General features: G+C 39.8%; 1 protein-coding gene and 1 long non-coding RNA gene across 3 annotated transcripts; one reads left to right on the top strand and one right to left on the bottom strand.

The window, feature by feature from the left end:
• Positions 1 to 29,462: 29,462 nt before the first annotated feature.
• Positions 29,463 to 91,397, bottom strand: eya1 (EYA transcriptional coactivator and phosphatase 1). Its single transcript, XM_040126843.1, has 18 exons — positions 91,096 to 91,397; positions 86,381 to 86,441; positions 60,909 to 61,036; positions 58,619 to 58,696; positions 56,554 to 56,620; positions 56,071 to 56,216; positions 55,041 to 55,163; positions 50,394 to 50,476; positions 49,621 to 49,807; positions 48,848 to 48,990; positions 48,037 to 48,120; positions 44,436 to 44,525; positions 35,042 to 35,100; positions 34,759 to 34,919; positions 34,437 to 34,551; positions 34,009 to 34,130; positions 32,982 to 33,082; positions 29,463 to 30,676 (listed from the first exon to the last, which is right to left on the bottom strand). Exons 3-18 carry the CDS (start codon positions 61,030 to 61,032, stop codon positions 30,596 to 30,598), a joined length of 1,764 nt encoding a protein of 587 aa, XP_039982777.1. The 5' UTR covers positions 61,033 to 61,036; positions 86,381 to 86,441; positions 91,096 to 91,397; the 3' UTR covers positions 29,463 to 30,595.
• LOC120789806 lies at positions 90,978 to 93,347 on the top strand. 2 transcript variants are annotated; one of them, XR_005707463.1, is made up of 4 exons: positions 90,978 to 91,064; positions 92,539 to 92,571; positions 92,689 to 92,870; positions 92,958 to 93,347. It is a non-coding gene; the product is annotated as an uncharacterized LOC120789806 (long non-coding RNA). The 2 variants fall into 2 exon arrangements; XR_005707464.1 differs by lacking the exon at positions 90,978 to 91,064 and adding an exon at positions 91,105 to 91,196.
• The last annotated feature ends 14,842 nt before the right edge of the window (positions 93,348 to 108,189 follow it).

Raw genomic sequence — 108,189 nt, 5'->3', positions numbered from 1 at the left:
GCTGCCCAGCCCAATGAAAACCACTTGTGGAGTCAGTGGTGCACTTCTGAATGAATGAGAGTGATCACAGAGTATTACATCATTACCATTTGAAAAAGTGCACAATGCCAGTTTAAAGGGTCAATTCACCCAGAAAACATAATTTCTCACGTACTCCAAGGAGTATCCAGCCATGAAGATAGTTTCGGATGTATTTGTTTTGAGATATCAGTCAGTCAGTTAGAAATTTCTGCTGACATGATGCAATGTCACTAGGCTAACATGCTCACAATGAGAATGCTAACATGCTAATATGCTTTGTGTGTTAGCATGCATTTGGTAATTAGCACTAAACACAAAGTACATCTGAGGCTGATTGGAAAAAACAGATTGGAAAGTCATTAATTTTGCAGGTATTTGGAATTGTCGAGATATTTCGCTCAAATCCACAACCTAATGGCGGCGCTAGAGGAAAAGTCAGGGGATAACTAAAGTCATTAGGATTTTTCCACTGGGGGCCATGGATCTGTTCCAAATTCCATGGCAATCCAGCCAATAGTTGTTGAGGTATTTAAGTATGGCCCAAAGTGGTGGACCAACTGACCCACAAGTTGAAAGCCAGACTTGCTATTTCTACAGTCACACCACCAGCTTGATCAAAAAATTTAAAAATAGAAATGTCTTTCCAGTTTTCTTTGTAACTACTTAGTCTATATAAAACTGTTGACAAGGAAGTTGGGCATTGCTTTTGGAAAGAGTTTTTTTTCTGTCTGTCTGAGCTGTTTATAGAAAAAGAGAATTTTTCAAATATAATTTTTCAGGTCTTTGAACATCATAAGTGAAATTCTATTCACCTCCGTTGTAATAGGATTGACACAGAAATTGCAGGGGCAGATCATTCAAAACCTGCACAAGAAATAACAAAATTACCTGGCAACATACATATTTTGTAATCAGGTGAGCCGACTCTTCAAATATGTTAGAAAAAACATGCACAAATAAATCCTTATCTGAATGGTCAGATACCCCCAGTGGTAAGTGAAGAAAAATGTATTTTAAAATTTGACTCATACAACAGAATGGTTGTCCTGTCAAATGCAGATCTCGGCAATCTTCCTATCATGGCAACGTCCGCCTCTACTATCAGCCTTATTTGTGTGTGTAAAGAAGCCTGAGCCAGGACTACACTGGCCTCTGGCTCAGACATCAGCAATGGAAATGAGCCACAGTGTGTCTCTCAGTAGTTTAGATCAAGTTGTTCATCCTGCGTCATTTAGGATTTGCTGTGCCATGGTGACAATGCTGACTGCCTGACTTGAGAGCTGCTGTTGTAACATGTCTGTCAGCTTCTCTTTCTTAAAGTAGATGATTTTACTTTTGTTTATCTGTAGCTTATTTTGTTTGCTTGAACATCTCTTGGAGAGACAGTGAAAGTGTGTACCTGTCAGCCCCAGTGACCTGCTGACATGAGTTTTTAGAAGTTAATATCACAGAGAAAATGTAGTGACCTCATATAGCCACCAGCCTTCTATTACATTGTTGCAGGGAGTGTAGTGAAGCCAAGTGAGTCCAGAGAAACTGTGTCCTGCTTCCCAGCCATGGGCCTGTATGGCTAAATGCAGCAGCACATGGAAATGGTTGCAGTGGAGCTGACCCCGGACTGCCCACTCAGTCCTGTTTGTGAGAGATGGAGCCTGTCTTTTATCAGTCCCCATTAGAGGGGACTGGGGTCTAGTGCTAGTGTGTGCCTGTGTGTGTGTGTGTGTGTGTGTGTGTGTGTGTGTGTGTGTGTGTGTGTGTGTCTCCGTGTGTGTGTCTTAGATGAGCAGCCACATTAATCTCCATGAGTGAGCGCTAGCAGGTGTTAACCTATGTCACTTCTAATTGCCATGGCAACAGAGTCATGGCACCTGGAGGTGTGAGGGTGTGTCATGTTTTGAACATCTCCCCCACCCCAATGCATGCTCACTCTTTCTTTCTCTCTCTCTCTCTCTCTCTCTCTCTCTCTCACTCACACACACACACACACACACACACACACACAGACGCACACACACACACACACACACACACACACACACACACACACACACACACACACACACACACACACAAAGAGTGCATGGAGAATATTGATTCCACTCTCATGTCTGTATGGTAAATATGAAGCTACAGCCAGCAGCCCATTAGCTTAAATTAGCATAAAAACTGGAAACAGAGGGGGAACAACTAGCCTGGCTCTGTCCAAAGGTAACAAAATCGGACTACAACCACCTCTAAAGCATCAATCAACACATATCTTAATTGTCGTTCACTCAAAAAAATCAAAGTGTAAAAACAAGTTGCGGTTTTACAGGCGTTCTGTGTGCTGGACTATTTCTTAGCTGGGAGCACTGACTTCCTCTTATTTTTGTATGCATTCCAGAAACAGGATATAATACTGTATAATGCTGATTAGTGAGTTTCAGAATGCTGATAGGTGAATTTTTGTTAACTTTGGACAGAGCCAGGCTAGCTGTTTACCCCTGTTCCCAGTCTTTATGCTAAGATAAGCTAACTGTCTCCTGGCTTCTGCTTCATATTGCACAGAAAGGTATTAGAGTAGCATCAATCTTCTCATGTAACTATCTACAAGAAAGTGAATGAGTATATTTCTCCAAAAATATATAACTATTCCTTTAACATTTAATGGTCATTAGTCTATGTTGACTGGAAGTAAAACAGCTTTCTGAATGAATCAGGCATCTCCTGAAATAATAAGCAACTAAATGCAAGAACAGAATCATTTTCTCCAAGGGCAGCATCAATTCATCCCCCATAGGCCTTTAAGAACATGATGAGACTATCTTTTGGGATCAACTTCAAAATATCTTCCTTACACTGTAATCATTTCAGCTGAGGTCAAGTACTGATGGTTTTCGGAAGAGCTCTCTTAATGCACCCTTAAGTCCTCTGGCTCTTTGGCTACATTTGTCTGGCAGACAGAAGTAAGCAATGGCTTGTGGAGGAAATGCTTGGGGAGGACTTCTGGCTGGAATGTGGTGCGATGTGCTCCCAGAAGGCCATGCTGCAGAGGCCCCAGTGTGGCCGCCACACGCCGTGATTGCCAGGGGTCACCGCCTGAGCCCGAACCCTTCAGCTCCAGACTCACTGTGCATGATTTGGGGTTCACATGTCAGAATATTTCTCAGCTCTCTGACCAGCCCCCCCATTGTTCCTCCACCCTTCATCCTTGGGGACTGCAAAAAGTCGAGGGATCTGTGCGAGCGGGAGGCCAAGTGTCAGATAAGCACATTCAGATCAGAGATAAAGGAAAGAGAAAAAGAAAAATTTGGAAAGGGATAGAGTGTGACACAGAGAACAGTGATCTCGCAAAGAGCTGTGTTGCTGCAGTGTTGTTTACCTTCTGAATAAGGTGATGGTGAAGCCAAATGCAGCTAACTAATGCTGGGTGGCAGCTCTCTGAGGCCGGGCCCCCTGGGCTTTCTGTTGGCTAGCCCAGCTGTCATCTTTCTAATGCTTTCTTTATTTTTCAGGAAGAGCTTGTCGCCAGGGGAAACGTGCCACTTCCGGCATGGGGAAACCTGAAGCTGGGCCAGGCTGACGCTGGGACCCACTACGTCTGCAGCCACATCCATAGGGACCAACACACCCTTTCATCCTGCTTGTGTTTCTTTGCTTTCTTTCCCCCTATACACACACACATCAGTATCACCCTTTCTTTTAGAGCTCCCACTTGTCCTCGGGGGGTTTAACTTTACTTCTCAGTAGTAATAGTTTTCTTTTGACTTCTAAATGATTATTTAGCGTTCCATTTTGTAAGGCATAACAGTGTCACTGATACTTTGATAGGATCTAATTACTCTCTGCAAATAATTTTATTTTTTTCTCCCTGTAGTGGTATAGTCCGAGCAGTATACAAGAGATGAACAGTAACACTATTTGCAATGTGCATGATGTCAGTGTTCTACAAAGATTTGCCTTTTGAAAATCAACACTAGAATACTGATTAATAAACCCTTTTTTTTTTAATTTTGGACACGTAGAACTTGAGAAGGAATATATATATCTTTAGACAAACTGAAACCTGTTATTAATCATGACGGCTATTTTTCTGCTCTTTTTGAAATGGTTGTTGTAACTTCATGGCAGATAAACATACCAATTTCTATCATACTCAGCCACATTAAAATGTTTTTGACCATATTTGAACCTTGTAATTGATTATGTAACGTATATGAAATCCATTAGTGAGTTTGGCCCTGGCCAGGTGGATCAGGGTGAGCGGGGTTACAGGCCCGAAATGACTAATCTCACCCTGGTGAAGCTTCTCTCCAAGGGCGAGCTCGTACAGATCCCCAGAGCCCTCGCTTTCTTCCACCCCTCCATCAGAGACCTTGAGAGGCCCTTGAGGAAAAGCCCTCCCCCCGCCTTAACAGAGTTGAGCATAATCAGGCCCAGCCTCCTAATCATGAAACCCAAGTTGAGCGCAACTTATATTTTCTCTCCAGGCCCCTGCTGCTGATTGTTCCAGAAACAACAGATGAACAGATGGAAATTGTGAGCGTAAACATGTAAATATTGCAGGATTCATGGCTGAGAGCAGCATGGAACAGAGGTCCTCTCTGCCATCACAGGGAAGCTATTACAACATGAAACGGAGCAAAGCCTTCAGAAAACAACCACTTTGTGTCAGAAGTGATAGCTGTCAGGATCCAACACACAGAAGCATAAACGCACACATACACACATAAACACATAAACACCTGCAGTCCAACATAACTGACATCAAAGGAAGACTGAAATCGAGCATATGTGAATGATTCAGGATGAGTTTTTGGTCAATATAATCTGATGAACAATGCCACTATGTACATGATGATGCAAGTTTTTGGAGTATTACATTGGGATTAAATGGTTCAAACAAGCAGAATTTAAAATTAAGTTAAAATCCTCATCATTAAAACTTTATGTTTTAAAAAAAAAAGTGGCCTACAAACTCCATCTAACAGAAAAACAAAGAAAATGATAACAAAAAGGGAATATGTATGTCTCTCTATGTGTATGTGTGTGTGTTCTGTAAGTAAAATTGTTCTCATTTTGATAGATCGTAATTGTGATAGAGCAATAGGGGCACCTGAGAGTCAAAGCATGCAGCACAGTTGAAATGTAAACATTTTCAGAGTCTGATTGGTATCCGAACCACAGGACCGTTACCTGTCAAGTCTGAGCAGCACTTGCTAACTTGATGAGATGTGTGTGTATGTGTGTGTGCGTGTGTGTGTGTGTGTGTGTGTGTGTGTGTGTGTGTGTGTGTGTGTGTGTGTGTGTGTGTGTGTGTAAATTTGTGTGTATGTACATGATTATATATGATTGAAACTGAGGCCTGCTCAAGACACTAAAAAAGGTCTGGTTAAAATCAGAGAGTCTGCTACGCTCCGCACTGACAACGCCATCATATAATCTAAATTCTGCTTCATTTGATTTCTGACAGGACAGGGGGAAAACGTGTAAATTTGCAAAGAAAATCAGCCTTAATGAACCATACAAATGTTTTTTCAAGATTTTATGATGGTCAAAACTTGGCAGCTGACATTTGACACTGAAACAGTAAATATATAATTGTTGAACGAGAAGAATATATGCATCAAAACACCATGTACCTGTTGATAAATCTCTGCTACATAGATATCTACATGTATAACTTGTAAAAACTGATAATACAAAACTTATATGCATTTACAGTATATGAATTTCTAACTTCATCAGCCACTGAAATGACAGAAAATTAATCAATCAGTACATTTTTAGTGATTGATTTTTGAATTAAATTTTTAAAATGTAAAGATTTCCTAGTTTTCTCTTCATTATATAACTGAAGACATAACTTTGGGCTTTAATTTGGAATTTTGTAGGCATTTGTCATTATTTTTGACATTTTATAGACTCCAAATTGACTAATGAAAAATTATAGATTCATTAGTAATTAAAATCACCACTGACATAATACAAGTAGCCCTAAATTCAGCCTTTTTTTCTTTTGCGCTTCACAGACACAGTATTTCTCGCTGTCACCTATTAAATAAATTATGCTCAGAGGTTTGGAAAGCTGTCTGTTACATAACTAGCACTAAAGAGAGTACCAACAATGAAATAATTTTAATTGTTATTGGAATTCGATTGAGGTTTATATTTGAACTCTGCAGATTTAAAATCTTGACATCGTACTTGGTAGATTCCCAAAACTTATCAAGCCAGTTCTCTTATTTTCTGGACAGGTTACAGTGTTCTGCTGTAACGATATGGCGCGCACTGCATAGTATCGCATTGTGTGTGCCTGCAAGCTCCACCATTAAAGCCCAGTGATTGACAGCTGGGCCCGGCCTGGAAACTCTGCTGGGGGCTCAACACTATGTGGAGGCCGCCATTGATATCTGTTGTGTAATTTTCTATTGGCAGGTGGGTGATGGCTGTGATTAAATCTGGGCTTTAGCCTCTGCCATCAGCATTATTGTGTCGGGATTCCCCGAGTCCCTGCTCTCCGGATCCTCTGTCACATTCTGTCATGCCAGCTTTGGGTGCTGCCAGCTGGCCCCGTGGCATGGCATAACACAGACTATGTTAGTCCCACAAGGGCCCCCGCCTATGTGATGCTCTCTCTCTCTTTCACACTCACATACAAACACTCTCAGTCATGCCTTCTCCCTCTTTTTCCTCTCTTCCCCCTTTCCTACCATCCTCTGTCACCCACCATTTAAAGCCTCACGCTGTCATCCAGCGCTGTTTTATTTATTTTAGTCTTCTGTCGTTCTCTCAAGCAATGCATCTGTCATTCATGCTTTGCAGATGGGTACGGCCACCAGTGGCGGAGAGGGGTCACACCAGGTTTACGATGTATTTTGTGGTGTGCAAGCTACGTGGGTTTTAGTTATTACTGCTAAATGGCTGGGACGTGCAGGTCTGGTCTTGGTGGGCACAGGCTGGGACAGCAGCTAAAGGTCAGGTGTGCTAAAACAGAGACGCTTCCTATTGATGTCTGAATGGTGTGTTTGTTTAAGAGCAAGGAGGCGAGGAGAGCAACAGCCGCTCTCATTGGCTTTGGCTTAGGCCTCTTTACCTTTTCACACACATAACTGGGGAGGTTTCATCATGAGTTTGAATAATCTCTGGGCCGTCAACATCACAATTACCCCATTTGCCCTCTAAACACTGACAAATTATTCTGAGGTAATCTGACCTTCTCTGAAAGAGCAAATACGGTTGATTCAGGGATTTAAAATACTTAAAATAAATAAAATAATAACTGCAAAATAGTATAGAAAATTAATTTGAATCCTTTAAATAGTTCAGAACTATTATATGGTAGCAGTCTCTCTAAATTAGTGTTTACATTATTTTATTATGTGATAAGTGTATTAATTTAAAAATCAACACAATTTACATGAGGGAAATAATTTTGTTGCCTTCATTTTCTTTGGATGAGAGCTTAATACCTGAACTGCATATGCAGAGAAACTTTGATTTAATTTGGTTTCAAGTCAATGGGAAAATGGTCACAGACTTTTGGACCCCACTATATTTATACATACTTTTTCTCAAGTATTAAATGATTATATGATTACATTTAAAATATATATAGGATAAAATTTCTATGTTTAACTCATGTTTTTAATTTTATTAAATTATATATATGTAATACACACCAGTCTGCATGTACATGCTGTAAGTGTGCATGTATGTAATATCTCCTAGAGTTACATTAGAATATTATATTTCCGTAAGGCTCAGCTTTCTTTCGTTATGTCTCGTGACCGGGGTAGTATACTGATTCAAAATTAGCCTAACATGTCAGGTGCATACAGTATATCATCAGTTTAGCGACCTCTTGAATAGCACACCTCATGCTGTGAATGTGTCAATATTATGAAGTGTTGTCTGATCTAACTGGGTACGTGTCAGTGGACAAGCTGTGACCCATGCCGACACAGAGACACACACACATACACTGTGTCACCCTGCCTATTCCTGGTCATTGTTTTAAGAAAATGGTTTACCCATGCGCAATTTGTTTAATGGTGTATTTGTGACTGGAGATATATCTGATTACATTTTTTCTGCCATAAAACCAAGGCTTACTTGGGTGCTCTAGCTCTGTTGAAAGGAACATTTTCCTTTGTATTTGCAGATTCACAGTAAAATGTATTACAGTCTATCGCCTATCTTCTGAACAAAATGTCATGAAATTAGTGGTGCTGTAACACACCATCTCAAAATGAAATTAGGAATACTGGTTTAAAATCAAAATGTATATCTGTGTGTGTGTGTGTGTGTGTGTGTGTTTGTGTGTGTGTGTGTGTGTGTGTGTGTGTGTGTGTGTGTGTGTGTGTGTGTGTGTGTGTGTGTTAGTGTGTGTGTGTGTGTGTGTGTGCACAACCACGGCCAATATGGCTGCGTACATTTTCATTTTTGTGTGCACATGTGTGGACACTGCTGTGATGTCTGTAAAAAGCAACAATTGCCAAAACACACACGAGACATTTGATGTGTGCTCAAAGAGAGCCTGTCTGCCTAATTTCAACATTGGCGTCATTTACAAAGACGTGGAAAAATAGATGTTGAAAATCATTATTACCACTTGTTTTTATTTCTTCTGCTGCAGTACAGTATCTGCCATTGATGTTGCCTATTTTAAACTTACTTTATTGTTTACCTTTAGTATCTATATCTGTTTACCTTGGGTGTGGTTGATTCCTTTGGGTGCTTAAAATGATATAGCCGATGACTTCATCCAGTATACACACTTGTCAACTGAAGTAAGCGTGGAATTGGTTCATACAGCACATTTTGGTGGAGCGTTCTTTTTTGTGGACGTAAATGATATATTTTCTCACATAGTTGAGTAGTCTGGGATTTGGGAGGGTTGTCACAGAGTTAGCCAGCAAAGCTCAGCTGGCCCAGCTAGTAGACATGCATACTGGCAGTGTGCTCATCACAGAAGGTAATACTGTCAAGTGGAAGGGTGTCTTAGTGCCACATGAGCATACCAAAGCTGTGACACGCATTTCACCCACAATCTTCTCTACAACTGACACCAATCCAAACACATCAGACCATCAGATTCATGATTAGTGTAATGCATTAAATAATTCTGTACGATTCTTACAAACACACATAGACTACCACACCGGCTGTGTCTGGGACTCAATGAATTCCAATGGTAAAAGCCACATTAAAGGTGAGTGTTGTTATTCTGCCTTCAGTCCTGCTAGACTCATCAGGTATCCACTATGGCCTCCAGGATGTCAACCATCCACTCCCTCCCTTTTGTTTGTTTTAAGAAATATCCCACTCTCAGAGTGGGAGTATGGAGCGGGTGCGTCTGACACAAAAGTAAAAACACATCTTTCATGTCTAAATAAATCTGACAAAGAAATGCTTTATGAACTGCCACCTGAAGATAGTCCTAAAAATGGCAGTCAGCAAAGTGGCCATAACGTTTAATCCAATTGGCTTCCTAGTTCCAAAACCGTCTTAGCAGATGGTAGGCTGTAATATGAAAGTTATTCACCCACTCACTACGGCAGTGCGTCTGTTATATCACCATATTCTTTATGGCTTCCATAGGTACTAAAGAGGAGAGAAGTTATTTTCTTTTCATTACTTCTCTCTCTTGGGGGACTGGGAGACTTGGTCCAGCTCTTCCGCTTCAGTCCAGAAATTCTTTTCAATTAAAGGCCTATCCTACCAGATGGTAGAGACATCAGGACAGTGCTCCATTGATGTGCTGCCTCTGCAACCGGTGGACAGCCATTTCATTTACCAAGCAGTAAATCTTAAGGCACCTAATGCCCCACAGCACAGGCCGCAAGCACCCAGCAACACACACCGGCTCAGTCAAAGCATTATGCTGAACTTTTACCATGCAATCCTCCACTCTCTCAATCACACATGTATTGTCTTTGCCACAGATCAATTAAAAGGATGAGGTCTAAAAAAAGGGCCATTTGTAAAATGGACATCCTCTAAGAACCGAAACAACAGCAGAGAGCATTGGAAGCGTGAATAATTTATCCCGAAACCCTATCACAGCGTTTGTATCAGTTTCCATCATAAAGCTTGGCAAGGGAGAGTGGGTGAAGGGGAATACATCAGCCTGTGTGACAGGCTCTGCAGGGAGGGTACAGTAGAGGGTCTTCTGGGCAACCACATACACATAAATCACTTGCTGTCACAGGAGGAAGAGGAAATGGTACAGTGAGAGTGTGGCATACGGACTTCGCCAAAACTTGTAGTTTCAAAATAATCAAGTTTTTAAAGGAAAATCATTCTTTTGTATTTTGACAATAATGGATTTTCGGAGCTATAAAGGCCTTTGGGGATAAACAAAGGCAGTAAAATCATCAATTTTAACACAATTTTTTACATGACAGACATATTTTACACTATGTAGTTCTATGGAGGCATGTGAAAGCACAAGAATCGCCAGGTGATACATAAGATTTATGCTGTTTTTATGGAAGTGGATTTTTTGCAAAGACCATTATCTACTGCAGCTACTGCAAAAATATACAAGGTGAAATGAGAAGCCTCTGGAATCACAATTAATTTCTTCCTGTCTTCATTGAGACTTTGTTTAACAATGAATGGTATGTATCTGTGTCAAAGCAGTTCATAGACACCACATACTTTTCTCAGTTTGGGAACTGGGATGAACTTCAGAGAGAGACATGTCAGTGAGAACTGGGGCATCTTTCATTGCTCTCTCTGTTTTCCTTTGTGTTTTCACTGACATGATGAAAAGATCATTTTGCATTTGGGAGCAAATCTGCTCTGAAGCAATGTCTGATTCCATAATACATATACCAGACTCTGATTGCTTATCAAAGGAAATTGCATGTTAAATTTCGCATATGTTTTCTGTATTGTTTTAGCTTGCTTGGAATATGAGTGTGTGATGAGAAGCGGAGATGCTCCATGGGCAGGGAGGCAGAGAGACAAGGAAGGCAAAATTAAGGAAAAATATTAGCTTTGTTATTTGATAACACACAAACACCTTTTCTTTCCTAACCTGCCAAATGCGGGGCGAATGGCAAAGGACAAAGATGGACTGGAAAGAGTTGTTGTCTGTAAAGGTAAGAAGAGATCTGGATGAAGATGTATATTTTTTCTTGTAGCCTGTACGCCGGATTTTATGGTAATATGTGTGAAGGCCAGCTGTTGTGTAAATATTGTCTCTACTGTTTCCAGAACATAAATTCCGATTTGATATTTGATACCTGACAAATACAGGCAACTTCTCTTATATGTTGATTTATACATCTATGTTTGAAATTTAAGGATAGATGTAATTGTATGATATATTTAGGCTGGGAAATAAGAAATCTAATGTAGTGTGTTTTGATGAAGGACATCATAGCTCAATTGCTTCCCATTTCCTGTCACATTTGGAGGCTTGTAAAAATAGAGCTCCTGGTGAGTGAATGAAAAGCAGGCAGTCTGAGCTCACCTCGGCTCTGTCCTGGCCAGCAATCACAGCCCGAATCTCCCACTGTTCCCAGCTGCGAGGAGAAGAGGAGCTGGGGACTGACTGGCTGCTACTGCCAGCAGCTTGCCACGATCTGCGTCTGAAGCCCGGGCCAAACCTTGCTTGTCCCAGCGGAAAGTGCCATTTTCTGCAAGAGTGAGTGAAAGCCTGGTTTCCTACAAGAAGGCAGCTTGTTAGGCTGCTCTCTCCTTACCCATTCCTCATTCAACAGGAGCACTGGGATATTTGAGGAAATCCCACAGAGCTGAAAAGAGACTTTGTCAAAACAAAGGCTCCTGTCAGGACCAGAGTCCACAACCATTTTCACACATTGTTCTACCTGGTAAAGGTGTATGCAATTGTTTTACTTATTACATGGATGGGTGGAGAGAAAACAAAGTAAGTCTGATGTATTTTACATTGAAGGGAAAATTCCAATTTATTACAATTTGAGTCTTAGTTCAGTAGTTTTGGTTGACTTATTGATAACACTCTCATATAGTCATTGTTGGGGCATGGATGGAAGGATCTTCAGTCACAGTCAAAGACTGCTCAACTGGCTAGTTTTTTCAATAGGAACAGTGACTACAGTGACATCTGCATTTAGATCTATGGGAAAGACATTTGTAAACATTGTTCGAAATTGTGGTCAACCGTGCACATTTGATGATTGTGATGCTCATGCATTAGTGCGATATGTAAGGAAAGACAGAAGAGCAACTCTTCCTCAGGTGACTGAGAATGTCAATGCCGGACGTGGTCAGACTGTGTCAGCAAGAACAGTCCATTGACAGTTACATAGGGAGGGATATTACAGTAGAGTTGCAGTGCATAAACCCCCCATTACAAAGATGAATGCACATTTTAGATTTCAGTGGTGCAAAAGTCATAGGCACTGGTCTACAGAGATGTGCAAAATAGTGATATGGTCAGATGATTCATCCTTCACCATATTCTCAACAAGTGGGTGAGCTTAGTTAGCGTAAAGTCTGGAAGTAGGGTGAAATAGCTAGCCTGGCTCTGTCCAAAGTTTTTAAAAATCCACCCAGCAACACCCTTAAAGTTCACTAATTAACAAATTATATTGTTCATTTGTTTAATCATTTGTTTAATCTTTACTCAAACAGAAATGTAAAAATGACAAGTTGTGGTTTTATGGGGAACTATTTTTTTTCTATAGTTTTATAGAGTTTATGAGAGGTTTTTCATTTGTTCTAAAGAAGTGATTCATTCACTGCTACCATGACATACAGACATTCATAGAAATTCAAACTTTATCAGTGAAACATTCAAGGTAAAAGACCTCATAGTACAAGGCCTATCTACAGTATTTACCAAGAATGACACCAATATTGACATGTATGTTTCAGATTAAACTTGTTTTGTCCTAAGAAAGAAATGTGACAGGATTGAATTTCTTGGTGGATATAGGAAGATGGGTGTTTTTACATCAGGCATGACTCCTGCTTGTCCATCTCTTGTCCTAATCTGTCCTGCATGTAAGATATGAGAGTGGTCTCTGCCCTTTTTTCCTTTCAGACAAAGGGGTTTTATGGTGAAGTTTCATTTTACTCAGCATCCATAAATAGAAGATGCAGAGCATATCCCCCATGGAGGCGAATGCATATCATGTTAGCAGGGTTGAGGAGGTGCTAACCTGCTGCTGGCAACCTTCACACTAAACAATACTTGTTACAGAGAAACAAAGAAATTGGATCACTGTAGTGTGAAAAGTAAACTAATGTTATTTGGAGTAAAACACTAGAGCGTGTAACACAATCTAATGCTTATTGTTGTCAAGTTCTGGTTCCATTGACAGAATTACATTACAAGTAATTGAGTAACAAAAAGCTTGTCTTTAGGTTATAGGTATAGTGTGCAATGACTGATTCAAACTTATTAATTCATTAGGAAAAGTTCTCATCCTGAATAATATTAAAATCAAATGTTAAGTGTTTTCCCAATCCGAATTTAAAAAATCAACTGAGCTAAAAGTATATTTTGGGTTTTTCCTCGTTTCAGTTTCATCAGTGTTAGAGAGTTACCCAAGACATACTGTGAAGATCTATTTCAGTTAGGGATGAAAATATGCAAATACAACACACCATTCAAATAAGGTACAATATGTAAGACTGGCTTAGTTACATTTCTACACAGAGATGCAGGCAACATTTTACCCAGGAGTGACTCTGACCTTAAACCAAGACTATGAAATTTTGCTGAACAACAGCTACTGCTAAATGCTGAAATATTGTTTAGTTTAATGCTGCTAAGGCATTAGGCTAAAAGACTGCTAAAGTTTAGCTAAAATGCTGCTTAAGAACTTACCAACAGCAAACAGTAGTATAGCATTTTGCTAAGCATGTGGCTAAAATACAAAGCTACAGTAACAGTAGGACAAGTGAAGAGGAGTCATAAAATCAGCGAACTAAATCAGTAATGTTCTTTATGCAGTAAAATTTGCTTAAAAGTTGCTCATTTTAGCTAACATTAGCCACCATAGACTGCTGGTCATCAGACCACGTAGCAGTTAAACCTCTCAGTGTACTGAATTGAGCAATATTGTGTTTTATCACTTAGAATTCAACTTTTTAATTTTAAGAGGGAGAATGTGTTACTTGTTCTGTCAAAAGTTAGAGTCTCACTTTAAAGATTAGAGTTTGACTATAGGTTTGTTTGAAGATAAAAGGTAAATGTCTCTCCACTACTATCTTACTTTACTTAAGTGTTGCCAAAGTTGAATCTGTGACGAATTTTCTAATCCCTGCTGTCCTTTACAGGTTTAATCATCCCAGATCCTTAAATACAAGTTGGCCCTTGTGGTTGTGGTTAGATGACTACCAATGTCTTAAAATTGCACGCACTAAGACAGTGTCAATTACAGAAACCTCAATGTTGCTATTAGCATAGAATAGATACACAAACCCTTCTGAGCTTTGAAACTGTACACACCCTGATATTTACCTGTGCTCCTATTGGAAAGTCAGAGGCAGACCAAAAACATTTCCCGGGGCATCGAACTAGCCGCCTGAGAAACCACTAACAAGTCGGCTTCCTTCTGAAACACCCTCCTCCACCCAGTAAAAGTCTCCGAGCCATGCCAGCGAACATTAAGACATAAAGACGTGATAACTAATATAGTCTTGGCTTCCTCGGTCTGCTCTGGAGTCATAAGTCTATTGTTGCCGTGCTCTTTTGAAGCCTGAGAAAAATATCAAAGTGTTGGAGACTGACAGAGCTTTGAACAGTTAGATTTTGGATCAGTGACAGGAAAACCTTAAACAACAGGAGAAAGAGATGGAGTGAAAAAGAAAAAGACTGATTTTGGCTTTCCCAATTTCTGAGTGATGGGGCAAGGCACAGATAGTGGGGACCTAAGATATTGCTGTGCTTTAGCATGACAACTTGACAAGGAAGCCTCCATTTGAAGCTTTACAGGAAGGAGCGGGCCACTCACAAGCCCTGGCGCATGAGTGAACTGCTGCCGGTAGACATGCAAATATGCAATATGGACACACACCCACACGCATGTAGACGTGCTCAGAAATGTGTGTCAGTCTGAAATAGTGTGTTACAAGATGGACTCTGCCTCTGTGTATTGAAGAGAAAAGGAGACAAGGCCGGGGTGTATGCCAAAGACCTCCAATCATCCCATTTCCAGTAGAAATGAGCCTGTCAAATTGTTATCCTCTATCTGACAGAGTAAGAGAGGGGGAGAAGGAATGGCAGCTGGTCTAGCTACAGCCTGTGCTGCTCCCCTGTTCCCAGCCAATGCAGGAAATGAAGAAATAGGATAACATCAAAATATGTAAGCCCTATCATCCCTTGCACACCTTTCCAAAGGCCCCAGACAAACCAACATAGGATTTAGGAGATTAACCTTTTGCCAGATGAAACAATACTATGGAGTTTATTAAGCAATGTGTTTAAACAATGTGCAAAAATGTACTGATGAATACAGTAAAATAAGCCAAACGTCTAGAGCGGTCAGTCTGCAAGACTTGCTGACCAATACAAAACTTCCCCAAAAGGAGATTATGAAGTGATAATTAAACAATCAAACCAAATAAAAACAAACACTAATCACTGATTTCAGTGGTTTTGACAATGTGCATCGCTAGCACTGATGAAGTGGAGAGAACAATGCATACAAGACCATACTTGAAGGTTCTACTGAAGTAACAGATTTCACAGGTGAAAACACCAAATTATATCACTGGCTTATAAAATTACTAAAGGTAAACTATTAAAAACAGGTCAGCGAGTCACACCGATCGAACAGAGTGACATGCGCCTCCATTACAATAAACTTGGACACTGTAGTTTCTTTTGAGTTGACACCCTCCTGGTGCAGCAAATACACTCTGGTGCATCAATTGTGTAGTAATCCATGGTTGAAAACAGTCCCCAGCAAATGCAAATATATTCCTGTTCAAGCAATATTTACTAAAAACTACAGTGGCGATCTGTTTTAGGAAATTACCGAGCCTTTGTAAAAAAAAAAAAAAAAAATTAAACTATATTTTAGTGATCCGTTTTTCAGTGGGAATGAAAGGGCTTGGGGCTGAGCGCCACAGACAGGGTAGAGAAGTTAGTAAGTACTGATAGAAAGAGTATGAGAGATGGTGGGTGGGCAGCCGAGGGGGGATATTGGCATGAATATATGACATGAGCAAAAACTGGGAGCTGAGGAAGCTTGCATGCGATGGTTTAGGAGCAGGTGGGGCTTTTTCCCTCTTAGTGGGCAGTGATTACTGTTGGATGAGGTCCACCCAGCCTGCAGCTAGCAAAACATTATCTATGGCTCAGTAAATTCCCTTTTATTTGATTTGATCTTTTTTCTGGTTGAGAGTTTCTGTGGTTCCGTGACAGAAGCCCATAATGCGTGCACACTTTGAAGCCTAAAAGTTTAAAACATGCCTTAATAAATCCCACTATAGTTTATACCTTTGTGTGTATTGTATGATGTTATAGAGGGGAAAGTACATTTGTGAAATGTAAACATATGTGTCACAGTGTAGATCATCTGTGCTGTAATCAGGGGAGCAAAACCCAGGCCCCTGATTAATTTACTGCTGGTTAACAAACACACACACTGCTTATTTGCTGAATATTATTAGTCAGGCTGTGACATATGCAGACACACACACATGGAATATTTTTTATGATTAATATGTGTTTTTTTTCCCAGTGTAACATAGCTGTTATTTTTTTTAAGCAGCAGTGTTCTAAATCTCTTTGAATAGTACTCGTAAAAAAGATGAGTATTATTCTTTTTTATTACAGGTCCTTATAAAATGTGGATGTTTATGGCATACACTCTTAAAGGGTAAAAAGAAAAAACTTGTACATGGGTATCAGCTGGGTTTCATTCCTCTCTTTTTTCTCCTTTCCGTTACTCTCTTCATTGAGACGTGGGGAGCTCATAAAGAGGCTGAGCGGGAGAGGATCTGGGTGATGTAATTTGCTCTTAGCGTCAGTGAGGAGCAGTCCGGTGATTTAGCAGGAGTGTGCTGAAGACATGACAGAGACTAATTGCTTACATTAATCACATTCTGCAGGGCCCATTCCTGAGGTAAACTAATTGAAATCTTCTTACCTGTCAGGGCGCCAACCATTGTGTGCCTGGCAGGAGTCACGCAGGGAGGAGGGGCGGTGGGTGGGGGGGCTAAAGGTGCAGGGAGAGAGCGCAGGAGAAGGAATAGGCAGGAAATGAAGCTTTAACTACAAATAAACCATGTCTTTGTCTAGACAAATCTCTTTTCAAGCCGTAATGCTCTCTGAAATGTGTTAATGTCATGTAAAGTCTTTCAGGGGGCTGCTGAGCTGAGGAGAAGCCAAGCGCAAATGTGGCTTGGGAAGAAAGGCTCTTTTCCAGCATAAAATACCAAATCAAATTATTCCCCCGGCCCAGCTGCCAGTGGCGTCGGAGAGAGAAAGGCTTTAGGCCTTAATACCTTTGTGTGTGACAGGGGCTATTACTGAGGCCCCTTTATGGTGGAACACAACAGAGACATCAGAAAGCCTGGCCTCTGCAGACATATGGAGGGAACGGCAGACAGATACAGACAGACGCTGTAGAGATAGAGGAGAGTGGATTCCCTGGACAGCATGTTAAGTACAAGGTAAGAATCTATTATTTTACTATCTACGTGTACTCAAACCTGGAGTGGTGAAAAGCAAGCCTGATTGATTGTACTGCAATGGCTTTGTTGCAGGTGTTCACATCCAAATAGGAAGAGAGTAAGGCTTTTAGCGGACATTTTGTAGATTTTGAAATCACTGCCCCAAAAAGGAACTCTTCTATATTTTGAGCTACATCTAGTGTAATACGACTGGTAAAAGACATAAAGGCCCTTTAAATGTCCAATTGCATAAAGAGTTAGGTGAGATTAGTATATAGTAAATCACCAGCTCTTCTGTGTTTCTCTGCTCACTGCATACTACTCACTGTAATAACAGGTAATTTAACAAGAATTTTTTTTCCATCTTTTATAATTTTCCCCGTCTGAAGTATTCACAAAAAGACACAACTTCAATCCTAGCTGTCAGAGAAATAGACTAACTATTTTAAAAGGTGACCTAAAACTGCATTTATTTGATTTTTTTCCTTACCATTCCATATTGGCTTTAATTTTGTCATAAAGTTTTTTGTATTTGCCTATGTCATGTGTGAAATGATGGTGGAATAAACACACATTATGTTGTAATTATCAAATCAGTCATAAGTTTTATGATCACAGGGCAATGTTTTGTTTTTTTTTTCAGAACATGAAAAGCTAACCAACCATGTGACCTGGGTGTGTAAGCCACACATAGCCATCCACCTCACACATATTTTACCTCACTGCCGATCAGCGGGGGTTTGGATTTAAAGAAGCGGTCACGCCTGCATATAAGTACACACACATGGACACACACATACACGCACCTTTTTGGCAGTGGTATTCAGGAGTTGCATAAAGGACAAATCCAAAAGTGATTGCCGTGTGAAAGGCCCTCCTCCTGCCTTGAGAGTGCGTCTCTAGTTACGAGGTCACAGACAATTAGAGAGAGAGGATCAGACAGCCCCACTGTTGTCATGGTGCTGCAGAGTGACTCGCTCGTTCTACACACATACACACACACGCACACGCACGCACACACACACACACACACACACACACACACACACACACACACACACACACAAATAAGTTCACTGATACATTACATGAAACATAGATATTCCCCGCGCACATTCTTTAATCACATAAAAAACAGAAACATTCATGTATGCAATGCAGTAAACACTAGCACACACGTGCATTCACATACATACACACAAACACGTGCATTCATAAAGACAGTTTACCCCCCTCCACAAACCCCCCAACCCCCCTCCCCCCATCTCAGACAAACACTGCCTCAGGCTTCGAGAGCAGACATTTTTTGAGAGGTGAAAATGTAATTTAAGGTTCAGGAATGAATTTATTTGCCAAAAAAATATTATCTGTTGATCTGCATCGTGTTCACTGCTTCCTGAACACCTCTTGTCACTGGGCTGCCTTCCCGTGTGGTGCAGCAAGGAGGAGAAGGGCCTGCAGGGACATGGGCCGACTCCAGATCTTATCGCCGCTACCATCCCATATTATGTTACATCCATTTTTTAATTTAGCATACTCGGAGACAGGTCAGCATTCACAATGAAGCCTTTATGATCTGTGTCAACTCAGTGCCAGGGACGAGTATTCCTCTCTATCCTAATGAAGAGACAGCAGTCCGAATCCTTCAGCTTTGAATGATGAGGACGTTACAGTAGCCCATGCTATTTGAAGCTTATAATGTTACATTTGAGGTGACAATATATCAGTGGGGTGTTGATTTAACTCAGTGGTGATTTGCAAAGTTTTAGTCCCTGATAATGCACACTGTGTTGAAGATTTGTGCAACAAATTTGGATTTCTTGATAATCCAGAGCAACTGAGTCCTGTTGCTACACCTTAGCACATATGTAGTTTTCAGTGATATCGATGGCAAGTTCACCACTCTGAATTTGTGGTAATTTTTGAAACAATCGGTTTTCGATTTCACAGAGAAGGAAACAAAAGTAGGCTTCTTGGTTCGTGTGTCATGCATTCAATGCAAAATGGGTCAAGATTTTGTTTTTTCATTATTTGAAGGTGTCAAAAAAAGGAAAATGACTGTATGCTTCTTTCCTGTTTTCATCTAAAAGTCAGTAATCTATTAAAAAAAAAAAAAAATCTTCACTATGCGCAAGCGCAGGAAGTGACTGCTGTGTGCACCTAGAATACAATTAGACATTTTAATGATTTCTCTGGAGAATTTGTGTTTATATCAGATATTAACCTTTACTATCCAGTTCCCCAGTGTTGACACATGGTCTGTAGCCTGTGTGATAATCATATAGGCATTAATTGACCATGAATATCCCGAGTGACAGGTAATAGTTAGCACTGTGATAATAAAATTAACAACAGGGAGAACCTGAGGAAGTATCAGCTTGATTATTAAAAAGAATTACATATCACCCCTTTTTTTTGGGGGAGAATGAGAGTTTTGTCTTGACATTTAGTTATGCATTTACCAACTCACAATATTTACTTATTCCCTAAGACATCCGTCCTAAAATGATCCCCATGCAGACACAACTATTACCGTGTGTAACTTACACAATCCTTTCTAGTGTGGATCTGTATGCCACATCGTGATGTGGCCTATTTGACCACTTCCACCACTGATGAAGGTGAGAATGACCAGTGCTGGGGCTCTTGTGATTCGATGAAGGACTCTGGGTTCCACAAATAGAACAGACACTCGTAAAGTTCATAGGCTACATTTTGGAAAGAAATCTGGGGCTGAGCATGCAGTTATAATCTCACATGTATTAAATTACTAATCAAGCTGCTTTGATGACCATAACCCAAATGTCACTGAACATTTCAAATTAAAGAGTCAATTAGAGAAATAAGAGCGTCTCATGAAATTGCAAATTTGATAAATCTGCATTGTAGTACATCACAGGATAAAAATCTACCCCATGTCCATCCCACTTGCCTTGCTTAAAAACACTGGTGAAGACAACAAAACATTTCAGGCTGTGTATGAGCATGGCAGAGGAACACAGTTTAAAACAAAATAACAGAAAAAACAGAAATAAGGTTTTTTGTTTTTTTTTTAAATTGACTGCCCTTTTCAACATGAAAACAGGAAAACGAACATTCATTGTCCCTTTCTGATGCCTTCTGATGCCGAAAAAAAATGAAAAACTAAATTTTGATTAATTTTTTAATTTTCTTTTTTTTTCTTGATTTGTTTTCAAGACTGAATGAGATAATTCAATGAAAGGATGATACATGGACCATTCTCCTTGTAAAACCCTGTAAAACAGGTTTAAATATCATATATTAAAAAAATAATATGTTCACTTTCATGAGAGAAAAAGGATCTGAAGATGAGGACTAACCAATGTGTTTTGCAAAGGTAACTCTTCTAGAGAATTTTTTTGGCGAAATGAAACCAGAACATCCAGGTTCTGTTCCAGAAAGAAGAAAACCTTAATCAAATTCCCATTGACATTTATATCTACACTAATGACTAAATCTATAGCCTCTGAAGAGAGCCTTTCTCAATGGTATGTCATGTAACTTGCTGTATATTTAGATAAGTATTGTAGATTTTAAAAAAAGAATCTGACATTTTTGTTTATTCAATATTTACATTTTTGAATACCATTTCCCATAAGCCCTAGATGTTTGCAGGGTAAACATCAAGGCTCGACAGAAGAGGTGAGTCAATAAGCAAGTCAAGAGGCCATGGTAAGCTCAGAAATTCTGTACTAACAACAGGGTAGAAAGGACTGAACACCGTAGATATTTACAATTAGACTTACTACAACTATAGAACTGAAAAAAAAAAGACTTAAGAAGAGAGTGTTAGTGAGTTTTATGAATATACATGAAACCAAGTTACGATGACGCAAGTACCCATGCTGCCATACAAGTAGTCTTCTTTCATAGGAAGTGTAGTTTTCTGTGCTCACAAAGTAAGCATTGTTTAGCTTTGTTAACATCACAGAAGTTTTATAGCAAGTATTGTAGTGGATGCAATGTTAATGTAAATGAACCCCAGGAGCACACTTAACTTTTTCACAAAGATCAATGAAAAAAAAAAATGCTACCTAAGAGATTGCACTGAATTACAGGAGTTAGTGGAAGACAGGCAAGCCTGGAAGTGATGTCATGACTTTGGCTCTCTATAAAAGTAGTTAATGATATGCTCCCTGATTTTGGAAGTAACACAAATTTTTTTTACAACTATTGCCGGGCACGCTAACATTTGCAATTTACTTTAGAGCAGACAAACACACTGTTTAGTCCATTCCTGACTCTTTTGACAACACCAAAGAAGAAGAAGAAAAAGAACAAGTACAAGAAGAAGAACAAGAGGAAAATATATGAGCCTTCAAATTCCTACCACAGCTCCATGCACACTGACATCGCATGTGGAGATATTAACAAGTCCTTCAACTGAAACGACCATATTGGTCGTTCGTCTCTACCCTCTGATACTACCCAGAGGAGTGCCTGCTGAAGTAATGCCCCTACAGTGGCAGGCATACCGGACCTTTGTTGTCATGGTTACAATAATAAACATGTGGTTAAGCTTATGAAACGCTGGTTACATTTAGGCACAAAAACAACTAGGTTAAGTTTAGGGAAAGATCCCGGTTTGGGTTAAAATAAGTACTGTCTTAGAGGTTAGAGGGCCGTAGTCAACATGGTTTACAATAATAAGCACACAGTTAAGGAAGTGGAACGGTCATGGATAAAAAGACAATGTTGATTTTCAGTTTCACAATATCCTATGTAAAAGTCCTGTGTTTTGTCAACCCATCCTTCCTAACATGAACTTTGTTTCTCTATATACTACGTCACCTGACTTCTTCCTTTGATCATGTCATAATTACTATGGCTGTCAGAAGCTGCCTAACAATAAAATGTAACTATGGCTTATCATAAGCTGCTTGCACAGATGACCAATGGGCTCGTTTTTGGAAATATCGAAAGCTTCACATACCTGCTGTGTCTAGTAAAAGTTGCTAAGCTACGATTAGACAATCACCGTTTGTCATCCATACATGCATTACTCTTCTGAACTCTTTCTGATTTTCCCATGCTAACCTTTACAGTGTAACAGTAATAGGCCTAGCAGCTTTTTGTCAGGAATAATATCCTTCTAATATGCTAAGTGCTGAGTGCTGAAGTGAATTGGCTTTATGGCTGCTCATGAACTAACTGAAACAATTAACATAGTGAACTCTGTCAGTGCTCTGATTTGCTGGGCTGGTGGTTCGAAGGAAGAATCATGAATTATGGATTGAGGTTTAAATACCCTTGTCCTGGTTTTATTTGGCAAATGGAATGCAGGCCTTTAGATTATGCACAGCAAGCTTTTATACCTGAGCAGAGTGACGGCTGCTGCTGGCTGAGGTGTACCTCAAAGTGTTATCTTTGATTTGAAAGAGAGATCGTGTAACTGCACAGCTGCATATTCAACCTCGGATACGGGGAGAAAAGCAGTGGGCCAAGCCAGTGTGGCATACTGGCATACTATACAACACGCCTATTCAGGAAAGCGGTATGAGCGATCAGAGGATAGAAAGTGGGTCGGGGTTGCCGTAGAATAGAGGGCGTAGCAGGGGGTGATTGTTGGGTATGTGTTTTGGGGGGCAGCTGGTGGCACAGGGGAAGGGGAATGGGTGAGGTGTGGGGATGGAGGGAAGGAGGGGGGCTTGGTATCCTGTTCCCCAAATTCCCAGCTCCTGTCTGTGGAGCAGGTACACAAAGCCTCCCTTGAAGGTTTTGGAGAGGGGCGGCAGGATGAAATGCAGCCACTGATGGTTAACAGATCTGTCCCCCTGGACGCCCCCCTTCCCTTCTCTTCCCTCCCGCACTGCTAGCCAGTGCCGTGTTTGTTTACACTCTCCCAAGCCTTTTTAGCATTTTCTGGCCAGGCCGGGAGACTTGGTGGGGCTCCACACTGCTGATTGCCATATTCCCAGACCAGAAATGTCACTTACCACTTTGCTCTCCTTCATCCGCCAGTTAAACCCTGTGTAATCCCCCAGAAGAGCGGAGTCACTCAGGATATAGAATATTTTCTCCTGTACCTGTGGCTCCTTGCCCCACACTGCCTTCCCATCCCCTCTGAGTCCCCTGCCCAGATAGAGGCAGAGCACAGAAACCACTTCAGCCAACTGGAACGAGACATTAACATTCCTACTGGGGCAGTATGGGCTCGAGAGAGAGAGAGAGAGAGAGTTAGACCAAAGAGAAGCCACCAAGAGAGCAAGAGAAATGCGACATAAAACAACTCTCATGTGGCTTTTTTTCTTTTACAAGATGAGTTTCCCTCTTGTTTCTTATATTTTATGAAAAGACATATTTCTGTCTTACCCCTAGTGGTATCTAGGTATGCAAATACTTTTGGCTTTAAGGTTTTGAGATATCTGTTGCTGAGATTTCTGTCACTGTAAAATAGTGGAGGTAAATGTTATCTCAGTTGGGCAGTTTACTGTTTTAAAAGTACATTTGAAAATTAATCCACAGACCCTCACTGTGGATTATCAGTATTCAGGTTTGGAATTATTGCCCATCAAAGAAATAGTGTTAATGATGCCTGTTGATATCATATTCTGTGGAATATCCAGAGTTACAGGGACACTTCAGAAAGAGATGATGCTGTTGAATTTTTTGAATATAACGTTTTTTAATGTTGTGAGTGCCCCTGACAACATTTCATTCACAGCAGCAGAAATCTCAGAGGTACGACTGTGGGTAAGTGAGATCAGTGTGGGGCAAGTTACTTGTACTCAGTTACTACTCACTGAAAAAGTAATGGCATTACCCTACTGAGTAGGCATTATGGTTTAACAAAAATATTACATGGGAAAAAAATTGTAGCTGCATTAGAATCAAAGATATCACCAATGGTAAGCCATTTCATGGATTTTAGATATAAAATCAAAGATCTAAAGTATATTGGTGTTGAAAAAATAGAAATGAGTCATAGAGGTGGCGAAACTGAAAAAATCTTTATTGAAAAGAGGATGCCTCTGGATATATACCTTTAAAACTTTACACCCTAATGGCCTGAAAGAAGAAAACAATCCAGCAGTCTTTCTGTAAAAAAAATGTGTTGCTTTTGGACCTAAGTATCCACTGCTTAGTGAATGGCTGGGTTGTAGATATAACACACATCCTTCCCACCTTTAAATTCTGATGTAAATTCTAATTCTCAAATTGAATTTTGGTCTCTTATGTTTGGTTATAGATACTGTATATAGACAAAATTGTAATACTCCAATATATGTCGTCGTATCTTCAGTCTTGCTTACTGTCTGTTCTTGCAAGTATATTACAATTAAAGGAATTATCCTCATTGTAGTACTTCAGGGCATAAAATGGCAACAGATCAGAGTTTCAGGAGTATGAGAAAAAAATATAAAATGAGACAGAACACACAGCCTACCTACAACACAGGGTTCACCTTTCCTTCATTTCTACTTATATGAGAGGAGAAAGAAAACATCACCCATGACTTATCGAGCAAAAACAAGCCAAAGTGGGATGCAAGGCTGTTTTATTAACCGGATGACAGTGAGTTTATTAAACTGGCTGGGAGGCTCCTTCTCCTGCCAGACGAGAGGGCGCTTGGCCCGTGTCCGAAACCTAACCGGAGAGAGCTGGCCAATTAACACTCAAGAGGGAGGTCCTTACACACATGCAGATACACATTTCTGAACACACACACGTAAACACCCTGTGCATGCTCACACATAGCATACAGGGAGGTCTGACAGGGCTGCAGCCAAATAAACCCTCAGGGAGCTGGTAGCTTATAGCTCTGAGTTAGCTAAGAACTCATGCACGTGCACTCTTACTCAAACACTCGCAGTTGTAGGGTGGCTTTAGCTTGCCATATAAATCTCTGCCACTCGCCTTCAAATGGAGTTGTGCAGTGGGCCCAGTAAATATGAGGGAGTGTGTGTGTTTGACCACAGATGCAGGTGGAGCTTTGGTGTGGTTGGGCAGACAGTGAGCATCGTTCCAGCTCCAGCCATGGCAACGCCATTCACTCTCATAACGGCTCAAACACTTCAACTCGGCAGTGGTTATGAGCCGTGGTGAGAGGTTATGTTGAAAGTGTGCCTTTGTTGCTGAACTTGCACAGTGAATGAACTTCACTACCAACAGCTTTTGTACAAGTCATAATTTTTTGCCGGGGGTGCACAGCAGGGAGTTACAGCTTCCAAAGAAAATTGTTTGGGGAAAAAAAAAAACTGTTGCAATCAGAACACAAAAAGACTAATACAGCAAGAATGCAATGCAGCAACTACTGCTGAGCTCGTGTGGGATAGATACGTGATGAGAGACTCCTACAATGGCTACTACTGTATTTCAATGCTTTATTGAAACAGTATGGGCTTTGTAAAAACAACAACGTCTGGTAAAATTACATATAATTTGCAATTCTGGATTCCAGAAAACCCTAATACAATACATTGCAAAAACAATCAACCCTTTTCTCATCTTGTGGGTACCTGAATATGTACATGTATGTGTATGTAACTAAACCTCTCTGACCTCTACACAACACAACCCACTCTGCAAGACCTAAACTCTCCACCAACATACATTAATAGTATTGTCACAGTCTGGACTCAATTAGGAATTCTTCATCTATATGGCACAGGCATAGTTGTGGACGCCCGGCCCGTTCGGAGTTGACAATCCTGGCTGGGATTCCTGGCATCCATAGCTTCCTGATTACCAGCTGTCCCTGCTCCTATCTGCCTGTCAAATCCCAGTAACTAAGAAATAAACAAACAGTAAACAAAGGGCCTAGTTTAGCACCATTGCCCGCCACAGCATGACAACAGGTTTGTTACTCTCGCTGCCTGCCAGGGCTAACTGAGCCTTGCACTCGGGAGAGGAGCGAGAAGCCTTTCTTCAACTTAAAACCACTGGAGGAGGAGCTGCAATCAGTGACAGTGGGTTTGTCTATCCTGCCTTAAGACAAACAGCATCAGCCAAACCATGAATAAAGAAATATAGCTTGAAACAGCCTACCAGCATGTCGTTCTGGTTCTTAGATTGAGCAGAAACTCCGTGCAGCTCCACTAAAGATGGAGGCTTTGTGTTTAATCCCCCCCCCCCATCCTTCCTTATTGCCTCAATCTGTGGACATCTGCTCACAACAGAGAAAAATTCCCCTAACTTGAGACACACTAGCCACCAAGAGGAGAACACAGGCCTATTAATAGGCTTCCTTCTCGTAAGAGATGTGGCATCTCAGGTTTTTTGGGGGGAGTTTGATATGCATGTAATACAATATTACTTCAATTGTGATGCACCGTCAGAGGCCCCCTCTATGGAAATCTGCATGAAATCACTGTCTGGGCAAAGTTGTAAATCACCAATGCCGTTGTTTATTATTGCAGTACAGTTTTATTGAGGGTGGGCGCTTTGCTGGGACGTCCCGGAGAGGAATGCCCAACAGAGGACCTACAAGGTAATAGCCCCTTTATTTCCACGAGGGGGTTAATGGGAGTTCAGTGGAATCAAGCCTCTTGAGAATAACATAGTAACTTTAAAGCCCGACTAAAGCACAGGGACACCTATATCTAACAAAAGCAAGCACATAACATGTTCACTGAGCCGCCACTGGAACTACAACACATAAAAGGATGATAAATCTCATTAGAAATCAAAGTTACAGCAGAAGATTGTGAGTCAGGTACATGGCACAAGCCAAACAGACACAATCTAGCTCTTGCTTTTGCTCCCATCCGTTTTGTACGAGCAGTCAGTGCGGCTGGCCAACATAACAAAACACCCACTTTTTCTTTCACAAAATGTCTGGTCTGGTTGTGTCTGACTTTTTCTGCCAGGTCCCTGAGCATCAGGAAAACTTATCAAAGAGAACAGACCTTTATTCTGTGCTACAAAGAGAGCAGCACTCCTCTCCTTGAAAAAGAGCCAGTCAGGACCTCAGACGCTACTTAGTCTTTCAGCTGTTGTGGGAAGTGAGAAAAGCACATTTGGGGTCATTGTTGCTGGAGCATTCCGGTGGTAGCAGCCCGACTTGCTTTGTCCAGCCTGGCAGACACACATACCCTAGACATCAGTCCCACTCCATAAGAATACATAATTGATCTGGATATTAAACGGCTCTAAATAAATTTCCATGCATGCTTAATTCTCCAACGTGTTTTTGGAGGCCGGACACTTTCTTCCCTGTCCAGGCTAGTGTTACATGCTGGACTTTTGTGACGACCTCATCAAATCAGCTTCATAAATATTTTTCATGTGTTATTTAAACTAACCCATCTCTTGATGACTTGGAGTGGTTTGATATATGTAAATTACACATGGAGGCTCCTGGAATTAACGCTATAAGACTGGAACTATTACAAATGTTGGGCTGAGCACTGGCTTGGCTTCAGGAGCCTCAAGAATGTATGACGCATGTTATACATTGTTGAAGCTATCAAGAAAATCTAGCATTGTCTCACAGGAATTATGAAAAATATCCAATTAATAGAAACCACAAAACACATAAAGAGCCTTTGCATTTATTTTAAAAAGTTACAAAAGTATGCTTTAACTCAGACGTAGTCTTCATGTAAAAAAGTATTTTATAGCGGCTACTGTGTGGATTTAAAGGATGTGATGAGCATGCGGATGTGTGATGTTGTTTGGTCTGGACTTGCACCAGCTCCAGTTTCTATTTGCTTCCTGGTAGGATTAGTGGCTGAGGCCTGTGACATCATTTTCAGTCTCTGGAAAGTGGTGGCAGATAGTAATGTCATTCCAGTAATATTAATGCACAGTGGAAAGAAGTGAAAAAAATATGGCCTTAAGTAAGTTTAATCAAGCCTTAACACTCTTTTCCACAGGAAAAAAAAAGTCTTTTTAATACCAGTGTTAAATTGTTATCTTTTAAGATGTAGTTTTGAATTTAAAAAAAAATCAGAGAACATGTAACAGTTCACAAATCAGTTTTATTAATTTAAACACAATCAAATAATAATGTCAAAAACATCTGTACACATATTTTGCAGACACAACAATCTTTTGCATTTCACAATGAGGCCAATGTAGTGTAAAGTATTTCCAGTTTGCATTTATGATTGCAACATAATAAAAAAAAGCATGCTTTATGAATCTATAGAACATTTCCTCTATTTACCTACCATTACCTTGATCTAGCAGCAATACGTAGATACCCCGGAGCACGGGGGAGAAGTTGTTTTGAGTAGATGGGAGGGGGTGGGGGTGGGGGTGGGGGGGTGTTAGGGGAGAGAGGGATCCGAATTGAAATGTAAAGGCCAGCAGTGATCATGTGCAAAGGAGGGAAAAATTAGAAACACGAGTTTGTGTCTGTTTAAGAAATTCACAGTCGATAGCACAGTCCTGTATGTTCAAGAACCCCACGAAGTTAGTGGCTTTTCTCTAAATGATAATTATGGTTTCCCCATCCACAGATGTAGAAGCACTATGGAAAAGGCTTCATGTATTTCAGCTACTTCAAAGAGGGACACAGAATGTATTTTCAAAGTTGAAATAAAAACACTACATCATACAAAATTACGCTTGCTGTACAAGAGTTGTGATAGCGCTTGTAAAAAAGATAATAAAACCTGTTCAAGCCTCCTTTTTTAAATATCAGATTTATTCAAATTTGTTGTTAAATTGGCTCTCAGGAGTCAGGAAATTGCCAAATGCCATATCCAAAACCCTTATAAGAATTAAGTTTGCTTCCAGATATAAGGTGGTGAGGGCTGCAAGCTGGTGAAATGCTGTACGGACGCAAGTTTTGAGCTACCTTTCTGAATAACAAAAAAAAAAAAAAAAGGCAAATACCTCTTTCCCTTTGAAATGAGTCTAAAAAGGACTTGCAATAGAGGATGCTGGCCATGCTTTTGGTCTTGACAAAACAGTTTATCACAAAATCCCATTATCTACATATTCGTTTACTGAACAAAACTTGAACACATCAACACTTTCAGGCATCGCACAAGCTTATGTGCGATGGGATGCCTTTTTTTTTAACTTCAATGTAAAAGCATTGCCGCCTTTCAAGAGCACGTACCTAAATGAATATAGGAAGGAATAGTCCAGTGATTACAAACTTACACACACAAAAAAGATTTCCTCTGTACACGATTGTCTCAGTATTGTAAATAAAGTTTGTAATTTTCTTAAATTATTAGAAAACCTCTTTTTTTGTTTCTTCCATAAATGTCTTCCTCTCGCTGTGGTGGAAATCAATAGTACTTTGTAAAAGGCACGAGTCTTTTATCGTCGAGGTACCTTCTCAGTGGCATGACGCCAATCACAAAGTCACCGTTCATAAATAAGAAGCACAGGACTCCCAGGCCATTAACAGAGGAGCAGTCACTTTATCTGTCTGTCTCATGACGCAGGGGAGAATAAAAAGTAGTTAGACAGATAAGGAACATAGAGAGACAGGAGGTGAAGAGCAGAGGGGCGAAGAGCTAGAGAGATGGAGAAATGTCACCACCAGGAGTTGTGGGCCTGTGGTTTACTATAGCTGAGTTCTGTGGCGAGGCGAGGTGACATGAAGCGAGGCAGGCGAGGCCATCAGTAGCTCTGCTCTCCTCACAGGTGTGAACCCCGACAGAGTCCCGGCACAAACAGGGGACCATAAAACACTTTGACAGCTTCAGAAAGCGGCCAATTCACAGTAACCAGGGCAAGCAGCTGCAGCGCCGTAAATTCACCTCTCTCCTTCGTTTCCAGAAAAAAAGAAAAAAAAAAAGTTTAAGGTTAAGACGAAGTGTGACCGCATGTCAGCACATTGACCGTGTGCTCAGCCTTCTTTTTTTCCCATTCTCCTCTTCTTTTCTTCCTGTGAAGTGGAAGACAGACGCCAGGCAGCGCAGAGGGGCTTTTTTTCTGAGCTGTGGGGTCTGCGGCAAGCGTGGGACAGGGCTGGAGGGCGAAGGTAAAAGATTGCAGGGTGTGCTGAGGTGGAGCAGGGTGTACGACAAAGGGTGTAGTGCTACAAGTACTCCAGGTCTAGAGCATGGTGGAGGGCCATGAGATCTGAATGGCTGGAGATCCTCCAGAAGGGCATGTTGTGCTGTGGAAAGAATAAAAAACATTACATAATGTAAAGTTTTATTCAAGACATTTAAAAAAAAAAAATCTAAATTCTACATATTTTCAGGACTGAACCAGTTAGTCAATTAATTGATTAGTCAAATGACAGAAATTTATGGTGGTCTGCAAAATGAATTAATCCTTTCAGTCATTCATCACAGAAAAACGCTAAGAATTCTCAGTTTCCAGCTTCACAAATGTTTGGATTTATTGCTTTTCTCAGTTTTATATCATTGTAAACGTGATATATTTGGACTGTTGGTCCAACAAAACAAAGATGTGACTTTGGGGAACTGTGATGAGCATTGTACACTATTTTCTGACAATTTTAACATCAAAAAATAATTATAAAACAAGTCGATATGGAAAGTAATCTTTATTTGCAGCCTTTCCGCACACTCGCAAGAAGTGGTAGGAAGATTTTATGCTTTACACTGCAGCTAAGACGTTCAATGAATAAAGTAAGACTGGTTCATTCACCAGGAAAAGCAATCATATCAATAACACACACCAACTGATCTTCTTGCTCCCTTGTGCATACTTCTATGCAGCCAAATAGTACATCTGTACCCTCTAACTAATTTCTCTACTGCATCAATGTGTGGTATTATACCACCGAACTAATCCAGTAGCTGTCTTCAACCTCAACAGAAATGAACTCCCCACATTGTCTTTTGAATGTACCTCCTGCCTGTTAATGTGTGTTCAGGACAATGCAAATGAGCTTTTGTTCCCAAGCAGAGGACGGGGAAGAAACCTGAGTCGCAGAGAATGAAAGGAGCTTGTCAGGTAGAGTCCTCAGCTCCTCAGTGTGTGAAGCCCATTACCCTCCCCTTATCAAAGGTAAGGCCTCTACCCAGGCATATGTTCCGCTTAGGAGGGCCTGCACTGACCCTTAAAAAGCTCTTTGCTTTTTGTTTTGTAAATTTTCTTTGCTTTTAAGTTTAAAAGCTGGAGATGTTATCTGTACCTTCTCTCCAAGGAGATGGTAATAACTGAAGAGAATTGTTTCAGGGATTTTTTTAGGTGAAGGAATGAGGCCCAAGAGAACTTTTAGACATTTGCTTTTGTAGTTCCACACAGTGTCACGTCTGATATGCACCTCCTGACGGGTGAAACTGTTGTGTTATTTCATGTCCTCTCTGATGTTGACACAGAAACCTTTTACCACATGGCGTGTCGTGGGACTCACACCACTCAGACGGGGAAAAAACGCCTTATCCGTCGATCAATGTCACACTCTGAAAACTCAAGACTGAGAAAAAATATTTGCATCATTTTCCACAATCATCCCTCATGACCATAATCCCAGGGCGTGTTCGCATTTCATAATAAAGAGCTATTGCTTTACACACTTATCCAGGTTAAAGGTTGCTACTTCTTTCTAATCACTGCCTAATCACTCTTCATCTGTCCTCCCGCTTCTACTCATTGTTTACTGAGAAACAGGTAAAAAAGGGAGCTGGAGGCTTTTCAAAGGAAAACTTCATGTCTTCAACCTGACACTGTGACTCACCATAACTGTCAGTGAAATATGCTCCTAGGCCACTGATTAATTTGCTAATGAATATGTTTGCTGTGTGTGGCTTGCATGTGGCATTTGGTTTACATCCAAGCAGAAATGGTGAATACACAAATTGTGGAGCAAGAGCCAACAGGTAACATGAAAAGGGCAAGTCACATTCATCTGAACAGATACTGTCATGTTTCCTAAAAGTGTGCAGGAGATGTCGACTTTGAACCTTTCATGATCCGTCTTGTGCTTACAGGCTTGTCATTGAGGTAAATATTCTGATTTCAACAACAACGATTTAAGTCTCCTAATGCGTGCTCTATTTACGGTGTGCCTTCAACATGCCCGAAAGTGCCTTTCTAGCATTACATATACAGCATTACGCTGCTTAGGGGACTGAGCAGGAATATATAATTATGCCTTCTCTCCCCTCCCCTGCTCTGTAAACCTGAGATGGTGGAGGAAGAGCGCTGATTACACACTACAGACTTTCTCTCTTACACTTGGATGCACTGTAAGAGGATAAACACATAAAAGTAAAGGAAGACTGTTTATGAGGAGAGCTGGAGTGCCGACTCTTTTTCTTTGGAAAGGTATGGCAGGTATGTTTTGTGTTCCATAAGGATTCATAATGAACTTTCGACCTTACGGGAAGTAATCACAAGTCCAAACATTATCTTTTCTCCTAGCTGTATGTATGTGCTTCTGATAAGTGTTTTCACCAGATGACACCATTGCAGTAAGTGCTATCTATTATTCTAAGAGCTCTTACCTTTTTTGAGCCTTGCTCCTCTTCCACACCATCTCCAACAACAATGTAAACAACTTTCCTCCCGAACCTTTGAATTACTCGCTCAAAGCAGCTCTCCTTCCCTGTGGAGGAGTCGACAGAAGGATCTTAGTGGTCTTGCATGGATTCAAACAGATACACATCTACACTCACACACACACACACACACACACACACACACACACACACACACACACACACACACACACACACACACACACACACACACACACACACACACACACACATTTGCAAAGACACACACTGAAAACCATTGAGTTGATTCAGAGGCACAGGGTGACAAGAACCCCTTTAAAAACACCACAAGTACAAAATAGGGCTGAGTGTAAACACTTTGAGCTCAGCAAGGAGATGTGATAAGATCGGCGTTCAGATAAAGACAGTCTGAAAACCATTAACTCACTCCTTCTCCTCAAGCATGGAACAAATGGACTTAAACCAGCATACTGCAGGGTCTGGTTAGGAGGACTAGTGCGCTTAATGCTCCAAGAAACCCTTAGCTGTACTATGCTCCAACTCTGTTCTGATGGGCCTGAAAATGGCGCGGGAGTGAAGCTTGATGTTTATTTTTGCTTTGAAACAGCAAAGAAGGGGAAGGAGCGGAGGAAAAAGGGGGGAGATGGCTGGAGGGGTAGAAGGGGGGTCGTGTTGGTGTGGAATGACATAAATGTGCAGAAGTGGTTTCATATGCAGAGACTGAGCAGGAGAAGTCTGGGGAGGCCCAGCACAGGCCCAGCTCCAGAAAAATAATCCCAGGCTGATTAGACTGATTCCTCATAGAAGAACATCAACCCTCTCCAGTGACTGAATCTCCCACCCTGTCCACGCCTCAGTTCTGTCACTTAGGTAGCATGTGTGTCTAAACTTTTTACACCCACAATGCTAAAGTAAGAAGCATTCATGTCCCAAAGTGATAGATTGATGATAGAGGGGAAACTCTACATAATACATGAAGAGAATGTCAAATTACACACTTCAGAATATTTACCTATTTTGGTTGCACTATAAATATTCTCAATAGGAAAGACTATTCCCAAGCCATAGAGCAAGACCTTAGCCAGGGCAGGGATGAGCTGCGTTGTGGTCACCAGGATATTCACACAGTTTGACCTGGATTAGAGAAACAGAGGAGGAGAGGAAAGGGATGACATCAATTTGAATTAGTCTGTGGAACGACAAAAGAAAAACACAGTGTGCTGAAAATAAAGGCAAAGTAATGTATCAATTGTTTAAAACATGTCCTCCAAAAGCGACTTGATCTCGGTTCCTTTTTCCAAGTCTGTCCAAAAGACAAATTTGGAGCATTGTTGTTTTCTTTAATAGTTTGGGAGTACGGAGTTGTCTTATTTACACCACATGCGAGTTTATATACGCGTGGTATGGGACTGGGTACAATTTTCCTCACTGGAGTCCTACCTAGAGTGGATTAATGTTAGTGCTTTCAGTGCCAGTGTTAACCAGGAGTCCGTCAAGGCTTCAATTTCTGCTCGCAATTGCAACCAGGCTTCCCTTTTGGCTGGGCCCAGCAGACCTGAAACGCAGGGAAACATTGTTTGGGTTGGACCAGCCATGTGAATACCACTGAAATTTTCAAAATTTACCCTAACCAAGTGGTGTGGTATGTGTGCTTTTAGAACACACATGCAAACACTTGCCCACACAATGAGGGCATGTCCATCTGAAAACTCATTTCCACTCGACAGATCTGTACAGAGCAGCACTGCTTGTTGGGGATTACCTCCAACGTTATTTTTGTAGGTGGTGTAGATTTCTTTTACTCGTCTGTAGCGGAAGGCCAGTTTTCTCATCCAGTCCACGCCCCCCCGCACGCCTGTGGCAAGACATAGATTGGCACTGGTCGCTGCTGCGTGGAAACCATCAGCGCTGAAGTTATACGTACTGAGATTAAGACAAATAAAGAATCTGTTAGTGCAAGCTGCTTCATCATTGATGGTAGCTAAGCATATGGCAAATTTTATGTTGACTGATGAACCCAGAACCAAAGTGCAGTAATGTTGTACCTTAGATCCTGACCGTTGTCATCGGAGGACACATCGTCAATATGTACCTGGTCACATTCCTGCAATACACAAAACACACACTTTGAATAATGTGGGATTCACAAACTCTGAAGAAATACAATTTAAAGAGGTTTCTTTCTTGGGAAATGACACTACGCACATGTTCCAGGTCATTTTTCACTAGAAAAAAAAAAAATTTCTTCAGGAATTTGTGCTCTGGCTGGACACCTAAGTCTTAATCCCCCTTTGCCTTGACTTTCTCTTTCCTTTTAAATCAGCTCTCCACATTTTTCTTTCCCTGTACCCTCACCAGCTCTGTCCAAACAAAAATGAACCTAATCATCAGTCTGAATAGACTGCTACCACTAAAGAGGTCTAAAGATATGCACACCCATAGACATAACCAATTAAGTCCCAATCCAGCAACTCTAAACACTCCTCGTGTTAGTATTTGAACAGTTACAGTATGTATGAGAGTACATATATATACTGTATACATACAGTAAAAGGATGTATGTGGCTAGCTGAATATACAAAAAGACTTGGAACTAGTGGTCTGTACACGTGTGTATGTGTCTCTGTGTGTATATGTGTACATCTCTAAACATGTGTGCGCACCCCTCTTCCCCTTTCGTGGTGCCTGGCTCCTCTTGGAAAGGTAGAGGGATTCTGCAGCTCTGCACTGATTCCACCGATACACAGTAACACAATCCAGACTTTCTGGTAAATGTAACCTACTAGAAAAATTGAACCTGATGCTAACCGCCAATGAAATTATGACCTCTGATTGCTGCTGCGCCACACACCAACACAGCCCCGGGGCTAGTCAGCCAGCCAGCCGGCAAAAGAGCGGAGGAGAAAGCAGACTAAAAATCTGTTATTAGTTTTCCATTTATAGGAACACTCTAGTGCCTCCCCCTTCCTCCACTCTCTCCACCCCCCTCAGCCAGCTTGAAATGTGACAGAGTCCTGCCTTGGCATTCAGATCAACACATTTCCCATGGGGCAGAGCAGAGAGAGACTAGCGAGAGATGCTTTTTGCCATGGCTAACCATTTTGCCAACAGGAGGTTGAGCAATAGTCTTGTTAAGAGCAAAAGGCTTTGAAATGAATGTAACATCAACCTTTCAATTTTTTTAAATCAGCTCTAACATAAAATGAATAACAGAGACTATTTGATATCTCTATGAAGTAACTTAAAGAATTTCTCTGGAAAGCTACAGGTTTTAAATTGGCTGTCTAACTGCCAAAAATGTTAGTCTCACCTGTTTAAAGTTATGTGAGAAATAATAATTGAAAATTGAGGGAGAGAATTCCTCCGGTCTCAAGTATGAAAAATCCCTCCTGATTTTGTAAGCTTTTTAATTAAGTTTCATCCGGCTGTTAAGACAACCAAACACAGAAAAGGACTTCCTTGTTTTAAGTCAATCTAATGGAGGCCAAATGCTGACGTTATTGCATTCCTCTCTAATGCTAGAGCAGGGTAAGGGTAAGGGCTCTGGACCGTAAACCTTTTTTATTTTACTGGTTCCCCTCTGAACAAATTTTTCATCTCCCTGGATTTGTTGGGAGAGGGAGGGGAGAGCTACGTGAGGAGAAACTCAAACCAGCTGTTCTTTAACAGAATTAAAATCTTGACCCCCAACCCCAGCTCTAATGCAGCCATTCTCTCGCCAAGCCTCTCCCACCAAGCCCCGAGATCCAAAGAGGAAAAGACTTTGACCCCATGACCCCTCTCCCCTCCTCTCCGGAGCTCCGGCACCCCGATAAGGGGGTGGGAGGGTAGAGAGGTTGTTATGGAGGAGAGCAGCGGGTAAATGCTGGGAGAGAGGCCAAAGTGACCTCACATGGAGTGAGCTCTGAGCCCCGCGTTCCAGAAGATGGACTGCCAATTGGAGATGGGGTGCAGGCGGGGGCTCTTAACTCTATTGGCCTAATCTGTTTCCAGACACTCACGATCAGATCTTTAATAGTGGAAGAAAGCAGCAATTTGTCCCAGCTTGATGATCTGCAGCCAACAAACTTGTGGATAATTTATGTGCACAAATTATCCCAAAATTTTCCTCAGAACAGAACTCAAGCCAGACGTACTGATGTGCTTAATTCCTTAAGTAGTGGAGGCATGTCTGATTGTTTAGGAAAACAAAAACAGCACCCTGTGTTAAGCACCATATAAAGCCTGCTTTCAAAGACCTCCATTCCAGTGCAAGTGACTGGAATGCTTCTATTATCCAGTAATTACCTGCTGATGAATCAGTCTCAATCAGCCAACTGCACTGGCTCCTGCAACTTCTTTCACTTTGGTAAAGGACCATTCAGACCACTCATTTGGTATATCATTGCCTAATTGCATGCTCTCTCCTGATACCTTGTTGGATGACAATAGTTCCTCATGTTTATTCTTCCTATGTAATGTGTTTCTTTCAGAGTCTGACAGCCAGCATGGGTCAAAACAGATATCTGAGAACAATATTACTCAGCATGTTAATTATGGGCCTATTTTAGGTGCCAGAGCCAAAACTTCAACATGATCTGATATACATAAATATGTCTCAGTAATTAGGACTAACTGTAGCCATTATAACCTCCGCCTGATTATGAATGATTTTTCATGGACTTTTCCAAATCCTTAAAGCTAATAAACATATCAAACATCAACAACTGTATATGCTTAAAAATTCAAGAGCCCAAGAAAAACACAGCGAGTTGGGTTTAACGGTTTGAATGACTGTGCCCTTTTAATTTTGTTGGTTTTGCATGTTTACATTGTTTTTTCAATTCTGTAGCTATTACAGTGCGTAATTAACAGGTGGACAGGGCTCAAGAGCTCCAGATAGAAGTTTGTCTGTGCTGTGCTGTGAATAAAAGTGAGGGGGTTATTGGAAAAATGCGCAGACTCCAACAATTACTGTTCCCAGCTGGGGCTGGCATAAACCTCTGCACTGGCTCCCTGAGAGGACTGGGAAAGCTAATAGAGGAGGTGGCTGTGGGTAATGTTGTACAGTAACTTACACAAACTCATTAGGAGCCACTTCTGAAGGACTCGTAAACACCACAGAGCCATGAGTGGTGCAGGTTCAAGTCAGTTAAGTACAGTCGTATAGTCGAAAGTGGAAGGAAAGAAATAGTATGGGGAAGTGAATTTTACTAACTGATGGACTCGCTGAAGGTCTCAATTCAAATCTGGCATCGTTAGATGGATGGATCATGAACTGCCAAATACTGAGCATATAGAATGCAAATAAAAGAATATAAACAGTTTTGTGTTTCATAAAAAAGGATAAAGATAATTCTCTTATTATTCAGTGCAACTTTGTGATAAGGTATCTCATTTATAGGCATGCAGGACTTAATAAAAAGAATTCATAAGCACTAAAAGTTACTGTCACTGACTCAATGAAAGGCTTAAAAGTAAAAACAACAGGCAGCTATTATTTCGTTTTTATAACACTAACAATTGAATGACAGGCCTTCAACGTAGTGGCACACGGAGGTGCAGTATAAGAATTTCTTAGAACCTTTTGAACATCTCTTTTCCATCGAATTCCCCCATTCTCCCCTCACCAAGCAAACAGTGGTCCCTCTAAAACCTACAATCACCACTAACTCACACCAGATGTTCCTACTGTACTCAGGAGTGAAGACCCTCCACTAGAAGCAATTGCAATTACTCCTTATGCAAACACTATGTCTTTCTGTTAAATTCATCAGAAACATTCTTGAATCTTCTTTAATCTAAATTCCTTCAGCTACCAAACAAATGAAACGCCAAAAAATGTACAATTGAAGGTAGGAGGCTTTTGCTTCAGGATGAGTCCATCTCTACATCATTCACTCTCTCTTTCTTTTGCTGTCTCGCCACTAGTCTGCCGACAACTTTTCACTGGGGAGGAAGTTATCAGAGCCCTCTTTGTTCCCTTGGCATCTGTCATTAAGCAATCAGAAATGATGGCCTGAGTCTTCCTGTAGCCCTGGAAAGAGCTCAGAGTGGTGACTGCAACAGTCAGAGCCAGGCAGAAGAAAGAAACTCAGCAATGCATGTTACCAAAACACAGGAAGGACTGTGCTATCTGAACTAACCTTTAGACCTGTTTTTCCCATAGAGGTCTCGGTCACTACCGTACAGACAGTGTCCACTTTTTTGACGCAAGCTGCTCCAAGTTGCCCCCTCTCTATCATCTTCTCTCTCAGGTGAGTTGTTGAGGTGGGGGTGTGTGGTCAAAACCACAGTGTGAGTGATAACAGCCGTCATCACAGCATTCTTTGTGACCCTACAGGCTAATGCCATGTGAAAAAGGCTCATCCATGGTTCGCAGATTCTCAATACTACCACTCCACTGGCAGAGGCTGTCACCCCCCCTGTGGTCTGTGACCCCCAGCAACTTCCTTCTCTGTTCCCACCACAGGCACCCCTGTCTGGGGGGAAAGGAGGAGGGTGCAGAAGGGAGAGGGGCTTTGATTACCTGGGGGTCAAACACAGGATGAGGGTAACAAAGAAAGAGTTCTTCGAACCCACTTCATTCCAGTCGACAATCTGTGCTTGAACAGTCACGGAATTCAAACAGCGCCAAACAAAGCACAGGTATAGAGAAGTCTATGCTGGTTTTACAAAAATTCACAAAATCTGGAGAAGGGATCCAGAGGGAGCACAAGTACATTTTGCTCAGACACAGACTGAATTTTAACAAAATGGTCTGTAAAGTCCTGTTGTAATGTTTGGAAAAGTTGGAAAAGAAGAAAACAGCCCACAGGTAGGCAGTGAAAGTATAAATTAGCTTTGTGTGATGGATGAGCTGCTTCTCATTATTTCCTATTTTTGGCATTTCCAGTCCAAACCACACCTCAAAGGAGAGCAACATTAAATGCAATATCAAATCTCAGCCATTTCAGTATTTCCCTCCGCAACAAACGTATCCACAGAGAAACAGTTTCTTCCTGCCAAGAGAACTGTTGTTTGGACAAATCTGTGCAAGTTTCTGTTTTCTTCTTCCATAGACAATACTGGGCAGGTGACGTGTCTCCCTTCTTAATTCAGGACAAGAAATCTATTCTTAAATATCATTATTTGTCACCAGACAGTAATGTTATATTTTCCATGCACCCTCAACCCCTATTGGTGCATGAATTGGCTGTGTTGGGATAGTGGGTAGAGGGTGGGGGTGAGGTGGAGTTCTGTGAAGCAAAGATTGACAAAGTGTCACTTTCTCTCTGTAGTCTTTCCAAAACACACCAGTGGCCCTGCCTTGAGACTTGACGGAATTCTGTAGAGGAGCATGACAGAACTCCTGCATCAGTGGCCAGGCAAATGATGAAATACCCACATCACTGTGTGCAGAGCTAAAGAGGACATTCTGAAAATGGCTTAGTTTACTGTTGCAATTTTGTTTCAGCAGCATATTTCATACTGAAAGTAAAAAAAGGAACATGAACTCTTAATCTTGATGGGTTACTGTTCTGTTATGATTGTGGTAGGTATTTCAAACATAAATACAAAAATCAGTGCCACAGAGCTACAGTGTTAATTGGAAACCAATCAGCTGAGTGACCTAATGTCGTGATTCAAAGAAAAGCACAGTAAGTGTTATGGTCCTCCTTAATGGGAATAAAATCACAAAAAAAGTAAACTATCAAGGAAAACACCATAAAGCTACCGATCATATGGAATGGTGAGTACAGGATCTGACTTTCTGCTCTGGGACATAAAACCAACAGAAAAGCTCCACACTAAGAGGCTCTTGAGGGCCACTAGGAAAAGGTAACCGTGCGTTTCACAGCATCTCTCATTAACAGGCAGCCCCTGGGTGAGAGTGACAGAGGAGGTTTTAAACCTGTGAGTGCAGGCTGGGAGCTATAAAAGGCAGTCAGCTCACAGTGTCACAGGGTTGCTCTGCAGGTAGGTGTGTTTGAGTGTGAGAGTTTGTGGGTACTTTCAAGAGTGTCTGTATGTGTATATTCAGACTTTGAAGCACAGCATGTTTAGAGTGCATGTGCATGAGAGTTTGAGAGAGTTTTACCCACACAGCATGGAGGCATCAGTGGACTAATTTAAAATGTTCCCACCTTTATAGACCTCTCCCCCTCTCTGTCCCTGTGAGTGGTTTGCCCCCATGCCCTTTATCCTCCAGACAAGGAGGGTTGTTTTCTCACCCAGGGAGGGGGGAAGCGGCAGCCCCCGTACCCCACTGAGAATGGAGCACAGGGGGCTTGGCCAACGAGAGAGAGGCCCTTAGTTCCCACATACTGCTTGTTGTTAGTGTTTGGGCTGCAGCAGTGCACCTACAGTAAACTCACACCCTGAGTCACAGCAGAGCTGTCAGTCTTCCCAGTGAGCTCAGCCTCAGTGGGCTTCATTATACACATCACTTTAGACCATCAATTAACGCCACATTCAACCCAACACCACACCTGTAGCGTAAAAATGGTATCCAATGAAGCTAACTGACTATATTTCAAAAATAAGATACATGAACGACAAAACTTCTTAGTTATTTACTTGACACAGTATATTATTTTGAAAAAAGGTTATTTGTTTTGTCAGAGTGTAATTCTGAAAATAAACCGATACTGATATTACCTTACTAATATGATGTTGCTGTTAATTAACAAAATACACAAATTATTGATTTTGTATCAAGTTTTGTATCAGATTAATCCACTGATTATATGTTTATCTCTACTGAAATACAGCTTCTTCTACAAGGAAAATGAATACAGTGGAGATCAACTCAATATGGATCCTATTGCTGTGAATTACTTTCCTAATACTTTCTTCAGTGAGAGAATTTTTGATGATAAAAACAGATTGTGCTGTTCATACAGTACTACTGCTGTCCTTTAAAGGGCTGAGCAGTAAATGGTTTGTGTGGGATGATCGATAGAGAGATTTGTGTGTCTGGTTTATGAGGGGAAATCTTTTGGGGAGGTGCAGTATTTCTGGGACCCACTATCTAACCGTGGATGAAAAAAGAGAGTGCTGATCCACAAAAAGGTTAGAGGAGAAAGAGGGAGAGAGAGAGACGTAAGGGTGAAACTGATCCCTGTTGACCCCTTCGGCATGCCCTCTTTCTTTTTATGACTTTCCTCTGTATCGTCACTCATCAGCTCAATCAACACAGCCCAGCCTCCATTCGCACACACTCTGACTCACACACTTGAATGCACGTAGTACACAAGATTAGGGTGTTTGCTATGGCTTTGGTGGGCTGAGCACAATATTATGCTTAATTGTGATGTTTATAGGGCTGTAAACAACCCTTATGAGTTTAACATGTTTAAAACAGATTAACGAATCTTAAAAACTAGCATTTTAATAGCAAGCAAGTAAAATAACACTGAACTGCACATTTTGTGAAGTTTTAAAGAAGCAGAGTCAATATTTAATGTTACTGCGCAGAGGCTGGCAGGACAACAGTGTTAAGACTTAGATGGACCACTCAAACACACCGTTAGGCCACTAACTCTGCACCTGTGTTTCTGCACAGCCTCTGGGGTCTCCCTTTATGGCTTAGGCTAAATTAGATGGACCATATGCATTTCTGCACATGCTTAAATACATAACTGCTGCTGGCTGTGGTATTTATAGCTGGACTCTATTTAGCGCTATCTGAGATGGAGGACTGTAAATCAACAGAGAGGAAACACAACCGGTTAGGCATTGCTGAGAACTGGCACTTAACACTTGGACTGGCCCAGCTTGGTTTAAGAGGAGAGATCTATATGCCTTCAAGACAATGTAACTCCTCCTCTTGTATGATGTTTAACGATAATCATTACCATGTTTGCAGAGAGGTCTTTACAGTGCACAGTTTAAAAAGCGTTTTTGCAGCAGACCACAGATAGCTACTTTATTCATAATGGAAAAAAATCTGAAGCTTTTCAGTGTCATAACAAAATCTAATAATTTGGTTACTGCGATAGAGCAGAAGAAATAGATGTGCTGCGTTTTAAAATAATTTTATAAGCAGTCTAAGCTGGCAATTCATCTGTGAACAGTTTCATCACACATGAAAAGAATCAAAACACAGGACAGATGTTGAGCAAAACCACATTTGAGCGTTGTCACAAACTTCAATTTCTTCAAATGATTGGGGCACATCTATTAAATAAAGTGCAGCTAGAATGGATTCTATATGGCCAGGGCATAAGGAACTATTTAACCAGCCAATTGCAGCCAATTAACTTTGATCATGATGACTGCATTTGGAATCTTAGTCACACGTCTGTCTGGGGGAGTATGAACATTTTCTCTCTCTGTGTGTCTCCCCCGTTTTTTCCTCCTTCTTTGGTTTGCAACATGTAACAAAGCCGAACAAGGCGGTGAGTAATGAGACTTGGCAGACTGGCAACAAATCTCTTCACACTTAAGTATCAAACAAAACATTTCCTCTACTGTGAGGTCACTGTGATGCAGGACACTGAGGAAAAGTGCTGGGTCAGTAGGGTCAAATTCACTGGGAGAAAGAGACCAAGAGGAAAGGCAGGGCCAAAAATTAAAGAAAAAAAAAACTCAGTAAAATTGTAAACAGAGAATTGGACAGAGCAAGTGTCAAAGGAAATGACATGAAGATGAATTGCTTTGTTTATTGCTAAAATGTGATGAGTATGGCTAGTTAGCTAGGTTTGACACCTGGATCTGGACAGTGGATAGCGGGTGCATTTCATATCTGTGTATATGTATGAACAAATGTGGCTCATGCTTTTCTGTATATACAGTCTGAGCCTATAGGCATCCCTGACCCTCTGGTCTTTGCTTCACTGCTCCCCGTAGAGAAGCAGACACTCAGACACCCCGGCACATGCACACACACACATGCACATACACACACCTCCCTACCCCTGATCCCTCTATGCCTGTGCCCCAGGGGCAGATTTTACACTAGCCATACATGAATCAGGGGGGAAAAGAGGCATGGGAGGGGTGACAGTCGGGGATTTCATGCTGTGATGGAAGGATCTGTGGTGTATGTGGACAGCGACACCAAGCACACAGCATGACATACAGACAGACAGAGTGGCCACAGAAACACTAGAGCCTGACAAATTGCACTAGTCGCTATGGGAGTGGGAAGGAGGTGGGGATGGCGGCAGGCTGGTGACCCAGGAATGACAGAGACTGACAGCACATGTAAAATTCATGGTATCCCTTGGGCTCCGAGGGAATACTTCACCACTGTGGGACTGATAACTGAGAAACAGGCTCCAGGCTATGAAACAGTTGTTGTTGATTTTTACTAAAATCTTAATGGAGTGTTCTTAAGCTCCTGCTAGAATTAATAACTTATCTGACCACTAAAATCACCACAAAATGAACAGAAGGCATGTGCGCAGAATAGTAACATTGCAATGTACTAAAGAAAGCTTAAAGAAAAGAGTAAAAATACACAAATAGACCCACCTCTAAGTCGTTAAAGAATAGGTGTGTGTCGGCCAAGTTGAAGATCATTTCTTCCATCCTCAGGCCTAATGATACAGATGTCGGTGGGTCCTGAAAAATAGGAAAAAAACAATTAAATAATTTTTTTTTTTTCTGAATATTGAGTTATTTTTAATATTAATGTAATATAGTAAATAACTCTGCTCCCTGTAAGTCACTCAATTAACACAATCCTTTTAAATTCCTTAGCAGGCTATTCCCATAAAAGACGACATTAGCTGGACTTGAAAGTTTCAGCCTCTGTTTATGACCCACCAAAAGGGACCAAAATAGTCATCAGAAATGCCACAGACTTGAATTAATGCAGTAAAAGCATTTCTTTTTTCAAGAGGGGTGGTTGATTTAGAAGAGATGGGGTCACAGCCTCATTGTAAATAACCCGTTCTCCACATACTTGTGCTGATACATCATTTGATTGCTCTCTAGGTGATATAACCGAAGTTTCTTTAGGTCAACAGCCAAAGTGGTGTTTATTGATAGATATTAAAAATAATTCAAATATATAATTAATACTGATAGTTCCCTGCATTGTGCACAACTGTAATTTTTTCCTTAAATCATGATCTCTGTCAGTAATGTAACACATGTTGTAATGGTGATATGGTTGCACTGTCTGTAAGATAATACCAAGAGAGGAGTGAACTACATTGTAAATAGTTAATGAGCCTGTGACAATGTGTGCAATTTTTCCTGTTAAAAAGATAATGAATAGGCAACAAGTCTTTGGCGCATTTTCACATAAATATTTATAAAAATATAAGCCTTGTGTAATTATTTTTCACATATTAACAAAATTGCTTAAACACATTTACTTCAGCCTTAGAAAAATTACTTGAGCATACTATTATTAAGTTTTGTTTCAGGGCTAAATAAAATACAAAACATATTATGATTAATTACCTAACTGAAGAGAAGTGGTTCCATTCTTTGTTTTGCACAAATTGAATTTCTTTTTATCTTGAATCACTAATCAGCACATTGTCAGCAGCAAAGGATAAGGACAGACAATAGCAGGCTGTAGAGTAGGATTTTCTGCAGCTGCGTGAGACCATATTAAAGACAGGTCAGGCAGGACCAGAAGCAGGGATTACGGAGTTAAACCACCTGAAGAAACACCTGAGCTTTCTGCTGATTAGCTGTCACACCCCACAATGCTTATGTTTTCACTAAAATGACAGAGGACAAACAACACAAGTAGAGCTCAATCCCCACGTCGAGGCTTTCTCCTTCCTCTTAACCTCCCAGTTCGAATCAATCTTTCAGTCAGAATTCATCAAAAATAATTAGTCTCCCACATAAACAGGCTACCAGCTCCCTCTTCCCAAACTCTGACGCTGTTGGGTGATCTAACATTAAATGCTGGTTTGGTGGGAAAAGGCAGTCTTCTCTCGCGCAAATGAATCCTTTCCAATTAAACCTAAACAATCAGTCAATGAGGGAGTTAAGAATACAAGCAGGCCAGAAGGCCAAAGTGCTGCTGCTGTCATTGCTCCAGCACCACCTGTCCCAAGATGTCAGTGCCATCCACAGGGGCGCCAAGTACCCCCCCTACCAATAACACCCCCCATCCCCACCCATTTTAAGCTCTAGCTCTGGCCAGCCCAATGGCAGCACAGCTGGCCTCAGCCATCAGCTTTATGAGGGTGAGCTGCCTTGATGCCAATTAAAAGAGCTGATAAGAACAGCAGTGTGTTTATGTGTGTATGAGGGAGAGAGAAAAAAAAAAGAGTCAGAGAGACAGGGCAGGAGGTCACAGTAAGAGAGAGAAAGTGAATGTGCGCTCAATCAGATACACATCTATTTATAGTAAGCTCAAAGCAGCTAAGAGGGAAAACTGTTTTGTAACTTTTTTGTTTATGCCACTAATATGGGGATGACATGAATAACAGACAGGAGGGAAAAGAAGGGGACGAGACAGAGTGGCTGCTCTGGTGGATGGGTGGATGTGGGGGAAGTTGTTCTTTACAAGTAGGTAGTTTACAGATCTGCATTTGTGATAGCCTTTGAGGTAGCGTGCTCTGTGGTATCTGTGAGTACGCATGTCTCCCCCTTATAATACTGCTTTATTGTGATATTGTCAGCAGGTTGGAGCATGAGGGGAAAAAAAATGGTAAAGAAGGGACTGAAATAGCAGAGGAGAAAAACAGGGAACAAAAGAGAAAACAGAGTGAGAGGGATTCTAGCGGATGTCACATCCTATAGCTGAGCTCTGATGGAATGGGCCCTTATGGAGTCAGGAGTGTTTCCTGTTTCAGAGGAGCACACTGGAGACCCTGTGTGTGTATGGTTGAAGAGTCCCTCAACACTGAGCCACAGCTCCCTAAGCCTTAGCTCTCTCTTTACCCAGCATGCAGGACTGAGAATAAAGTAAATAAACAATTGAGGGTCGTGGGGCAGCCCTCTTTCACCCCAAAAACAAAACACTGCCCCCATCAAACACCCCCCCATACCAGAAAAAGGCACAGAGCATGGGCCGGAGACATTAAGCTGTCTGACATACGAGGAGCAGTATGTCATTTTCAACTTCAAAAGCTCACACTTCCATAGTCAAAACAACTGGTGATTACCAATGCTGCATTTAGGGAAAATAAAATGAAATGTAGATTAATTTATCATTTTAAAAATCCTGAATTTGTGATGAAGAGTTAAGATCCTACAGTCATGTTATTCATGTGTACTATATCTAAATGGGGAAAGCAGAGAGGATGACGCACTTAGAAAGCTGTATAGAACCTATGATCTCAACAAAACCATGAGAATGGGATTCTGCTGTATTTCCCAAATTGTTTGTTTTGAAAGTTTAAATTTAGAGAAGCAATTTACATGGACAAACAAATAGCAAAGCCAAACTCTTTATCTCAGCATAAAAAGTGACCTGGGATAGAAAATGACCCTCAGTATAATAATAATTATATATATATATATATGTGTGTGTGTATATATGTGTGTGTTTGTGTGTGTGTGCGCGTGTGTGTGTGTGTATATAGATATACATACACACACAGACGCACACACACACACACACACACACACACACACACACACACACACACACACACACACATATCTATATCTATCTATCTATCTATATATATATATATATACTGTATACACGGTCTGATTGAATTACATTTGTTGGACTCTCTCCTACCAGGGTCTCCAGGGAGATCCCTGCCTGAAAAGGATGGATTGAGAAGCACTTAATTAAACTAACAATGTGGCATTTCTGAAGGAGAAAGGAACACTTAAGATGTGTCAATAGACATACAGAGTGCAACTGTTGTGAGCCCTACAGCCAAGCCCCGACCAGCCATGCATAGCTCCAACAGCTGCAAAGAGCAGTCAAATACTTGCCAAGCCTTACTGGACCTATTAAAAAAAAGAAATAATTATCTGTGCACTGAGTTCTGCTCTATCTTCTCACTATGGACCTAAGACACCGTGAAATCTATCCTCCGCTCAATGGCAATTTCCCCCCCTCTGATCTGTTTTTTCTCCCTTTATTATTTATGTGTTTTGCTGATAATGTGCACCGCTATTGCCACAGTCTGATGTCACTCACCCGTCCATATCTGTTGGCATAAGAACCCGTAAGCAGGGAATGGAAAATGATGATGGTTTCATCCAGGTCCCAGATGAAAACTCGCTGGAGAGATGGGGGCAGAGGGGGAAGAAAGAAACAAAGAAAAACAGAGAGAAAAGAGGCAAAATCAATGGTGCACTCTGTAGGACTGCAAGGTGATCCTCCCGTTCAATAGGCCAGGAGCATGTATTTGTGCGCCACAGGGACCAAGATCCATTTGCTTGGGTTGGTCACTGCAACACTCCTCCCATCACCCCACCACATGCTTTCCAGCCCTTGCCCTTTACATTAATCAATAGTAACAAACTAATTAACTAGATATGTTAACATGCCATGATGTAAGTGCTATAATGGGTGCTATTAACCTCATTCAAATTCCTATCATATTAATGAAGGGCCATCTGAATTACCAGGAATTTATTTTGACATATGGTCACTATCAAAGTGTTTTATGGCTAATGGTGCAGTAGTAACTTTCTTTTCACAGCTAATGTCCAGTCTCTGGACTAGAATATATATATTATTCACTTAAGTGATGATTTGCTTAATTACATAACCTATTATTTATTTATGAGGTATACACCAGAACATTATATAATATATGTTTTTTTTATGTCATATATTCCACTATGCATTAATAATGCATTTATAGTTAAGGAATCAAATCTGTAATTATTAATGCCCATCAAGTGTTAAAGCTGGTGTGGCAGTGATATAGAAAGTGGATTAGTGTCCATGTTCCTCAGACAGGGCGGGGCTGTCTGTTGCCAAGGTAGCGGGCTCGCCCTACCTCAAGGTCGGAGTCGGGCGGCGGTGATGGGTTGTTGTTCCTTCTTCCCCGGCCACGTGACTTTCCATCAGAGGCCCGGCGCAATCGATCCGAATCTGAATCTTTAATGGGGGTTGATGGACTGTGGATGGTACTGTACTCTCCTGAAAGGAAAGAAATAAGGAAGAAGGAGAGTATAAAAAGAGTGTATTGAAGATGAGCTATTTATTGCTTTTAGCAAAAATGTTTAAGTGACCGTTTGCTTGATGCCGGACAGACAGTTTCCTGAGACATTATTTAAGGATTAAGCAGGCCTACAGGTAACAAACATATCATAAATCAGTCGCAGAACGCATACTAAAAGCTATTGTGGTCCATACTGATTTAATAAACATAATGTAACAGAATAAATGTCAACTAGAAAAAGCAGACTAGAAAATGTAATTTGTTTAAATTGGACGAGTGTGTATGAAATTATGTTTGGTTAAAGCCTGATGTATTAGGTGTTGATAATGAAAATAATTATGGGAAATTCTTCATCTACTTTCAGTCTAAACGTTTTTCTTGCTTGCCATACCGTAGTATGCTAACTATGACAAAATCATTTCTTACTTGTACATCTGAGTTAGGAAAAACAAAGATTTTTGGTGTTGAGCTTATGCTCTCTTATCAGTGAGAAGGAGGGAACTCAGTGGCCCACTGGTTTAAGAAAAAAAACATGGTTCTTACAAGGATCAAACTCCTGATATTCAGGTTACACAAGGAAACCCGGCCACCTGTGGTTTGATTCCTACCTGCAGAGTTGTCTGTGAGGGCCTGGCTGGTGATGCCAGCGGGCGGCTCCTGGAGGGTATAGGTGGTGGTGGTGGAGGGTGTGCTGGGGCTAGTGTTGTTACTTGTCATGTAGGGTGATGTGTATGGTGAACTGTTGTAATACTGAGCATACTGGCCCTGGCCAAAGGCTGGGTAACTGGGGTAGTCCTGTGGAGAAATACACACAGCATACAGAAATAGAAAAAGGTAGGTACATTTTGATATAGATAAGACAAGTGGAGAAAAAATGAGAGATTAAGAAAAGACCAGTACATAGTGGCGTAAGAGGGAAAATTTTGATCAAAAAGGCACAGGCAAAGAGAGACAAAAGGTAGCAGAGCTGAGGAGAAGTAAGAGGTTTGCAGAGTAATGTGAGATATGCCCTGCACCACAGTTGCTACTTTACAGTGCAGATTCCAAAACATAAATGCAAACACATGTCTCTTCTGTCCTACATCTGGACAATGATCTGTCTTGATTTTTTTCCTTCTTCCTTTCCTCTGTGGCATAATAGATATGTGTTGGAGGAGGTACATTAGATCAATCAGGATGTCAAAAGCAAACGAAGCTTTTGACATCCTGATTGATTTATGTTTGAATATGTCACGGATGAAATGTAACATATTGAGTGTGCATGTTTCACAAAGATTTCCAGGCTGGGAAGAAGTCTGTAATTCAAATTTATATAATCTGATAGCTGCATACTGATACCAGATCGGAGAAATAGAACTAAGAGGAAGAAATGCACAGCTACCTGTTGTGTGCTGTTGAAGCCAGTCGAATTTGTCAGGGAGTTGTTTCCTGCATACAATCCTGAAGTTGTTGTAAAAGTACCACCTTTGAGGACAAAAATAATAGAGGTTTGAGTTATTTATACACCATATTATATCAAAAGACATTATTTAATCTTTGGTACTGCAAAGCGGTGCAGTGACAGAGAGAAACAGCACATTGTTAGGAAACAAAGTTTAGTATTTTGTGAAACAACTACTTGAGGTGGTGAATAAATGAAGGGGTAAAGGAGCTCCAAACAGTGACCTTATCTTTCTCCTCTTTCTTCCTTATCAGTGATTGGATCAGGCCTGATGAATGATGGGGGGAGGGCAGAGAAGGGTAAGGGATGGGCAGAACCTGCTTCCAAAGCCGTCCAAGCTCGCACAATGTGAGGAACACAAGAGACTGTTGTCTGTGAGCTACCGAAGGGTTGTGTTGGGAAAGGGGCGGCGGAAATGGCGAATGGGTTTTTTTTGGGAGGGTGTTCATGGGCAATTCAGTGAGACAGAGATGCATACAGAAGGAGGGTTGGGGTCAGAGTGAGTTGCACTGGGGGGTGGCTGCTGACATCTAGCCTCAATGAATATATACGTTCCTCTTTTCACTTGCTCAAAGGATGGTCCTCCTGTGTAATTAAATCATTCACAGGGATTGATAGCATCTAATGGCTTTATAATGTACGTTACATGAGTTATAGAGGAGAGGAGCAGCAGTAGCCACCAGGGGCATGACTTCTCTCTTCAGTGGCCATCCACTTGTACCGTCATGTCAGGGCATGGAACAGGAGGAGGAACAGCTTACAGGAGATCACAGACTGGTAGAAAGTCAGCAGGATGACAGGGAGAGCATGAGAGAAATGTGTATATTAAAGCTAAAATGATCCCAATTATCATTCAATGATCTCTGAGAAAAAAGTACTTTTAATGCACTTCAACATTTTAATTTGACAAAAAAACCCCTTCATCTTCACATCTTAATTTTTATATTGTACTCTTTAAATCTATAAGAAAAAGTTGCTTCAAATTGGTAAATCTTTAAATGAAAAATGTAAAAGACGAGAAAGTGTAGTCAAACAGGCTGCTTTTGGAGTGGAAATTCTCTTGCCTGCAGCCACAACCATGTTTATAAAAAGGAGAACAGTTAATAATAAAAAAGTGCTCAGATCAAAAGCCTGTGATTGGTCAGAGAATTTAATTGTGATTGATTTGATGCACAGGCACTCTAAATGCAAAGCATAAATATTGCACTTTAGTTTAATTCATTTTGAAATCATGATTGCAATTAGTATATAATTACTTGTGAAGCTTAGTATATGCAAATTATTCTGCATGCTAATAATGTAATATATAACTATATACAGTATATAAAAAGTTCTGGGGAGTTGCTGACTTTCTCTACCTACAGTAGTAACAGGTACAGGGGTTTACCGATTTCATTACAAATAATGTATTAAAAAAAACATCTGTGCCATAGCAGTTCTAACAACCTTTAAAAATACGACTCCTGGGCTATATTACTCATTTCTGTCCACACAAAGACATATTGCTACTCCATACACCCACTGGGGACATTAATGAGCACTACAATTGCATTCTTAAAAAAGCTTATGAGCTTATTACCACATTGATCCTCCCATAGCCCACAAGCTAGCCTGTCGCTCCAGTGAAAACGAAGGGGGAGATAAATTTACTGTTCCTAAACGGGGGCGTGATTACACCTTTGTTCCCAGAGACAAACAGAGGGAGTTCTTTTCATCCTCTGGTCATTGGCCCCATCAAGAGGGCCCTCCCACACCGTGACAAACGTGAAGCAGCTTTCAGAACAGGGGGAAGCATCAGGGAAATTGCGGGGGCAGGGGTGAGGGTTGGCATGAAGGGTACCGTATGGAAGAAAGCACAGAAAAAAGAAGACGTAGTAGAGTGTTTAGCCTTGTCAGTTAGCTAAGTGCCCAGCACTGTGGCTAGAAAAGAGAAACAAATACCTCCCAAACTCCCAAGATTACCAGGATCTACTAATTATTTGTGCAGTTACTCACTCTCTGCTTCCAGCAATGACACACACAGCAGATTTTGACCATGTTTTTCAACTTGGCCTCAGAACAGTTCTCTCTCTTTGTTGTTTTGTTTTATATTTCAAGGCCTGCGGGGGGAATTTTAAAACTTCAGTGTTCTCCGCAGAAAGTTCAACATCAAGTGAAAGTCCAAAAGAACAAAAAGGCAGAAAAAAGGAGGAGTGAAGCTGCAAAGGACAACAAATTAGCCTAATTCACAGTTCAAACAGTCATAAAAGCTCCCACTGGCAGGGTTTGAGGGTTGATCTGTGGAGAACAAGGAGCCACATAAAAGCCGAGAGGACTCTTGCAAGCCCAGTGAGAATGAGCCTGTGCTGTTGGGAGTGGTGGTGTTGGTTATAGTAGGGGGAGAAAGAAGGGGTCTTGTGGTTCCCTGGGGGGCATGTTTTCTCTCCCTCCCCCTGTCCTGCTCCAGTTAGTTCACTCGCTCAAGACCAGACATCATCCCTCCCTCCTCTCCTCCTTCCCTCCTGCCTTCTGGCTCCACAATGAGCTTGATCAGTCCCCTTGCCATTGGCTATGTCTATTATCAATGCACAATATTTGTAGCAGAAGTTTGTATGCCCCACTTGGGAATAGGCTATCAAGTCCAGATGGGGCTTTCCTTTTAAAATGGCAACCGAGGCTTCAGCTTCTTCACCTTCCACTGCCACTGGGACAGAATGCTGGAATCCAATTATTCACCTAATTAGCATCTGCTCAGTCTCAACATCAACACAATCTTTCAGTTTCTATGCAAATCTCAAAAAATCTGTTTTAGGCTTTTTCTGACAATCCATGCAATACACTGCTTCAAGAGATCGCAAAACAATGAGCACAAAAACAGTTTTGTCCCCTTTATGATTCGCTTCCTCAACTTTAGCACCCACACAAAGCTCCATGGCATCAGACATGAAAGCAAGGAGCAAAAACATTAATCTAATCGTCCTCCGCCTTGACAGCTGGCCACAGGCTGGTGGCAGGGACACTGACAGGGAGGGGGAGCATCAGATGTGGAAAAACAGTGTTTGGTTGGGACACCCAGGCCTGAGGCACCTTGCCCAGGGAGATCAATAGGCCAGAAAGAGTAATGATGATGGTATGGAGGAGGGCCAGAGCCACAGTTAGAGAACCCAGAGCCAGAATAGTGGTCAATCTGTCATCTTACATGGCTGTCAATTACTAACACACTTAATGCTACGTGGGGCATCCGACAGCCAGAGTAATCAGGAGAGAGTGAGAGAGAGACAGAGATAGACGGAGGGAAAGTGAAAGACAGAGCAACAGCATAATATTTAGAAGATAAATGGGCACATAATACTGTCATCGTTAGTTAAACCACTAAGGGCAGGATAGCAGCTTGTTCATTCTGCTGCATATGCTCTGTGTCTTGTTCCCTTTCTTTCTCTCTCCCTCTCTGCCTCTCCCTTTTCAGGCGCTCGGATGTACGCTGCAAAAGTCTGGCTGTGGCCGCCTGTATTTGGTTAAGAGGCGTGGAAAAGAGGCTTCCCCACGCCACATCTGCTGCTGAGTTGGTGTTATTTATTGTGAGCTGCTCTGGAGGCTTTTCAACAACATGTGGAGATGTTTCTACTGTCACACATTAGATGTTACAGGAGAGAACACAAAGACTACGCTAGCTGTTAGCCAACTGTCCTTGCCTGGTGCAGGTGCTATCGGGGAACAGAGAGTTTTTGAACCAATACAATGAGAATAATAGAAACACTACATGGCAGAAGGCCTGGTCTGCATTTAAACTGCCTGAGAGATTGGACAGAAGGAGCAAAAGGCGCAACAAGTCATTTGTATCGGTTTCAAGGCCATAAATGTCTATAGTTTCTGCTCTTAAACAAATACAAATATAATCACAGGGAAGAGAAAAAACAAAGGCTGGGGAGTGGGGACATGGCTGGTGCCTCCTAAGAGCCTGCCATTTTTCGATTTGTGTTGATTCTTTTAGGAGGAGAGGAGGGGCAGGCAAGCCGTTGTGGCTGCACATAACGACTCCTGGGATGCAACCATCTTCCAGGGTGAGGGCGAGGGCCATGTTGTGAATCAGTTTGGCTCTGCTTGCTATTAAATCAGGGACAGAGACCTATTTTCTGTAATCTCTTTTAAAGACTAGAATAAAATTTATTTGGTTTAGGTTAAGCAGTCTAAAATTAGGCTAAGCTAATAAATTTATACAAAGTAATAGGTAAGTAAGGACAGAGTAGATGAGAACTTTGACAATGAAGTTCAAAGGACAAAAATAGATAAACAGAAAGAGGCGGGTCTAAGTGAAAGAAAAAAACCCAAACAAAACAGGAAAAAACACACTAGCAACCAGATTCCCACGAAAGCTAGGTATTTCTAGATTGCTGTTGAAAATGAATCAGTTTTTTAGTTTTGTAGACCAATCATGATGTTAGCCATTTCAACTATTTTGCTGCAAAAATGTTACAATTGTAAAATTCTGAATGCTGTCAAATTTATGAGACAGTGATTACATCTCACGTTGCTTTTAACCAAACACACAGACTGATTTGCGGGAAATGCACAGAGAAAATGTTGAAGGATTCACAAACACGTCCTCACCCTGCATCTGGTAGCTGTAGGGGGCCTGTCCAGTCTGCGGCGTGGTGAAGCCAGAGCCATAGCTTAGAAAGCCCGTCTGTCCTGGGGATTGGGACTGGCTCAGACCCCCTTCCGTTTTTATGCCTGCCCACAATGGACCTAAATTGGTTAGTGACACCAGATCGGTTTGATGCACAGACAACAGTCAACACAGAGGTTTAAATTACACTGGACACAGCAAAGGGACACAGCCTCTGTCTGTTAGCATAACACACTAATCACAATGGACAAGCGGTGATTATCTGATTAAAGATTTTTTCATTCAAGAGTTGTTTAGAAATATTATCTTGCACTGGGTACTGTCATACTGCAAAGCAATCGTCTGCCTGACTGTAAACTAAAAAGTATGTTTGGACTATGATTGTTTGATTTTATGTCATCTTCATTATTATTATCATGTAAGATAAGTCATCTATGAAAAGATGCACAAGTAATAAAACATTTTGCTTGTGTTTGTGAGTTAAACTGCCCAGTGCTTATATTGAATCAGTCACGATGCAGTTTCTGTGCAACGGTAGGTTGCAGGGCTCCATTAAAATAAACACTATAAATTCCTCCACATATTGGGGAGTCTTTTGGGGTCAAAACACTCCAAAGACTTTGGACAAATAAAGCCTACAGTGAGCCATGTACTCTGTGCTTTCTCTTGCAGTGCCAGAGGAAACCAGTTTTTGTTTTCAGATTTATATCACTAATCTTCCAGATCTAACTGAACAGCTTGACAAGCAAATTCCATTTTATTGCAATAGAAGAGAATATGCAGGCACTAAACAAGAACTCAGCATCTCTCCTGGTTTTGCTTTACAGGAGGAATTGTGGAAACATGGTTTGTCATGAGCAAGGTCTTGGTCCTGACATTCAGGAAGGAAAAAATATTTAGCTGTAAGTTTCTCTTTCTATGCATGCATTCAATTTATAGAACACTGACATTATTAGCAGGCATATTTAAGAAGACAAGAGGAGGTTATGAATTGTGTTAGAGAAATCTTACCATAAGCTGGGATGCCATACGGCTGTCCAGGCTGGGGGTAGCTAGCATAAGCTGCAGCCTGCTGCATTCCTGTGGTGTACTGCGTCTGCCCATACGCAGCCATATTTTGGGATGAAGGAGTAGGAAGAATATGCGGATATGTTCTGCTATTTGAGAAAAGAAACAAAAGACAAAAGTGAGAAAGGAAATACAAACTTCGCCAACTGACAAATTCCTTGTGATTGTGCTACTTCATTCTAAACACTGAGCCAAGCTGTAAGACCGATAGCATCGCACAGATCATATACATAGTGAAAGAACAATAAATGGCAAAGGAAATTTTTGCAAGATGATAATTACAACAGATTTCAGAGTGTGCAAGCTGCAGACATCCCAGCAAACAAAGCCAGTCAAGAACCCTCGATCTAACAGAAGGATCTAATTAAACATCCAAACGAAGTTGGATGCTGCTTATTTTTTAAAGAAAAATAAAAGGAGCCTTACTTGGAAGGATAAATCTGTGGAGAGAACTGGTGAGTTTGTCTTGGGCTGAAGCCACTGGTTCCAATAGCTGAGGAGAGTTAAAAAGAAAAGAGGCAAGCACATATTTAAACATTAAGAAATAAGGTAAATATTATCTTTTGCCAACAGAACTTCTGGATTCCTAGAAAACAGTAATCACATTGCATTACTCTATTTATTTCAGTAACCTTATTTAACATTGAAAACCGGAGAGCAATAATGAAGTAAAATAATCAGGTAAGAACACCAGGTTTTTCTGCTGACCCACGTATCTCTGAGATACTTCTGGGCTCTTATGACTACCGCTGGGGTAAACACACACAGGATGGTCTGAATCAGTCTCGGCCTGTGGCTTCAGTTGCCTGGGCTTTTCAATTCCACAACCACATTGGAAGTGACATCACTGATTGCAGGTAATGAGTGCTACTGCACAATCATTCCTTCATTAAGCGTACGGCTATGTGGTTCCATGGTACTGCTTTTTCAAAGTAAAATCCCAAATTAACTCTTGTTAATAAGAAAATGTGAATTTATATCAGTGTTCTCAGTGTTACCTGCAGGCTTCAATTCCAAAAATTTGAAATATGAATTTTGGAAAAAAGTAATATAAATAAAATCTAACCAAAGTTAAAAATTCCTAACAAACAAGAGATCCAGCCTGCAAGACCTCAGCTACCAACTTGATTCTTGTATTTAAAAAGTATCATTATTGGTTTAAATTGAATCAATAATTTTGAAAGAGTACGTGTAGTTTAGTTCAAATAAAATCTAAATTTGCACATTTTATGTTTGATAAGACATCTACATTTCATCAAAAGTTCACAGTTAATTAAAAACCTGAACAAATTCATATAGGCAACAATCAGTTCTCATATTTAACTGCCATGGAGAGGCACAGTTTTGAAACATCTGTCTAATTGGTCATGACATGTAAAATATGGCATTTGGTTGCGGGGGAGCGCTAACTATATGTAACTGTATGCTGTAACCCCTAACACACGTAATTAATATTGAACTCTTTTCCCACATCAGCAGCACCTGCCACTGGACAAAACCTGCTCTTCTGAACTGAGCTTTGGGTTTCCCTGTGGAGGATATGGGGTATAAGATTACTAAATTTCATTACTACTGTCACAGACAAAAGTCATACCAGTGATTTATGCACTTCTAGCGTTAAAGTATCAAGTACTTAGTTAAACAGTTAGGGAAAAACAGGAAAATTAGCAGCAAGATAATACCGTGCTCACTTGGATGCAATGCTATTAATAAAGGTTTATAGAAAACGTAACAGAGAGCTGCAGGTTGACATAGATACCACTCAGGATGGAAAAAAGAAACAAGCTAAAAATGATCACATTAGTGATTACTTCGTTTACAATTCTTACAATGCTCATTATACTAAGAGGGCTTGGTTTTATTTAATGGCAATGCCAGTGTTTACATTTGTGTGTGTGTGTGTATGTGTCTGATGTTCCCGTGCTGAGAGCAGGGTGTGAAAACCATGGCTCTGACAAGGTGATAGGGTAACAGCCCTTGGAGAGTGAGGGCCACTGGGACGCCATGTCACTCCACTGGACAGACAGGCTCAGTGCATTAAAGGTCATAATTCATTCCTCACTGGCATGGGAACCAGCAGTGTTAACACACACACACACACACACACACACACACACACACACACACACACACACACACACACACACACACACACACACACACACACACACACACACACACACACACACACAGACACGTTCAAGCAAGCACAGCATAAATATGTGCTGACAAAGGTAAGATTCTCTTGTTCTTAAACACCCACACATAGACACACATACTATATCGGAGTTTTAGCTGCAGGGACACTTCCTGAGGCCCTGCTTATCAGTCATCTATCTCTAGGCTCATCTCTCACTAATCAGTTCAGCAGCTGTGTGTGTGTGTGTTTGTGAGAAGTGACCAGACACATGAATGCGCACACACACGCACGCACGCGCACACACACACACACACACACACACACACAAACAAAACAGTCCTCCCCACTCACCTGATCCTGAGAAGCTGTCTAGAGAGGTGTCTGCTACTGAGGTGGCGATTTCGCTGCTGCTCATTGGCTCGGTTTTAACTGCAAACAAAGAAGCCACATTGTCACCAAATGCACCAAATCAATGTCTGGAAAAAAAAGAAAAAGAAAAACGATCATTTTAATGTCTAACTACACTAGCCTTTCAGATTTTCGCATTCACAAAATTATGTTTTAAAAAACATTAAAAAGTTAACTAAAAACAAAAATGCAGATGTGGGAGGAAGTAGTCAAACAACTTTTCAACAGTATTTACAATAATTTCAGCAAATTTAAATGAATGATAAATATTATATATTACATTTGTATTAGTTCCATTGATTTCTATATATCTCTTTATTTTAATATATTTAATTATTTTTGAAGGGACTTATCTGATATTTCAAGAGATTTAGCCTTATCTTTATCACTGATCTTTATCTGTCAACTTGGAGACATTTTCCTATGTAAAGCTTATTTCTTCATTTCAAAAATGTATTTTAACTATTTTGCAAGAGCAACATAAATCTGACTTTAATTTGACAGCGAATTCTACTTCCCAAAAGAAACTAATGTCGACTAATGTCTGACATTATCACTTTATTTAATGATGAATGATCAATACTTAGATGTAGCATGAAATAAAAATCATTACAGTAGATGTGTGTTATGAGTCAATGATAAAAAAAAAAATACAAATACAATTGAAATGTCAAGGAAATGTACGGTGTATAAAATCTTTTTAAGAGTGTAGTGAATGCTGTTTGACCTTGACTCCATTATACAGCTTAGCAATAGATCTGCAAGGACAATTTCACAGCTATCTGACAGCTCAGGAATCTTTGAAATCAATCCATTTCACTTCAGGCGGGCTGGAAGTTTTTTTTCCCCTTTTTTCCTTTTTTTGGCAAAACAAATTGACAATGTGGGCAAGCGAGTCATGCTCAGTGGAATCCCTGATGGTTGAAGAAGCCATTTACTGTCATGTTTTACATGTTTTCGCTATTCTCGTTCAGTGCAGAAACATATGTTGACGAGGGGCAATTCTTTTGAACAACACACAGATGAAAAAATAGTGGTAAGGTGCATGCATAAACTAGCACACACTCAGTTCACAGAGCAAACAATAAGCACTGTATTCATGAAACGGCAAGGAACGTTCAACTGAAAACAAAATGCACATTATGCAGGTTCACAATCTGAACATTCATTAACAATGGACTAAAAATCCAGTCATGTCAAACCATGCTTGAAACAGAATAGGGCAACACTTACAGCATATACCAAAGAGTTTCTGAATGAAAGGCACAATAGTTGAGGTGACTTTATAATTTTGCAGCTGATAAATAGAGTATTTTTGGGACTTTTAGAAAAATACAAATTATAATTTCTTCATGAGTGAGGCAGGTGGTTCAAAAATGTAAACTACAAAGACTCCTTTCATTCTTGCTCTCAGCTGAGTTGGGGAAAACACCAAGTATTGTCCTTTCATTGTGTCAGGCAGGAGTAGACAAACCTGCAGCGGACTGTGAGTTAGAACCTAACAACCAGTCTGCAGTGGTAAGCATTGTGATGTTATCCCCTATGGGAAAAAAAGAATGGCAATGGGACACATGACAGTCTGCACCATGTCTTCGGGTCCTGTGTCATAAATATACAAAAAAATAAACCCTGAGCTCAAAGCAAAGACCTAAAGATTACGTGACAGTGAGAGATGTTTTTAATAACTTGTTGGTTTGTGACATGGGCAGGACTGCTTCACTAAACAAAGGCACAGATTTAAAGCACAGGTTAATCACCTGAGTAAACAACTATTTACAACAGAACCCTCATGCAAAACTCCATCATTTCCATGCTGTAGGCTTTGAATAATTACATGGTAACTTAAATAAACAGCTAATAGTCGCTTGAAAAAAAAACTACGAAGAGTCACTGAAATCTTTCAGCTACAAATGTAAGGGCAGCAAATTGTGAGGTCTAAAATAATCAACAATGCAGTTCAGCAAATATAAAGTCCATTCTCTCCATTTTTTACTGGCTGTTTAATATTATATTATAGCAAAAAAAAGTAATGGTAATCCATCCCCCCAAAAATTAAAAACACTCCAAATTGTGACGCAACAACATTGAATTAGCTTTATTCACTTTATAAAAAAAGTCAGTTTTGCATTGAATGTTACAATACAGTTTCTATCACCATTCTCAGCTTTTGTATATTTAGAATAGCATACAAGGCAGAGAAAACAACTAAAGAGTAACAGCACCGCACACATACCTTCAGTGCCATTGGGTGTCATGGAATTGTTATTGATGTGTGAGTTGTCAAGGTTGGGACCATTAGGAGATTCACTGCTTCCACTTACTCGGCTGTGAGGACTGGCTAGATCCTGCATTTCCATAGACCTGACGAAACACACACATGCACACACCAAATAAAATTACAATTATTGCTCTGGTTTCAGGGAAGACGCACAGCTCTGAAATGCAATGCTGTGTAAACAATATACATAATACAGTGGTCCAGATTTAAAATTTTGATGATAAGCTACTACAAAGTAAAGAACACCTTAAGTATTATGGATATGTTGCTGGGTATAAAAATATTCTATTACAATTGCATTTAAAGTGTAAAATTCACTGCAGTTTTATTAATGGCCATATTTTGCATGTGATATTTTCAGTTCATCTTAAAATCACATTTTTATGTGATGCTAAATGAAAAAAAATACTTGTGAAAATGAAAAAAGTATACATGGCAAAATGTGACACACACTCTAAAATGCACAAAGAAAAATAGTGTTATTCCAAACTATGAAATTAATTCGAAACATTTTCATAAGAACGTTTTCAATTTATCTTATTACAGAAATCTCACAACAAGTTACTGTTTTACATGATGTGAACACAAAAAGTTTACTATCAATTTACTCTGGTTTATCTTGAAGCAAAAATGGCTTTAAGTGTATATCGTTTTGTGTGGTATCGAAGACTGTTAACAGATGTTTGCTGGTTTGAGGCAATGGTTAATATGCCTGTTAAAAGTGCAGCACTCTGCTTGATTATGAGCCCATGCCTCAGTGATGGGCAGATGAGAAGCTCATGAGGCATGTGTTTGCTCTGGCAAGCTCTTTAATTGTTTCTGTGTTTATACAAAAGACCACGCCACTGAAAACATTATTCTATCTTCTCATTTGTGCGCTCAAAGGATTTGATCGAGTATAGAAAATGGAGTAAAAAAGGAGGCATCAGTGATTTGAACAGTATAGCCACAAACTCTAGACCCCATTTGTCTCTGCCAGTGTTACCATTGCAACAGTGAGTTAATGAAATTAGGACAAAATGTTTAGTACATTATACTGCCATTTCCAATTACATTCCAGGGTTCTGGGTATCTCTGCTATCGATAAACACTGGCCTTTTACACAAGGCCACAAATATAAATGCTCAAGTAACTGTAAGTAGTCTGAGTGCTATCAGATGGCACGAAAGAAACCAAAAATTATGAGATAAAAAGATTAAATTATGATATGCATTTACTGTATTTAAGATTGTATTATGTTATGATATAATGATTCTTTGCAGTATAGTTTGGCAAATGCAGCCCTTTCTTTGCGGTTCAACTCCAATTGAATTATTAATAGAAAATGTAGATTTTTCAGCATCACATTACAAACGAAAAAGCCCAAAATACAAGTATTAAACAATGTTATTAAAAAAAATAATCATACATAAGGCAAATATAATCTTCTTCACACACACTCCAATAATGAAGGCTGCATTATCCTTTTCCCAAACGTATACTAATTTACTTCCTACCCCTAAAAATATCACACCCTCCAAGCATACAACAACACAGAGGTGCAAATATAAGCACTTACGGACTGTCCATGATAAACTAACCTTATTTCTTCATCTCACACTCAATACTTAATCCTGTTTTCTCCTCCTTTGCCCAAACTTTTTTCTCATTAGCTGTTGGCTAAAAAGCCAACACTATCTCTAATCAGACAACACAGTAGACTGAGAGAAGTTGACAGTTGTTTAGTAGAGTGTCTAAGGCGATCGCTGATGCCAAGCAGAGCGCTACATGTCTCTGATGCTGCTGGCACTGGCTCAACTGTACTCTTACCTGGACCTATGGCTTTAACTCCTCTCAATCCACACTCTCTTTCTTTATTCTGCCTCCACCTGCCCCAGCAGAAACAATGCCACTCCTTGTTATTGCAGCTCGATGCCACAGTCCAGAGCCATCCATGACACAAAAGGGCTTGTCTGAGAAAACATTATTGTTATTCTGGAGCAGAATGGGAAGAGAGGGCTAACGAAGGAACAGAGGCGCACATTGTCTTTTTCCGAGCTACAGCCCTGCTCCAGGTCCTCCCTCCTCCCTGAGCAAGGGGAGCACAGCCAAATGACGGAAAGGTGATTCATCATTGGTCTACGACAGCTGCAAACTGGATTAGCCCTCCCCCAATCAACATGCAAAGCTGCTTAGCCAAGGTAAGCAGGAAGGGGTGGGGTGGTGGGGGGAAGCGTGGGGGTGGTAAACGTAGGCTGGGGGGGGGGCTTGAGGTAGCCTGCTGCTGGAAGGAAGATGGGACTTGTTGAGAAGAGACAAGTCAAGTGTGACACCCCTAGCATCTTCAGCAGATCTTTCATCTGCAATTGACACTATCTGAAATTTATCAGCACTCCCATCCCAGCATACTGACAGGTCCTAATGACCGTCAGGGCTGCTTTCGGCGGGCCTGCCCCAACCTGGGGTCATGGCACAGTACAGAAATACACAACTTCCTACTTCACAGTCTATTCACAATGGACAGAAAAGCTGAAAGAGAATAATATGCACACTCACACAGACATTATATAAATCTTTTCTTTGTCTGTGGCAACATGAAAATTCTGCTTATGTCTTTTTTGTGCTAACAGAGACACATAATTCATGTCTGTATATCTGCATGTGTACACACTCACTCATGCAGAGGGCACCTCAGAGGCCTTCACATCAGTGGTGTAAATGCACACACACACATAAACACACACTCACACATGCAGGGCACTTTAGAGGCCCCCAGATCAGTGGTGCATCTCAGACAATGAAGGAGACTGGAAACAAGAACACAGAGAGCATATGGAGCCACATATGTTTCCTATGACGCTACGAATGCCTCTATTACTCTCCTTTAGCTGACAGTTACATTTTGCTGTCCACTCTCACTCTGCTTGTCTCTCTCCAAACATCAAGCAGAGCCATATACTCGCATGACTATAACACTATATTAGAACTGACTCCAGCCCACCATGGGAATACAGGGTCCAAAAAAAGGTCAAAGGTATTCAACTGGTCAGGAAAAGGGAAAAAAGACATATAATGCTTTTTTCAAAATCCTGGCATGATTTTTTAATGGCTGACTGTTTACATGAGCCAGGGTAACCTGAGCTACATGCATGGTCTTAAGTTTTTTTTCCCTTCTTTTTTTCAATAGGCTTTGCTCTTCACACCAAGGCAAAGCCTTCATGAATACCATTCCAGCTTTACAATTTGCCTTCTTTCCCACTGCTTATGGTACAGCTATCTTAACAAAAATAACCATTATATTTTTATCCTCACTTAAGAAGCCACGGACAGCAGCAGTGCCTCCTCCTGGCATTTCCGCATATTGTAATATGCAGAGGGGATGTAAAAAATACAAAAATATCAATGGAAAAGAAAGCCCATAGAGGTAAGAGCCATAAAGAAGAAAGAGAAACACATTTTGCCATAGCACTTTAACAGCGATCACAGAGTTGGGGGAAGTTGTGGAGAGAGTGCTGTGGTGGGTTGATGTGGTATGATTGTGTGTGTGTGTGTGTGTGTGTGTGTGTGTGTGTGTGTGTGTGTGTGCATGTGTAATGGCTGGTCTCTGTTCAGCAGTGCAGGTCAATGAAGCCATTACCATGCTGGTGTCAGCCATTGCCAGCAGGTGAAACAAGCCAGGTGAAGAGAAAGAGGGGGAGCAAGGAAGACGGGAGAGGACAAGGCAGGGGGGCAGGGATTTAAAAGCAAAAACAAGCCTTTCTTCTACCACGCTAAATATTTATTGTTTAAAAATAAAGGCTTCATTCAGCATCTTTGATGTGCTTCTTAGTTCAACCTGAACTGCCAGGTCTTTGAAGCTAACAAGAACAAAGCCCAGCTAGATGAAGTGCTGCAAGTGTCATCAAGAGAAAGAAAAAAAAAGAAGTGCCACAACATGCCTCACAACATGCCCTTTTGTTTCGCTCTCCTTATTTCAAGACCTGCGTTTCCAAAGGTAAACTTAGTCACAGCCAAGCTTTTAGCATAGATCATCTCACCATGCAGGCTGTCAGTCCTGGCACAAACCATTTTCTTCTCCTTTGCTGAATGTAACTGTGTTACTATACAGGTGAGGGTTACCTTTTTTCTTTTTTTTTTTTTACAAGGAAGGTGTTAAATCAACTGCAAAAATTTTTAGTTTTGTTTCAAAGTATTTTCACATATTAATGAATAGTTTTGCAAGCAAAAATGATCAAACTGAAGATGTGACTGAAAAAGAAATATCATTGAATATGCTTTGTTTATTTCCAGTCTCCACTCCCTGTATCATTTTTAATAGATATTAATTTTATAGGGCAAAGTCCATAGTCCTTTGAATTTTACAGACTATGTAAGCCATGTGTTGTGAGTTACAACTATTGAAAAACAATGCTTTAATCAAAATCTAGCTTTAAAACAACTAATCCCCACTTAAGCTGGTCAGCTGAATCCACATGGTGGCCCAGGAAAAATAAATCCACTCACAAAGAATGTAGATGCAGACAACAATTGGACACAGATGTGAGTGGAATTAGGCACAGTTTACAAAATGCTACACTTCACTTGTGTCTCTATACGTGGCTGAAAAAAATGAGGGTTGCCAATGAATGCAACATTAAACAGCTTGGTGTTTCGTCATCCTAAAATTCCCAAGTATTTAAGATAAAGCAACTGCTGTACATTTGAAATAAAATGAATGGAAATTTGAAATTACATGGTGGTGTAATTCTGAACAATGACAGCACTTTTCTAAATACTGATTTCTGAGAAAAAAATAAGTTTTTGCTTAAATTTATTGTTGCTTTAGCACTAGAACACTTAATAAAACACATATCTAAACAGAAATAATTTTAAATAAAAATGAAATTTTGCTTTTTATTTTTATATTCCATGTACTCCATATTTATATGTAATTATATAGTGGTGTGGGATATTCAACATCTTTAACCGGAGCACACAAATGAGACTGATGGCGACAAATTATGGAACCACATGGTGCTTTATACACAATTTAAAATGTTCTACTTGTCTTAATTTAAAAGCCCAATTATTAACAAATGTGTTGTTTGTTGATGTGCAATTTGTCTCTCTCATTTGGTTCAATGTGACATGGTTCTCCAGCAGTTCACTCAATAGCTACATTAAATCTGTTAATACTGTGCTCTTCAACCTTCAAAATTATTTCCAGAAGGCCTTCGCCTTTGAGGGGCCATCAAACAAGATTTAAGGTGCACATTTTATCACAACCTGCCTACCACCGTGACCACCATAGAATGATAGAGGCTTTACAACACAAAGATAAAAGAAAGTCCAGCGACCAATCTTAAGGACTATATCACCTTAATACTTGTGACTTGTTATTCTAATTCTCTCAAATCTGAGATAGTGATCTATTATTTGAATGCAATTATTATCTATGCAGGATAGGAAGCAAATAAATTCTAAAATTGCTTAGTTTAAATTAATATTGCAGAAGGTGATAAAATCTATGCTTTTTGAAATTTTACAAAGCAAAAAAAATTAACATGATCTTTGTAGAGGGACATTGTACTACAGACACACTTGTAATACAATCCAGTCCCTTTGAATACAATTTCTGTTTAGAAATACAGCTCAGCAGATTCCTTATTATCTTGCTGTACATAAATATATTGCCATTTACAAACAAACACACAAATGGATATTAGTGATTGAGGACCTTTAATGGAAATCAACAGAAATCTTTAAAGCTCATTTCCTGCTCTTTCAGACACGTATTTTAGATCCAAGCAGTGGTGTGGTAACAAAATAACAACTCACAGTATTTAGTAAACAACCCCTGCTCACTAATCGCCCAGTATGGCTACTTAATAGGAGGTCACCTATTTCCTTCTTCTGTCTCTCGCGCTCTCTCTCCCCCTTTCCGTCTTCCTCGCTAATAGCCAAGGGAGGCAGGATCAATTAGCCCTCTCTGTCTTTCACCATTTTCAATCGCATCTCTGAGAGAAGAGAACAAGGGTTCGGCCGGCTAGGCACATCCATACGAAAGGCATCAGACCTTGGGCAAACAATGCCCCAGTCACTGCCAACCCATCTTTCTTGAACACATTGCTGCCACAAATGCATGAAGCTCCAGAACCAGGCAGAGAGACGCTGATCTCTCCCTGTGTAAAGCAAATACACAGTGTAAACAGCCCCAAATCAGCCCAATCATTATCTGTTAATTGGATAAATAAGGTTATTGTGTGAGTGAATGGTTGTAACAGGCGGTCACACACACACACACACACACACACACACACACACACACACACACACACACACACACACACACACACACACACACACACACACACACACACACACACTGTCATGTTTGTGTACACGGAGTGGAGGCCACACTGCAAGCAGTCTGGCTCACTAGCTTATCCTAACCTTTCTATTTATTCTCTTTCATCTACTAACACACACCTTTGTAAACACTGAAAAGGGCTGGCGTTTGAAAATGACATGAATTAGAAGATGAAAAAGCACAGAGGAAAAAAAAATTACAATTTCAGAGAGATTAAATGCCCTTCAAACACACACACAGACACACGCACACACACACACACACACACACACACACACACACACACACACACACACACACACACACACACAATAATTCCCTGACTTTCGATGTAAGCCTGTGATCATGCACACAACATTAAACCAGAACATCCTTCAATTAGAGAGGCTCATGATTACAGTGGGTGAGTCATCTTCACTACACGTGAAATACTGGCGAGCGGAGACGCAGCACGGCCGGGATTCGAGGCCTGTTGTCTTGGTCAGACGCTGAGAGCCTCTCAGGTCTCCTTGCAGCATTCCTGGCCTCAGCAGATGGCATTAGATGTCAACTGCTCAAACTGTGTTGATTTTGTTTGTTCTGCCAGTCGAAAAGAGACTCCTGCAGGGACCAGCATGTTTTCCTTGCCTGATCAAAAATGTAAACTGGGCCAAACAGAAAAGGATCCCTTATTTGAAAAGGAATTTTTTTTATATTTGCACTGATGATATTATTTTCAATGCTAATGAAGATGACTTTTCTGCAGTTTAAAATTTTATTTTTAATTACAAGTGAACTCATTATTTTTGAAATGCAAACTCTTATCAGTAGAATTTTTTTAACAAATGTCATTTACAATTACAAATGAAGACTTTTGATTTTTGTAAAAAAACAAGAATTAAAATTTGCGAACCTATCAGCACACTGTATGTAATATACAAATAGAACTTATTGTATGATATTTAGAAAATATCAAACATGCAGCTCTAAATTGTTATTTAAAGAACATCATATTACTTTTTTAGATTGACTTCTTTATTGGGATGTGGGTTGTATTTACTTTCACTTAAATTAAAACTATACATTCACCCAGAGCAAATTTTTTTTAGATATTTATCTATCAACATCAATGAATTACAGCTCCCATGTGAAGATTAAACCCTTCCTCTTTGTTGATATTATTCCCATTATTATAAATGTTTGTATAGCCCTACATTATTACAATTCATGCAATAATAAAGATATAGTACTGTAGGTGCTGTTTTTAATCCTAACAATTAATGACAATATTAGTCCAGAAAACCACTTTGTTAACATAAATGCTTTAATTGGTAATTATATCTTAAATTAAATGCTGATGCAAATTTATGAAATGAAAGACATATTTACACACAAACACACACACACACAAACACACACACACACGCACGCACTAACTGACACTGGCACTAACTACTCAAAAATTAGACAAATTAAGAAAAGACCACCAACAGATAAAAAATAAGAAATTTAAATTATACTCACTACAATTATAGTTGAATCCCTGTGTGTTTATCCCTTCTTATATCTTCTTTTTAAAAAATCTTCTACAGAGAGATCGTTCAGTCCAGCAGAATGGACAGCAAACTTTCTAAAACAGTTCGTCAGGTGTTGGTAGAATCTGTAGCACAAAAAATGTAAACTACAAGACTACTTTTTCTTTTTCATTTTAGGTGTTGGAACCCATGGAGACCTGCGCGGTATCTCAGGAGACCCAGTCCTAGTGAGAAAGAGAGTTGTCGGATTACTGCTTCAGGCAGTGACTAGTGAGTGTCTGAGGAAGAGGGAAAAAAAGAGAGAGAGTGAGAGAGCGACAGAGAGTGAGGGAGGGACGGAGGGAGAAAGGCAGTGAATGAGGGAGGGAGAGGGAGGCTGCTGCTGTTTGAAAAAGCAGAAAAGTCGCTCTGTGCTCTCTCATAGGAAGACTTGGGGTCTGGAGGAGGCACGCGGGAGTTGTGCCTCAAACCAGCGCCCCATATGTCATTCACTCAAAGCTTTAAGCAATAGAGCCTTCTCCAGATTGTATCATTGGAGACTAAGACAATGAAATGGCAGACCCCTCCATTGGCCTGCCTGTCCACTGGAAGACCAGGCTCTGCTCACACACCCCGAGGGCCCACACTTTTCTTCTCCCCCTTTCTCTCTTGTTTTTGTTATGCTCTTTTTTCCACCACAAACCACATTTTTTTGCTCTCTTTTGTGAGTCTTAGGTCACTGCTGGATTTCTTTCTGTCATAGAGGGACTTTAGAGGGTAAACAAGGATGCAGGTCATTAGCTTAGGTGATGGGGAGCCGGAGGTTTAACAGCGGCCGAATATCTCGGCTCTGTCTGTCTTCAGAGCAGTCTAGTGGAAGTCCTCCGTCGACACATAGACACCACGTCTGTGTGCAAGGTAATGACTGCCTTCTGTCTACTCCAGGTTATTATTTTAACTGTGCGAAGCTGCTACACAAGGCCATGCTGCTACTGATGAGCTCAAACTTGTGATAATTTAAGCTGGTGATGAGGCTTGTGCAACTTTTGCTTTAATATGTCATGCCATTTTTCCACCAAGAATATCAATTCTTTGTAATGAATGGTTTAGAGGGCAACGGACCTTTTAAATTTTTTTTAATTTTCACATAATAAAACTGAGGGTGAAATACCAACTATAATACTGAAAAATGATTTTCAAGAAAGAGGAAACCATACAGTTACTTCGGTAAAGAGGTGCTGAGGGAAAAAGAACACCCACGGCTAAAAGAATAGTATACTGTGTAAGCGGTTGGCCTATGTACACACTGCTTCTATGTCTCTGTTACTTACTAGTCAGTCGGTGATGACAAGAAATAAAAATGTATCATATGTGTCACTAAAAGAGCATAATCAAATCTGTTTTTATTAATTGACACAACATGTTGTTTCAATCAAAAAGGAACTGATAAATTAGTACATTTCAACTGTAGAGTTCACAACCCATACTGAAAGCAATTCAAAACCAACAAACTATTGTTTAGTAGTAGTCAACAAGGAGCTGACAGAAATAGATCAGAGATGCAGTGCTCCTGATTTAAGTACACTGCAGTAATGATGAGGACTTGCTGGAAATGCAAGTGCTACCTCCTTTTCCATACCAGCTACCCATAGGTGAATCCATAGGCTTATGTTTCAATATCAGAGCATGAAATATATTGCAAATTCAACAGGTTTTTGATAACTCAATTGACTAAGAGATGCTTGGGGACTCTCAAGTAACTATTTCTAATAGCGGCAGGTACACTTGCCAATTGAGTTACTGCATTTACTCTGTTGCTCTCTATTTTAATAAGCAGCTGTATGAAATTTACTCGAGATGCAATTTTGCAAGTGAGTTATTTTCAAATTCTATAGTGTCATTATCCAGAGTTGTTTAATGTCTCAATGACTAAACTCAGATTTTCCTCATACTCTCCTGCATGCAGTGCTGTATGGTATGTTTTAAGTCAAGGCTCCAATCAACCTAGTACTTTTTCTATTTTCATGTTTGACAGTATTAAATGCAAGGCAGTTAAATGAAAAACTGCAACTATAAAAACTTAGAACCTTCTACATCTGCCACATGGAAGTTTAACAAAAGATGCACTGATACTGTCCAACTGACATCAGCAATAAAATGCCACTTGCCAAAAACTATATCAAGTAAGAAATTTGAGAAGTGAGCTAAGATTAAATGTGAAGCTGTTCTTTATTATGGATTATCTTGATGGGACTCAATGGTCTTCATGTGGGGTTGCAAGGATGCCTGCCTGCAATTTAGAGTGAAGAGAGGTCTGCACTGTCCTCCACTGCCAACAGGTTATCCACTCAGTTTCTCACACACATGAAAATACACTCACTTCCAAATGGCTGATTCCGTTTTTTCGAGATAAAGAATGGAGGGGTAACATACATTTAACTGGAATCCTAGTACTTGGAAAGTTTAAATCCTAAACTGTGGTGGTTTTTCCCCTGTTGTTCCACAAAGGAGGACATCTCGGTAAAGTGAGTTTACTTATCTTGACAAAGAATATATAAACAGTGTGAAAGGAGCAGGAACGCTGTGACAAGGAATCAAATGGTACAGATGAAACAAAATGCTAACACCCTGGTGACACAGTTGCAATATTTTCATATGCATATGCTGCAAATTTGTTTGGGTAGAGCTATTACAGTGTTTATACAATGTCACGCACTGCGGCGGATCAAGTTCCTTTTTTGACATAAGTCTCAGCAGAGCATTACACTCAAAACCTTCCTCCAAGAAGGGAAATCTGACCTTAGGATAACTTTGGATAAAATAACAGTTTTTATATATTTATATAGGCATTAACAGGTGAAGTGTTCACCTATTGACTAAGGAGAACATTAAAAAAAAGCTCTTAACTGCACAAACCTCCCTCCCTGCCTTGCCCCTGACACAAGTGAGACATTAAGTTTGCTGCATAGCAATTTGTCAAAGAGCTCTGTAAGTGCTAGATACTGGATATTCCTGAGTTATTCAATGTGCATAGTTTACTGTTGAAAATAACCAAGCTCCACAGAGTGACATACGTTTGGTAGGGGAAATTCAAAATCTTTTTCAATACCATTTCATTCCTCCTCTGTTCCCGCTACTTGTGTTTTGAGGTGAACTCTATAATACTAACTAAAAAGCAACTTGCATAGCAACAATGACAGCTAAAGCAATGAAAACATTAAAAAAAGGCAACCAGCATCATCTTAAGGCCCAAAAAAACATGTAATTTCACCTCCAGTATTCAAGTTTATACAATATAACATTAACCCATCGATTTACCAGGCTTTCATTAAACTCTAAAGAAAATCTTTGATGATAACAAGTTGTCACCACAAAAAAAGATTTTGGCAGAGCAGACAGATAATTTTGAAGTCCCTCAAGGTAAATTAGTAGCAAGTCAAGTGCTTTCATGTGGTGAATGAAAGTTCGAAGTGAAGCCTGAATTCCTTACAAACAAACATCAGGTTGGCCTGCGTCGCTGAGGAACAGTGATAAAAGTAAACACAGAACACCTCAACATGGAAATACATTGGAGCTTTCCTCTACAGAGAGCAAGGAACAAAGGAAATGGTTAACCTCAGTGGACGTCACAACTCAACTTAAATGAACAGAGTGAACTAAATGTTGCAGCCATCTTGGTTCCAAACAAAACAAGGAGAACGTGTTTTGAGTTAAGCGAAATACCCATTTATCTTATGAATTCTTATGAATTATATAAAATATAGTAACCACATTTTAGTTCAGACAATCTCTTACAAAGAATTTACAAAAGTAATTTCTGGTTTTTGTTGACTTAAAAATCAAAGTGCATGCTAACTAGTATTTATTTAAAAAACACTCAGAAGACACATTTATCCATGAATATACCATGAGAGACAAGTTGTACTTTATGACCACTGAGGCACACCTGGCGAAAGTCTATGAGGACCCCGAAAATCCTCAGACAGACACTTTATTGCTCTCCAATGGCCCCAAAAAAGCCAAACAAGCACACTTTAGAGACCTATTACTCAGAATTAGACATCGCTACGGCTGGAAGTATCACCGCAGGCGTTATGCTTAGAATATATAGCCTGTTAAAAGATAAAGAGAATAAGAAGAGTAAATCCGGCTTAATAAGTCACTTAAATATGGTTTGTTTGACATATATTGAGATTCAGTTCTTCCTTAGAATCCAAGACTTTAGTTATTTAGTTGAGCTATTTTAAAATAGGTGGATCATAGCTTTTGCCTATACTCAGACATCAAGACAAATTCTTCTTACACCTGAGTGGAGGACCACATCACTTGCTAAGTTGTCACTGATATTTGCTTCCAATTTTTGCAAACTGAAGAAATATTGGAATTCAAGTTTAAAACATTTTAAAGACAACTTATTCATGTAATCTAAACACTAAAGTGACTGTTCTGGCTACAAGCGGCAGAGCTTATGTGATTCTCAGTAGATAAAAAATGTGTGGTGAAAATTGAGCTTGCATGGCTTTATGAGGAAATAATTTAAAATAATTTAATCACTAAACAGGCCATATTTTAGCTAAACTAATTATTATCAGCATCACTGTACAAATCGCACACATTTAAATATAGTGTAGTGTATATATATATATATATAGTGTATATATACCGGATATAACACAATTTTTTGACACAACATAGGGACTTCATACAAATTAATTTGGCTTGTCTTTGTGATATAAAAAAAGCTAAAAGGCAATGATCTCAGACAGAAAACTGCTCGCATATGCCTTTCCCCTAAATGCAATGACAATAAAAAAAAGTTTGCATTCTGAAGAAAAGACAAAAAAAAGTCTTGAGTGGCACATTTTTTTGATAGAACAGATACTTTGTGCACAAATTTGAAAATATGGAAATAAGCAGACAAACTACTACATTTACAAAACAGCTGCAATTCTTTCCTGTAAACTGAAGCAAGCCTTACTGTGTGTCCTCTCCCTAATTTCGCAGCTGCAAAATTGAAGCTTACATTGATTGTAATTGCAACTGTTGAAGAATCTGATACATACTGTAATTTTGCAAAGTTAGCAGATATCACTGATTGTTATTAAAGTAAGTGGTGTAAGGGCGGTAAGTGGATGGCATGACTATGGAATTCTTCTCTAGCACTAGTAATCTGGTATTTAGGTTTAAAGACAGAACCTCAACCAGCAACGCCACTAAATCTTAAATAGCTGCACCCTAAAATACCAATATGTTTGGTAATAAATTTTCAGCAACCCTCTAATGGCAGCATTTGTCAGGACTGGCCCAACTGTCTGGGGTTGGCTTCTGACTTGTGCAACTCAGGCGGCCAGAAATGTGGCACTCCCCGTCTCCTCCACAGCTGCCTGCCCAGTTGGGCCCAGGGTCAGCGATGGGGGCCAGGACACTGATCAGCAGGCTTGCAGTGGGCCTAGCCCATGGGGGTGGGTTGGGGTGGTGGGGGCAGTGACACCCCCCCCCCCCAGAGTCACTAACCAAACCCCCACTAGTGCAGCCACTGTGACATTTGTGAGGCCGGGAGTCCACATAACAAAAACACATTAGGCAAATGTCTGGGGTCAAACGTCTGTTTGAATTGGACAGATGAAAGCCACTTAGATTGGGTCTGTGCCATTCTGCTTAGTGACTAAATACAGTTACAAAAGAGGCAGTCCTGTGTGAGCCAGTGGTTTGTCTAACTGAGAGAATATAAGTTCACATTCAAGTTATGGTGCTGTGCTTGCCAAGAGACAGTACATGAGCATAGACAGGGCTATTTAAGCATGGGGTATTACCAATCAGCTATCTATCCTACATAAATAACACAGAAATACAACAGACCGGCAAATAATTTATATTTAACCTACATCCACATTTCATCTCTAAGAAGCAAGTGCAGGCACACACAGCAGAGGTATTTGCAATGATGAATTGGCACTGCCATTGGACACCAGTTTTCAGAAATTTTTAACTCCTGGAAAGACTTAACAGCTGGTCTTATCTGTCTACCCAGCTTTATTGTGCATGTGCAGCTAAAAAAGCTGAAGCTCAGATGATCTAGGCACCAAATGTCACTCATTTTATAGAACTGCGGGAAACATGTTGAGCTGCATACTTTTTCACAGCCTTGAGGACAGTGTGAACTATTAGCAGCTTGCCAAACTAGTAGATCCCTCCATTCATGCTGATGTCAGAGGAATATGAAGCATTACAAGAGGTTCCAAAATAACCAATGGGATAATCGCAGTTTAAGACTATGCAAGAGGAGTGCTGATGTATATGCTAATACCTTACCCCAACGTACCTCATGACTTCTGTGCATGTGTCTGGTTCTTGTCATTGCACTCATCATGACCAAGGGAGACAGCCTTCGATTTATTGTTTTTACTAGAGCCCTACTGTTGCACTATCAATATCCAGTGAACAGGAAGAACTTACCAAGTTACTTTACATATGAAAAAACAAAGACCACATCATCCAAGTGAGGAGACCACTAACAGTCAAACCAGGAAGAAATAACAAATATATACAGTATTTCATTGGAAGTAAACATCAATTCCCTCAGTCCAGTCCAGTCCAACTGTAATGCTAGTCCACTTTCTTGAGATCTCAGAGTTCCTAATGCAGCTCATTTGGACAAACAAATCATTGTGAAAGACATCAATAGAACTGACTGGACTCAATGATATGCCAACTTTTCATGTTTGTTTCTTCTTGATGTGTTCGGAACAGCAGTGGCCCTGTTAAAAGGTGACTTCCTCTATGAGGAAATGGAATTTGCAATGCACTCTTTACAGCACACTCTCCCTTTGTACTGTGTGAAAATATGTTCTAGCTTGTCTAGCTTGAACGGCTTAGTTCCATATTTTTCTGTTTTCTCTCTCTTTATTCTCCATTTTGGTGTATAGTATTTCTCAGTTTCAGTGTATATGACCTTATGCTATAGTTAACACTATACTTTTATAATGACAGACTAATGATGGTGCTCAATGACAAAAAAAAGAGTAAAAGAGTAAAAAATTGATGCTCAAAAGTCAAAATTTGAAAGGCAAACAAATCACATGGCCTCTTTCTTTAAAAGGACACTCAAACTCAGTTTTGTTAATTAGAGAATACAGCCTAAGTGCAAGAACAGTTTTGTTATCTGCCTGTGTTGTTTTGCAAAGCAGCATTACTGGAATCTAACAGTGATCATGAGGAGGACTGTACAGTAAAAGTTGCATTTCAAAGGGAAAGTAACAAACTTGCTATGGCAGACAAGTAACCACAACAGTGGTGTTAAGAGTGGGCATGAAGCTGAAAATGTATTAACAGGTTAGATCTACTTGCATTAAAAAGCTTTAAAGACAGCAATGGTTGATTGTTAGTTAATTTAATGTATCTAGTCCATAAACTAAATGGATTCCTAATTGCTATCGCACCTCTTTTAAAATCTCATTCCATCTGTTGTGTTGCCTCTTTAAATCTTATTTGTGGACTCAAACCTTTCTTACTGGATCTGCATTTGGTTATCAAGAAGCAGCACTGCTTTACATTTTTTTTTTCATTTTTTGTTTTGCATTTTTTTTAATTTGGCAATGTCTTGAACTGAACTTTGAAAACATTTTAGGAACAATATTAAACAACTGCATCAACAGATATATAAGGCTAACAACTCTGGAACAGATATATTGTATGTGCAGTTTATAAAGACAATGAATAGATTTAACAGTTAGAGACAAAATTTGAAACTGGAGTTAAGTTGGCTACAGCTGCCAACTGCCTTAAGGGAGATCTCTTCATGAACTCTGTAACTGACACCTTTGATAATTAATTCACCTTTTCAGCTCTGTGAATCAGAGATAAATTATCACTTTAATATGGAGAGTTCCCTGATTAACCTTTTGATAGAGATCCACACAGTGAGGGGAAATGTGATGCACTGCAAGGGACCTCTGATGATGAACATATGCTTCATCAATATCAGCAGCTCTGCATGTCTTTGCTGAAAACACAAACAAAACCACAAAATAGAAATTCCGGTCATCCGGGGCATTGCCTCTGACTCCAAAATAAACATTACGTTTTGTTACAAGGATCCGCTTCAGCGTTGAGAGGGGGAAGCAGACAGTGGGAAAACAAGGCGTGGTTTCTTCCTCTTGACTTTGTGACTCAATTGTTGAAGCCCCAGGTGTCTTGACTTTCAGTCTATCAAAACCACCAGATAATTTCTTTCTTTGAAATTAATGAATAATATTGTTAGCAATGCTCTCTGTGCCTACTAGTACCAGCTAGATAGACCTATAAATAGCTCAGCAGCCTGCCATGGAAAAAAACAACCGCCTAGTCCCGGATCAGTTACAGAAGAAGCAACTTTTTATAGGTCACAAAAACTTCCAGTTGCCTTGGAAACAATGTGGAAGTATAGTGCACATTTGGAACAGGTAATACTGGTCATGGCAATTAGAGGGCCCATTTTGTTGAATGGGAATTATCAGAGAGCTGGGCTTGGGGTAATTGAAGGGTTTGCTCATTCCCTGGCCACAGACAGTTCTGCAAAACTGCACCTGGGGAGAGGCACCCCGAACAACTCACACTGGAAAGAAATGCCTGTTTGCTTTGCCAGTGGAAGTTATCTGTCAAAAGACGGGACTGGTGGTGTAACAAAAAGCCACTATCTGAATATTGATTTCCATTTTGCCTTGGGTAATATTGTTCAAGCTAAAGTGGAAAGCAATGTATCTGCTCTGGCTACAATTGTGTCCAGAGAACTAAACTTAGAGAACTAAGGTCGAAACACGTTTCCTTACTTTATGTTATATAACAGCCATTTATGTTCATCTCTTGCTCTGTTTCTTCAGATTATTTGTGTGCATCTGAATATTTTGTTTTTTAGCAAGCAAGGTGCTTCCAACTGTCTTTATACTGATTTTCTCCAGGCCTCTTTGCAAGCTCTTTGTTTCCATGCTGCATTTTTTTTGGATACCTGAATACAATGCTACCACAACTGCCATCAAACTCTTGCTGTACCTGTTACTAAAGGTCAACCTACATTCACAGCTGTGACTCTCAGAGAAGCCTGGCCCATCCATTGCATGATGACTATGCAATTTACATAATTACAAGCTAGCTGAAACCCTGCCCCAAAGAAGCTCCAGACTCTGCCTGAATTATTAATCAACTATTGATGAAGGCCTGATAAATGCACTGGGCTCACCACCCCAATGACATTCTTGTCTCCTGCCCTAAGCTACTTCTGCTGTTCTGTCAATTGACACAAAAGTCACAAAGATGTGAAATGTGCTCATTTAAACCACAAAAGGTAATTGTTTTCAACAATGTATCTTCTTACAGATCTTAACTGTACCACTATCTTTCCTGCCCGGGAACTCAAATAAGCACACTTCCATGTGAGCTAATTACAGTTTCACACTGTGTGACGGTCGACAATCTTCCCCTATTCTGTTGGCCAGCCACCAAAGTCTTCTAATGTGCTCACACAAGGGGAATCAACATGCCAACCTGAAGGAGGTGTACAAACATCAGCAGAGAATTACAGGCATCATTTTGATTACTACTCTGCCTTTAGGTATTAATATAAAATCCATTAAGCTTTGTGGACAAAGTTTCTAAAGAAAACATGAATGAATTTATGTAAACACACCAGAGGAATGCATAATACAACATATGTATTCTGGGGATGCTAATTTATGACTATAACGCACATTATCAAATGACAGTCAAGCACTTCAGCACCTCCTCTACTATTCTTGGGTCCTGGTCCTCCATATCTCCACCACTCTCACTTTTAGCAGCTGCAGAGCACTTAATAAATTGCACCTTTAACAAAAAGGAAAAGGTGATGAATTAAAAAATGTTTAGCCTGTTCATGTATTATTAATGCAGCCTCTCCCACAAATCGGCCATTAATAAATAATTAAAATTAATCTCATTATCTGAGTTTTCATTATAGGATAATTTAATTAAATGAAAGCCCAAAGACTTCTGAAGGGTTGTAGCCACTGGGGCCCCATGCCCTACTCCTCTAATGGGTCAGGACAGGAGAGTGCAATGGTAATGCACAGGAGCCTATACATTATTTAATGGATCCCACTAAGTAAGGACAGATCAATAATAACTTGTCATCTCATCAATGTGTTGAAAGCATTCCAGAGCCCACTGCAAGACAAATCCAGAAGCAGGAACAGAAAAATATCTGCACACACATACTGAAAACCCACACACATACAAGCGCATTCATATTTATTCTACGCCAAACAATGTCACTAACTGTCATTTGAGGATGCAGCTATGAATATTCTTTGTTTGTGCATAATGAAATGCAATATCAAATGGAGGATGCCTGTGCATTATACTGATGGGAACGCAGCAGAGGTTGGATATGAAAACTTGACGCCTGTTGCCTACATTACATTTCAGGTCAAATGTGCTTCTGTGTAAACGGTGAATGGTACAAGGTATATCTGATACAAAACAATAAATGATATCAGCGTCAAATGGGTGCCATTAAAGACTTTCTTGGTGAATGAGAGGAAGGGCTGAAAAGGAAGAGGGTATCTGAGTTTGTCTTGTCTCCAGGAGCAAGCACTCTCATTATCACACCACAGTGAAGACGCACACATCTAGCTTAAGATGCTTTTCCGCAACACATGGAGTGAGTTCTCCAAAAATGTACTGGGTGAAGAATCTCTCAAAAGCTATTTTTTAGCTCACCCTTTCCTTCTCAATATTTAGAATATTTTAAATTGGGTATGTAATGAGCTAAGAAGTACTATCATTTTGTTGCACTTTCTAATGGCATCAATGGAACATAAATGACTTTATCATTCAAAGGCCAGCAATTATGTTCAACGACGTGTCCATTATTTCAACATCCTTATGTTGGTTTACAGATACTGTTCTAAATTATTTCTACCATTAAGCTTTGTATAATCAAAATCAACAGCTCTAATCCTAATAAAAGACGCCATTTCACTTTTAAAATTACACAAAAGAATGATGGATAACAAAAATGTGAGCTTTAAAGAAGGATCAGAAGTATGTCTTTATCTTACCCTTATTTGCCAAAGCCAGGCCAGTGTGTCTTCTCAACAAAGAAACTGTAATTTCTTTTGGTCAAATAATATTGATGAATTTTATTTATATTTGAATTAAAGAAATACTTGTAAGTTTGTTTGATCTTGTTTCAGCACCGCCATCGGTCCAATATATGAGCTGTTAAATAGTTTTGTGTATACCACATTTGCCTAAAGTTTTGTTGTATTTCAAAAGAAGGGCCAGATTTGACCAAAGAGCCAAGTCTGATGACTCATATTGTAATTTTTCAAAATCAAATGTGCCACACTATGTGTTCTTACTCAGACTTTATTGTTATTGCCAGACTTCTACAAATTAAATGAATGCAATTACTATGCTTAAAACATAGTGGGAAGACTGTGATAATGAAAAACATATGTGACAGACTCACATTAAAATGTACAAAATCACACATGTATATGCACATCAGGCCTGCATTTCAAAGAGGAAATCTTTAACATAAACATTTGCATTTTGTGAAAACAACTGAGTAATTAGGTTAGGGCATAATAAGCTGGGGTAGGCACACAATGAAAGAAAGCATTCTGGCTTTAAAATGAATAAAAATTGATTGTGTCCCAATAAAAAACGAATTGGCAGAGTGTTAACTGGATTCCACATAAACGTCTGTAGCAGTCCCTGGCCGCTTTATTGTGTGCTAATGCAATAGAGAACACTTAGCAATAAATGCTGCTCTCTGATGAGCTCACAGAGGCTTTCCAAGATGGCCTGATGAAATTGTAAAAATTAGATTTGAGCTAGCTGCTAATGACTCCTAAAACAAAGGAAAATCTCTAAATAGAATTAGCCTGCCCTCTTCTTCTCTAAATACATCATATGTAAATTACTGTCATTTGGAGAAATATGCTTGCCTGGAAGGTAAAGTCTTCATTAGAGATCTCTGTAGGTTTGGGACTCGTACAAAAACTCCTCTAGGACATTTAAAAAGTTTGAGAGCTGAGAGAAGGTAAAGGTATTGTTCACTCATAGCAGCAGATCAGAGATATGACTAAGAACTTTATTTTTGATTATTTTAGTTAAACCATATGGACTTTATTCCAAACCTGAGGAAATAGATAGCTTCTATGAGAAAAAAATACTACATGTGTAAAATTTCATTGTTATAATCCATACTAGTATTTAATTTGGAATCAAATGTGCTAAATATGCTTCAGCCAAGTCAATGTACAAATTCTTTAAAAATAGCATACTCATTTGCAATATTTTCAGTGAATTAGTTCATAAATGCAGCGCCACGGAAACAAATAGTCCCTCAGTGAAAGTTATTCAATAAAGTTATTAAATGAATAAAATCCTAATACATTAGAGCGGTCACTTTGAGCATTAAGTGCAAACGATTTTTATTTTAAGATTTTAACATGTTACATAATTAATCCCATGTGACAACTGAACCTGCAGAATGATACTGAGGGTTTGATCAGTGCTATCGAGCAGCATGCAATTCAAGCTTTTCTAAACTAAGAAATATCAACTTAAAGTGCTATGAGTGCCAATTTTTTCTCAAATTTCTTAATTTCTCTATGACTATGTCAGTATATACTCTATCTGTTGCAAAGTAAACCCCTGTTTTAGATGTAATCAACATGAAAAAAAAGGATTATTAATTGAAGTTTTATAAATGTCTTAAATAACTTGTGGGAGGCAGAAATAAAAAATTAGTGTTTTTACAAGTCGAGTGAACAGGTTTTTGGTTTTGTTATATTAGCTAACCAGATTGCATTCAAGTTGTGCAAGATAATTTCCTTATTCCATAATAAGCTTAATACCTAATCTAATTATAATACATTTATTGACTCAATGGGTGGTCTTAATTTGGTGGGACATCAATCTTCAAATAAAATATAGTCTTTTCAAACATCATATTGATAGGTGCTGGCTGTTTTGTTGCTGTTTAGTTGGGTGAGTTCGTTATGAGCCGTTTTTACTGATGAAGTGTTAGTGTAGCAGTGGTCAGGTTGACCCTCTGATTAGTTGGCTAACTTACAGCAAGTAAGTTGTTTAGGTACAATTTTGCATACATTCAAACATTTTCAGTATTAGAAATATATTGGCATTATACAATACAATTCAGTAGAATGCACCATATAATTCACTTGATATGGCAGCCTAACTCTGTCATTGAGATTGCTCCTAGATGAACAATACAACTTTTTCAACCAAAGGTTCATAAGTGTTTACACAATTCCTGCCACCAATTATTTGCCCTTCTAGGGAAGCCTCCACTTAACTATTCAAGGGTCATTCACACACCCTCTACTGTTTGTATATGGCAAGAAAAGGAGACATATATGACAAGTTTACAGGAATTATGCACCAATTAAACAGGATAAGGCGTGTTTGCAGGAGCTGTTCAAATGTTTTCTTATACAAACAGAGGGCTTGCCAGTTACCTAGATTCAGGACACAGCTCTTGTGTGTTCCTACCAGGTAGGTAATTCACTTATCTGGGCATTGTTCTCAGTTCATCCCTGTTGAATCACATGGCTTTGCCATTAGATTTTCCCAGCTTTAGATAAAACCACCACCAAATATAAGCACAGACCTCACAGGGTTCCCGAAATAAAACCATGCAGAATATTTTGTGTTACCAGGGAGTCACATGTGATCCTTAATGTCAATGATAATTTAAACAGTTTAAAAAGAAATACATTGTCCACAGCATGACATTCATTCCACAACTGCATGGTAAGCACTTATGGATAGTCAATAATTTTTCATATTAATTAAATTGTGAGAAAAGACAGAACATCTATAGATTCAGTGTGAACACAGTATGTTTTTTGTACACACGTCGGTATGGCTGTTAGTCTTAATGGTAGTGAAGTTTGAGTGTTTTCTGATGGTCTGACAGGAGGATCACATATGGAGCAACAGCCAGACTGCAGCTGTGGGGTATTTCCACTGTCCATAAGCACCTACCTATTAACAGGCTTAAAGAAACTCATAATAACTGAAATCTCTCAAGCAGTTACTTTGCTGTTATTAACTCTTAGGTGCATTTATTTCTTATCAAATCACAGGCAAGCTCACATTCTACATGACATTTCCTGTTTCCTTGCTTTCTTATACAGTATAAGGTGTAGTTATAAACTGAGCTATGGATGAGGGGCATAAGGCAAGAGTAATTTCTTAATAATTTTTAATACATTCCCAAACTAAAATCCTTGTTTGACACTTTCTAGATAAAAAAAAACAATATACAGAAAATAAATATTTTTTTAAGTCAAAAATAAAGTTATATTCATTTATGATATGTACTGTAGGTGTCACATCAGATGTATCTGAGTAGTTAATCAGCCCCTAATGTTTCTGAAGGAGTCAAACAGCGGATTACAGTAATTGAAAGCCCATACTGTGACAGAAATAACCGTTCTCACACAGGGGCTAGACCTACTGGTGCCTTTTGCTGTCTGTTGGCGAGAACTAAATATATTTTCTGCATTCTGAATGGCATTCCACTCTAACACATACGGGCCAGTAGTTAACAGTGTATGAGAATAAATAGCTTTCTCAGCCAGGCCTTGAGAAATGTCAAAGTTGGGTGCACATGTATGTGATTTCTTTGTTTGTGGACATATCTTCGAAATATATAAGCAGCTGTAAAGAAGTGTTCATGGCAGTATCTTAATTTTGTCTTTCCATTTTTATAAGTTTACATTAGTAACAAGTCAGATAAACCCATGCTTATACATATTGACAGAGTAATAAGCCTTCTGGCAAAGCCACAGGGCTTAATTTCTAAGGATCTCAACGGTGAGCCAGAATTATGTCACTCCGACCACCTGTTCCTTTGAGAAACGTCATTGGTCTTAAGTAGTTCCGGCAGGCATCCAAAATGTGAACTTCTGAACTGGAGTGCTTACTTTCTCATTTGTGTAGAAGCAGGAGGTGGCGGCATGTAGCAACAGCCACTCTAATTTCGTGGTGGTAGAGGATGGGTTGACATAAGGGATGTGCTGTCCTGTGCCTGTCATTCAATCTGCCTCTGATTGGCAAACGCATGACTGAGACTGATGCTGCTTCATGTCTCCTAAAGGCTAATGAGAGATTTAACATCAGTAGCAGAGATGCTAAATATTGTTTCAGTAGTCCAGCAAGGAGTTCAGACTTGCATCTGTGGAAATAACCGTAGGAACATTTCCTTATCGGGTGAATGGAACAGAACTCATAATAAGAAGCTTATTCAAGCATTTTCTTTTTCATTTTATACAAAGCATCTATACAAATTAAAAAACAAGAATGACACATGTGATAACTGTTCAAACTACTGCTCACTTACATGGTCTATCAAAAATAGAAAATGCAATCATCTCAGGAAAGACAGGCTTTATATATTAATACCTCCTCATGTATTCATTTTGACAGAAGGTCACAGAAATAATAGCTGTGCTCAACAAAACTAATCCTTTCTCTGTCAAGGGAAAAAGCCAAATGTTCTGCTGCTTGAACTTTCTCCAGATCAAAGTTACATTGCAGGTGTAGCACAAATATACAGTATATGTCCTTTAGATTGGAGCTCTTAAATATCTGTGCCAGCACTGGTGAACAACACACAGCTGTTTGTGTTGTGGTGCTGTCTTACATCATTGGAGTTTATGCCAATTAGCTTTTCTCCCTATTTGCAGTGTGTTTGTCATGGATGAAAATAGATGGACCTGCGACCACAGCCATGCAGCACTGTGCTCGCACTGACTGGTAATAAAAGCATAAACATAACAGTACATGTTTAAAAGATAAGAATAATAAACAATAAATAATTTATGATGATAAAGATTTAGATTTTTTCAATACAAAATTACTTTAAATTTTGCATTTCTGTGTCTGGCCAAAACACAACCAAGAGGTCAAGTCAAACACCTATCAGGAGCTCAACAGGTAGACATTACATTGGCTGCACAGGACATGTACCTGTTAAAGGAAACAGGCTTGCTGAGGACACCAGCCCAGCAGTGGCCCGTCATGGGGAGCAGGGCAGCCACCGTACTGTGGTGGCCTTATTGAAATCAGCTCACACTAAGGCCAGTGTGCTGACAGTGGGGATCAAGGCGGTCAGAGTTATTCCAGGGGTCCTGCCACTCTCCAGCCCAATGGCTGACCTGTACAAGAGGCTGATAAGCCACAGACACCGAGTGCCAGTCTCCACACCGTAAACTACAGCAAAACCTAAAGTAATGTGTCAATCTGTGGGTGACCAGACAGACAGGCAGGCAGAAGAGGGCAGTGTTCCTCTTCACTGTTACACACAGTACAGTACGATGATACAGTAAATGTCTTATCTAATAAATCCTACTGAAATACCCTTAGAAAGCATCTAAAGATGTGTATACAATATTATATAAAAAGAGAGGACACTCTAATATATGGACTATTATTACAATGTGGAACCTCCAATTACCCAAAAAATCATCAAATTAACATTTTAGAATAAGAGAAGAACCTATTATATTCTGTTTAATACTAAAATTAGGTCCATTCAGGGATGATAATGGACTTACTGTAAGAATGTATGCACTTCATATCAAGGCAGCCACAGTCAGTCCTGCGACATTAAAGAGAAGTAGCCACATACCCCACTCCATTTGCTCCATGTGTTAAGGTGTCTATCATGTGTGAAACAAGCTATTTTTCTTCAGCCATGCCTTTCTGACTCTGATGACATAATGCTGGAGAGAGTGGGTGCTGGGGGAACGTTTATACACCTATTTAAGAACAGCAGCCTTTTACAGCAAGTTCAGCAGAAAGACGTAGTAAAATGAAATGGGCAAGACCCACAATATTTCATAATTAATAGGTAGCAGTGAGAGGAAAATGGTCCAAGCTGACGTAAAAAGATCAACAACGTATAAAAATGATCATTCATTGTACAGAAAATTACAGACGAAAAACAGAGTTCCATATGTTATTCCTTTCACAAAAACAAAATAATAACAAATTTGAAATATTAGTCAAGCTCTTCCAATCTTTGATTGCTTTGCTTTATTTGGAAGTTTTTGGAGCTGCTACTCTACTTGCCTATATGATCTAATTTGTTAGTGAGGTAGTCCCCAACTCATACCAGGTTACCACCCGCAAGCAGTACTGTAAATTACTTGGTTGGCCTAATTGCCCATGTCCGCTGTATTACCATAAACCACTAGTGCTGTGCTAACTCTATTGTCAGGTACTTAATCAAGGCCACCAGATTTATTTCCTTGCACTAACTCTGGGGACAACCACAAGCAGAGGCCTGAGTAATTGGATCTTTTTTGCATCTAAAATTAACCACCTATTCTTAGCAAGAGCTGGGGTTTGGAAATGATAACAATAATGATATCAACCAATACCATATGAGGCCTTGCCTTTCATACTGGGAGTTGCATAAAGACCCAGATGTTGCTCGGAATGACCTTACCTGGGGTGGTATGGTGCCATTATGCCAATCAGACACTGTAACACTTGATCAGTCACAGGCCTAGAGCAGACTGAAGAAACTCAATTATTCAGTCTCTTACCTCACACATACAAAGCCGAAGCAACAGGCGTTAAGGTTAGCCCAATCCCTCCCGCATGGATCTAATGCAGGAAATGACAAAAAGTGAAATTAATAACCTAAATGAAACTTAGGACAGGGCTGTTATAACACACATTATGAGCGAGAACCTTTAATATGCTTCCAACAAAAAAAACATACTGTTCTCATGGCTATTTTCACATTTGACAAACTACTTAAGCAGGAAGGAAGATATACTGATTGATAAATTAATAACAGTAAAAGGTGCATTTTTAGTACAAAAACTGTAGAACAATATTCAGAAAGAATTGGGGTCATTTGTCAGTTAAGTAATTTATCACATCATCTTTGAAGAAGTTGCAAAATGAGATATCACCTATTTGAAAAAGAAACATTTGCAAAATACCCGTTTCCATTAAAAGAGAAAACATATAAAAACATAAAAAACATCTTTTGCTTAATAATAAGTTGTTTCTTAGAAAAATGTAACACTTTAACAACAAAGATTATACTGAACGTATGAATCTAATATGTAATAATTTAATTTTAGACATGTTTTCCATTTCAATTTATTTCATTAAATGACTGCATATACTAGTTTTTAATTCAACTCCTTTTTGTAAGTGCGGTAGGTGAAGCAGTGCGGAGTGAGAAAAGAGTGAGCGCTGAGCATGCAGCGGGGATGTGGTCTGTGTAGGGATGTCAGAAGCATAATGGCCAGCTGAGTCATAGGTTATAAAAAGCTGTCATTAGGGATTTCTGTCCTCAGCAGCTCATCACACAGGACCTGTGAATTATTTATTACACTGGAAACTCAAGTGCCCCGTTATTCAAGACCGCCTGGTTTCCTGCACTTCTCTTTCCTTGGGCTTGTTTAATAAAAGCATAGCATTTAGTTGTTGTAATAAAAGTCTTTAAAGATGATCCAATTTATAAATAGGAATTAATTTTATTAATGCAACTACTGTAGTGATTTTTTTATAGTGAATATAACAAATTATACACCAACAGTGTGCACCTAATGAGGGCATTTATACAATGAGAGTGTACAATCAAAGTGTTTGTATTATTAGAATGGACCTTGTATTTGCTTTGCCCGCAGTCCAAATGACCACCTAATTAGCACTCCAACTGCAATAATAAAGGCATTTTCTTTTTTATGTGGCTGGATTTTTTTTAAGATAAGCCAAAGACAAATCCTAATAGTGACAATTTGGAGAGTCTTTAGAGGAAATCTTAGCATGAAATGTTATGTGACATCAGCATAGTTAAGGGTTTATGTCCTGTTATCAGTCTTTTAGAGTAGATCACGGATTTTTTAGTAGATAAGGATTATGTATCATGACCAACATATTCCACAAATCAGCAAAAAAGAAAACTATAACTCCCCTAAATCAGTTTCACTTCATTTTTTTTTCCCTTAGTTTTTGATAGCAAAGTCGATGCAAATCAGCTCAGGCATTTTCCTCACTTTGTTTTGTTCTCAGTATATGAAAATGGTTAAAAATCCCATGGGTCAGTGAAAATGATCCTTCCACTCCAGTTGCCTGCTCTTAGTCAGCCAAAACATTCCAGACTTCAAAAGGCAGCTTTGCCTACCAGGGCCATTTCAGTGTCCCAACCTCCATGGCGCAGGAGGAGTTGGTTATTTGGATAAATTAATTTCTGGAGTCTGCCTGATTTGCAAAAACAACCTTCTGCCTGAAAGCAAATTAGTCTAACCTGAAAAATGCATAAACTTAAAGAAACCCCCCCCCCCCCCCTTTTTTTTTTGAAAACACAAAATTTATTTTCTGTTTACTAACTACTCAGCTGTGTTTAAGATTTTACATATTTTTGGTGAGTTTAATAAGCGAATAGAAAATATTGCGGAATAAATCTGTAAACCTATCTGCTGGCAGGTGATGTTTTTCAATAGGCAACATCAGCACACAGGCTGTAAAACACACAGACTGTGTACAGTACACAGCTGACAGGCTGTATACCATAAAACAGGCTGATGTAAAATTTTAACAGCTGTCAGTGGTATTGAAAAATGATATAAAACTGAAATCTCTTGAAGACTCAAACATTTAAAAGAGTAAAAAAAATAAACCTGAGAGCATATACTGTGAAAATGGGGGAGGAAAATGGTTATGGAGGGAAAATTATGCAAACAGATGAAGACAATCCAGAATTAATGGTCCGCAACATTTTCAGGCACTCCAAGAGCTGTCCAAGGACACCATAGGGGAGACTGCATGGCCCCAGTAATTGGAGGAGCATGTAACTTCAAAAGTAAGGAGAACAGACTGAAGAACTTTCCTCTGAAGTCAAGTTTTAAAGAAAACGTGAAGCACATGTATGGTACAGTAGGGAATCTGCTACATGTGTGAATGAAAATTGTTCTATTCATTGCTGCAGACATGATACACTGGAGTGTTCCTGCTTAGCTACCACACTTTTAAAAGTGAATGTATTCACTTTTCGAATCTTTAGGTCACAGCTGTTCCATCTCAGGTCAATGACGAAAAATACAGAATGCAGCAAAAAGAAAGTGGGTCAAAACAAAACAAGCTTTTCCACAAGGTCAATAAAGACATTCCATAAAATATATCATTCCAAGGATGTGAGATCACCCTAAGAAAAAGAAAATGCTTTAAAATGTAATGACCACAAGTCACAATAAATGTGTCATTTACACATTTATTTGTTGTGGATTTTGACCATGTTCCCTGTCTTTCTTAAAATTGATGATATTACTGCAGGACAATCCAAGAACGGCATCGAGAAACTGTGGCCATGTCAGATGATGATTCGATCACAATATGCAAAGCTTATTACAGTAGTAGTAGCATTAGTAGTTTAAGTCATTTTTCAAGCAAAATGCCAAACATTCCCTAGATACAGCCTTTCAAATGTGAGTATTTGCTTTTCTTTTCTTTTTCTTTTGCAGTATGTGATAGTAAACTGAATATCTTGTTCAGTTAAAACAAGCAATGTGAAGACACCACCATGGGCTTTAGTAAACTGAGGCGAGCATTTTTATAGAACAAACAATTAATTGAAAGAAATAATCTGTAGACAATGAAAATAACAACCCTAAATATGAAAACATTAATATCAAGTGGAGAAAAGACTAACTTTGTAGATAATCCTGTCCCTTGATCATGCATGTGGCATGTCTGTACACTGAAACCTAAAATATAATAAAAAATACACAATTGCCTTATGCATCAAGATCAGCAGTCAGATTACAGACATCAAGAGAGTGCAAACCTAAAACTAGCTTCTGTGTAGCAGTAACTAATCTGACTAATATTTGAGATACAGTAGGATTAAAAACATGGAGACCCGATGAGACAGACAGACATAGCAAACATCATCTGCGTACTCTGTTCTGCTTTTCTGACATTGTAATTACAGCACCACATGGTTTGTGCAACCATGGACCCACACAATTCAAGCATGACCTCTAGTCAGAAATGAGTCAATACTCAGCAGTAACCTCATCATAACATTTAACCAGGTGCATAACTATGGCAGCTTCTTGAACGGACATTTAGACACTGAGAGACTACTGATATTTGACACTTTTGTTCTGCAAGACAAAGAAAAACATCCAATTGGGAAACCACCATCTTAGTAGAAGGTCTGCATCTGCAACCTAGACTGTTATCACGATGGCATAACTTTGACATAACCTACACTTCTGTCTTGATGATGTGCTTCAGCTATATATCATGAAAATGAGTCCAAGTCTGAAGAAAATTAAGACAAACTGTATCACATTGGAATGGGAAAAGCAGAGGGGAACACAATCTTTCCAAGGTCCTTTGGTCTGAGGGAAGAACACCATGCATGCGTGATTCACTCCAACATACACTAACTGAGGAGAAAATGTCCATTTTTTAACCTGTTATCCATCACTGTCAAATGTGGTGCACAGTAAAAAAGGAAATAATTAGACAGAATAATGACTGCAGCCTGGGGCAGAATGAATGAGAGTAAAACCTAGGTACAACTGCTGTTAACTTAAGGCCAATGATATTTTGATAAATGTTCTGCATGCAACCTGTGCTACCTGCATCCCTCCATTTCTGGGAGTGAGAGCATGTTATTCTTACAATATATGCCATTGAGGGGAAAATGTGAGTAACGTAATACTGTACAGTGCAACTGCACTCATAGGTCTACTATATGAAACATAGAGGATTGTTTTAAGAGCAACTGAATTATTCGGTATAAAACTTAACTCATTACTTTAAAACAGGGATTACTTTTTGAGACTAATATTAATTATTGTAAGTAAAGCACAGAATGCAACAAAGAAATGCTTTACAGGGAGGGTAAACACTTAAAACTAAAAGAAAGCTTTTCAAACTAAATTACAATTTATATATAAATATATATATATATATATATTATATATAACAAATTACTAAAGTAAATAAGGTGAGCTACTGTTAAGTTCGATGTTTGTTGTATAAAAGCCTCAGCACACTAGTCCCTCTACCACAGCTAATACTAGAGCTATGAATCATTGAGCTGTAGCTGGTCTACTCAAAGTAACTGCTGCTGTCCCCGCCCATATTGGAAATGGCTCAATACCACGCTGTCAATTCTCCACACAAGTCAAACAAATAGATAACACGTGTCAATTGAGAAAACGGCTAACAGAAAAGTAACAGAAAAGTGTATAAAACGTAAATACAGTCGTATCATAGCTTGCCTTACCGGGTGTATCACCGCTGTCATCACATGCAACAAGTCTCCCTGTCCATAATCGTGAATTTTACGTCTTCTGACCCGTCAGCGGCTACTTCTTTGACCGCTTGGTAGGAAATGTGTCCGTGGCAAACACCAACGCGAGGGTGAAAACCACATAAAACGTTACTTGTTGTCCGATATAAAAGCTAAAACTTTTCTAGGCAGCGGAGCGGGACGGTTACAATGAATTGACATGATAAAATCCGAATGTGTCTCTGCGCGCGCTGCCTACTGGTGTCAAATGTAGCACGAGGAAATGTAGGCATGAGGAAAACTTTACACACAGTATTACAGTTCACCTTATGTCGCTAAACAACAGGCTGTTTTTGCTTGCCTAAGCCATATAATTTGCGAATATTTTTAAACTCGACTAATATGGGTAAGTTTAAACAAAAGTGTCATTTATTCTAAAAAAATATTTTATCGTGTACATTAAGTCGTCACTTTTATCAAAGACTTGCAAGTCTTTGATAATGCCCACATATTAAAAATGGGTTTTGCTGTGGTAAACCCATAGACTGTATGGGTAAACCATATTATGATGCTATGTACAGTACATCTCTCCATCTCTCTCTGGATATGAACCAGAGCGCCACCTATAGGTCTCGACATAGCCATTAAGATTGATTAATTATTTTTTAGTGAGTGAGTGCATCTTTTTGAGTATTTAGTCCAGCAGGAATCTATCAAAATATCAGAGACTTGATGTTTTAATTCAGTGGTTGACACCTAGTTAGGACCCTAGGGGTCATGAACTAATTTCCCAAGTAGGGAATAAGAAAAAGCTCAATTCTAATGCATATACTTTTACTAGTTTTTGCTTATTTCTTGGGAAATACTGTAGTTTTTCCTCTAAATTATTCAAATTAAACAATCTGTGGCTTATGTGAATAGCGTCCATATAGTAAGGAAGTTGTCATTGTACTCCTTTGACAATATCAACTCATTGGATTAGATGGTTGGATGGACAGCCTATAACAGCCTACAACAATACATCACAGGACAATTCTGATAATTTGTTGCATCAATTGACTGTTCACATAATCACATTTGAGTTTGAAAATGCACTCATCCAAAGGTTCCAGTCCAAGCCTTCATTTCAGCATAGCAGCCCACACACCTATAGATAAAGGGATGTGAGTGGATGGAGAGTGCTGCATATCCTTGAGAGAATTTTTTAATTTCTTGGTGCTCCATCTGTTGTAATGATAAAGTGCAGCCATAATGGAGTGCAACAAGATTAAATTAATCAGGTTTGTCCATTACACCGCCGCAGGCTCTTCACAGATGATTGCAATTTTCTCTGTCAGGCCCATTATTGTAAGATCTGTTTAGTGGGTTGATGCAATTAAAATGGACTTAATGTAAATTTAACAATACAAATAACACTTCTGTCTGTGTATGTTTAAGAGGGGTGCGGCTGGAGGGTCCTGAAGTGCAACGGTAAACACCCACTGTAACCATTTTTAACTTCAAACAAACCCGGGTGCTATTTGATTAGTGTGGACTCTGTGATCAATAACTATGTTTCATGTTTTCATGTTCTCTCTGATGTCAAAGGATCTGGTTGCACAGACCATGCTTGTCTGGACATTGGCTGTACAGAACACAACACCTTGCACAGGCGTATCATGATTCCCATAGATCATTTGAACCTGGAGAGGGGGGAGCTTAACGGAGATGCTCTGATGAAAGTGCACGCCTTTCCTCTTGTGTATGAATCTCATGGTTCAGTACAGTAGGTGAGGCAGACTTGAGAGAATTTTATTAATTTTTCCCAGAGCTGATCTAATATCTTCCTGATTGGTTTCTTCCTTCTGCTGGATCAGGTCACTGCCAGGGGACAAAGCATACAGGATGTGCGCTTAACAGGAGGAGATCTCGGCCTAGTGCCACAAAGCTCCCACCACCAATTAAACACGGGAACAGCGGAACTGTTACGCTAAAAATGTCAGATGCTTTCTATTCTCAGCACCTCTATAATTTTTGATTTATGCTATACAGTAACATATAACAATGCACCAATGCCTTCTCTGCATGAAGACCCTCCCATACATTTAAGGACCAGATCTGGTGGTACCGCTGACATGAGACACATTTTTCATAGATCTATCTGGAACCTCAGAACCACATCTGTTTTAAGTGATTTTACTGGATTTGAGGTGGCTGAGCTTAAGCTTATTGTGGCTAAATGACAAATTACCATAACCAATCAGACAATGGACTTTATTAAATTATATGCTACGTTTCATTTTGAGGTCAGGTGTTTTGTATTAGTCTCCTATTACATTACAAGTGAAAAGTGAAATAACCCACACCTGGAGAAAAATACATATTTTCTTTGATACATATAAATGGAGGAGGCAATGTTTTTATTCAAATATTATGTTTTATTTTCTTCTTGCCCTCTTTTTTTTTTATCATACAATGGGATTTATATTACATGGTGTGCCGCCCATGCAGGTAAACTGAGGAGGTATGCATCAGTACGTTTATTGGAGGCACCTTTCACACAAGGTGCATTCCAGTGGTTATGACAGGCCAACAACAAGTCAATCAATCACATTCAGTACATCAGTAAATTAGTAGGTGTCATACTATGTCTTTTGTTAGCCATAGAACAGCAGTGTGAGTCAGAGCAGGAAGCAAGACAACAAGCTTTTCAAACAGCTTAAGACACATTAAAAACAATTCAACAATTTGAATATTGGTGGGGAGAGCACCCTTTGGTTTACATTTGCATACCTACCATCTGACCATTTACCATTTTACAACTCATCACAAGAACTGATAATGTGCAAAAGAAATAATATATCTAATTTAAAAGAAATATTATATATAAAAGTATATGTGCAGTGTAGATCCAGTTATGAGGGTGTAACAAACTACACAAAATGTTAAGTTACTTAATACCACACAACACAACCCAGTGTGTCCTTTGGTAATTAATTGCCATATGTGGCCATTTATATGTTTAACTTGCAAGACATCCACACATACAAATACAATAACAATCAAGATACTTTGATTCATTGCTTCAGTGATATATGGCTTTGAGGTGAAAATTGTCCACTTGCCAAATCAAATACCCCAGCATGTTAAACCATGAAAAATGCAGCCTAATCTGTCCTCTATCAGCGGTTATATTGGAGAGGAAGTATGGTCAATGTTTGAGAGTAGAGCGCAAAATAATGAGCCGCCCATTCCAAAAAGACCTTATGAAGCCTTGGATAGCATAAAGTATGGGAAATTTGTATTGGGGAGAAGGCCTCCAAAATTGCTAAGTACAATGACTTAGTACGTAAGGATTCTTTTTAATCTGTAATGAAGAAAGCTGCCTCTGAATGCAAACCTCCTCTTCTCCTCTTATTCAGTCATGATTGTTTTATGGGACGACTGTTTTTTCTGTGTTTTAAAAAAAAAAAAGAAAAACAGTCTTCTTCTAAACTTTGCCAAAGTTCGCTCCTTTTTTATCATATAGAGCTTTTTTTATTTTATTTTTTTCTTACCATTTCAGGCAAATATGTTACCTTTTTAAATTATCACCAGAATTTTGTTGGCTCCTAATTGAGAATAGCTTTTGGAGGAAATAATGTGTGTTAAGGTTAAAAATGTCACAAGGAATATCAGGGAGGGATTGCTTATTGGCTCTTCTTGGTTATAATATGATTCCACTGATATGCCATCTGCAACCAGCTTCTTCCTTTCCACACTGACACGGTTTTCTGCCTTACATATCTTTGGTTTTATGTAATACAATAACTGGTAGATGTTCGGGCAAAAGTACTTGCTTATAAAAAAATATATATATACATATAAAAAACAGTGCAAGCAGGTTAGTTATTTGCTTTAAAAGCATTTACAGTATGTGCACATTGTCACTTATAGGTAATATCATGGCATTTTCTACCAGAAGGTTATATTTCATGATTATGTTATAATTTTCTTTTTAGGGGGAAAAGACTTATTAGATTTGTTAGGCATCCACCCTGCTGTTTTATAATGCCATAAAAAGAGGTCAAAGCCCATATGGTGTAACTGACTTAATCATAACACATGCATGTATACCTTCACCAGAACTTGAATGTATTGAAGATATCAATATCCTAAAGCGGGAAACAGACATTGAATGAAAATGTTTTTGCCTCATAGCAATAGGTCAGCAATAGGTGTGGTTGAGTCCGCAGACGGATAGTGATCATGTGGATTAAACTGCATTTAGCCACAGTTGCCTCATGGGATTTCCCTTGGCTACATGCAAGCAGACACTGAGCCAAAGCCCAGCTCAGTATTTTGACAGCAGAGCCAGAAAAAACAGAAGTGTTTTGCTTTTCCGTTAAAAAAAAAAAAAAAAAGCAAGAGAGAAAGAAATGAAGATGTAGTTGAGAGAAACGGTAGTCCCTCAGCCACTGCCTTACTCAATCCATATGCGAGGCTTAGAGGCAGGAAATACCCACAATTCAGTGTAATCAGGGTAGAGGCCACCTACCCCATTGGAACAGACCTGGTGGAACTGATTGGACACCATTAGGGCAAGCAAGAGCTAAATATGCAGCACACTCAAAATGTTATATTTTCATACAGCCCGAGACACAGTCGAAGTAATGGAAGGGAACAAGTTCTATCTCCCATGAAAATTTAAGTAGAAATGGATTTGTGGAGGTTTTTGCTATATGATTTTTAGGTTCACTTCTAATCTAACAGCTTCAGTCTGCTGCCAAATATATGTGAGCCCTATTGGTGCACACTTCCCTTAGCGTAGAATGACACATTTCTAAATTACAAGTGTGTGATCACTGAAAGAGCACATTATGCAAAAATCACCCAGGCCCTGGCTGCAGCATATTCTTACTTCACTTTGAATCACAAAAGAACACTTGTGTTTTGTTCAGTTGCAATGCTAATTCACAAACTGACTCTTTTCTGTGGTACCAACATTCGACCACAAGTAAGACTTCAACGGAGCAAATGGCAATGTGCTTCCTTAAGAAGGCAAAAGTTGTTTGACAGGCTCATGGGTTTGTTTCATGATGAGGGAGAACTGCTGGCATCTAAAACCATAATAACACTTCCCCCAACCTAGCGTGCTAGCTTTAGCCCTGCTTCAGAACCAGAGAGGGGTTTCCCAGATATACAAACAGCGGCTGAATGGCCTGTTGTCCATATAGCTTGACGTTTATGGAATCTTAGGGAGTCTGCATGTTTACTGATAGTTGGTTTTGGTTCGTCCCCTTTGAGAAATAATTGGGGAGGCTGGAGGAAACAAAGGGAGCGACAGCTGATGTGGTTTGGTCAAAGGGAATGAACATCTGCCTTTGATTTAATAAAGACCCATAGCACTGGTGCAATATCTGTCTTTCTGTCTTCGTCTATTGTTAGATCTGTCTGTCTCTCTCTCTCAGTATTTCTCACTCTTTCTCTCACACACACATTCAAAAAGCATCATCTTCACCACACAGCTCAGTACTTTTTGATTACGCTCTTCTTTTCTGCAGTGTAAATATCAGTCATTTGTGAGCTGCCAACAACATACGTATCACAAACACAATGGAACACTGGCCCAAATATTTTAGTAGGAGAGAGGGCTGGAGTAGTTAAATCCTTGATTTGTACCTCTCGAAACTCTCACAAGTCCCCCGTTCTCCTCCACCCTCATTCTCCCCCTCCCACACAATTCCCAGGTCAACAGAGCTCTCAATATGAGGCGCGTCTGGTCTACTGTGACAGCATATGGTTATCCACTCAAGGTGTCCGGAGACATTCATTCTTCATACATTTCCAATAAACAATAGAGTAAGGGGCTTATTCAATCAAAGTGGGTACTACTTTGAAGAAGGACAGAACTCAATACTTAAATGTTATACTAATATAGTAAATTGGATTTCAACAATTTCAGTCTCTCCCTCTGTCTCTCTATTTTTTTCTCTTTCTGCAATCAAAGTATCTCCTTTTTTTCAGTTAAACGCCTGGCAAAAAGCAACCATACTGTATGTGAGCAAAGAGTAAACACACTAAATTAGACACTGATTACATCATATTTTGAATTGGGGGCTAGAACGGCATCACATGAAACTTTATGAGCACTGTCAGTTACCTTTTAAATAATACACTCACCATGGAGATGATGTTTACATTAAGAAAAAAAGTGTACGTTTTGCCTGTTAGAGGCACAATTCCTTAAGTGCTCAGTTGTTCTGTGCAGATGTTTGTACTGTAAACATATACTGAATATTAGAATGATGTAAACCCAGAAGGTCTGCAGTCTATTACCACCTTTACTACTTTGCCTCTTTATAATGTTCAAGATTGACATTAAAGCTAATTTTATTCCATCATACTGTGTCCTCTCCAGCAGATTTGACTTACATATTGTGTGATTCGATGATAGACAAATGCTGCCTTTCCTAGAGTTTGTGTAATGCAGTTGCATGGCGACAGTGTGGCAGGCATGATGGAGACGTGCGCTCAGATTGATAGCATCTCTGAAAGGCAGCTCCCCTGGGTTAATGGAGGAGTTATCCTATTAGAGCCCCTCCTCTGCTTCACTCTTCCTTCTTCTACAGGAGAGCACCCATCATTGCCTAGACTCTCCTTCAAAGGAGAAGAGGCTAATGGTCTCTGCTGCACACAGTACAGTCCTCTCCTCCCTCTCTGTATCAGTCTTCTGTCTGACCGGCTGTCTCTGTCTCACTCTTACCTTCTCATTCTTCTCTTTGTATGACTCTCCACTGCTTCATCCTCACTGCTGATTTCCATGACCAATAATTCTCAGCGGGTGCCCTTGCACTTCCCTCTCAACATGTTGGGGCCATAAATCACCCCTCTGCTTCTCAGACAGGAAGGATGCCTCTGCTAGAAAACATCTCAAGCAAGTGCAGGTCAGGCAGAAAGGTGAGGACAGCTTGACAGACTGTCTCCAATAGCGTGCTCTCCTCTATTGCTTCTACAAAATAGATTTTTTTTTCTTTAGTCCTGCGTCAAAAGATGGGTGTGGAAATAAATTAGGAAGCCACATTAAGCTGTCACCCAAGACTTTGAACACCACAGACCGGCTGCTCACATGTGATCGTGCTTTTTGGAATCAATGCAGAGCACTGGTCCAGCTTATAGCCATAGTCATGAAAAAAAATCATTCAAGTCAACAAATAACAGAAGTACTGAATTTTTAAGACTTTTTACCCCTGACGTTTTTTCTTGTATTTCATGATGTGGAGTTATTCATTTAAATGAAAGCCTGAGCCACAGCCTGAACAGACAGCCACAGCTTGAAAATTTTTTTTTATTTTAATGCGATTTTTCTCATTGCCCAATTTGGTACATACACTTCAAATATCTCTGCTGAAATCAACCACAGCCACTGGCAAGACTGCACCACAGGAAACAACAAAACGGCCCTCGTTTAAAATCACCACTGGCTTATTCCAATAAACATATTCAAAAAAGGGCATCCTGTCGTTTAAAACCTAACTCTGCTGTTTTTTAATTCACACTGTCTCAACGTCTTCCTCACAGATATGACCATCATATAAAGTATTCTTATAGCACATATGTTTAATAGTGAAAGTCAGAGGAAGAAATCTTTGAAGATTTCAGGATTGTGCATCTGGGTTCCTTGCAGACTGTTCACTCCTTCCACAAGAGCTGCTGGTTATTTCCCCATGGCTTCTGAAGGCAGCACAAAGACGTTGACCTAGGACTTAGTAATAGCCCCTTGGTGGCCATCCTGTCCATCGTCAGCATAGTTGAGTGCTGAGGCGCATGACATTTTTATGTCGTAACATATGCAACTCAACCATATCAGCAAGGGTGCACTTGCAAGATGTTACTACAACGGAAGCAAGGAAAGAACCATAAAAAGTGGGAGGGATTAAAACAATCTTATAGATCACAGTCAACTGTGGGCCTGGATGTGGCTGTACTATAGCTTGGTCCAACAGTAATTACATATTGTGCTCCAGGATCTTCAGGACATCAAAAGTGGTATGGGTAAGGTTACTCACCCTCAGCAGGGAAGGCTGATATATGGTATGAGGAGGGACACAGTATGAGGCTCATTGAAGGGCTCATGCGGAAATCTCTTGGACAAACTCAAATATATATATATATGTATGTAAACAATACAGTCAGGCAGTGGCAATGGGCTTTGTTTGTACTGCAAGCATGAGGGACAGAACACATTAGACAAGGATCATGTTCATCTTTCAGTCTTCCACCATTTTAACCACATATTTAAAAAGTTATTATGTGCTATGAGGTGTGCTCTACTTCTTGGGTCTCAAATAAACTTCTCTGCTCTTTTATTTCTTTAGGATATGAATAGTGTCAGAGTGGAGCCAAAACCCCACAAATAGTCAGATGGGGTTCCTCTGCCAACAATTTATGATTTTGAGTCAAAGGTATTTCTAGAGGAAGCCAATGTTTTTCCTAGCAGATTATAATTGTGCCAATTTACAACAATAAACACTTAATTTCATCTCCTCCCTTCAGCGTTAAACTTTGTCCTTTACCGCAGTGCAGACAGACCATTTTATCTCTGCATTACGATTAAGGATACACAGATAAGTGGAGGTACCAGATGATGGCTTTTCTATTACAAGTGTGGGTAATCGCTTTGTTGAGGGAGGCACTGTGGCAAATTGCATCGGATTCATCTGGCTATAGGCATCCCCTTTCCTGCTCTCTCCTCAGGTTTCCTCCGCCCCATCACAGTGCAGGGCCTTATCATGCTGCCTGCTCTCAAAAGGCAGGGTTGAAACTAAGATTTCAGATGCTGGCCAACCTTTCTGAGGGAACAGGTGTCCCCTCTGTCTGCCTGTGGTCTAAGTCCCGTAGTGGAAGCATGGGAAAGGGCAGTCACCGCAGAGGTTCTACACCAGCGGACAGGTAACAGTGCGCCTTTCAACTCAGCCTCCATTCAGCTAAATTGGCATCCTTTTAGGAACCACGGGAAGCACTTGGGAATAGAAAATAAAGAGCGGAAATCAACCCAACGATTCCCTGTTGGCTTGAGGAGTATGGTGTTCTTTCAATGGGAAAGGAGAGAAACTATTTTGATGTGTAAATGAGATAAGGAAAAGGGACTTTGGCCTGGACTGCTTTACTTTGCCGCATACCTTAATAGAACGTACCAAACTAAACTGCTACAGTATAGCAATAGTGTAGTCAGTACATTCAAATGAATTAATGATTCAATTTTCTTGTTGTTGTTTTTGTGAATTTGCACTTTATGTGAGAAAAAAATCTGTAACATTTTAAGAATGTAAATCTGAAGCAGTGAGTGTCATCTCCTGAGGACAAACTTTTTTTTCAAGCTGAAAATCTGACATGAGACAGGAATGATTTGGGGCCTTGTGGTGAGCAGGTCATTTTGAGATCAAAAGAGCAGCAGTGTCAGCCCTGAAGCATCCAGCCCATCAGTGTAACCTGTGATCAATGGTGCAGGTGTGGAGGAGAACGCCAGGGCAGGTAAATATCTCAGAGGCTAACACCTTTAACTCCTCATTAGGCTCAAATTTGTATGAACTCTGACAGATGGGGTTTTTAAACTTAACTTCAAGCCAGAATCTGAAGTCCAAAGTCTTAACCATGGGGAGTTTAGGTCAGGAAAACACTAATTAATGTTTAAGTAATGAACGGTAATTAATATTTTTAGTGCTGCAACAGTTATTAATTTTAACTCTCACTGACAATACACTCGCCCTGTGATCTCCTCCATTCATAAATGTAGGCCAACATAAACAGCTAAATCATCAGAGTCAACCTTAGCCTCAAGGAAGCCTTGTGGTTGAAGGAACAAAGACATTTGCAAATTGCATGTGTGACCTCTACACTCAAATGCGGCAGTGATAATATATTGATGGGAATGCCATTAAAACAGTTTCCAGCTCCTCCTGGATTCATTTGCGCTGACCCAGAATGCAGTATTTTCTTAACACAAGCAGCAGGCTGCTTTGATGTTATCTCCCTATCCAAACAGTGGAGGGCCGGCCTGCCCCGCCTGTGGCCGCGGAGGACGGCGCCGATTAATCACAGTGAAGCCTGCGAGAGCGCGCTCATAAATCGCCTCGCCGGTCCTTAAACAGGAGAGTCCCAGGGCGCAGCGCCGTCATTTATCAACACTCTCCCCTCCGGATGAGGAGTAAATAAAACTCTGAATATGTGATGGAGGGGAGCGGAGGGGCACTGTCCTGAGATGTTGAGCATATCCAGTGGTGTAATGGTAAATAAAGAAGTGCCTAAACTCTGACCTCCAAGAAGTCATCCATTTCTTTTATTGATTTATTCAATATTTACTTTGAATCACACATTTTCCTTTGAGATGCTTCACATCAGTTTGGTGTAATTAGACTTTGGCTACTTTCATATCGACTATAAGTAAATTTACATGATTTATGCCACATTAAAACTGAACTTTAATAATGCCCTCATTCTGTGATCATTTTAGTTCAAGGAACAAATGCACAACAGACAAACATTTGACTGTGCCACTTTTAATGATCTTACTGGAGCCTATTTGAATGTAGTTTTCCATAGGCTCCTACGACATTCTCTGTATGTCATATTTGGTCCAATAGTAACTCCATTAAAGCTTTGCTGAAATATTTTTCTTGATTCATGGATTACTCAATTTGCAGAAAATTCATCAACACTTATTTTGTTAAATGATTAATGGTTTAAATAATTTTTCAAACAAGAATGCCAAACATAACTACCTTAAAATTCTAAATTAAGACATTTTTGCTTTCTTTATCTTATGTGATTATTTTTGGTTTCAACTGCTGGTTGGAAAAAATTATTAAAGATGTTACCTTGAGCTTAAGATAATTATGTCTGTGAAAAATTGTGATTATTTCACAAATGTCTGATATTTTCATTGAAAAAATGCATCTTTTTAAAATCTGCAATAGCTTTCAGTCATCAGATGTAACTTTATTCCAAGCTGTTTTTTAGAGACAAATGGGTGCCATAGCTGCATAATGTTTCCCTCAAGTGGAGATTAAGAAAAATGCATTAGTTTGGTGCTGAGAACTGTCTCCTGTGATAGCTTTTGGTGTATAACTACAGTATATGTGCAGTGGATTGTACTGTATGCTATTATATTAGACGGAAGTGGTTAGCTTAGATCATGTAAGTAGATCCAGTTGTATTGATTTCTATTAGGTAAGGATTGAGGTACAACATTGTGGGCCAATAAATCTTTACTTAAACAACTATAATGATATTGTTTTTTTCTCCAACACTGAAATCATTAAATGGGGTCTGTGTGACAGGTGATTACAATAGACAGTTTTGGACAAGCAGGAAACAAAGACAGTTTATTAGTCTGGATTTATGCTATATGAATTTTGTTTTTAATTTGCAGAGAAAACACAAAAGGTTAGCATACTGCAATCATACATTACATTCCACACCAAGAATAAGGGATAACATGTCAGAAGGGAATTTAGATAATCATTTAACTTTTTAAAAACACAGACCTTTGAATCCATCCTAAAGCACAACATCACACTTGGAACACTGCAAATACAAACAAGCAGGCATGAAGACCAGTAAAACATTTTCCCAGGGCTCCTTTTTGGGACTGGTCAGGGGTGTAAACGTTTCTCCTCATGTCCAGCCACACTGGAGTCCTGTGAGAGTCTGGGAGATGCAGCAGCAGAAAGCACTATTTCCATCATCGGTGCTCACCAGGCCAGTCCTCACACTGGCAACCCCACAAAGCCTACCCGGACACAGATGACAGCGCCACAAAGACAACACAGGTGGCTGGCTGCAGACCACCTGGAGCAGAAAAGTTTGGCCACACTAAGACCTCTGGGAGACACCACAGAGAGGACAGTTTGAAAATGGGCTGATGAGAGGGAGGAAATTATTAAGGGGGTGAGGAGGATAGACCGGGTAAAGCATCGGATGAGGAAACAGACGAACTAAGCATAGGAATTGAGTGCAGGAATTCAGTGAATTGGGCAGCTGAGACAAAGCTGCAGGTCATTTTTGAGGAACTTTTAAGATACTTATTTTTAGTAAATTCTTTACTATTCATTGCTAGCAACTCCAAAGTTTTAAGGAAATAATAAGTCATTATAATAATGCACTTATTTGCTACAGCCAGCAGCTGGTTAGCTTAGTTTAGCACAAAGACTTGAACAAGGCAAATAGCTTGCCTGACTCTGTCCGAAGGGAACAAAATCTGCCTACGAGCACCTGTAAAGCTCACTAATTATCATGTTATGTTTTGTTTGTTTTATGTCGGGTTATATACTGGGCTATCTATTTGCCAGAAGCTGTGACTTGCAACTGCTGTTCATACACTTTAGTTTTTGTATGGATTAAAAGAAAAAATGTGTTTATTTGTCAACTTTAAAGATAGTGATGGGCAGTTTTTTTTCCGTCAAACTTCAGCTAGAGCCAGGCTACCTGTTTTTCCCTCTTTCGCATCTTGGTGCTAAGCTAAACTAACCAGCTGCTTGCTATTGCCTTGCATTCAACAGGCACGAGAGTGGTATTGATCTTCTCATCTAACTCTCTGTAACAAACTATTGCTTTAAGAGACTTATTCTTAACAGGTTTGCTACCTTGCCTTGCATTTTTTCCAATTTTCTTTAATGTAACTCCAGAGTTTTAACAGATGTGTTACACATTCTTACATAATAACAGATGCAAAAAGGTTGCATGCCAAAATTTTTAGTTATATTGTTTTATGGTTAGGATAGCTTAATAAGTCATAATAGATAACAGTTATAATAGAGTTTGACTATGTGAAATTTTCTTTTTAAGATTTTACAAAGGAATATAGCAAATCACTGTTCACGCAGATATATAAATGTAGTATAACGTAATAATAATAATAATATAATATAAAATACCTTTTCCCCTAAATGACATGTACCTCTATAGTATTATTTATAGTGATGGATAAGCTCATCAAAGCTAACCCAATATCAATCACCAGCATTGGTGAAGGGCTCGTCTCAAATGTCACAATAAGGCAACTTTCATCAAATTTGACCTCTCTCCTATTTCCTTTAACAATAGCATTTAATAACGATATGTTCTGTCACGCTCCATAGTCCGATTACATGCCATACTTTCAAGCCATTTTCTCCAGACCAAGATGAATCTCTCATCAAGACTCACGTTGATGCCCACCTTTGAACTGAGGGAGATGCCTTAGTGCTGTGACTTCAATCCATTCCCCTTACAGAGCGCAGTGAACTTTTATCCAGACACCACAATCCCCTGGATCAAATTCTTCAGCATGATGGAGAATTTCTGGAGCCAGTTGGTCTTTAAAAGCCAAGATGGACTTCCAGTGAGGTAGAATGGACTTCATAGCCTTTTAGACTTTAGATCAAGTTTTTCTTTGCTGGACATGACCAATAGTTAGTCTTTGCAGAAAGGGAAGACGGTGAAAGACACAGAGAGAATAAAAATAAGTCAGACAGAGCATTGGAGAAGGACTGATTAGAAATACAGGAGAGGGCCATACCAGTTGTTGCCAGGTTTGACCTCCTGCTATTTTTGGTGCTTTTACATGGCTGTTTACATGGCTAATAGCAGATATAACCTTACCTGCTGCTAGAAGAGCAGGGCTGGAAAATCGTCAAGGCAGATTGATAAGCCTCCATTCTTTTATTGTGTTGAAAGCCACCCACAGGAGGTTTCCTCGAAAAAAAAACAACACAAAGTCAGGGCTCTGTTATTCTTATGTTAGCTTTGGAAAATAATCATTCCCCTTCCACTCGGCCTAACTCTTCCCCTCGACTTCCTTTGCAATGCAACTCTTTTTTTCATTTTCGGTATGTTCATCTCCTTCTTTTCTTGTTGTCATCAGTATGCTTTTTTCCCTTCCCTTGTCAGCATCACTCCTCCATCTTACACACTTCTTTTTTTCACCTCTTTATCCCACTATTTTCCTCCTTTCTAGGCCCCAATCTCACCTCATCAATAGCGCTTCTCTATGTATGCTGCAGTCTCCTGTGTATCTGCATGTCTTCCATCTGGGTCCAGGTCTGCTTGGTGGGAGCCCTTCAGCTGTAGCGCAAGGCCTGCTTGTCTGCAAGCCACCTCAACAGCTGAAAACCAAACAGACACTCTTAATTGGTGTTCCAGACTCAAGGAAACTGGACTAAAATATTTGCATAATTTCACAGAGCACAGAGGACGGAGGAAATTGTTAAAACATGTGAGCCGAGGCCCAGGCTGATGTAACCCTACCCACCAGCTGAGTGGCTCTTGGGTGCCACCCAGCGCCAACAGTGCCAGGAGGGAATGGTGGGGGGATGACAGGGGTGAGGGGAGGGCAGTCGAGGAGAGAGAGGTGAGGAGTGAAAAGGTCATTCTGGCTGATCCTATCAGAGTGTCTGACCTTCTCATACTGCTCAGAGCCAAAGAAGACCTGACACAGGCAGAGCCAAGCCTGCAGTATCATATGAACACAGCACTAGGTGGTTCTCGTTAGGGAAAACATTTTTTTTTCTGAAATTTGTCCTGTTGCTCTTATAGATATATGCATGTATGTTTGTATGTACCCAATCTCAAACAGTAAATAAAGCAGTGAACCACAATTTAGGCTGCCAGTGTTTTAGTTCCTTGTTTTTTTGTATCACTGTGTGTGGTCAGATCAGAATAGGAGAGAACAGAATAGTATTGCTCATATCAGTGGTTCCTGTGGGTCAAGATGCCCTAAAGGGGTCAAAAAAAAATCTGAGGAGTCATCAGATGATTAACAAGCAAGGATTGAAGAATAAAAATATTTTTGAATTGGATTCATTTTAGAATATTTATCTTTTATATATGTATATGTGCCTGCAGATGTATATCTGTGTTATGTGGGTACGTCTTTTCTTTCTGGATGTTTTGTTTTTGTTTATTTATATATATATGTTTTTTTTTTTTCCCTGGGGGGGGGGGTTTGCTAGAGAATTAGAATTTTTTTTCAATTTGTTTCTATAGTGAAATCAATTAATAATAAAAAATAATAAAAAATACATCTAAAATATGTTATAAAAACTCTAAAAGTTCTTTTATCTGTAAAGTAGTCTGTTATTTATACCCATGACATTGTGTGTATGAATGTAGATATTAGTATATAATTAAAATAGAACAGAATAGACTAGAATAGGATAGGATAGGATAGGATAGGATAGAGTAAAATAGAGTACAAATGTGCCATTGCTCATAATTTTGTATGTTTTTTAACATACAACATATTACTAATATTAATATACTAACATATAGCATATACTAGTTTCTACATTTTGGTATTATGCAGCATTGCTGCAGACCCTGTCCTCCTCCGTCCTGGTTCCCACACAGTGAACCAGAGTGGTGGGCGTTCTCAGTCACAGCTGAGCCAGGGAAGGGTAATTAAACTAGTCTGGGCCATGTGGAAAAGACATAGAGCTTTAAATGCCCTCACTGGAGATAACATGAGCGCCAAGCAGATAGATCACATGGGAGCCCCCCATTTACTGGGGATGCCAGCTGCACTGAGACACTGCGGCGAGCTTTGTCACCTTGTAAATGAAAGAGGAGAGACAGAGAAGTGTGGGGAAGTCAATGAGTGGTATTACAGTATGTCTTTTTGTTGCACACCAGAGGCAGAGGGAGCAGAGAAGGGAAAATAGGGTCTGAAATTGCACGGTGCTTTATAAAAATGTGGAGGAGGCTAGTATGAAACGCATGAAGTAGCTCAAACAAGCATCAGGTGTCTCTGGGATTTCAAAGGAAATTTGATGTTGCAAAAGTGTATTTTATTGTCCTCAGCTAAGACAGACTGTGAAATACAAGCCCGTGATTGTTGACATTAGATATTATTTAGTTTTCTTTTTTTTTGCAATATAGATGCAAACTAGCCATCACAATTCATAGTCTTCAGTATAGAGGAAAGGGCTAATTACAAATTCACCAGAGCTACAACTAATTATCAAAAAGAAACCAAAACTTCATATTACCGAGGAGTGATTAGATCTAATCAAGCGGTGATAAAGTGAGTAAACAGATCATTAGACATCAGCTCCTTATGAATACAACATAATTATTAAATGATTACGGTGATTACACACCCACTATGGTATGTGGCATGTCTTCATTATCACACAGATTAATCAATGCCACGGACTCAGGCAGCAGGCTGCTAGAATATTCACAGTGCAAGAAAGATCCATTGTGAGGTTAAAAACAAGAACATTACTGTAGAATAATAAAAGATAAAGAAAAAAAACACACAATTTTGACAGTTTGCCATCTGATCATAAAAAGCTAAACAGCTGAAAAAATATGAGTTAACATCCAACTCACATCTTTAATGCTCCATGGATACGGTGTACTGTATTTTAGTATAAATGATTTGCTTTTCAATGCCTAATTATTGTACTAAAAATCTAAAGTTCACACAAAACACTAAAAATATCCAAATTTGAATTAAATGTACAGATTATTAGGTAGAGTTAACTGGTAAATCACTTTTGGGAAAACTATATTGTTATGCAATTCTGTAACAAGACTGCATCTAGTTTTCTGAAAATTAGAATATGAGAAATGTTCATGTATTCCTCATGTTTTACAATGTTCTTCCACTGCATCACAATATAACTGCAGAGCAGTTTTCCGTGATATTAGTTGTGTCTCTACTATACAGCACAAATTAATCAGTGTCACAGAGCCAGACAGTGGGAGAAGGATGATGGATTAAAAATGTCTGCATGGCAACCATGTGACACAGAAAGAGAAAGAGAGAAAGGCACTGAAAAAGACTGGGTGTATGTGAGCATCTGTGATGTAGTGATAGAGGAGGAGAGAGAGTGTGTCTCTTACTGATGCAGAGAGGAAGGAAGAGACAGTGAGAGAAACACAGTGCGTGTGTCTTTTCAAGTGTGTTTGGGTATGTCTTTCTATGATGACAGAACAAATGACCTCCTCTGTCATGCATGGCCTTGAGAAACCTCTATGGATTTAGGGCTCCATCAGCCCGCAGGGCTCGGTGGCTGTCCTTGGAGCTGCCTGTTTGTCTCTTTCCACACCGCCGACTAGCCAAACAGCAGGGTCGTCCGCCTCTCC

Source organism: Xiphias gladius, chromosome 5 (assembly GCF_016859285.1).
Source record: "Xiphias gladius isolate SHS-SW01 ecotype Sanya breed wild chromosome 5, ASM1685928v1, whole genome shotgun sequence".
In the NCBI taxonomy this organism is placed as follows: Eukaryota; Metazoa; Chordata; class Actinopteri; order Istiophoriformes; family Xiphiidae; genus Xiphias; species Xiphias gladius.
Note: the sequence above shows the minus strand (reverse complement) of the source record. Positions and strands in the feature narration are given on the sequence as shown.

What these genes read in the sequence shown, in the direction of transcription:
- eya1 (XM_040126843.1), bottom strand. Translation starts at nt 61,032, where the DNA reads ATGGAAATGCAGGATCTAGCCAGTCCTCACAGCCGAGTAAGTGGAAGC. An exon ending in TATTCTTTAACGACTTAGAG is followed by an intron (nt 35,101 to 44,435) that starts GTGGGTCTATTT and finishes TGTGTATTGCAG; the next exon opens with GAATGTGACCAGGTACATAT. An exon ending in CTAACATTAATCCACTCTAG is followed by an intron (nt 34,131 to 34,436) that starts GTAGGACTCCAG and finishes TCTCTAATCCAG; the next exon opens with GTCAAACTGTGTGAATATCC.